General features: G+C 33.8%; 1 protein-coding gene and 1 pseudogene across 1 annotated transcript; both read right to left on the bottom strand.

Annotated features, from left to right (window-relative positions):
• Positions 1 to 40,942: 40,942 nt before the first annotated feature.
• Positions 40,943 to 89,946, bottom strand: LOC120195669 (annotated as a pseudogene).
• Positions 89,947 to 117,671: 27,725 nt separating this feature from the next.
• On the bottom strand, positions 117,672 to 119,430 carry LOC120195729 (40S ribosomal protein S9-2-like). Its single transcript, XM_039197660.1, has 3 exons — positions 119,308 to 119,430; positions 118,451 to 118,832; positions 117,672 to 117,987 (listed from the first exon to the last, which is right to left on the bottom strand). Exons 1-3 carry the CDS (start codon positions 119,333 to 119,335, stop codon positions 117,804 to 117,806), a joined length of 594 nt encoding a protein of 197 aa, XP_039053591.1. The 5' UTR covers positions 119,336 to 119,430; the 3' UTR covers positions 117,672 to 117,803.
• Between the last annotated feature and the right edge of the window lie 24,749 nt (positions 119,431 to 144,179).

Genomic DNA, 144,179 nt, shown 5'->3' with positions numbered 1-144,179 from the left:
TGTGATGTGGGATGAAGGGCAAGCGCTCTCATTGTACTTCTCAAAATATGACACTTTAAAGCTCATTTCTTTACCATCAAGCCCATAAAACGGCTCAACCACATCAATATATTTCATTATTTTCTCAATATTCTTCACTTGCTAAGTAAGTTCATCATTCGTCTTTTTTTCCTCAGAGATCTTGTTCAAATCAAGGACTTTGTTAGCATTGAGGTATCCTAGTTTTACCTTAAAGGTGGTAAGGTAATTAATGCAGAAAGAAGTTCCAGCTTGATGCAACAATGGGTTATCAGTAGTAAATAAAGTTGGTGGACGCATTTCTTGGTACATAGAGGTGTGTACTGGATGTGGATGGGGATGAAACCTAGAGGGTGCATAGGGTCTTCAACGAAACTCTTGCCAATTGTAACGTTCTTCTTGAACATCTTATCTATATATTTCAGCAAATCAATATGGGAATTAGCAATGTTAGACTCAATTTTAGTGAATCGTCCTCTCATCTTTTCGTGTAATTCCTCCAGTTTTTTCTCAATTTTAACTAGTATGTCCTCCATTTCCTTAGTCAATTTTCTTGTTCCAATTGGAAATCATATCTTATTAATTGGGCATTTTATTAAATGAATGAATGTTTTAATGTATGATTTTAAAAATGTGTAAAAAGCATAAACAATGCAAATAAAATGCAAAATGCATGCATGTAAAAGATATTGATCCTAAAATAAAGGTTCATAAAACAATTCTTGGAGAACACATAATGTCTAGGAACATTGAAAAGAGAAAATCAAAAATTACAAATAAAATATTTATCTCCTAATTTTTCAATTCCTATTAGTAGTTCGATGTTGCGTCACTCTTCCTCTGAATCTTGCACCACATAAATCTTTAGGGCTTCAACTTCTTATGATAGCTCAAAGAGTCGTCGGGTGATCTTACATGCTTTAGTGACTAAAATGTATTTTTTAAAGTTTAGTGGCCAAACTATAAAGTGGCAAAAGTACATATGCCAAAAATGTAATTTTTAAAAGATTCATATTTTGGCCCATAAATAAATAGTTTACTTAAAAACTAAGGTTTTCGTGGGAATCAAAATTTTGATTCAATATTTGTATTAAAAGCTATAAAGTAGTAAAGTGTGATAATGAATCTAATGATTAGATCGAACCAAAATTTTACGAAAATTTGAAGGATGGCAGAGAAGGGATAGAGAATATTATTTCCATAATTTAAAACCGTGAAATTTAACATGGAACAGTGGGATTAAGTGGAATTTCCATGTTAAAGTGGAATAGTGAATTTTAGTGACTAAATTAAATTTATGGAAAATTGAAAAGGAAAAATGAAAATTAGCAAATGAGGTTTTATATTTATTTAATTTTTTTATAATGGAGATAAAATGATGCCATGGAAGTAATTATCAAGATTCATTAAGGTTAGAAAAGTCTTTTGGGGCCAAAGTGAATTTTAAATTCATTTTTATTAGAATTTAAACAAGTTTCCAAGAATATTTTCATAGATAATTTAAGAATTTGTGTTCTTCTTCCTCCTCATGGCCTTGAGTTTCCAAAGCCAAGGTAAGTGAGTTTTTTTTTTTCATTTTTAAGCCATTTTATTTAGAACTTGGGCTAAAGTGTGAAATACAAAAATTACTTACACTAACTTCTCTACAAGTTGGTATAATTATTTCATATTTTCATGCTTGAATTGTTGAAGTGGCGATTATGGTGGATGAAAGAGAGATTAGAATTCAATGAAATAAGGTTGAATTGAGATACTATAAGTGTTATAGAGTTAGAATCAAGCATAAAATTCATTGTGAACAATTATAGGGATATGTTTAGTGATTTGGCCACTGTTGAAAACATTTTGATATTTCGATATAACAAATTAAGTTAAATGAATTTTAAGATTTTCCAAAAAGGTTTTCTTAAGTATATTCGATATAATTATTAGAATATCAAAATAATACTCCAAATCTTTCAAATGTCATTTTTAATCCTTACTCAAGTGTAAAATTAAGTTTTAATCTTAAAATAATTTCAAAACGATTTTACAAAATATTTCGAACCATCTCAAAGCCAAAAATTCCAGATTGCTCAGAGGGAACCGATTCCCCCCCAAGGGGGTAACGATTCCCCCTGAATGGTTTGGCTTTGAGAATTCCAGTATGCTCGGAGGGAACCGATTCCCCCCAGGGGTACCGATTCCCCCTGTGTAACAGTCGAAATATTTGAATTTTACACTTAGGGAACCGATTCCCCTTAAGGGGTACTGATTCCCCCCATGCTCCAAACTGTTTTATTAATTGATTTCACACTAAAACGGCTATATTATCTTCATTAATGATCCCCAATGTTCAGAAGTGATTCAAGGTGTATTTAAGCAAGCTTAGAAGCCATTGATCAAAAACAAGAAACATCAACGAACTAGAATCAAGAGAGAATCAAAGAGAAAGCATCAAACCTCAAGTTTGAGCATTTCAAGCCTATTTTTCATTCAATATTCATTTTTCTTTCAAGAACACTTATTGTTCTCAATTGTATTCATTCTTGAGTGTTCTTTTCTTTGTTCTAGAATTGTGCAAACAATCTACTTGTGAGGATTTCCTTGTAAGTTTGCAAATTTGTATTGTTCTCTTTGGGAGAGAGTGTTCTCAAGAATTTGGGGTATAATTCTTGAGGGTTTGTAAGGTTACTCTTTGTCCTCAAAAGAAAGACAAATTAGTGAATTTGTGGAAAATCCTTAGTGTGGATAGCTAAGGTAGTGGACAAAGACTTTGGTTGAGAAAGTCGAACCACTCTAAATCGTTGTGCAATTACTTTCAATTTTCTGCAAAAGCTTCCACCAAAATTTTATTGCCAATTCACCCCCTCTTGGCTGATTCCGTCAATCGATTAACTCAACAATTGGCATCAGAGCCTAACTCATTTGAAGGTTTAATCGCCTCTTGAGTTGATTCGGGAAGAGTTACATCGATAATCAAAGTCATCAATGGCCTCTACTTCAAACTTCGACTCCGGTCTCGATTCGATGCCCGTCAACAAGCCTCCTTTCTTCAATGGGGATAATTATGCCTATTTGAAAAATAGGATGATGTACTTCATTCAAGCAAGTGACATGGGAGGATGGAATGTCGTAGAAGTAGGATACTTCAAGCCTCTCACTCATCCAAGATTATGGAGTGAAGGAGAGACAAAAATGTTCCAGCTCAACTCCAAAGCCATCCATATCATATTTTGTGCTCTTGGACCAGATGAATACGGAAGAGTTTCATCTTGTACAACCGCCAAAGAAATATGGGACAAACTTCAAGTCACTCATGAAGGTACCGATGAGGTAAAGAAATCTAAAATTAGTATTCTAACGCATAGCTATGAAAATTTCAGGATGAAACCAAATGAAGATATCAAAGCTATGACAGATAGATTCTCAACGATTGTCAATGGTCTCAAATCATATGGAGAGATCATTTCAAATGAAAAGCTTGTGAGGAAGTTAGTCTACTCCCTCCCAAAATCGTGGCAATCAAAGAAGACGGCAATCATCGAGTCTAAGGATCTAACATCCTTAACTCTTGAAGAGCTAATCGGTTCACTCCTCACTCATGAAATGATGCTTGAAGATGAGGTGGACCTTGATAAGATTGAAGAGACACCAAAGGAGAAGGAGAAGAAGAAAAACATTGGAGTTGCTCTCAAATCCACAAAAAATGAGAGTGATTCGGATGAAGATGAAGATGACGAGGAAATGGCATTGTTTGCCAAACGGTTCAGAAAAATGATGAGACCTTACCGAGGAAAAAAATTCAAATGAAATGAAGGCCTCAAAAATGAACCAAAAGAGAAGGACCCGATCATTTGCTATGAATGCAAAAAGCCGGGGCATGTCAAATATGAATGCCCATAACTGAAGAGAAAGGGTCAATCAAAAATTAAGCACAAGGCTCATATGGCTACATGGAGCAATGAAGAAGGTTCCGATGAAGAGGAGCAAGAAGTAGCAAACTTGTGCTTGATGGCATTCGGGGAAGATTCTAAGGTAACCTCTAACTCATCTGATTTTGATGATTTATCCTATTATGAGTTATTAGAGGAATATAATGGGTTGGCTACGGATTATGAGAAATTGTTTTTAAAATATAAAAATGATGTTTCAAAATTAAAAAATGAAAATAAACTCATATCCAAAACCAACAACAATCTTGAAAGTAAAATCAAAGATTTGCAAATCAAACTAGAAGAGTTTGAAAAGAAAATTTTGGATTTGCGAAATTTACTTTCAAAGGTCAATGATGATCATCAAAATAAAATTGATGATCTTAAAACTTCTTTTGATAAAGTTGGAACAAAATGTTTTGAAAATTCAAAATCCAACTTTGTTAGAAAAAATTTTAAAAACTACAATCATAGAGGTCCCCAAAGAACCTCTAATGGAAAAATCGTTAGAAGTATATTGGTTCCTAAAGAGCTCATTACTACTAAAGATAATGATATCCTACACAAATAGATACCTAAGGGGACTAGGATTTTGGAAACTAATGAATATGGACCCAAAAGAATTTGGGTACCAAAAAATTAGAAATTAATCTATGTTTGTAGGAAAATGAGCATTGCTACAAGGCACGGGAAACAAATCCAAATTCATGGTACCTTGATAGTGGATGCTCAAGACACATGACCGGAGACAAAAACTGGTTCATTGAGCTTAACGCCAAAAATGGAGGAGAAGTGACTTTTGGTGATGATTCAAAAGGTCACATTGAAGGTATTGGTATTATTGGTAATACCTCTTCCATACAAATTAAGAATGTTTTATATGTGAATGGATTAAAGCATAATATATTGAGTATTAGTCAATTTTGTGATAAGGGATTCAATGTCATGTTTGATATTAATGGTTGTAAAGTCATTGACATTGCATCTAATCGGATTATGCTTGTTGGTCATAGAATAGGAAACATATACATGGTGCATTTAGATTCTATTGATATGACTAATTTGTGCCTAGTTTCTAAGGATGAACATGATAGTTGGTTATGGCATAGGAGACTAGGACATGCTAGTATGAGTGTTTTGTAACGGCTAACTCAAGGTAATTTAGTTCGAGGGTTGCCTAAGCTTAAATTTGATAATGATAAAATCTGTAATGCTTGTGCTAAAGGAAAACAAAAGCGAGTTTCTTTTAAATCCATTAATGACGTATCAACTAGTAGAGTATTACAATTGATCCATATAGATCTTTTTATGCCAACTAGGACTACTAGCTTGGGTGTAAAACAATATGCATTTGTCTTGGTAGATGACTATTCTAGATATACTTGGGTTCTATTCTTAAGTACTAAAGATGAAGCATTAGAAAAATTCATCACGTTTTTCAAAAGTAATCCAAAACGATAAAGATTACTCTATAACTAGTATTAAGAGTGATCAAGGCACTGAATTTGAAAATCTTGGATTTACTGAGTTTTGTAATTCTAATGGTATTAGTCACAATTTTTCAGCACCTAGAACCCCTCAACAAAATGGAGTTGTTGAGAGGAAAAATTAAACTTTAGAAGAAATGGCTAGAATCATGCTTTGTGAAAATAATTTCCCAAAATATTTTTGGGCGAAAGCCACAAATACCGCTTGTTATGTTATAAATCGAGTAATGATTAGGACAATTTTAAAGAAAACTCCATATGAAATTTTCAAAAATAAAAAGCCTAACATTAGCTATTTTCATCCTTTTGGATGTAATGTTTTGTTTTGAATAACGGAAAAGAAAACCTTGGCAAATTTGATGCTAAAAGTGATGAAGGAATTTTTCTAGGTTATTCCTTAAATTCTAAAGCTTATCGAGTATTTAATAAAAGAACTTTAGTTGTAGAAGAGTCTATACATGTTGTTTTCGATGATAATTCCCTTCCGATGAAGGATTCTTGTGTTAATGATGATGTAGGCATTATAAATACAAATGACATTAGACATGACGTTGGAGAATCATCATCAAAAGAAGAAACAAAAGATGAGGAAACTCATGATCCTCTTGAGAATCCAAGTATTGAAGAAAGGGAAATATCTTATCCAAGAGAATACAACTATGTCAAGGATGGTGAGATTATAGGTGATCCATCCAAAGGGGTAACAACTCGATCTTCTCTTAGAAATTTTTGTAATTATGTTGCATTTATTTCATGCATAGAGCCTAAGAATATTAAAGAAGCATTAAATGATGAACATTGGATTATGGCTATGCAAGAAGAATGAAATCAATTTGAGAGAAGTAAAGTATGGACATTAGTTGAAAGGCCTAGTAATAAATCTACTGTAGGTACTAGATGGGTATTTAGGAATAAGCTTTATGATAGTAGTAATATAGTGAGAAACAAGGCTAGATTTGTTGCTCAAGGGTATACTCAAGAAGAGGGCATAGACTATGATGAAACATACGCTCTCGTAGCTAGGATGGAAGCAATTAGAATGTTATTAGCATTTGCATGTTTTCATGAATTTAAATTATATCAAATGGATGTTAAAAGTGCATTTTTAAATGGTTTTATAAAGGAAGAAGTGTATGTGGAACAACCTCCAGGTTTTGAAGATTTAAAATTTCTAGATCATGTTCTTAAATTGACAAAAGCGCTTTATGGTTTAAAACAAGCTCCTAGAGCTTGGTATGAAAGATTGTCAAATTTTTTAATTGAAAAAGGTTTTTCAAAAGGGAAGGTTTACACTACATTGTTTTTAAAACACAAAGGTAAAGATTTATTAGTAGTTCAAATTTATGTTGATGAATTAATATTTAGTTCTACTAATGATGTTCTTTGCCAAGAATTTTCTAAGCTAATGCAAAGTGAATTCGAAATGAGCATGATGGGGGAGCTCTCATTTTTCTTGGGACTCCAAATCAAGCAAAGAAAATATGGCATCTTCATCAATCAAGCTAAATACGTCAAAGACATGCTTAAGAAGTTTGGACTGGAAAATGGCAAACCTCATGACACTCCAATGAGCTCTTCAACAAAGCTTGACTTAGATGAAGGAGGTAAATGTGTAGATGTTAAATTATATAGGTCAATGATTGGATCTCTACCTTATCTAACGGCAAGTAGACCGGACATTATGTTTAGTGTCTACTTATGTGCTATATTTCAATCATGCCCTAAAGAATCACATTTACTAGCTGTTAAGATAATCTTTAGATACCTTAAGGATACTCCTAGTTTAGGACTTTGGTATCCTAGAGACTCTAGCTTTAGCTTGCATTCTTTTTCTGATGCGGATTATGGAGGATGCAAATTAGATAGAAAAAGCACCTCCGGTACTTGCTAATTCCTTGGAAATATGCTGATTTCTTGGTTTTCAAAGAAACAAAATTGTGTTGCATTATCTACCACTAAAGCCGAATACATTTCAGCTGGTAGTTGTTGTGCACAAGTTTTATGGATGAAACAACAACTTTTTGATTATTGAATTGAAGTTGGTACCATTCCTATCAAGTGTGACAATACTAGTGCTATTTGTCTCACTAAAAATCCCATCCAACACTCTAGAACTAAGCACATTGAAATAAGACATCACTTCATTAGAGACCATGTCACTAAGGAAGATGTAGTTCTATAATTTGTTGATACTTTGCACCAATTAGCGGATATCTTTACAAAACCTTTAAACAAGGAAAGATTTTGGACACTTAGGAGAGAATTAGGTTTGACCAACCTATCTTCACTTAGTGTTTAAAATAATTTTAGCACTTTTAAAGACCAAATGAAAAATGCTTAGAATAGTAATTTTTGATTGCATTCATTGTTATTAGTTAGGGGGAGTTTATGATTCTTGATCAAAATTAATTTTATGTTCAAATATAGTTTAAAGATTAATTTGATTGTTTGAACGTGATTAATTTTCAATATATGAGTTGCCAATACCACTAGAGAAAATTAATTTAGCATTTTGTGTGTTTTAAATCGAATTTTAGTATTTTGGTGCAGAGGGAATCGATACCCCCATGAGGGAACCGATTCCCCCTTTGAAGGGGAACAGATTCCCCCCCACAGGGGAATCGATAGCCCCCTGGGGTTCTGGTTTTACCGGGCAGAACCCTTGGTTTTGGCTCAAAACATCTCTTCTCTTCCGTCGTTTCTCCCCTCTACTCTCTCAAATCTCCATTATTTCCTCAAAACAACATTTTTAATCGGAATTCACTTCAAATATCATCTTCTAAACCTGCTTGCATCATTAAAATCGTGCAAACAACATCAAAATCCACTCAATCTCATCTTTCAAGGTAAATTTTTCTAAACTCTCTATTTTATTGATTTTGAACATAAGACTAGTTTTAATTAGTTCTAGATAGAAATAGTGATCGGGCATTGTTGTTTAGTTATTAGAAACTAGATATTACAACTAATTTTATCAAAAACACAAGAATTTTCCAAAAATTTAGAAATTTTTGAAATAAAAAAATGTTTTCAAATTATTGTGTTTTAATTGAATTATGTTGTTGTTATGAAAACTATACACGTATTGTTTTTTTTTTCAAAATCTTATTTTCAATAGTTTTCAAAAACTTTACCCATTAGGATTGATTTAGAGAACCTTGAAATATTGAGGACTTAATTGAGTTTTGGGATTGATTGAATTGCATACATGTGTTTTCTAAATTACAGGTTATCCATCTATTCCGATTTCCTAAACCATGTCCAATCCTAAACGTGCTAGGTCATCATCTAGTCGCTCACATCGTCAACCAAATCCACCTCCAAATCCTCCTCCTATTCCTGAAATTCCAATTCCTAATCCTAATCCTAATCCAGTTGATCCCAATATAACGATCCAAAACTCGTGCTTCAATCATCTTGGTCCTAGAAATCATCATTTTTGGTATTATCAATATTTCGACTCTTACAAAATTAGAGAAGAATGTATCCCTTCTCGTCAAGCTATGTTAGATATTAATTTTAAATATCTTCCTCTTTTACAATAGTGGAAATTTGAAAAACTCTTTGAACTTGAACCCATTGTCTAGCATCAACTTGTTCGTATCTTCTATTCTAATGTTGTTTGTGTTAAAAACCAAACTGAAACCGAAACCATTGGAGTTTGTTCCTACCTCCTAGGACAATTCTTATATATTGACTCGGCTTACATAGCCAATGCATTCGGATTAGATAATGATGGTATTTCAAATGAAAAACAAATCTAAGGATCTCGTTATAAAAGAAGGGATAGTGCAAGTGTCTTAGACCTTCATGAACGTTTTCTTCATCTAATGATTTCTTGGTGGTTTCGACCATCCGGAGGTCGTTATTCTAATCTTAGAGCCTTGGATCTTAGGTGGTTACATTGTTTCGAAAACAATATTAAAATAAACCTACCTCTTTTCCTCTTAAGAAACAAATTAATCTTCTTTCTTTAACGAGAGCGAGATGAATAAAGGATAAGGAAACCGGTGAATGGGTTTGATCGTCTGAAAATACTCCGGGAGCTAGTTCTTCACGAGCTCAACCAGAAGCTGACGACGATCCCGAGCTTCGATAATTAATGCGAAACATCGATGAAGCTGAAGATGAGCCTGAACAGCCTGAGGAGCAGCCCGAAGAGCAAGCACAACAAACGCATCAAATGCCTCCATATTTTCAATCTTTTATGGAGACATTCGATTTCCGATATGCTACCATGGATTCACGCTTTACTTCTATAGAGTCTCATTTATCCATAATGGGAGCTCAACAATTAGAAATCCTCCGAGAGATGTGCACAAACAACGCTTCGATGAATGAACGTATTGATGCACTCTCACACGAGATGGCCGCTATGCAAGCTCGTTTTCCTCCTCCCGATCCGGATGTTTAATTCTGTGTTTAGCTTTAGAACTTTGAACTAAAAGATTTTTGTTTCAACATTTTGATTTTGTGGATTGTTAGACTTTGGATTTGTTTGGATGTTTGAACTTATATATTGTGTGGTTAAATTTATTTATTATTGCATCATTTACATCACTTTAGCAATATGACCAATTTTGCCATATCACAATAATTATGAATATTGATTATGGAACTAATGGCTAACATTTCTCTTGATTGTGATCTTAGCAGCTTAAACTATATATATTCAATTGGCTATATGATTTAAAAACCTTGTTTAAAATCTTTTACAAGTCTTTTTGATTTAACAAAAAGGGGGAGAAGTGTTAAGTGTTTTAAAAGGGGAGAAGTGTTAAAGTAAGGGGGAGTAATTTTTCAAAAACGTCGTTTTTGATTTCAAAATCTTAAAATTACTAAAATGTTTTGTTATATTAAAAAGGGGGAGATTGTTGAAAACATTTTGATATTTCGATATAACAAATTAAGTTAACTGAATTTTAAGATTTTCCAAAAAGGTTTTCTAAAGTATATTCGATATAATTATTCGAATATCAAAATAATACTCCAAATCTTAAAATGTCATTTTTAATCCTTACTCAAGTGTAAAGTTAAGTTTTAATCTTAAAATAATTTCAAAACAATTTTACAAAATATTTCGAACCATCTCAAAGCCAAAAATTCCAGATTGCTCAGAGGGAACCGATTCCCCCCGAAGGGGTTACCGATTCCCCCTGAATAGTTTGGCTCCGAGAATTCCAGTATGCTCGGAGGGAGCCGATTCCCTCCCAGGGGGTACCGATTCCCCTCTGTGTAAAGGTCGAAATATTTGAATTTTACACTTAGGGAACTGATTCCCCTTAAGGGGTACCGATTCCCCCCACGCTCCAAACTGTTTTATTAATTGATTTCACACTAAAATGGCTATATTATCTTCATTAATGATCCCCAACGTTCAGAAGTGATTCAATGTGTATTTAAGCAAGCTTAGAAGCCATTGATCAAAAACAAGAAACATCAACCTACTAGAATCAAGAGAGAATCAAAGAGAAAGCATCAAACCTCAAGTTTGAGCATTTCAAGCCTATTTTTCATTCAATATTCATTTTGCTTTCAAGAACACTTATTGTGCTCAATTGTATTCATTCTTGAGTGTTCTTTTCTTTGTTCTAGAATTGTGCAAACAATCTACCTTGTGAGGATTTCCTTGTAAGTTTGCAAATTTGTATTGTTCTCTTTGGGAGAGAGTGTTCTCAAGAATTTGGGGTATAATTATTGAGGGTTTGTAAGGTTACTCTTTGTCCTCAAAAGAAAGAAAAATTAGTGAATTTGTGGAAATGAATATTTATGGAATTGAATAGCTATATTGGAAGGGTTGAAGATATTATGAAATAGTAAACTGATTTTATATCGATTAAACCTCGATTTTTATTTTATTATTGAATTTAGATTATGCTATTATAATACTAACATCTAGTTTGAATTTTGTTTTATGTATGTGTTGTCGTACAAATTACGACAAGTCTTGTGATTATAGTGATTCAAAGGTAAAGGACTAAATACACGAGTAATAGGGATATCGTATATAAGGATCAGTAGTAAGGCAAAGGTGAGTGGAATTTATTTATTTATTTATAATTGATTGAGGACGAGTTACGATAATTCAACCTCGTATGATTTTTAAAGAATGATTTGATTTAAATTATGGAACATTTCCATAATGTTTACTGAAATGATTTTTGATTTTAATTAGGGTATGAACTGCCTAGAAATTATGTTTTTTGATATATGATATATGATATATAAATATACTACTAAATGGAAATGGTGGATTTATAATGATATGAATTGGAAAGCCCATTGTATGTTGCATTGAGAGTCGAAGGTAGAGTTGTCATTCCATGAAGTTGAGTAATTCCGATTCTGATCCTGATCTGGTACATTCATTTACATTATGTATTACACCATTGATGCAATTGATATGATTGCGCTTGGAGTGCATATGTTGATTCTGATGATAGCACCTGGAGTGCTTAGTGCACACATTTTTCTGACTCATTTACCTTGTATTCTTTTAAATATACATTGGTCTATGAAAATTAAATACGAAAGTTCTTAAATGTGTTTGAACGGAAAAGAATATGGAATGACTACTCTATCTAATATTGATTATCATGATTTTGATAAAATCATGAGATGATGATTTTTAGGTTTTTGATGAGGAAAATGGCTTGAACAAATTGATGTGGAAGTTAAATGATTTTAGTTGAATTAAATTTTAATGTTCCGGTGTATTAATGATATTTTTATGTTCTATCTCACCTTGAATTATTATTACTGCCTCCCTAAGTTTTACTTAGAACGCGATGATTTTCATGTGTAAGTTTGGATAAAAAAAATGGATGTTAAGTGAAGAGTATTTCGAGCATCTTTTGGAAATCGTACCAATCATCAATATCAATAAGACATCTCTGATGTTCCTTTGGTTTTTAGTGCATGTATATATATATATATTTGTTTTCTTTGATAGACTTTTAAAATGGTCTATAATAATAAATTAGGTTATTCTATTTTGACTAGTATTAGCTATATCAGAAAGTATGAATTACTAGCTTTTATATATATATATATATATATATATATATATATATATATATATATATATATATATATACATATATATAGTTTAAATAGTTATTTAAATGTTTTTAAGTATAGCAGTGTTAAGCACTCAATTGCTTAGTTGCTGCCTAAAATCAATTTTGTTTGGATGATAATTTATTATTTTATGATTATAAGCAATTAGTTTTAATTTTCTTTAAAACCTTAAATTGTTGTTTAAAATGAAACAAATTTTTAAGGATTTTTATACTAAGGATGTATGACATGGTTAATGTGACATATGTAACTCGTATTTCGAAATGTATACGGGTTATGAGTGTTACACGGGTAGCTGGAATGAACTAGCAAGTGCTGAATTGCCTTAAAACCATCAGGGGAATATAGCTAATCACACCCCATAACCCATGCAATATAACGTAGCCATCATTCTCACATCAATATAGAACATCCTCTTTCACTACAGCAAAACAAGTTTTTTGCGGCGTTTTTTTTTTACCTATAGCGGTGTTTTTAAGCGTCGCTAAAAACACATGCGGTGTTATAACAAACGCAGCAAAAAACCCCTATGAAAATAGCACCGCTAAAGTTAGCGGCGTTTTCTAACAAAAAATGCCGCAATAGGTTTTGTTATTTAGCGGTATTTGTCAAAAAAAATGCCGCAATAGGTGTTGATGTTTAGCGGTGTTTTCCCTACAAACGTCGTAGTAGGTGTTGAGATTTAGCGGTGTTTTACTTATAAATGCCGTAGAAGGTTTTGATATTTTGCGGCGTTTGTCCCAAAAACATCGCAGAATGTGATGATATTTAGCGGCGTTTTTCCCACAAATGTCGAAGTAGGTTTTCAGATTTAGAGGCATTTGTATCGAAAATGATGCAATAAGGGTTGACAATTAGCGGCGTTTTTATTAAAAATGTCACAATAGGTGTTGAGATTTAGCGGCGTTTTCATACAAACACCTCTAAAGTTCGGTATATAGTGGCATTTCTAGTATACAAACGCCGCTAAATGTATGGTATATTGCGGTGTTTTTTTTTACAAACGGCGCTAAATAACACATAATTTAACAGTTTTAAAAATAATGCTTGATTACCCCAAATCTGTTTTTTCAACCTGTTCCATTATCCAACAAACAAGACAACAATAACATATTCTCTTTATCCATAACAAACAACATCAAATCCAATAAAATAAATAAAAGTTTTCATTAATGTAATATAAATTCAGTTAAACAAGGTTTAGTAACATTAACATAATGCTCATAACATAAATGAGACTACGATGGTGGATTCTGAGGTTGCGTTTTCTATATCATTAGCATCATATCATTGAGTTGTTTTTCAAATTCTTCACATCTCTGCTGATATGTTGCTTATCTCTGTGATGTCGCTGCTTATCTCTATGCTGTCGCTGCTTCTTTCTCTGCTTTCGTTGTTGCTCTGGTTTCATTTCTCTTGCTTCTTTCAAGGAAGAGCACAAGAGTTTAAACATATACCGACTATTTAAATGTGTACAATTTTTTGTAAAAAATACGAATATTCGAAACATTGCTTACATGTATTGAAGAAAATGCATATGATTGATGGAATAAGGGACACTTCCAGTAAATTGATTAAATGCGAGATTGTTGCAGAAAAATAAACATTATGTTAAAAATTTCTAATATGGATAAACTATACAACTAATCACCAAACTATTTTAACTTTTCTAATATTGTCACTAAACTATTTTTTGACAAAATCGCCACTAACATTTATACGTTTGGTATGATTTAACTCTACGAGTAAAACTGGTCATAAGTTCCCAACTGCTAATAGTATCAAAGTCAGAGATCTGGAACCATAAGGGGTTTATGCAAATTCCTCGGTAATGGCATGACCAATTTCTTTGTAGTAGTTCTTGATAGTTCCCTAAGACTACAGTTTTTTTCTATATATATAACTCAATCAAGTTTTGAACTTTGAGTATTCTTATAATACCAATGGAAGTTTGCAAATGCATATTTATAACCAAAATCAGTAACAAAATAATATTTTTTATGAAACCAATAATCAAAAATCTAGAGCACATGTGAGTTTACAAGGAAAAGCTTAACTATTTCATGAGTTGTTAAAATAGTTTGTCATAACATGGAGAAGAATTAGTACAAATCTAAACTCGAAATTGGAAAGATGAGTAAAAACTCAAGTAACAAATAATACCTATTCAAAAAAAGCAATATTTGTTCTTTCACTTCGTTCAAATTTAGTCATGTAAGTGGCTATAAATTACCAAGTGAAGGTAGTTTATTGCTAACTGATGTACTACCAATCGTAGCATAAAAGTAATGGATGATGTATTGACAAATCCTGATTTTTTTTCTTCTTTATCATAACAGATTTACAGCCTTGCAAAGCCCTCAATCATATAAGGCAATATTCAGCCAAACTAAGGCAGAATTCAAATTTCAGGTCTAATCAAGCAACACAGAAAGAACACTATTATAGAGTCCATTGCAAGCAAAAATAATGAGCTTAATTAAGTTTCCCATTGTAGAGTCCATACAGAAAGAACACTATTATAGAGTCCATATACATGTGATTAACGTTATACAACTATCGTTCTTTCAAGTTTCAACCTATGAATGTGAAAATCAAAACTGGTTTCACAAAACTCCTAACATTCACAATTAAAAAAAAAACCAAGCTCAACAACATGGCCGATTGAAAGTAGGGTGCGATGGACAAGAAAACATACCTGCAGGTAGTTCACAGTTGACGACCGGAAGAGTACGACATAGGCGAGATGCTTCGCGATTACGAGTTTTTAAAATTCCTAAATTTAGATAGGAAAAAAACCCATGTATAATGTATTAAATTTAAGCTACAAACTAATCGAAAACAATTTCAATAATAAAATATAGAATTATCAAATGAAAGTTTGTTGCTAACTTATGTACTAAAACATGATGAATACACTCCTACCGAATGTAAAAGGTTTATTTAGGGACGAAGTATAACATTTAAAAGGGAAAAGGAATGACTCCCACTAAATGAACTACAGAAATTTAACCCAATGTAACTCTGTAAAATCTTTGAATTTTAACTTGGAACGATCAAGCAATTCAACTTATGTAGCAACTTTGTTTGTTTCTAAGCTATATTATTCTGAACCCATTTTTTTATAGAAATTGGAGGCCTCATTAAAAACCTCCCTCATAGTAGTCCTATTCCCTAAGGGAAGAACCCATCAAATATAATTCATCTCTTCCCCGTAGTTATATGGCCTAAATTAATTGCAAACGACTTAGATCAAAGATAAGGTGAACTACTTGATGGAGTAGATCATTCTTATGTTCCTCAGAAATGCGATACCCTACCAAGTGAATGAAAATGCAAATACTTTGATGTGTTCATCGTGCTAGCTAAAGAAATTCATACCATTTGATTTGTTAAGCAGTACACGAAAGCACTCCCTTCAGCCATAAATCATCGGATTATATCAATTATGCATAAAAAAAGTTGGAAAAAGAATTAAAGATCATTATTCACTACTTAAACATACAGGAGCAACGAACTAAAAGGAAAGATCAAAGGTACCTCTATCACACAACGTTGATACCTCAAATTCACAAAGCAGACACCTTCAAAAGAAACAATTTGTTGTTCTTTATTTGCTACAGCTTTAGAAAACTATAGGAGACCTAATATTCAATACTTGAAAAAGAACATCTCACATTCATTTGAATTCCAGTTTTCAGTAATTACCTCGGAAAGGGCTCATACGGTTCCAAATTCTCAAACAATTTAATAAAGCACGGCAATGAAGAAATCACAAAATAGTATAAAAACCATAAAATATCATGAATTTAGATTCCAACACACCCTAATAACATTGGGTACGATGGTGGTTGACGAATGGAAGAGTACGACGACGGCGAGATGCTACGTTGATGGTGGATTTTGGGATATGGTGGATGTACGGGGCTAAGGTTTGGAGATTTGGGTGAAATGAGAGCTGAATGAATGAGATACTACGATGATGGTCGAGGTTTGCGTGTTGCATTTTGGGTAAAGCAGAAGATAAGAACAAAAGTTCCCAAAACACAGCGTTTTGAATGGATCAAGACGACATTTAGCGACAGCTTTTTAAAAACGCCACTAAAGTACTAGTATTTAGCGACGCTTATGTTAAAAACGCCACTAAAGTACGTGTAATTAACGGCGTTTGTGCGTAAAACGCCACAAAAAATATGTGTAATTAGCGGCATTTGTGCTTGCAACGCCACTAAAGTACGAACGTTAGCGGCATTTGTATAAAAACGCCACTAAAGTATAGTATTTCTCGGCGTTTATATAAAAATGCAACTAGAGTACGTGTAATTAGAGGCGTTTGTGCATAAAATGCCACTAAAGAACGTGTAATTATTGGCATTTGTGCTTAAAATGCCACTAAAGTACGACCTTTAGTGGCGTTTGTATAAAAACGCCACTAAAGTATAGTATTTATCGGCGTTTATATAAAAACGTCACTATAGTACGTGTAATTAGCGGCGTTTGCGTTTGTGCGTAAAACGCCACTAAAGTACATGTAATTAGTGGCATTTGCGCTTAAAATGCCACTAAAGTACGACCTTTAGCGGCGTCTGTATAAAAACACCACTAAAGTAGAGAATTTAGCGGTGCTTTTATAAAAACGCCACTAAAGTACATTATTTTCCGGCGTTTTCTCATAAAATGCCGCTAAATATGCCGCTAAAACCCCATTTTGTTGTAGTGTTTAGGTATCCAATACGCACTCCAGACAACTTCAGTATCTTTCAGATTTCTCAAAGCGTCAATCCACTCTTTCTTCTTGTGATGATCGGGAAATTTACAATGCTTGAGGAAGTCTAATATAGGAGAGAAATCTCTCTAACAACTTCGAGCCCATCCCTTTCCTACTATCCAAGATTGACTCTACTACCAAACTACCAGTAGCGACACGCTTTTTGTAAATCGTTCTCCAACATATCGTCTACACTCATTTAAGGATCTAAACGTCTCTTCCAAAATAGTTGAAGTGGGATTTATTCTTTTTTCCAAAACCTCAAATAAATCTATCACTGCTATATCAATATGGCTCAAGTCTTTAGGAAAGATAACCAACCCATATACTGCTAAAGATAATTACTTTATTTTTCTCTTCGACGGTGATTTTTCGTGGATCATGCCCTTTAGAGTTACCAAGAAATTTCACACCATTAGTATGTTCGACTACTCATTCCTTGGGTTTACCTATGAGTAATACAATTTTTGTTGTGAAGCCCTTAGACCACATCATCTTGGTATATGTCAGACATTTCTCAATGTTTGGTATGTTCAACAGGGCGGTGTACTCTTCAATAGTTAGAGTCATGTCCACTTTTCCAAAATTGAAACATCGGTAAGCGGAATTCCAGCACTCCGCCACAGCGCAAACTATAGATGCTCATTTTGTCCGGGACGTCTTATGTGTATCCTTATGATTAATTTCTGGTTATTACTAAGTTCGTAGGATACGTTAGTTAGGGTTATCATTAATGATATGTTGGATTTCATAGTGGTTACGTGTTCTATATTAGTGATGCATACGAGTATATACATTGGGTACTTATAAATATTATAGTATTTATATATATAAATAAGTAAGTAACTAAATACTGATTAATGTTTTATTTTGGTCTTTTACAGATTCTAATTAAACTAAGATTACAACGGGCTGGACCAAACGAGCCCAGTTCCCAACAACCCAGTTCTTTAGCCCAACTGAAGAAACCCTAACCCATTAGGGTTTCCTTGTCACCAGCCTCTAGCGCCGCAGCAGGAAGGCCGTTGGATCTGGCTCCATGATCCAACGGTTCCCAGCCCTCTGTGATTCCCGAGCCGACTGCAGACTCACGTGAAGCCACCACCGCATTTCCAGATCGCGCACGACCAACCGAGCAATGGCTCAGCTACCCACAGCTGCCGCCCGTGATCTGCTCTCGCCAGTGCCCTGCAAACACACGAAACAAGAAGCAGAACAGAAGGCACAAAAAACAGAAAGAAAAAAATCAACTAGAAATAGCAGTGAAAACGAAACCAGAAGGGGATTTTGGGCTCTGGGAGTTATCATTCATCATCCAAGCAAAAAAAAACGCTCAACCCATCAGCTATCATCGAAGGAAAAAAGCACAAAACCAAAAAAACACAATCACCAAACCAGTGATCATCGAGGGAACTAGTCATCACGAAGCAGAGAACCAACCATCAAAAGGACCACGAAACAGAAGAAATCCATAACCAGAGTCCAAAAACCCATTAGCATATCAGTCAACAAAAAACAAAGCAAACAAAAAAAACCCTTCACCTTCCTTAGTCGAAGAGCAGAACGTCGCCATCGCCCAAGCCCGAGCCACGTTGGGTCATCAAGGGTAAGATTCGCGTGACTCTTGGTTCCTGTTTCGAGTGGTGGGTATGTAGGGTTTTGTTTTCGTGTTTATTCGTGGGTCGTAGGTCTCTAAAAGGCTAGATCTAGTTGGGGTTTCTGAGTCAGGACATGGGGGTTCTCGTCAGAGTGTTTAAGTGGTGGAGGCCTGGGTTTTGAGTAAACAGACGAGTGAGAAAGGGGGAACCCACGGTGGTCGTGTGGTGTGGTAGTGAGGTTAGGGTTGTTTTTAGCCCTTTTGGTTTTGGGTTTGGTCGGCAAAGTGTCAGGTGACGTCTAGGCTCCTCACCGGAGCCCTTAGGCGGCGGAGGCCACGGCGGTTGGGGGCTTCGGTGAGGGTTGAAGAAGAAGAGGAAAGAGGTTGAGAGAAAATGGTTGGTGGGGGTGAGGTTTCAGCTGTTTAGAGATAGGATGAGAATGAGGATTAGGGTTAAAACTTACCCTTTGTTTCCATATATCCAAAACGCCAAAACGGCGTCGTTTGTGTAGTTCCAAAATGGCAGCGCATTGAGTCTGGGAGTGATACGCCGCGTTTTAGGATAGTTGGGTTAATCTGGTACGAGATCCTTCAGTTTTGAAACTGTTTTGTTTTGGTCCTTGAATGTAATCTGTTTATTAGTAACTTGGTCTTCTTATTTTCCAAGCATTCTGTTTTAGTCCTAAATTTCTGTGTTTGTATTTTGGTCTGTGTATTGTAAACATGTTATGTTTTAGTCCTCAGCCTATGTTATTTTCCCTTTTTATTTGTTTTCACATTTAGCTTGTAATTTCTGTTATTTGGTAATTTAATTCTAGTTGTTTTGATTAATTTACTGATCAGTTTGTATTTTGGTTGCCTAGCTTTTGTGTTTGTCATTTTAGTCCTATATGGTAGCATTAAATTTAGAATTGGGTTTTTAGCGGTAGATTTAATTTTTGTCCATAAGTAATGACATTCATATTACTATTTTATGTATGGTATGTACATTTTTATGTATGTATGTTATGCAATTTTTATTTTATTTTCAACCTTAAGTAAATGAGATAAATATTATATTTGCAGTTATTAAATGATTAGACATAAGAAAATATTTGTTGCAAATTAACATAGTAGGTTTATTTGTTTAATATATAATTATATGTGCATTTTTAGATTTAAATATTTATTCGAATGAGTTGTATTATTTAACTAGTTTATGTATGATATCCTCATAAGCATGACTCGACATTATTACATAATTTGATTAAGGGTAATATCCTTTTAATTTAAAATTGTTTTAAGTGGGTTGTCTTAACTGATTAGATATCCACTTTCGACGATTTTAAATTAAAAGTGTATCCCATCAGTGACACCTAAGAAATTGATTTATCACCTTAAAATTTGGGAACGGAAGAAAAAGAAATATTCGGTTATTTAAATTTATCGAGAAAAGATAGTTAGAACTTATCTAAGATCTGGTCTCGATATTTGTAAATGATCGAATATTCTTTATCTTTCTAATGGCCTGGTAATTTTAATTTAATCTATTTTGGTGCTTTTGATTGTTGTAAAATTCATGTGTTGTTTAATTGGGGATCATAAACCAAACTAAAATCGAATTTTTAAATTTCATTACAAAGACATTAATTAATCGACGAGGTACCGATTTAGGGCGTTGTGGGGGTGCTAATCCTTCCCCACGCGTAACCGACTCCCGAACTCATTTTCTGGTAACGCAAACCTAAATTTGTTGTTTTAATTAAAATTAATTTTTATTTAAAATGACAAAACATTTTTGGGTGTCCAATCACACCCTAATCAAAGATTGGTGGCGACTCTTCGAACCTGTGTTTTTATCGTGAATGAATTCTCAAATTTTCGGAACGAGAGGTTTTCTAAAATCACATTGTTTTTAATTAAAAATCAACCATAAATAGAATAATTAAAAATGACGTGGCTTTTCAAAATCTCGCTCCCCCCACTCGTTTAAAAATCGTTTCGATAGCTTGGCGACTCTGCTGGGGACTTTTTTAGAGAGTCAGGCCTATAGTCGATTAATTAATTGTCTTTGCAAATGAAAGTTATAAATTCGTTTTAATTTGGTTTTTGATCCCGTGTTTGGTTTCAGTACCTTTCTGTTCATATTTTGTCTAACGAATAAATAGTTGTACTGATCTGTTTGTTGTTGGTTTCAGATTATTTATGTGTTTAAAGAGGATTGATTTTGGAATGTTTTGTGATTCTGTGTTGTTTTTGCTTTTCCTCACACACGGCACAGTTGCATTTGCATAACATGAGCTAAAACCCCGCTCTGTCCTATTTAAGTAGGAGTGAGAGACTACTCCCTCGTGTGGTTTTCACCTCCGCATGGGATAGTGGATCACTTCTGGAGCTCACGCCTTATGGTCCTCGTGATGGTATTCACCTCCGCATGGACATAAGGAGGTGTGTTCCCTCGAAATTGAACTCGATCCACTAAAGCCTGTGATGGGCCAGGATTGAGGGTTCGGCAGCCCAAGGGGGCACCGACAAGGACAATTCGAGAACCTATTACTTTACAACCTAACCCGACATGTAGTGAATATAGAGCCCGAACTTAGGTCGAGCCTAACCCGAACCTTAAGAATCCCGTGAGGAGTGTACACAAGGAAAAGCTTTTTGGGTCATTTATTTTCTTTCTATGAATAAATGCATGCGAACTAGATATCATGTGGTTAGGTTAAATTAGATATCATGCGGCTAGGGTTGTGATGTTCAGGTAAAGCATGGGGGTAGATATCATGTTGGGTAGGAAATGATAAAGAATGATTGGGTAGCCAGCATGTGAGGGTAGGATTCTTTAACAAATTATCCCTGATTAATTGACTAATGTTTACTAACTGATTTTCTTTTGTCTTTGTTTTATTCCTTTTGCTTTGCATTGCATTATCCATTTCATGGTGTTGATTTGGGGATCGATGTCCATTAGAAGGCCAGAATATGGAACGAAAGGTTCACAAAGAGGTTGAAGACAATGCAGAGGTTTTGAGATGGTCGGAGCAATCCCAGTTGACTAACGGAGATAGTTTGAAGCCTGGTTACGTGTCGGAGTTGTTTAGCTACACTCACGTCAATGTGCGTCAGAATGATTTGAATGAGCTCTGGGAGATTTGGGAGAGATGTGAAACAGCCGATCAAGAGATGTTCTATCAGTTGTATGGCGACATATCTTACCTTCTAGATGTTCCAATCGATCGAAATCTGTTTAGGGCCCTGGCGCAGTTCTGGAATCCCGGTTACAGCTATTTTACGTTTGGAAGAGTGGATGTGACGCCAACAATAGAAGAGTATCAAGCTTTGCTCTGGTGTCCGAGAGCTCAAGCATATAGGGTCTATACCAAGCCCCCGGTCACTCCTTCGTTCAAGAAGAAATTGCTATCGATCACTGGAATGAGTGAGGATTGGGTTGTAAAAAATATTAAGAAGAAAGGGGACAGTGAATGCTTTCCTTGGTCCGCTCTGAAAGAAATAATCAATCGTCATCCTGATCAGAGAAAGAAGCTTGACCTACTTGCTTTAGGGATTTATGGGCTTGTTATCTTCCCAAAGGTGTTAGGATACATAGACGTATTAGTGGTCGACCTGTTCGAAAGATTGGACAAGCATGTGGATCCTGTTCCCGCTATCCTAGCAGAGACATTTCGTTCTTTGAGTTCTTGCAGACGAGAGGGAGAAGGACGTTTTATAGGATGTGCACCCCTACTGCTAGTGTGGATCCTCAATCATTTCAAGCACGTCGAGAGGGCGCCAGGTCCAGAGTTTCTAGACGGGTTTTCACCTTTGAAAGATTTCCTTTCAAAAGATTGGCCAGGAGGTTTTACCGAAGAAAAATGGATGGTAATCTTCAAAGATATCAGAGACGGTGATGTTCTATGGCGAGCTTCTTGGAATGTTACTTCAGACATACTTTATCGGTGTGGAGAGCGGGATTGGGTCCCTTTGCCAGGTATATGGGGTTCTGTTGGATATACACCTCTGTTGGTTTCCAGACAATATGGGTCAAGGCAGTTCATTCCAGCTACGAGGGACTTGTTAGGGTCAGATTTTGCATTCAAGGGAGATCAATACAAGAACAAAGTCAGAGGGGTTGCTGAAGCTTGGAAGCAGACTCGTCGTGTGAATTTGTTCACCTACGATCTCGAGCCATCACAAGATTACGAGCAGTGGAGAAGCAATCGAGTAAACGACAATATCCCCGTGGTGAATCCTGAAAACATTCAACCTGTGGAAGAACATTTGAGGATAGTACCATCTCCATTAGAGCTAGCTAAGCGCGATTTTGAGGCAGAGAGAAGGCAGTGGAGAATTACTATGCAAAAACTAGAAGATGAGGTGTATCAAAAAGGGTTGGACATCGATATTCAAAAAAGTAGAGCGGATCGAGTTGAAGAAGCAGAGAAGCAACTTCGGTTATATTTTGACGATCTTCAATCAACTTACCAGCGAATGATGAAAGATCAGACAGCTTCCAATTCAAGCAAATCATCTGTTGAGTGGAGACGGGAAGTGGCAAGCTTGAAGAGGGCAGCCGGGGAGAGTCAGGAAGAGCTCAAGCAAAGCAGACATCAGGTAAGGATTTTGTCGAAGGAAAAAAGTTGTTTAGAGCAGCGATTGCAAGAAAGTCAAGCCCAGAGTGAGAATTTGAAAGGGGAGATCTCGAGTTTAGAGGCTGCATTACAACGGTACCGGAACCAGGAGGGTAGCTCGAGTCGTGGAGAAGTCGAAAGTTTGAAGAAGCAAGTAAGTGAGCTCGAAGTCATGGTTCAGGAGTTCCAGAGGCAATCAAGTGAGCTATCGATAGTTCCTTATGAGGGGGATACTCAGTGCCGTTTTCGATGGGAGCGAGCGCATGCGAGAGCCAAGCGAGGAGAAGACCTTATCACTTGTTACCTGGGGCATGCTAGGGGAATCGCACAGTATTTGGTCGACCTATCTCAAGAAGCTGCCGCTATAGGCGAAGAGCTGGATCCTGAGGCTGAAGAGAACCAGAAGATCTTGGAACTGCTAGCACATATACTACAAATAGGCAAAACAGTGCAGATTTATCTGTGATATGTTTCAACTTTGTAATTGAACGTCGTTTCTAATATAAAGAGTTGTTCTAAGGAATTGCCCCGGGATCAACACCCTACATTTTGCATATGCATCATTTTTCGTAATGCATCTTCATTTTTCCTACATCGCACTTTGTTCATTCATAATCATATACTTCATATTCATTAAATAAGATACAAACATTAACAAAAGGAACTGTGTGACAGAGAAATACTGGGAAATTCCAAGCATCACTATAACACAAGGAAGGCCATGGATGATAAGATTGCTCAAATTGAAAGAACACAACTGCAGTTACAAGATGATATAAGGAAAATGCAAGAAGATATGCTTAAGGCTCAAGAGGATATGCTGTCTAAGTTGGCAAGTATGCTGGGAGGGAGAAATCCAGAGAACGGAAAGGCCCATGAGCAAACAAGTGAAGAACCACTTTACCCTCCAGGGTTCACCCCGGTACAGTCTCCGAATATCCAAGGAACATCTGTCCATACCAAAGTACACATAAATCCTGACGGCATTGCAAGTAATCCGCAACCTGGATCTTGTTCGCATCCCGAAGAAAGCCCATATCACCAGGTCCCGGACCTCGATGAAGAAGCAAAGAAGAGCGAAAACAAGTTGTTGCAGGAGCAATATAAGCAGCTAGCAAATGAAGTACAAGCTATGAAAGAAGATACCAGCTTGTATGGTCTCGACGCTAAGGAACTGAGTTTAGTTCCTGATCTGGTCCTACCTCCCAAGTTCAAAACCCCTGACTTCGAGAAATACGACGGTACCCAATGCCCTTCTGCCCATATCACAATGTTCTGCAGGAAAATGACTGGTTACGTAGGGGACGACCAGTTGTTGATCCACTGTTTCCAGGAAAGCTTAGTAGGCTCAGCATTGCGATGGTATAATCAACTAAGGAGAGTTGATGTCAGGACATGGAAAGACCTGGCCAAATCTTTTCTCGACCAGTATAAGCATGTGAAGGACGTCAGGCCTAACAGAATGGTGCTGCAAGCAATGGAGAAGAAGCATAATGAAAGTTTCAGACAATATGCTCAGAGGTGGAGAGAGGTAGCAGTACAAGTCCACCCACCGTTGGTAGAGGAGGAAACGAACCTACTTTTTGTTAATACCTTGAAGGCTCCATTTTTCTCACATTTTGTTGGTAATCCTTCTCGAAGTTTTGCTGATATAGTTACGGCGGGAGAAATGATTGAAATGGCGATTAAAAGCGGGAAGCTTGAGGGAGGAGATTCCAGCAAGAAACAGCCGATGAGGAAGAAGGAAAACGAAGTCAACAAAATAAGGCAGTATGATTCCCATAATATCACAGTGTCCCGACCACAGGGAACGGTAGCATCACCCCAAATTGACAATAGGCAAGGGGCAAGAGATCCAAGGAGAGAGAGGCCTCAATTTGATCCGATTCCTATGACTTATAAGGAGTTATTCCATGAATTATATGATCGACATGTAGTCTCACCTTATCATGTGGACCCTATACAACCCCCGTATCCCAAGTGGTATGATGCTAGTGCTAAGTGCGAATACCATGCAGGGGTTTCCGGACATTCTATTAAAAATTGTCCCGCTTTCAAAAAGGTCGTCCAAGCTCTGAGAAGAAGAAACGTCATCAATTTTGGTGATAGTGAACAGCCAAACATAGCCCAGAATCCATTGCCAAACCATGCAGGAGCCGGGATTAATGCAGTCGCTGAAGAGAAAGGAAGAACGACTGTAAAAAATGTTAGGGAGGTGATGTCACCCATGTCTTGGGTGTGGTGCCAAATGGTCAAGGTAGGACTATTAAAGACTAATCTGCCATGTGAACATTTCAACAATGAAGAGATGTGCCACTACCATAACTGCACAAAACACAGTATACAACAGTGTTCTGATTTCTTAGGGCTGGTACAAGAGATGATGGATAGTAAGGAAATCGAGTTCTTCAAAGAAGGGGATGAGAAAGAAGAAGCGGAAGTTTACGCCTCTGAGGGATCATCCAAAGGGGTCTATAGTGCTAGTTGTCCCCTCGTCATTACTCCCAAGAATCGAGTGGCTGAGAAGGTAGCTCCAAAGGTGATTATTACACCTCCCTCTCCGTTACCGTACAAAGACAATAAACAGGTACCCTGGAGATATACTTGTCAAATAGGAGAGGTGGCAAAGCAACAGGAAGAGGTAGATAAAGTGGGACACATGACCAGGAGTGGTAGATGTTATCACAAAGAACCTGAGAAGAAGATTGCTGTCAGGAAAGGAAAAAGTATCGATGTGCAGATAAAAGAAGATGAACCCATCGTCAATGAGCCAGTAACGGAGAATGAAGCGATGGAATTTTTAAGATTTTTGAAACATAGTGAATACAGTATTGTTGAGCAACTGCACAAGCTGCCTGCCCGTATTTCTGTCCTATCACTTCTTCTGAGTTCAGAGGCTCATCGCAACGCCCTATTAAAAGTTTTAAACCAAACCTTTGTCCCGAAGGAGATACCCACAGAAAAGCTGGACCGACTAGTTGCCAACATCCAGGCCGATAATTTTTTATATTTTTCTGAGGACGAGATCCCTTCTGGGATGATTGGCAATCATAAGGCTCTACACATCACAGTTAGGTGCAAAGGGCATGTTCTATCCAGAGTACTGATAGATAACGGTTCGGCGTTAAATGTGATGCCCTTGGTGACCCTGAAAAAACTGCCAGTGAACAGTACCTTGATGAGAAGCTGTCAAAGTGTGGTTCGAGCTTTTGATGGAACGAAGAGAGAAGTTCTAGGCAAGATTGATATCCCTTTGACTATTGGCCCGGTGATATACGAAGTGGAGTTTCTTGTGATGGACATCATGCATACATACAACTGCTTATTGGGAAGACCCTGGATTCATCAGGCCAGTGCGGTTCCGTCAACGCTGCACCAAAGGATAAAATTTGCAATTGATGGGAGGCTTATATGCATTCATGCTGAAGAAGACATTATTGCTTCGGTTTCTACTACTGCTCCATACGTTGAAGTGGAAGAGCAAGCTGTTGAATGTTCTTTCAGATCATTGGAATATGTCAATGCCATGTTTGTGGCAGAAGGAAAGAAGATCCCGAAGCCTAGATTGTCAAACTGCACCAAAATGGGGCTTAAGCTGACTCTTGGAAGAGGAGCAAAAACTGGCAAAGGGTTTGGAATTCGGTTGCAAGGACTGGTGGGCCCAATCTACCCTGTAACTAAAAGAGACAGATTCGGTTTAGGGTATCAGCCGACTTTAAAAGAAAAACTGAGAAGCATCAAGAAGATTCAAGAATTGAGAAAGGCAAGATTGACTGGTGAGAACCCGAGCTGGGAGCCCATGACATTCCCGCCATTGAGCAGCATTTTCGTATCAGGAGGATATATATTTCAAGGGACTTTGGAAAGCAGTAAAGTGATAGTTGAGAATGCCTTGGAGGACTTGGGCATTAATGTCCTAACCGATGAGGAGTTCAAAGAAATGAGAGCTACGGGCATTTACCCTGCGCCACCAGGCTTTGTGTTGAACAACTGGACTGCGGAGGAATTGCCTGTAGTTTACAAATCTTTTGCCGAGTAATACACTAGAACTCTTCCCTATTGTTCATACCCTGGGACAATAGGTGATTTGGTGTAAAGGGTTAAGTTGTGTGTTTTTACTTGCTTTCAATAAAAGATGTGTTTTGTTAATTCCCAAACGGCAAACATTTTCTCATGCATTTTTGTTTGAATGTATGTATGTATTATTCCTTTATATTTGTTTATATGGGAAAAGATTCTCCCATATGTATATATGTATATATATCTTCTTTTTCGTTATCCTTTCAGGAACTCAGATATCAATAATACGAATGCTAATGACTCTGACCCGGAGATTGATTTCGAGATGCCCATATGTCAAGGGGAAATCGAAGGTTGTGATGATGACGAGGGATGTGAACTACCTTCAGAATTGCTAAAGATGGTGGAACAGGAAGATGAGCAGATTCTGCCTCATGAAGAGCTTACAGAGACCTTGAATTTGGGTACGAATGGGGATAGAAAAGAAGTTAAGATTGGTACCACTCTGTCCGCTGAAGGAAGGCAGAGCTTGATAGAATTACTTCAAGAATTCAAGGATGTATTTGCTTGGTCGTACGAAGATATGCTAGGTCTGGATACAGAATTGGTTGTCCATAAACTACCGATAAAGCCTGATTGTAAGCCCGTACAACAGAAACTGAGAAGAATGAGACCCGAGATGCTGCTCAAGATTAAAGAAGAAGTGAAGAAACAATTTGATGCTGGGCTTCTCACAGTGGCCAAATATCCTGAGTGGGTAGTAAATATTGTCCCAGTACCAAAGAAGGATGGGAAAGTACGAATGTGTGTCGACTATAGATATCTTAATAGAGCTAGTCCAAAGGATAACTTTCCTTTGCCACATATAGATACGTTAGTGGACAATACTGCTGGAAATTCCTTATTCTCATTTATGGATGGTTTCTCCGGCTATAATCAAATTAAAATGTACCCTGAAGATATGGAGAAAACAACGTTTGTCACTATGTGGGGGACGTTCTGTTATAAAGTCATGCCGTTTGGATTAAAGAATGCAGGGGCAACCTATCAGAGGGCCATGGTGACGTTGTTTCATGACATGATGCATAAAGAAATTGAAGTCTATGTCGATGATATGATTGTCAAAGCCAAGACGGAGGAGGAACATATCAAGAATTTGAGGAAGCTCTTTCAAAGATTAAAGAAGTGCCAACTAAAACTTAACCCAAATAAGTGTACTTTTGGGGTGATATCGGGAAAACTGTTGGGATTCGTAGTGAACCGAAAGGGAATTGAAATAGATCCCGATAAAGTAAAAGCCATTCGAGATTTGCCAGCCCCAAGAACATAGAAGGAGGTTCGAGGATTTTTGGGGATATTAAATTACATCGCTTGGTTTATCTCGCAGCTGACCGAAAAATGTGATCACATATTCCGCCTTCTTCGTAAGAATGATTCAGGAGAATGGAGTGAGGATTGTCAAGAGGCTTTTGAGGCAGTAAAGAGATATCTTTCGAATACTCTGACCCTAGCGCCACCTATCCCAGGAAAGCCTTTAATTCTTTACTTGTCCGTTTATGACAATTCAATGGGATGTGTGTTGGGGCAACATGATCAAACTGAGAAGAGGGAGAGGGCTATCTATTATCTCAGTAAGAAGTTCACTTAGTGTGAGGCCAGATACTCACCAATTGAAAAATTGTGTTGCGCTTTAGTGTGGGCTACCAGAAGACTTAGACAGTATATGTTGTATCATACTACCTGGCTCATATCTAAGCTGGACTCTTTAAAGTATCTAATGGGGGTACCTGCATTGTCTGGAAGGTTAGCCCATTGGCAAATCCTGTTGTCCGAATTTGATATCCAGTATGTAAGCCAGAAGGCAGTTAAAGGGAGCGCCATAGCAGAATTCATTGCGAGTAGGGCTTCAGAAGAATATGAACAGTTGAACTTCGATTTCCCGGATGAGGATTTAATGGCTATCTCGGAGGAAGAAACAATTGCTCTCACTGGTAAATATTGGAAGATGAACTTTGATGGTGCTTCAAACGCCTTGGGGCATGGGATTGGGGCAATCTTGGTCTCACCAAGTGAAGAGCATTATCGTTTTACCAGTCGGCTCAATTTTTATTGTACAAACAATATGGCTGAATATGAGGCTTGTGTTATGGGTCTTAGAGCAGCTATTGAACTCAAAGCAAAAATACTGAGGGTATATGGGGATTCAGCTTTGGTAATTTACCAGCTCAGAGGTGAATGGGAAACCAAGGATCCAAAACTTGTGGAATATCGTAAATTAGTTCTGGGACTTATTGAAGAATTTGAAGAAGTGACTTTCAATTACCTCCCCAGAGAAGAAAATCAAATGGCAGACGCCTTGGCTACTTTGGCAGCGACCTTTAAGATGAACGAGCATTCAAGTATGATGCCTATTGAGATGAAGGCTTACGAGTATCCAGCCCACTGCTTTAACATTGAAGAAGAAGATGATGGAGGACCTTGGTACTATGATATCTTTCAGTATATAAGATATCAAAGTTACCCCGAACAGGCAACTGAGAATGACAAAAGAACCATTAGAAGAATGGCAGCAGGGTATGTGCTTAATGATGAGACCTTATATAAGAAAAGCATGGATCAGGTCTTATTAAGGTGTGTGGACACTAAAGAAGCGAAAATGATTCTGGAAGAAGTACATGAAGGAATATGTGGCACCCATGCTAGTGGGCATGTAATGGCCAGACAGATTATGAGATTTGGGTATTATTGGTCAACCATGGAAACTGATTGCATCAATTATACCCGAAAGTGTCACAAGTGTCAGATTTATGGGGATAGAATGCACACCCCTCCTCATCCGTTGCATGTGATGACAGCTCCGTGGCTGTTTTCTATGTGGGGCATGGACGTTATTGGGTAAATTTTTCCGAAAGCGTCAAATGGTCATCGCTTCATTCTGGTAGCAATAGATTACTTCACCAAGTGGGTAGAAGCAGCTTCCTATGCAAGTGTTACCCAGTCAACGATATGTAGGTTCTTGAAGAAAGAAATCATCTGCATATATGGCTTACCAGAGAGAATTATCTCTGACAATACGTTGAACTTAAACAACAAGATGATGAAATCTGTATGTGAGCAATTCAAAATAAAGCATCATAATTCCACGGTTTATCGCCCAAAGATGAATGGGGCACTGGAGGCGGCTAATAAGAACATTAAGAGGCTTATAGAGAAGATGACTGAAACTTATAAAGATTGGCATGAGAAGTTGCCATTTACTCTGTTTGCCTATCGGACTTCTGTACGGACGTCTACTGGGGCAACTCCGTTTTCTCTAGTTTATGGGATGGAAGTTATCCTCCCTATTGAAGTGGAAATTCCCTCGCTCCGGGTTTTATCAGAGGTGAAGCTAAATGAGGCAGAATGGGTACAGGCCAGATATGACCAATTGAATCTGATTGAAGAAAAGAGATTGAAGGCTATTTGTCACGGTCAGATATACCAGAAGCGGATGATACGAGCACATGATAAGAAAGTTCACCCTCGAGAAATCCACGAAGGAGATTTGGTGCTCAGGAGGATATTGCCCATTCAAAAAGATTTCCGAGGGAAATGGATGCCCAAGTGGGAAGGACCCTATGTTGTCAAGAAAGCTTTCTCTGGGGGAGCTCTGGTCTTAACTGAGATGGATGGGTCTGAATTACCTCATCCAGTGAATTCTGACGCAGTTAAGAAGTATTTTGCTTGAAGAAAAAAGAAGAAGAAAAAAATGAGTGAAAATGAAAAAATAAAAAAAATAAAAAATGAATGAAAAAATGAAAAAATGAGGGTTCAAGATGAAAACTCGAAAAAGGGCGTCTTGAAACCAAAGGAGGTCGAGTCGAAAACCCGCAAAGGGCGATTTGATTTTAAATTCAGAGTTCGTGTATGGTGGAGGATCTGAATTGTTTTTGGGGAGTAGGAAGATCTCCTGATATGGGCAACGACAATGGCCATTGGGGTTGAGACCAAAGATCAATGAGTCTCGATGGGGACAACCAGATGAGGAATTGAATGCACGTGAGATTCAATATTGGTTTATGGCATCCAATAATGGGAGATTTTGGGGTCCAGAAAGGGTTTCGCACTCTTAGGTGTCATCATAATTTTGGAGATCCTTTTGACAGAAGCTACACTCGAGTCATTCTGACGGCGTGCCAGTTCAAAGGCATTTGTGTTATTGATATTTGAAGACACCTATCCTTTTATTCTTTTTTCCAATTAAAAGTTTGCCATGTAGTTGCCTAAAAATTCTCTGCATTTATATAAATAAAGAGACACTTTCCCTTTTCAATTTCCCTTTTACAAGCATCTAATTTTGAAAGAGTTAAAACGCATAGCTTAACTCTTGGTACATGAGATCATTTTGTATTATTATGCAAAACGTTTTGGAAATACATGTATTTTGAAGCTAAAATTGGTTTTAGCATGTATGTTTGTATGGTTATGGGAAGCAGAAACCTTGGGATTCATAGAAAGTTCCAGTCATTAATTGATGACCCAAAGAGGCTGTTATTCATCGAGAAGTTGGTCATGGGTACTGGCGGGTTTGAAGAAAGAAAGAAGTCAAAGTCCTGTCAAACCAAGAGATATGGTATGGGGATTGTTAACTGGGGTGAACTGGTCAAATGTTCAGTGCCCAAGACAAAACCAAGATCCATCGAGAGATAGTGATCCTTTGAAGAAGAAAGTGCATTAAATTGCATAATTGCATACATCGTAGGCATGAATAGGAGCATAGCATTGCATGATGATTTAAAACATCTACAGGTTCCCCACGTTTGATGGAGATTGTTCGAGTCTTATACTCTCTGAAGAAATAGGGGGCATATGCGATTTATGAAGATTGTGGGTCTTATACTCTCTGAAGAAATAGGGGGCAGACGCGATCGTTGAAGATTGTTCGAGTCTTATACTCTCTGAAGAAATAGGGGGCAGACGCGATCGTTGAAGATTGTTCGAGTCTTATACTCTCTGAAGAAATAGGGGACAGACACGATTGTTGAAGATTGTTCGAGTCTTATACTCTCTGAAGAAATAGGGGGCAGACACGATTGTTGAAGATTGCTCGAGTCTTATACTCTCTGAAGAAATAGGGGGCATACGTGATTTATGAAGATTGTGGGTCTTATACTCTCTGAAGAAATAGGGGGCAGACGCGATCGTTGAAGATTGTTCGAGTCTTATACTCTCTGAAGAAATAGGGGGCAGACGCGATCGTTGAAGATTGTTCGAGTCTTATACTCTCTGAAGAAATAGGGGACAGACGCGAATGTTGAAGATTGTTCGAGTCTTATACTCTCTGAAGAAATAGGGGGCAGACACGATTGTTGAAGATTGCTCGAGTCTTATACTCTCTGAAGAAATAGGGGGCAGACGCGATTGATGAAGATTGTTGGTCTTATACTCTCTGAAGAAATAGGGAGCAGACACGATTATTGAAGATTGTCCGAGTTCTATACTCTCTAAAGAAAGAGGGAGTGAACCCGTGGGCAGAAGATTTTCCAAGTCTCACTCTACTCTGAAGGAAAAGTGGAGCGGATTAATGTGTCAAAGTTATTATGACCGGAAAAATTTGACCATCTTTTGATCTTTGCTCTACTCTCGTTGCACGATATTGAACAAAGAGGGGCAGCTGTAGATGCTCATTTTGTCCGGGACGTCTCATGTGTATCCTTATGATTAATTTATGGTTATTACTAAGTTCGTAGGATACGTTAGTTAGGGTTATCATTAATGATATGTTGGATTTCATAGTGGTTACGTGTTCTATATTAGTGATGCATACGAGTATATACATTGGGTACTTATAAATATTATAGTATTTATATATATAAATAAGTAAGTAACTAAATACTGATTAATGTTTTATTTTGGTCTTTTACAGATTCTAATTAAACTAAGATTACAACGGGCTGGACCAAACGAGCCCAGTTCCCAACAACCCAGTTCTTCAGCCCAACTGAAGAAACCCTAACCCATTAGGGTTTCCTTGTCACCAGCCTCTAGCGCCGCAGCAGGAAGGCCGTTGGATCTGGCTCCACGATCCAACGGTTCCCAGCCCTCTGTGATTCCCGAGCCGACTGCAGACTCACGTGAAGCCACCACCGCATTTCCAGATCGCGCACGATCAACCGAGCAATGGCTCAGCTACCCACAGCTACCGCCCGTGATCTGCTCTCGCCAGTGCCCTGCAAACACACGAAACAAGAAGCAGAACAGAAGGCACAAAAAACAGAAAGAAAAAAATCAACTAGAAATAGCAGTGAAAACGAAACCAGAAGGGGATTTTGGGTTCTGGGAGTTATCAGTCATCATCCAAGCAAAAAAAAACGCTCAACCCATCAGCTATCATCGAAGGAAAAAAGCACAAAACCAAAAAAACACAATCACCAAACCAGTGATCATCGAGGGAACCAGTCATCACGAAGCAGAGAACCAACCATCAAAAGGACCACGAAACAGAAGAAATCCATAACCAGAGTCCAAAAACCCATTAGCATATCAGTCAACAAAAAACGAAGCAAACAAAAAAAACCCTTCACCTTCCTTAGTCGAAGAGCAGAACGTCGCCATCGCCCAAGCCCGAGCCACGTTGGGTCATCAAGGGTAAGATTCGCGTGACTCTTGGTTCCTGTTTTGAGTGGTGGGTATGTAGGGTTTTGTTTTCGTGTTTATTCGTGGGTCGTAGGTCTCTAAAAGGCTAGATCTAGTTGGGGTTTCTAAGTCAGGACATGGGGGTTCTCGTCGGAGTGTTTAAGTGGTGGAGGCCTGGGTTTTGAGTAAACAGACGAGTGAGAAAGGGGGAACCCACGGTGGTCGTGTCGTGTGGCAGTGAGGTTAGGGTTGTTTTTAGCCCTTTTGGTTTTGGGTTTGGTCGGCAAAGGGTCAGGTGACGTCTAGGCTCCTCACCGGAGCCCTTAGGCGGCGGAGGCCACGGCGGTTGGGGGCTTCGGTGAGGGTTGAAGAAGAAGAGGAAAGAGGTTGAGAGAAAACGGTTGGTGGGGGTGAGGTTTCAGCTGTTTAGAGATAGGATGAGAATGAGGATTAGGGTTAAAACTTACCCTTTGTTTCCATATATCCAAAACGCCAAAACGGCGTCGTTTGTGTAGTTCCAAAATGGCAGCGCATTGAGTCTGGGAGTGATACGCCGTGTTTTAGGATAGTTGGGTTAATCTGGTACGAGATCCTTCAGTTTTGAAACTGTTTTGTTTTGGTCCTTGAATGTAATCTGTTTATTAGTAACTTGGTCTTCTTATTTTCCGAGCATTCTGTTTTAGTCCTAAATTTCTGTGTTTGTATTTTGGTCTGTGTATTGTAAACATGTTATGTTTTAGTCCTCAGCCTATGTTATTTTCCCTTTTTATTTGTTTTCACATTTAGCTTGTAATTTCTGTTATTTGGTAATTTAATCCTAGTTGTTTTGATTAATTTACTGATCAGTTTGTATTTTGGTTGCCTAGCTTTAGTGTTTGTCATTTTAGTCCTATATGGTAGCATTAAATTTAGAATTGGGTTTTTAGCGGTAGATTTAATTTTTGTCCATAAGTAATGACATTCATATTACTATTTTATGTATGGTATGTACATTTTTATGTATGTATGTTATGCAATTTTTATTTTATTTTCAACCTTAAGTAAATGAGATAAATATTATATTTGCAGTTATTAAATGATTAGACATAAGAAAATATTTGTTGCATATTAACATAGTAGGTTTATTTGTTTAATATATAATTATATGTGCATTTTTAGATTTAAATATTTATTCGAATGAGTTGTATTATTTAACTAGTTTATGTATGATATCCTCATAAGCATGACTCGACATTATTACATAATTTGATTAAGGGTAATATCCTTTTAATTTAAAATTGTTTTAAGTGGGTTGTCTTAACTGATTAGATATCCACTTTCGACGATTTTAAATTAAAAGTGTATCCCATCAGTGACACCTAAGAAATTGATTTATCACCTTAAAATTTGGGAACGGAAGAAGAAGAAATATTCGGTTATTTAAATTTATCGAGAAAAGATAGTTAGAACTTATCTAAGATCTGGTCTCGATATTTGTAAATGATCGAATATTCTTTATCTTTCTAAAGGCCTGATAATTTTAATTTAATCTATTTTGGTGCTTTTGATTGTTGTAAAATTCATGTGTTGTTTTATTGGGGATCATAAACCAAACTAAAATCGAATTTGTAAATTTCATTGCAAAGACATTAATTAATCGACGAGGTACCGATTTAGGGCGTTGTGGGGGTGCTAATCCTTCCCCACGCGTAACCGACTCCCGAACTCATTTTCTGGTAACGCAAACCTAAATTTGTTGTTTTAATTAAAATTAATTTTTATTTAAAATGACAACATTTTTGGGTGTCCAATCACACCCTAATCAAAGATTGGTGGCGACTCTTCGAACCTGTGTTTTTATCGTGAATGAATTCCCAAATTTTCGGAACGAGAGGTTTTCTAAAATCACATTGTTTTTAATTAAAAATCAACCATAAATAGAATAATTAAAAATGACGTGGCTTTTCAAAATCTGGCTCCCCCACTCGTTTAAAAATCGTTTCGACACAAACAATAGCAGCATCAATAAGAACTTTTATCAACTCGACTATATCCCCATAAGCTAACCTAAACAGTCCTTTTCCACTTTTGTCCCATCCTTCCCAAATTTTTAAAAGCTTTGACCAATGGTTTTGTCTAATGGTTAATGAGACTTTCTCAGGTAAATTGGATCCCTCACCAGCAATGAGACTATCTCCAAATCGAGCTTGCTTGTCCCCCGACCATGGCTGAATTTCTGAAATTTTGTCAAAAACATCAGAGGCAATTGTCATTTCATGAACCTTCTAAGATGACAAGATAATTCAGGGATCAATATCTTCTACGTCATGTCATTTTTATGCAATGAAAATAAAACATGCAAGACAAAGAACAAAAATAAATAAGTTAGTAAAATTAGGAATTATAAAAGGAAAGCAAATTTCAATTCAATTCGCAAATAAACACATTAACTAAACACAACGAAATTTAAAACCTTAATTGCATGTGTTATAATTCTCTTAGGGTATCCACATGGCTCTAGAAGGGTAGACTTACTAAATTCTTTATATGAAGTTTGGTTTTAAAAGGGTTCCCAAACTATCCTTACAACCTGCTAAAGTAAATAAGGACTTTGATTCTTACCCATTGCAAACTTTACGAATCGAATTTAGTATAGGGGATCACATCACTATATGCCTGTCATAGAAGACAGTGTCTATACAATCATAAAGGATGTTGTCCAGAGGTACTTTACTAGACCTACACGAGGAAAACCAATAATCCTTGGTGGTGTGGTGTTTTTCCCCTACATAGGTGTAACGGGATGAAACTCGAGTATAGACCTATGATATGCAAAATTCATATTTATATCCAAACAAGTGAAAACATTAACTAGAGAGAAAATCATTTTTTCAAATTTTAATAAAGCATAATGAATCGTAAAATAAATAAATTCATACTCAAAATTTTCAAATTTCAAATATAGGACAAACGACTCGTGGCTCAAATCTTTATTTTGTTTTATAAAATAGAATTCCCCAGCATAGTCGACAAGTTGTACCAACCGGCCCTTCGGGGGGAAACCGACTAGTTACGCTGATGGGGTTTTTAAAAAGATTTTGATAGAAAGATTGGAGTCACCACCAATCATTTTTAAGGTGTGATTGGGACACCTAAAATCGAGTAATTTTAATAAAATATTTTATTTTATCAAAATACCAAATTTTGGTTTGCAAAAATCAAAAGTCAGGTTCAGGGGTTAGTTACGCATGGCGAAGGATTAACACTCTCACAGCGCCAAAAAATTAGTACCTAGTCGACTACACTATATTTTAAAATTGAAAATTTTGAGTTCAAGGGTTTTATTTAATTTGAAATTCATAATGTATGCAAATTTTGAAGAGGTTGTTGGTTTAGCAATACAGATAACGACCACCACGGGCACTAGCGGAAGTTTCATTATCGATCCCAATAATTAAACGTTATCTCAAGGATTTAGAAATCATGATGCAAGGTTTTGAAAAGGATATTGATTTACTTCGGGAACTACCAATGGTCACTCCTAGAACATAATGCATGGAGATACATCATTAATCTATTAATAAATTAACATTGCCTTTTTTCAAACAAATGCATCGAGCAGACCCCACAACTTACCAGCACCTTTTGAGACCCGAACGAACCTCAACAGCAGCAACAATAGTAATTAAACAAATGGAACCAATGACGTAGCTGCCCATAGCTACAACAGTAAACCCCTAAAAAAAATTATGAAAAATTATGTAACTAATATTTTATTTTAAATATTTTATCTTTAAATTTTTAATTAATTTATAATTATACGTCGAGTCTTTTAAAATTTTAAATTTTTATAAATTAAATTAATGATGCTCAAAGATACCAATATTCATTATTAGTGGTGTTTAACAATGTTCGTCGAGCGTGACAGACTCATTCGTTCTCTGCAAAGGGCTTTGGTTTATTTGAGATGTACATTTGCTAGCAGCTTTGTTGGTCTTCGAATAAATACAGAGCAACTCTATTGCTATTTTCGATCCCTTGTAGAAATTTTACATATTTTAGAGCAATTCTATTGCTATTTTCTTAGTTATTTTTTATTTTATTTACAATTCTCGATCCCTTGTAGAAATTTCACATATTTTAGAGTGATTCTATTGCTATTTTCTTAGTTATTTTTTATTTTATTTTATATGGTTAAATTGATAAAATAGATATAATTAAATATTAATAATTATTCAAAATAATATTTATTATTGATAATCTTACATTACCTTTTCACCTATATTTTCAAATAATAATCTATATCAGTTTAAATATTAATTCAGAAAGTCGTTTGTATTATTAGATTATTTTTGGAGTATATATTGTTGGTGGAAAGTTAAAAACTGGTCTATTGTAAAAATAGTGATAAGCGTATTATACTTTTAAGTTTAAGGTTACTTTTACTTCAGTAGACCCAAATTATTATTTTCACTCATATAGTATTTTTTATCAATTTAACCTCTAAGTTATTTAAAGCATCATCCTAAATTCTAATACCTAAATCCTAAACCTTGAATCTTGAATCCCGAGCCCTAAACTTATGGCTCTAAAACCATAAACCCTAACTTATAAATCTAAAACTCTAAACACTAACTTAAAACCTAAAAAATAGTAAATATTTTAAAAATTGACGCAATTAAATAAGTTCAAATGCTAAATTAATGCAAAAAATCATAGAAACAAGAATGATAAATTGAATTTACTACAAAAACAAAAGTAACATCTAAGTTTTTTTTATTTTAAATTTCAAATATACATACTTATAATCATTCTATCCTTATTTGTCAATTTTTACTTTACCCTAACGATGTTTTTAATAATAGCCAAATAAATAAAAATATAATATTCTAAAACAATATAAAAGAATGGTACATGTGATGCATATTTCATTGAAACATTTATGCCACGTTTTGTTACACCATCTAGTTCATCAACTCATACTAATGAAACTATTTGAAACCATAGTATCAAATTGCAGTTGTAGATTTTGTTGCGTATGCGGTTGTGGTGTCGCGGTTGCGGATGCTGCGGACGTTACTTAACGTGTTGCGGCTGTCGTGAGCATGATCGCTTCCTCAAAAATCACAATACATCTAAAATATTATATTTATACATTTTACAGTTATCTTTTAACATACTAATATTAATATACTCTTTTAATATTTTATTTTGAAATAAAATATTAATTTCATAGATAAAAATTTATTAAAAACAAATATAAACCATAGAAGTGTTATCATACTAGATAATGAGTAATAACATTTATAATTTTAATGAATAACATATAAACAATATCACTAAAATCATATCAAATTTTTTATATTGTAACATAAAAATATTCATTTTACAAAACTCAGAAAGAAAAAAACAAGACAACTACAAATATAAAAATTATATATCTTACAGTTCACCACCAAAATGAATGGCGTTACGGATCTAAAGCATTTCCATCTTCGTCATTGTTTTGGTTTTGATTCCTTCCTATTCCATGTGAAGAAGACATTATATTATGTGCATCATAAGATGCATCATTGGTAGGACACATGTATGATAAATGATGGCCAAAAAAATCCATAAATTGAATTTTGTTCAAGGTAGTGTGGATAACATGAATTTGGTTGGTAAGAATGAGAACCATGAGATGATTCACTAATTTTATTATCATTTGTAGTTGAATTATATGATGATGAACCTGCAAATTAATCATAAAAGTGTTCTCACATCCTCTTATGAATTCTATCATCATCATCTCTTATATTTTGTGATGTACTTGTTCTATACAAACCTGCATTATCATCGTAAGGATATTTGGATGTACCTTGATCTCCATGAAAAGAAGTAGAATAAATGTGTTCATATTCTGGTTGGTATGTACCTTCATTATCACCACCATGATCATTACAACCACCACCATCATCGTCGTCGTCATATTCATCATCATCATAACTTGATGTCGATAGTTGAACATTTTCCTCATTAAATGGAGTAGGTGAATTGTTCATATCTTCACCTTGAGTTTCTTTATCATCATCATAATAACTTTTTATTTTATTTTATTTATGATATTATTTATTTATTTACATTGGTCTGATCCCAAATTATGTAACCATGCCTATCAATTATTTGTTTTTTTTTTATTTTGTCAAGGAATATATTCCACTTTTTTATTTTGTCAAGGAATATATTCCTTTTTTATTTTATTTATAATATTATTTATTTATTTATTCTTTATACTATAGATTAGATAAAATTTTATAGTTTCATAATAAATAGATAAAATACATATACTATTATAATGTTATAAAGTGAATTTCTTTCTTATACAAAATGTATATAATCATAAATAAACATATAATTATGATACTTAATGTTAATATAAAAATTTAATTTAAAATTATTCACATCAATTTTAGATATGAAAAAAAATTCAATTTAAAATTAAATTAATTTAATTTTAAAATAACGTTAATAAATAATTTAATTAATTCAAATTTAAGTAACTAATTTTAAACATAACTATTATGATATTATTAATAATATATATTTATAATCCAGTTTTAAGAATTAAATTAGAACAATTCATCTATGTAATTTTATATTTCAGTAATTTAAGTTTGTTGTGGCGCAATTTATAGTGTGTACAGTATTACGTAACGGTTTTTTTCCGCAACAATTGTGATACGGTTCCCTTATCGTGTTGCGCCGATATTGCATCGTGGTAACCTTAAAAAACGTTACAATACGGGCATTACGCTACGTTGCGGCCACAATTTAGTACTATGATTGAACCAGCAATCAAAGACCTCACAAGATTTTTAATGGTACAAGCTAGAATTACAGCAGCCATTGGACATGTTTACAGAAGCTTCATTGTGAAATTTCCAGGCAGAATGTTCAAGTTTCAATCCAAGAGCTCCCAGAACCAGATATTTGCCTGGAAAATCCCCAGGTGATGGTGAAAGGTAAGTAATTTTCTTCCTGCAATCCACAAATTGTGATAAGAAATGTAAATGAAATTCTAGTTAAAAGTTATTATCCAAATTCAGGATTCCCAACCTCCGAAAATCAATGTCAGTGATGTAAATGGAGCCGGCTACATTACTGCAACAAAAAGCAATACGATTATTACTAGCAGTGTACAATAAACATGACAAAATGGTACCTATGCTACTTGAACAAAAGGGTACTTTCAATTTTTTGAAACTTGGAGGATCATAACCCCATATTCATTTTCAATTATGCATCAAATAACATAGAATGATAAAGAAGTTAGGTTTGTATAACAGGTTGAAAGTAGTCAATTTGAACACTCAAAAAATAGTATAAACCTCGAGTATTTATCCCAATGACTGGTTGAAGACTAGAAATTTATAAAATTGCAAAGGAGTTACTTTCTGTACTTGCCTAGTGAAAATTCCGTCATTCTTGTAAATTTGAAATAATAGTAAAATCGATCTGTGCCTAGTGAAACATTCAAGAAGAAACAACTAACCTTGTCAAAATTTGACTAGGCTCAGTAGCATATGAAACAGAAAGAATCATATGAAGCAAACTCAAGCCAATCATCACTGGTGTTACTCTTAGAGCCTTGGCAGTAGGGTTTGCACCGATCGGTAAAACTGATCTCGATGCCTGTGGACCTCCAATTTAATAGATAAGCACATCACTGAAGCTCGCAATCTTCAAATGTGGGGAAAGATCATTTGCGAGTCCGTAGAAGTACTCCTAATGGTAGCATGAAACAATTAATTTCAGGCAAAAAAAAAACTATGATAAAATATGAAAGAATCTATCAATAGAATCTAAATGTAGCATTTACCCTTATCCTTTAAATCCTAGCCTTCTTACGAAAATTTTCATCCCTGGACACAACACCCGCGACTTGTGAAGCTTCACAACATTGACATTAGGCCTGGTTTTTGCAACAGGCTCGAGTATGTTGAATAGTTTTTTTCCTGAATGAGTAGAAAAACGTTACATCGAATGAATGCTAGCTTCAGTTTGAATGAGTAGAAAGGACAATGATTTTCATTACCTGACCCAAAACCAAGACAACATTGGCCTTGAATGTAACAATTGCATGAAGAATCAACTGCAGTAAGATATGTTTGTTGGATTAAAATCCATATTTGTGGGCATATATGTGTAATGTACAATTTTATCATAAAGTATGACACAAAATTAAGTGACCAAGTATGTTACATGTGTTATATGTATTAAATTGCCATGGAAGATTATAACCAAAGAAAGATTCAAAGATCTCACCCTATTAATTAATTCAGGTTCACTTCCGCAAATCTAGTATTTTATTCTTGATGATTTGACATTATTAGATCATGGTTGTTTTTCATAATTATTTATGATTTAATTCTAACAAGTGGCATCATCGCCTTGTAATGTTGAATCATTGAGAATAAATTAATTTTAAGATTTACTTAAAGATTATTTTTTTTATAAAATTTCAGTATCATTTTTTAAAGTATAATCCTACAATTTAGGGTTTATATACGATTATTAATTATGATCGTAGTTGCTGTGTTGTTTGCACTGATGTTCAGTGCGGGTTACATCGTAATTATTGGAAAATTTAATTGCGGCTACATATTTTTCAAGTGCGAGTGATTTACGTTCTTCATTTGGATTGTGAATTAGGATAATTCAATTGTTTTTGGGTTTTTCATTTGAATTTTGAAACTGTTTTTTAATATAATTTCTCTCTCTTTCAATGAGAAATTGAAGATTATAAAACCCATTCATCGTTATTTCAGAGAATCACTTTTCATTAAATATGCAATTGGATTACACCTCTTTAAGTTTTTTTTTCCAATGTTAATATTGTTTAATTGCTCGACAATAGTGATTCGGTAATTAACGATAATTCAGATTACAAACTATACAAGTCGAATGCATATTTAATTTAGGGCGAATATTACATGTTGTTTTAATAGATTTATATTTCGATATCTTGTATCATGTTTTGATTTAATTCGGTGAATCCATGATTAAGAAATTTCATGAGAAATAATCAAAGATTTATTTTTTGGTTTCTAATAATGTCATTTAGACAATCTTGTTATGGATTACTTAAGAAATTATGACATGATTATAAAATTTAGTTTTGGTTTTTTACTGTTATGAATTATAAAATATATATTTGTCATTGATATATTCGATTCAGTTTTATTAAAGATTTAATTCATTAGTATGAACCTTTGATCTTAACTTTTTGTTAAAATTTGATTTTTTTAAATTCGGTTTGTCTTTGGTAATTTATGAAGTTATAAATTGATTGCATGTTTAAGGAATTCTTCATAAACAATCAAAGGCTTGAGTTTTTTTTTTTTTAATTTCTAATAGCACCAGTTAGGTAACCTTATTTTGGGTTATTTCGGATACCATAGTACAATAAGAAATTTTAATTTTGACCTTTGACTGTTATAGAAATATTAAATTTTAAAACTAATATTTGCTTTGAGACGACTTAATTAAGTAGTGAGTCGTTAATATTTCTATGGTTTTATTTATATTGTTAATGCAATATATGTATATATTCAATTCGGTTTTTCATTTTTGATTGTTGGTTATTAATATATATATATATATATATATATATATATATATATATTGAAATAAAATAATTCATATTTTGGCTAAGTCTGATATTTTAGTAGATTTGTTGAAACAAAATGTCGCCAAAGTGACCTATTTTGTGTAGATTGATTTATTTGAAATATCAAGATGTTTATGTGTTTCTTGTGATTCATCCATTTATTAATTGGCCCAAAGGAAAATTAATATTTGGTTGGATTTCAAGCGACACTTGTGGTAATAACATGTGACAATTATAAGGTATTTATTTTATGTGAGCATTACATTAGTCTAAAGATTAGTCTTTTGTTCAACATAGCTTATTATCAATGTTTGATTACTACAATAAGAGTACCATTTACTGTTAATATTATTGTCCAAAGACTTGATATTGATGTAGTGTTTGGTATCTTGTAATGGGAATTAACCATTATTTTTAATTTATTTTGTTTACTTAAGATGTGAGCTTCCGTTTTATTTATGTTATGTTCTATATTCGACTAATTATTCATTTATTGCTATCACAATATCTTATATTATACATTTTTTTACTCATACACTTACATAAGGTTTTGGTTGTATGAACATAGACTTTGCACTAAGGAAAGAACAATTTTCACCTCTCATGGGGGATAGCATCCTTAATTGGATTTTGTGAGGTGAAATTTGTTCAAATTGCACGAGTCTAGTGATCATGAGACACAACATTTTAGAAGCCGTTAGGGGCACATAATCTGAAAAGATTACTTGGGTTAATGGTTTCCTTGACGGAATTGAGAAATGTTTTTTTTGAAAACAATAAAGTGCAAATGACATCATTTTTTACTTCTTTAATGTCAATAAAGTACAAGGTTCATGGAAATGCGAGGGAGTACATTATGTATATGTTTCATATTTCAAAACTTAAGGCACTTAAGATCGAGTTTTTTTGGAAGAATTACTTGTTATTGTGAATTTAGTATTGCTCCCTATAGAGTTTAATCAACTCAAATGGAGAAATGAACTCTAAATGATCTCATTTTTCATTGTGTGAAGAGAAAGAAATGTTGAAGCCTAATAAGTCTAAAAGTACTCATTTGAAAAGTTCATATAAAGATAAGAGTAAAAAAAATCAAAATGTAGTTGTTAAGGCTCCAACTTAAAAGAGACAACAACATGTTACAAAGGGTTGTTCTCTTTTTATAATAAGTTAGGACATATGAAGGGAAATTAAATTCTAAAATAGTAAACAACTACTTTGGTTATTCTACGTGATTTAGGGGTTATAAGTTTTGTGATCTCATAATTAAGAATATTTTTAAGATGAGATCTATAATATTATTTTTGAGGACTGTTGAGTTTGGAGGGAGAATTAAAGTTTGAGGAATTGATTTTAAGGAGGAATTGAATTATAACTAAATTCCTATTATCACTTTTGATGATATCCATGTGTTTATACATGTCGTTAATCAATAAGTGAATCTAGAATATCAATAAGGTTATTTTGAATAACTCTCAATTTAAGATGAGAAATCATTTCGGAAGAACAAACTCAACAACCTCAGAGAACGAGTGTCATTAAGAAGATCCACGAGAAGAGAAAAATATTAATATGTTTCTACAAGAAATAAGGATGCCAATAGAATGATGAAAGATGATCTAATAAACTTTCGTCAAGTCATAAAAGTTATGACTCTCGAAAGTGGATTAATGTCATGTAAAAAGAGTATAAGTTCCATACAAGACAACAAAGTTTTTGGACTTATCTCATTGCCTAAAAGTGCAAAGTTGATTGGTTATAAATGGATATTTATAATCAAGATGGATGCAAATGGTGATGTTGACAAGCATAAGACATATATTGTATATTAAGGGTATACTCATAAAGAAGACATTAATTTTGTAAAAACTCTCTTCATTGGAAGATTCTTTTAGGATAATCATGATACTTGTTTCTCATATTTGATTTTGAGTTACATAAATTGAATTTCAAAATTGTGTTTCTCAATGGTAACATTGATGAAATATTTTATATAGTGCAATTAGAAATTGTGTCTTTTGATACAAAACTAATTATATGCAAATCAAGGAAATCCATTTATAAGTTCAATTATTACTCCCGTTAATTATATAACAAACTTCACCAAGTGATTATCTCATTTGGTTTTGAGATGAATTTTGTTGATGATTGTATATATTATAAGTTCAATGGGAGTAAACAAAATAATACCCCTTATTACTAAAAGAACCAAGTGTAGTCTTGATCAGTGCCTTACGGACGATTTTGAAACTAAGGAAATGTAAAAAAAAAAAAGTTTATACGCATTCAGACATAGCGTATGATTTTAGGATACTAAACAGATATATAAGCAATTTGGGTATGGATCGGTAGATAGCAGCCAAATTTACCCAAATTGATTCATACAATATATTTAAGAACAAAAATGTTACATACTCGCTTATCAGAGGTATAGTAAGAGATCATCAGGTTTATGGACTCCGATTTATTAGAATATGGATGCAAAATTTTGTCACATGAACTGTTAATTATGGAATAATAAGAAATACCACTTGAGTTATTTTTTGAAAACTAAGTTGTAGTCCTTTATTCCATATATAACATAAACACCTTAAGTCTAAGCACATAGACATTATGTTTCTGTTTGTTAAAGAAAATTCAGAGTGATTATGTGTTTATAGAGCATGTTGGTACAAACTAATTGTTGAAATTCAAAGCAGCAGCCGGCTGCTTGAATTGGGGGGGGCTGCTTATTTTTTTATTATTTTGTAATAGGGTTAATTATAAAATTGAATCATTGAACTTTAGGGTATTTACAAAGATTAGTCCCTAAGTTTCAACTATAAATACCCTAGCTCATTTAGCTTCAAAATCATCCCAAAATCTTCTAGTTCTCTCTCAAGTGTGTTGTGTAAACACCTGTAAATTTTCTCTTAGTAAAAGATCTGCAGCAGCCCGGAGACGTAAGCACAATTGGATGAACTCCGTTATCAATTTCGGGTATTATTTTTCCGCTTTTATTTCGCATTCTCACTAATCTGGTTATAGGGAAATTACTCGTACTCGGTTTATTTCATAACAACTGGTAATCAGAGCTTTTTGTTGTGAATTTTGTCAATTTTCTGTGAGGTTACTATTCATTACTATTCATGTGAATAGTGAATTTCGTGAATAGTGAAATTCGGTCGGCGATACGAGTTTGTCGACGGAGGTGTTCTAATACACGGCGGTTCGTAGAAATTGTCAAAAACGATCCAAACGAAGCCAGATTCGAGTGGGAGCGATGGTTGCAGACGAAGGGAAGGTGAAAATTGAAAAGTTCGATGGTGCGGACTTTGGCTTTTGGAAGATGCATATTGAAGATTTTATGTACTAGAAAAATCTATATCAACCTCTTTCAGGAAAGCAACCAGAGGGCATGAAGAATGAAGACTTGGCTCTTCTCGACAGACAAGCCCTCGGAGTTATCCGACTGACGTTATCCCACAATGTTGCTTTCAACATAGCAAAGGAAAAGACCACGGCGGGTCTTATGGCGGCTCTCTCCAGTATGTATGAGAAGTCATCAGCCTCAAACAAAGTTCATTTGATGAGGCGATTATTCAATTTGCGGATGACGGAAGGGGCATCGGTGGCACAACACCTAAATGAACTCAACACAATCACAACCCAGTTGAGTTCAGTGGAAATTGAATTCTATGATGAAGTTCGAGTTTTAATTCTCTTATCATCTCTACCAGACAGTTGGAATGCTACTGTTACAGCAGTCAGCAGTTCGTCGGGAAACAGCAAATTAAAATTTGATGATGTTCGGGATCTGGTACTGAGCGAAGAAATTCGACGGAGAGAATCGAGTGAAGCATCAACCTCCTCAGCCTTGCACACGGAGTCTAAAGGAAGAACTTCAGAAAGAAATTCAAATTGTGGCAGATCAAAATCCAGAAGGGGAAAATCAAGAACAGGAAATAAAGATTTTACCTGTTATAATTGCGGCAAGAAGGGTCACTTCAAAAGAGATTGTCGAGCACCGAAGAAAAATACCGGCGCACAGGAATCTGCAAACATGATGGAGGAGACAGGTGATGCCATGATTTTAAGCGTCAACAGTCCGATTAAATCATGGATCTTGGATTCAGGGGCATCTTTCCACTCCACCCCATGCCGAGAAATCATGGAGAACTATGTCAGTGGTGATTTTGGGAAGGTTCATCTAGCTGAGGATGAAACCTTGAAGATCGTCGGAAAAGGAGACATCCGACTAAAGCTGCCAAACCAGGCCACCTGGAAGCTGACAGGAGTGAGACATATTCCTGGCCTCAAAAGAAATCTGATTTCTGTTGGACAGCTTGATGGAGAAGGATATAGTACAACCTTTTCAGGCTGTGAATGGAAGATTACCAAAGGAGCACTCGTCATTGCTCGTGGTAAGAAGACTGGTACTCTCTATGTAACCTCAAATTTAGAGAATATCATTACAGTAGCAGATGCTGATGGAAAATCAAACCTATGGCACCAAAGGCTTGGCCATATGAGCGAGAAAAGGATGAAGACACTTTTGTCAAAAGGGAAGCTGCCGGATCTAAAGAATGTAGATGTCGGACTATGCGAGGATTGCATCTTTGGCAAACAAAAGAAAGTCAGTTTTGCAAAGATTGGCAAGACACCCAAGGCAGAAAGGTTAGAATTGGTTCATACTGATGTATGGGGACCATCCCCAGTTCCATCTCTTTCAGGCTCACTATATTATGTCACCTTCATCGATGATTCAACAAGGAAGGTGTGGGTTTATTTTCTGAAGAAGAAATCAGAAGTCTTCGATATCTTCAGAAAATGGAAGGCCATGGTGGAAAATGAGACTGGTTTGAAAGTCAAGCGGTTGAGGTCTGACAATGGAGGAGAGTACAGAGATAGTAGATTCAGAGATTTCTGCGCAAACAATGGGATCAAGATGGAGACAACAGTTCCCAAGACACCGCAACATAATGGTGTAGCAGAGCGCATGAACAGAACTCTGAATGAACATGCCAGAAGTATAGGGATACATACCGGCTTGCCCAAATTTCTATGGGCTGAAGCAATCAACACTGCAGCTTACTTGATCAACTGTGGGCCCTCAGTTCCTTTGGATGGCAGAATACCAGAGGAAGTTTGGAGCAAGAAAGAAATAAACCTTTCACACTTAAGAGTGTATAGTTGTATTTCTTATGTACACATAGACTCTGCTGAAAGAAGTAAACTTGATGCTAAGTCCAACAAATGTGCCTTTGTTGGTTATGGCGGTGATGAGTTCGGTTACCGGTTTTGGGACTATGAAAATTGGAAGATCATCAGAAGCAGAGATGTCATTTTCAATGAGAATGTGATGTACAAAGACAGATCAACTGTAGAATCAAGCAGTTCAAATACCAAAGCTGAAACAAAGGAATTTGCTGAGTTTGAGGAGATTTCTGGAGATGATGTTCAGATCAATCCTAAAGCAGTTCAAGAAGAACCAGGCACACCAGAACTGAGACACTCCTCCAGAATTCCTAAACCAACCCAACGGTATTCGCCTTCTTTGCACTACTTGTTGTTGACTGACAATGGTGAACCAGAGTGCTATGATGAAGCAATGTAGGTGGAGGATTCAGTCAAGTGGGAGTCTTCAATGAAAGATGAGATGGACTCGCTTACGTCAAATCAGACGTGGGAAGTAGCTGAATTACCACCAGGCAAGAGAGCGCTCCATAACAAGTGGATTTACAGGATCAAAGAAGAGCACGATGGGAGCAAACGCTACAAAGCAAGATTGGTAGTCAAAGGTTTTCAGCAAAAAGAAGGTATTGACTACATTGAAATTTTCTCTCCAGTCGTAAAACTGTCTACAATCAGACTGGTGTTGAAAATTGTAGCTGCAGAGAATTTACATCTTGAGCAGTTAGATGTAAAGACAGCTTTCCTTCATGGTGATTTGGAGGAAGAAATCTATATGAGGCAACCAGAAGGCTTCATAGAAGCATACAGGAAAAACCTGGTATGCAGGTTAAAGAAGAGCTTGTATGGTTTAAAACAAGCTCCTAGACAGTGGTATAAGAAGTTCGATAGCTTCATGAGTAGCAGTGGTTTTACCAGATGCCAAGCAGATCATTGTTGCTACATCAAGAGGTTCGACAATAGCTTCATTATTTTATTGTTGTACGTTGATGACATGCTCGTTGCAGGCTCAGACATGCAAGAGATTATAAACTTGAAGCAAAAATTGTCAAAACAGTTTGCTATGAAGGATCTGGGCGCTGCAAAGCAGATTCTTGGGATGAGGATCAAGAGAGACACAAAGTCGAGGACTTTGATGTTATCACAGGCTGAGTACATCAACAAAGTACTCTCCAGGTTCAACATGCAAGATGTTAAACCAATAAGTACACCTTTAGGTGTTCATTTTAGACTCTCCAAAGAACAATCACCAAAGACGGAGGAAGAACGTGCACACATGGTGAAGGTGCCGTATGCCTCAGCAATTGGAAGTCTAATGTATGCCATGGTTTGTACCAGACCATATATTGCTCAAGCAGTGGGAGCTGTTAGCAGGTACATGAATAATCCAGGCAAGGTACACTGGAAAGCAGTCAAATGGATCCTCAGATATCTGCAGGGTACCACAAACAAAGCACTTTGTTTCAAAGGTGGAGATACGATATTGACAGGCTATGTAGATGCTGACTTAGCCGGAAATGTCGACATCAGAAGAAGCACTACAGGGTATGTCTATACTCTAGGAGGAACCGCGGTGAGTTGGGTTTCTCAACTACAGAAGATAGTTGCTCTCTCCACAACTGAAGCAGAATATGTCGTTGTTACGGAAGCCAGCAAGGAGATGGTTTGGCTCCAAAGTTTCTTGGAAGAGTTAGGCAAGAAACAAGAAAACAATGTCTTGTATTGCGACAGTCAAAGTGCTATCCATCTAGCAAAGAATCCGTCTTTTCATTCCAGAATGAAGCACATACAATTGCGATATCATTTTATCCGGTCTCTTCTAGAAGATGGGATTTTGAAACTTGAAAAGATTAGTGGAGCTCAAAATCCGGCAGACATGTTGACAAAAACGGTGACCACAAACAAACTGAAGTTGTGTTCAACTTCAGTTGGCATGCTAGAGTAACAAGACTAGAAAAGCTGCTGCATTGATCGAGGTGTGAAGATAGATTAAAATCAGTCTTCAAGTGGGAGATTGTTGAAATTCAAAGCAGCAGCCGGCTGCTTGAATTGGGGGGGCTGCTTATTTTTTTATTATTTTGTTATAGGGTTAATTATAAAATTGAATCATTGAACTTTAGGGTATTTACAAAGACTAGTCCCTAAGTTTCAACTATAAATACCCTAGCTCATTTAGCTTCAAAATCATCCCAAAATCTTCTAGTTCTCTCTCGAGTGTGTTGTGTAAACACCTATAAATTTTCTCTTAGTAAAAGATCTGCAGTAGCCCGGAGACGTAAGCACAATTGGCTGAACTCCGTTATCAATTTCGAGTATTATTTTTCCGCTTTTATTTCGTATTCTCACTAATCTGGTTATAGGGAAATTACTCGTACTCGGTTTATTTCATAACACTAATAACTACACGCTTACTAAAGAACTATCACCCAAGGTCTTTCACGAGCACACTACTCATGTGGGTGTAATATCATTTAAGTATATTTTGTTTTAGTGGAAATTTGTAATATTAATGCTCATTTTTTTATAGACACAATTTCAGTTAATTCTACATGTTTCAAGTAATCTGGAACATCCGATTGATGCATGTTTTTCATTCCTTCAGCTGCATAAAACTAGGATGTGCACTCCAGGAAAGGCTTCTCAAAACTTTCCGAGTAAATGCCCAAAGTAGTAACCATCTTGAAAAGATGGTTAAGTAATGTCCTGTTAACTGCTTCACCTAACATGCATGATCAAAACAGACACAGTGGATTACAAGATACAAATTTAATTAACACCTGAAAGATAAGAATTAATTATTAACATCATCCAAGAAACTAAGGGGAAAAATTTATGTGGAAGGAAACTAAATGCATGAGAATTACAAGAAAGAAAACAACAAAATAGTAAGTTCCTCAACAATTTTTAGGTTTTTCCTCAAGAATGATGGAAGCAGGGATAATTAAAATGAGCTAGAACGAAGCAGGTTATAGTTAAATTGATTAGGCATCCTAATTGACCTTTCTAGGAACTTCTTTCCCAAATAAAGATATGTAACCACCTTGTACCACTAAAATCATAGAAAAAGAAGTAAAACAAGCAAAGGAATAGTAACATTGAAACAACATTGCATTTTTTGCATAGGTTGTCACTTTGAAACCCATAAAACAGAATAGGAAATGTTTTAGCACATTTCAACTTGAACTTTGTTAGAGTTACCTCTCACTCTCAATCATTCTTAAAAGACCGTTGACAGTTTTGTGCTCAACTTTCAGAGCTAGAGAAAGATGTTTACGGAAGAGTTGCAGGCCCATGTTCCACAAAGAACTTATATTTGGGTTTTGTTTAACATATGTTTTGTCTAGGTACAAGGCTATACCACGAATCATCAACATTTGATCACAAAGATCTTTCCAATATTTCTCAACAAGCGATAAGAAAACCACCAGGTCAGGGCTTTGCCTAACCAAAGATCTTAATGTCGCATATATATGTTCTTCGCATTCATTTTCAATTCATTGATACAAATTTCCTCCAATCTTGTGCAGACAAAGATCATTGACAGCCTGAAGGGAGAATACCCAATTATCAAGGCTCAATATTTCTCACACTGCAAATGGCTATCATAATCAAAATAGAGAGAATGGGGAAAAAGTGAGACTTACCTGCTAAAGTTTCTCCAAGTTACAAGGATTTGGTTGCTTCAGAAATATAGCATTAATGGCTGACTTCAGCTTTGCCCATGTTTCCTCCATAAATTTGTAGGCAAAGAGAAAAAGGGAAAAAGAGAAAGTGGGGGAGGCAAGCGGCGTGAACTTTGTTATCGAGGGGAAAGAAGCGGGAAATGATGAAAATAATGGGGGGAATTAAAATACCACTTTTACAGATGACACACAATTAAAAATGTACTACATGTTTTTTGCAACTTTTTTATTATGACTATTAAATATGACACACATTATTGTAAGTCATAAATCGTTCAGATTTTAAAAAACATGACATTTTTTATGACACACATTATTGTAAGTCATAAATCGTTCAGATTTTAAAAAACATGACATTTTTATGACACACATTTTTTGTAAGTCATAAATTAGCATGTGTCATCGTTCGTGTGTCATTAAAGGTATATTTTTTTGTAGTGTGAATGCCCCAAAAAGAATATATTTCTTAAATTCTTCATCGTCGGGAATACAAAGTCTCCCACGATAATACAAACATTCGTTGGACCTAACCTCGTCCTTAATCTCGTCATTTTCTACTTATACAATTCTTATCAAGTAATTTTCATCTTTCCTTTGTTATTCTCTTATCCGATCTAAAAACATCGGTTTTATCTTTAATTCAGCCAACAATGCCATTTTAATTCAATGCTAGTTGCACATCCATAGTTCGCAAAACTGCAAAAGTTTTCTGACTAAGTACCTCTACAACAACCTTGGCCTTCCCTAGAGCATAATCAATGATCACGTCATAATCCTTTAAAAGCTCGATCCATCTTTTCTATATCAGGTTCAACTCTGTTTGAGTCCACGAGTACTTTATGCTTTTATAATTTGCATAAATATAGCACCGCTCACTATACAGATAATGGCGTCAAATCTTTAAAGCAAACTCGACTGCTACCAACTCTACATCATGTATAGGGTAATTCCCCTTGTGAGTCTTTAACTTTATTGAGGCATATGCCACAACTTTACCTTTTTGCATAAGCACACCTCCTAAGTAGTTATGAGATGCATCACTAAAACCACATAATATTTACCCAACTTAAAGTGTATAAGTACTGGTGCCTCTATTAAAATCCCCTTTAGCATATCAAAACTCTCTTGGCACTTCTCCGTCCAAACAAAAGGCACATATTTCCTTAAAAACTTAGTTTCTAGTGAAGCTAACATCAAAAAGTTCTTCACGAATCTTCAATAGTAACCAGTAAGTCCCAAGAAACTCTAAACTTCTGAGATGTTCTTTGGAGGTTTCCAATCTACTACAATATTAATTTTTAGGATCTACTCTTATACCTTATGCTGAAACAACATGGCCAAGGAAAACCACCTCTGCTAACCAGAATTCACATTTAAATAATTTTGCATACAATTTCTTCTCTCGAAGAGTCTGAAGAACAAAACAAAGATGAACATCATGCTCCTCTCTTGACTTTGAATATACCAAAATATCATCAATGAATGCCACTACAATTCGATCTAGATAAGGTTGTAATACTTGGTTCATCGAATCCATAATTGTTACCAGGGCCTTATTCAAATCGATTGGCATCACCACAAATTGTAGTGTCCATATCGAGTCTAAAAAGTTATCTTTTGGAATATCCTCATCTCTAATGTTTAATTGGTGGTATCATGACCGAAGGTCTATCTTAGAAAACACTGTTGTGCCTTTCAATTGATCAAACAGATCATCAATCCTTGGAAGAGGATACTTATTCTTTATTTTTACCTTAATTAACTGTCAATAATATATGTATAACCACATATTCATCTTTCTTTTCTCCAATATCACAAATACTCCCCAAGGTGAAACACTCGGTCTAATGAAACCTTGATCAATCAACACTTGTAATTGAGCCTCTAGTTCTCTTAACTCGATCAAAGCCATTCAATATGAAACCATAGAAATAGACTCAATACCTTGATAACCATAAATCTCGAATTCTACCTCTTGATTTGGAGGTAACCCAGGTAATTCATCTAAAAAGACATCTATAAATTCTCGAGTTATGGGAATATCAAACAATCATTCTTTAAATACTTGAGTATCTATCACATTAGCCAGAAAAGATATATATATATATATATATTTCTGACATCATTTTCTTCACAATCATTGTCGATATCACCTTGGGCGATGATTTTTTTTTCTCCAATAACTATAATTTCCAAATCATGCCTATCTTTATGAAATAATAACTTATTGAGACAAACAACTCAACCATAATGCAGAGACACCAACCTATACCCAATATAATCTTTAAACTCATCAAATGATAATTCCATCAGATTCACCGGGAGCATAGCCCCTTGAATCTTTATCGGATATTTACTACACGTCTGACTTACACTTATACCATATCCCTTAGGGCTTACCACTATCATAACACTCGAGATCAAGTTGAATATAATACCTTTATTTTAAAATTTCTTATTTCCTTCTTGAGGTAATTCGTATAACTTTTTTGGATCCCTTGAAAATATTCTCGAGCAGTTGAAGCATTTTTTATCTCAACTATGAAAGTCTAAATATCCACATCATTTAATAAGAAGACTTGACAACTTTGTAGCAATAACTTCATAGCAGTTAATGTTAAAATTACACTAGCAAACAAATTTACTCTTTTTCCTATCATTACGAACTTGACAATTTTTAAGTTCTCGAGAATCAATCTCAATCTAAGTAATAATTCATTGTAGCATGGAGTTTGTAGACAATCCATTTTCACAATTTTACCTTCAAAAGGTAACTCTATCAAGTTCATAAAACTTAACATATATTCTTAAACAAACTCATAATCATTTGATTCACTAATAACTCAGCTTTCTTTAAACTTTTAGCAGACAACTTATTTACCACTTACTCATTTCCTCTTACTCAAACTAACAATGCTTTAAACAATTTAATGCTTCACTTAAATATCTCTCAGTTATTTAAGTCTATCTGAAGAAATCTCAAAGTCAACGCTAGATTCAGAAATCTCCTCTAGATCCTCATCAGATTCAACTTCTCTTGTTAGCCATTCAAACTTTTTAATGGATTCCTTCAATGTAGAAACTTCGTTAAACGCTGGGTCATTTCTTCTACAGAATGAAGGAAAATCCCTAGCAGCTTCTACCTTTCTAAGGCATGATACTAAAGTCATGTCAGATTCTCTTGGGTTGATTTCAATCTCAACCTTCTTTTCAACATTATTAATTTTCTTACCTTTGTCTTTAGTTTGCGACATCTAAACACAGTCAAATTCATCTTACATTGGTAAAGAGTAACTTTACTCCCTAATAAGCGTCATCACAATATATATACAACTTTCATTAAACTTTTGACATCCTAGTGGCATGTATACATTCTTAACAAAATTAATACTCATTTCATGTCTAGAAATGACTAAACTTATAGCTCTTATACTAATAAATATACCACCCATTTCCCACATACGTTCTCGTACACAAGTCACATATGTCACATGACTTTCAAAACATGTCAATACTTGAAAACCAACAAAACTTTGTTTCTTTAGATAAAACAATTTAATAATATAGTTTATAAAACATTCTTCAAATACACACACACACAAGCACATATATATATTAAACACATCTAGTCAAATTAATAATAGTGGTACATATTATACATATTTAAAATAACATTAAACGATTCAGCTGATTCATTACAAACCAGTTTCCAAAAATAGTTAAATAGAGCTAATAGGACATGCAACTAAACATAGTCAAATATTACATCATGGGATGTCTTACTGGTATTGTAGTATATTCCATGATGCTTGGAGTTGCTCGGTACTCTTTACTTCTAATCTTGGTTTTTACCTACGCGTGAAACCAACACACGTTAAGTATATACTTAGTGAGATATAATATTATAAAAGAGGTGTGACTTAAGAATAAACATATCATGACATATCAAAATACGAATTTAAATCATATAAATCATATAAATCATATCAATACTTAAATTGGCTTGGCTAAACAAGCTTCATTCACATAACCTGATAAATTATATTTAGTATGCCCAACATACTTATCATTCAGTATTTTTCTAATTTATCCTTTATTTGCCCAATGTATGTCAATTGAGAATGCAAGGTACATGCATTGCACTGAAGTGCCGAAATGGAAATTCATAAACTTATAATGAATTCCATGGATTCACACATATTGTCGAAAGTACACATAACACTGATACGAAATTGCACCATTATGCATTAAACAAAATCGATCGATAACTTTTATATACATTTGTATATCGAAATGGTGATTCACAAACTCATTATGAATACCATGATTGCACATTTAGTGCCGAAAGTACAAATAGTACTGATACGAAAATGCACCGTTATGCATTACACAAAATCGATCGATAACCATTACAGACAATGTATGTCGAAATCCACCTATGACTCTCAATGCACATATAATGGGCTTTTAAGTCAAATTCACAGATTTAACATTCATTTTTGAAACCTAAATATTCATTCAAACAACATAAATGTTCATCTATTCATTTTAGAGCAGTTCATACTCTAAAATAATTCGTAATATCATTTCCATGAACATTATGAAAACATATCGAAATACTATAAAAAAATACTTTTATCAAAACATTTGAGTTGGGCTCATCTCATATAAGTACAATAAATGCACTCACCTGGTATGCCTCACTATTATGCCTTAATGATGTCCAACTACTCGACTTTATCCTTGCCTTTTTTTAGACTTAACTCAGGAGCTTGATTACGATCTACACAAGCATCCATAATTACACATACACTACAATTGTTAGTATACTGTCTAATATTTATAAAAAATAATAATACTTAAAAGTACTATTATTTTCTAATTCTATGAAAATTTCATCCTAACTTAAAATTTTAAACTGAATGGTATAAGTACCCTCTTACGGTATCGATACTTCTATACTATGATATCAATACTCCCTTCAGTATCGATGCCATTTTAGCATTATGGAATCCATTTTTCAATTACAATATCGATACCTTCCTCTTGGTATCGATACCCACACATCAGTAGCAATACTACTTGCATCAGTATCGATATTGTTCCTCGTGTTCATCCTCTTTCCTCAAATTTAACCCTATAATATCGGTACTATTCTTCCCGTACATATACCTTCACCCAAATTTTACATATTTCACTTCAAGTTTTACCCAAATTTTGCCTAAATGTGTTACTCTAATCTCCAACCATACCATTAAACTCATCATTACTTAATCTAACTAACTTATATCCATGAATCTCCCTATAATATCCAATAACTCCAAAGAACCCTTAAAACTAAAAATCACACCAAAATTTTAAACATGTTTTTTATCACTTCTAAGGCTCCAAATATCTTATTTACTTCTTTGGCACGTCAAATATACTTTTAAACTTCAATAACTGACAATATTTCATTAAATCATTTAAAAACCAATTTTATTAAATCTCAAATAAATCATTCATCTTTTAGTTTTAATCATCCTTGAACTTTCTTTAAGCCTCTATATCACTTAAAACTTCAAAACCAACCCAAAAACGAAAGGAAAACCAACTTAAAGGAAATATTACCTTAGCTATGGGGAGAAAGGGATGACGGGAAGAAAGAGAAGGAAAAGAGAACCAATTTTAGCTTTTACCATTTCCTCTATCCACTTTATAAATATCCCAAATAAAATTATTATTAAATTTATACCTTCTAAAAGACCAAATTGCCCCTCCATTCTTACTAATGAGTCTTAAGCACAATTTCGTAAATCATTTCTTATACTTTTCAATTTACTCTTAGATAATAAACACGGTAATAATTGAATAATTAAACATGCCTCAAATATCAAAATATAAAATATCATAAAATGCATAATAAACATCCACATAACATAAATATCCAAGCAAGTCTAAATCCAAAGTAAGAAATCATCCAAGATATCCAAATAAAAAATATCTAAAACATGTAAATATAAATCAAAAGTGACCAGGCATCCGATGGAAGAGGAGGATCAAGATCCGAAGATGGAGTACAGAAGGAAGCAAAGTCGTGAGAGAGAGCGTCTAACCTATCTGTAATAATGTCAAATCTAGTAAATCATGCTAAGAGTCTACATGCATCGCAACAATCCTTAAAACTTGAGCCCCAAAAGTAGTAAAGTGAGATTCTATGGTAGTAAACCTCAAATCCATAATTTCCATAAACTTTTGAAAGTAATGAGGCATGCACTTACATCCCTACCACTGACTCGATGAGGATCGTCAGGAACACAATTCATAGGATAATTGATGTCGTGTATCACATCATCTTCCTGAGGTGGATCTACTCGAGAATAAGAACTAATTGCTTGCTTTCCTTTTCTTTGCAAACTAGTGCCAATATTCTCTAATCCCAATTTACGAAGAGATTTAAGATCGATATAGGATATTAAATGAAAAACGAAATCTAGATCAACATTGATATCGAATTTGAAAAAGAAATGAATAAGAAGAAATCCATAGAAAAGGGTATCATATTTCATAGAGGAGAAGTTGTTTATGTTGTCAATGAGCTCACCGAAGACAATTTGGGGGAAATTGATTTGTTTGTTGTTTTGAAAGAAATGGATCCACCAAATGTTTATGGCATGAAGAGAAGAGAAATTAACTCTCGATAACCATCAAGACATAATGAGTTGCAAGAACCGCTCATGAATGTCTAAGATGTGTTCACCCTTGCTAACCTCGTACAGGGAATATACATGATCCTTGTCATCATCTATTTCTCTGAGCTCTAAGCTTAGGTCATTGTCTATGGAAGAGACATTGACAAAATGTATTGTCCCATAAGATAGGAGCGAGTACTAATAGTGGATTTTTGGGCTTCATCATGAACACACATATTATTGGAATAAAAAATGTGAATAAATTATTGAAAGATAATAGACTTGATCTTAAAGGTTTTATATAGCTTCCAAAATTTGATAATCGAAAGGAATTTAAAGTTAAGTTTAGACATGACAGAGAGAGAGGGCATACACTCACTCCTAATAGGGAATGTCTCAAAGTTTTGCATGTATCGATGCTAAAGTTTTTGTCGACCGTGTTCATTCAAGCAAGAGTTTTGAATAGTGAGTTCATTTGGGTTAGGATCAGGGATAGGATTAAGGTTTTGAGGAGTATGGGCTTAAGGAGGAGGATTATTTTGGGAAGTATGAGGACGCTTAGAAATTTTTGGGATAAAATTGGGATAAAATAACCTGTAAAAGGAACAAAATAATGTATATGTAATCTTGCATCAAATTTCAAATCTCAGCAATCATCATTAAGGAAAAGTTATATAAAAGATAGTCATATATATATATATATATATATATATATATATATATATATATATATATATATATATATATATAAAGTAAGTAAAGTGTATATATATATACATGTATATATGTATTCAAGGTAAATGTATAATGTACATATATATACACACAATTATTATTATTATATAACATTCTTCTATAAATTGGAAATAGGGATAAATTCATATATAAAAAAAGAGAAATTGGTTGCGGAAAATGAGAGATTCTTATATGAAAATAATGTATAAGTAACGTTCATTTACTAATTTAACTCAAATTAACAAAAATTAAGCTTAACTTTGAAAATGAAAAGTTTGGGTTTAAATACCTTGATTCATTGAAATGAATTGAAATGAGATGAATGCAACACTAATTTGATGATTTGCAGAAAGAAACTTGAAAACCGATGCAATTTTGATGTAATTTTTGAAATATAAGGGAATAGGGTTTGATGACTGCTAACAAGGTTTTGGGGAAAAATAAAAAAATTGAGATTTTAGGTACTCATTAAATGTGTATTGATACTCTAAAGCTTGAAAAACTTGGTATCAATACACAATATCAATACTCCTATCGCGAACAATATCGACAATTGATAAACAATATCAATATTGATGAAAGAATAATATCAATACTAGAAAAACAATATAGGTGCAAAAAGCTCGAAATGAATAAAAAATTTAGCAAATAAGTCCTAAAATGTAATTCTTATCAGTAATTAAGCACATACAACACATATGACCATATGAGACATAAATATTATGACCAAGATACTAGCATTCATTCATTCATACCATGTTTAACAACAAAAACACCTATGGATGCTAAAGTTGCATGAAATTCAAGTTAGAGAGCACCAAAAGATCTAATGTCATAATGTATACTTTGAATATTTTGTCTATTTTGATAAAAATCCTAACTAATTGCATAGTAGGCATCAGAGAATTCATTTTTTCATGATTTTTCATAAATTCATAAAAGTGCATAAAAATATTTAAACACAAAGTCAAGGAAGTTTTGTCAAACCTAATTCTCTCCCACGTGCCTAATATTTTTATTTACCTAAATCTTTTATAAAAATATCCACTACTTGACTCAAAGTGTCTACATACTCTAGAACTATATCTTCCTTTGAGACCGATCTTTAATGAAATGATGTCTAATTTTAATATGCTTAGTTCTAGAATGTTGGATCAGATTTTTGGAGAGGCGAATAACACTAGTATTGTCACACTTGATAGTGATAGTACCTACATCAATTGCATAGTTCATGAGTTGTTGTTTCATCCATAAAATTTGAGCACAACAACTACAAGCCAAAATGTATTGCACCTCGATGGTTAATAATGCTACATTATTTTATTTCTTTTAAAACCAAGAAATTAACATGTTACGAAGGAATTAGAAGGTAATGAAGGTTTTTTCATATCTAATTTGAAACATCCATAATCTGCATTTGAGAAGGCATGCATGCTAAAACTAGAGTCTCTAGGATACCAAATTCCTATACTAAGAGCGTCTCTAAGGTATATGAAGATTCTTTTAATAACTTGTAAGTGTGATTCCTTAGGACAAGATTGAAATCTAGCCCATATGAAAACACTAAACACAATGTTCGGTCTACTTGTGGTAAGATAAAGAAAAGATCCAATCATTGAAATATAAATATTAATATATGCACACTTACCTTCATCTTTAACAAGATCTGTAGATGAGCTCATAGGAGTAGCTTGAGGTTTCTCATTCTTCAATCCAACCTTCTTGAGAATATCTTTAATTTAATTTACTTTATTAATTAAGATACCATCTTTCCTTTGTTTGATTTGGAGCCTCAAGAAAAATGAAAGTTACCCCATCATTCTCATCTCAAACTCACCTTGTATTAACTTAAAAAATTATTTGCAAATAATATCATTAGTAGATCTAAAAATAATATCATTAACATAAATTTGAACTACTAATAAATCTTTACCTTTACTTTTTATACAAAATGTAGTGTGAATATTCCCTTTTGAAAAACCTTTTTCAACAAGAAAATTTGACAATCTTTCATATCAAGCTTTAGAAGCTTGTTTTAAACCATATAAAGTTTTTTGTCAATTTAAAAACATGATTTGAAAATTTTAGATACTCAAAATCGAGAGGTTGTTCCACATACACTTCTTCTTTCATAAAATCATTATAAAAGTAATTTTAACATCCATTTGATATAAAGTAAAACCATGATAACATGGAAATGTTAATAACATTCTAAGAGCCTCCATCCTAGCTATAGATGCATAAGTTTCATCAAAATCTATTCATTCTTCTCAAATATACCATTGAGCAACAAGTATAACATTATTTCTCACTAAATAAACATCTTCATCTAACTTATTCCTAAATATCCATTTAGTACATATAATAAATTTGCACTATGCCATTCAACTAATATTAATACTTGACTTATCTCAAATTGATTTAACTCATCTTGCGTACCTAAAATCCAATGTTCATCATTTAATGATTGTTTAATATTATTAGGTTATATGTATGAGATAAATGCAATAAAATTAAAATTTTTAAGAGAACATCTAGTGGTTACCTATTTGGATGAATCACCCTAAATTTCACCACTTTTTACATAGTTGTACTCCCTTGGGTAGGACACCTCACTTTCTTCTAAATTAGATTCTTGAGAGCATCTTGAGTTTGTTCATCCTTTAGTTCTCTCATGATGGTTCACCAACTTCATTTGAATTTATGTTACCTACATCATCAACAACACAAGAATCTTTCCTTGGAAGGGGGTTATCATCGAAAACAACATGAATAGACTCGTTTACCACTAGAGTTCTTTTGTTAAAGAAACGATAAACTTTAGAATTCATGAAATATACAAGGAATATTCCTTAATTAGTTTTTACATCAAATTTTCCACGATTGTCGTTTCCATTATTCAAAATAAAAAACTTAAACCCCAAAGGGAAAAAATATTTAATTTAAGGAATTTTATTTTTGAAAAGTTCATATGTAGTTTTCTTTAAAATAGGCCTAATCATTGCTCTATTTACAATGTAGCAAGCGGTGTTTATGGCCTCTATCCAAAAATATTATGAAAAATTATTTTCACAAAGCATGATTTTAGCCATTTCTGCTAAAGTTTTAATTTTCCTCTCAACAACTCCATTTTGTCAAGGGTTTTAGAGGATGAAAAATTATGTCTAATACAACAAGATTTGCAAAAATCCTCAAAACCAAGATTTTAAAATTTGGTTCTATGGTTACTTCTAAGAAATTGAGTAACCTTTTTCATTTTGGTTTATTTTTGAAAATGTGATGAATTTATCTAAAGCTTCATCCTTAGTACTAAAAAAGATAACCCATGTGTATAAAGAGTAATCATCAACAAGAATAAAAGCATAATTTTTCCACCCAAGCTAGTAGTCATAATAGGCCAATTATATCAATATGAACCAATTTTAACATTATACTAAATGAGACACCATTAATGGATTTAAAAGAAACTCTTTTAAGCTTGTCCTTATAAAATGCATCACAAATATTTTCTAAGTTAAATTTTAACTTTGGTAAGCCTCTCACTAGATCACTTTTCACAAGTTTATCTAATAAGCTCATGCTAGTATGTCCAAGATTTCTATGTCATAACCATGAATCATTTTAATTTTTATCAACTAGGCATACATTTGAGGAAACAATATAATCTAAATACACCATGTAAATGTTTCCTACTCTATGTTCAACAAGCATAATCATGTTGGAAACAACATCAACAATTTTGCAAACATTAGACTAAAAAATAACATTATAACTATTATCACATAATTTACTAATTCTAAGTAGATTATGCTTTAATCCATTTACATATTAGACAGTTTCAATTAAAATGGAAGAATTGTTACCAATTGAATCAATTCATTCTATATGACCTTTGGATTTGTCACCAAAAGTTACTACTCCTCCACTTCTCGGTTTGAGCTCTTTGAAACGGTTCTTGTCACTTGTCATATGTCTTGAGCATCAACTATCAATGTACCATTAATTTGTGCTTATGTTTTGTGCCTTGTAGCAATGCTTTTCCACCTACAAAAGTATATTAGTGTCTTATTTTTTGTACCCAAATTCTTTTGATTTGTATGTATTAGTTTATAATAATCTAGCCCCCTTAGGTATCCATTTTCTAGGATCCTTATCCTTAGTAATAATGAGTCATTTGAGGGACATATATGCTTCTAATAACTTTTCTATTTTGAGGTTCTTTGGGGAACTCTATGTTTGTATGGTCTAAAGCTATTTTTGACATATTTGGATTTAGAATTTTGACCTTTTTCAAAAATGATTAGATCTAACTTCTTTAAAAGAAGCCTTATGATCATCAAGTTTCTTTTAATTATCATTATGAACATTTGAAATTAGGTTGTGCAAGTCTTGATTTTTCTTTTAAAACTCCTCATAACTTGCTTGTCCTTGACCTTAATTCCAAGTTCATTGTTAGTATTGGATAAGAGATCGTTTTCATTTTTTAATTTTGAAATGTTTTTCTTATGTTTTGAAAGTATGATCTCAAATTCCAAGGTCAACACATCATAAGCCTCTTGCAATTCATCAAAAGAATATTCATTGAATGTAAATAAATTAGAGGTTACCTTAGAGTCGTCCTCTATCGCCAGGAGACAAAAGTTTTCTACATCTTACTCCACTTCATCGGAGCACTGTTCATCACTCTATGTAGAAATATGTTCTTTTTGTTTCTTCTTTTTGGATCCTTTCTTCTCTAAGTGAGGGAAATCAAATTTGATATGCCTCAGTTTTTTGCACTTATAAAAAATGATGGGATCCTTTTTTATTGATTCATTCTTGAATCCCTCATTTCTTTGAAACCTTTTTCCTCTATTGGACCTCATAAATCTCTTAAACTATTTGGAAAACATTGATATCTCTTTATCTTAATTCTAATAACTCTCATCTTCTTCTGTTTCTCCATCTCTTTATTTTCTTTATTTTTCTTTTCTTGCTCTTGTTCTTCCTTCACAATTATATCATGAGTAAGCAAAAACTCAATTAGCTCATCTAGGGTGAGTCTTTAGATTGTTTCAATTACGGAGATCTTCTTGGATTGCCACGATTTATGAATAATATATATCATATTTCTGACTAGCTTTTCATTTTGGTTGACCTCTCCAAATCCTTTAAGCCCACATTTACTATAACCAAAATCTATTGGTCATATGATATCTTCATCCGATCTAATCTTGAAGTTATCATAATTTTGATTAAGAAGACTAATCTTAGTTTCTCTAACCTCAATAGTTCCTTCACGTGTAACCTCAAGATTATTCCAAATTTCCTTGGCATTGGAGCAAGATGACATTTTTCCTATTTATTGGGGTCAAGTGCACAAAAATAGAATATGCATAGCATTAGCGTTGAGTTGGACCATTTATCTTTCTTCTTCATTTCATTCCTCCACATCTCTAGTTGGAGTAGTGGGACCTCTCATCATGATGCTCCATGCTCCCAAATCACTTTCTTGAATATAGAGCTTCATCTTATTCTTCCAATAGATAGTTGGCTCCACTGAAGTATAAAGACATGTTGATAGGCTGAGAATCACTAGCAATGTCGAAGTTTGAAGTAGATGTCATTGATGACATGAAAACCGATTGAACTCTTCTAGAATCTTCTCAAGAGATGTTAAACCTTCCAGTGAGTCTAGCTATGATACCAATTTTTGAGTTAATCAAACCAATAGAATGGATAAGAGGGGGTGAATTTGCAATTAAAAGATTGATGGAAGTTTTTGTTTTACAAGAGAATAAAAAATTTGACACAAGCAATTTTAAAGTGGTTCAACTTCTTTAATACAATCCACATCTACTACCTTAGCTTCCACACCAAGGTTTCCAACAAATTCACTAATTTGTTCAAACCTTTTAGGAAAATGTGTAACCTTACAACACACTTAGATTTATACCCCAAAGTCTCAATTGTACAACCCTTCTTAAGAAAAATTACAAATAACAACCTTTCTAAAATAACCTTTCTAAAATACCTTACAAGAAATATGTTTACGAAATTTAGAACAAATAAAACATAATGAGAGTATTGATATTCTAAATTGAATTTGTACTTAGAGGAGTATCGGTACTAAAATGGTATATTGGAATTTGCATTTTTAAAAAACATAATGAGAGTATTGATATTCTAATTTTGAGTATTGATACTTCTATAAGAAGTGTCGATACTACTTCAATTTTTTAGGCTATTTGTATCTGTACTTGTATCGGTACCACATGAACAATATCGGTGTTGTTCTTTGAGTATTGATATTGTAGGATTAACAATTAATTTTTGACTCGATTAAAATCTAAAACCCTTTGTAAAAATGTTTAAAAATTATTTCTAGTATATAACACAATTTTTCAATAGAGTAAGAAGTAAAAATGGAGTTTTTGACCTTAAAATGAATTTCTATATTTGAATGATCGAATCAAATATCATCTTAATTTTTTTAAATATTAGTTAGTTTTGGTATATCAAAATATCAAATATGTTCAACAAGGACCTAGGTATTCTATGTTATTTTTTAGTCCTTGAAGTGAACTCTACAATAATTGTCTTTTCTTAACTTATCATAAATATACGTTCAGTGGGGAGCTTGAATTATCTAACTATTACTCGACCTAACACTTCTTTTGTTGTTCAAAAACTTTGTCAATTTCTACAGACCCCTCGGAACCTTCACTTGGTTGTTGTTCATCGCCTTGTTCGCTATTAAAAAAGCACTTCTACTCGAGGTCTTTTCTTTCCTGTGGATTCTCCTATTCATTGGTTGCATATAGTGATGCTGACTGAGTTGGTTGTCATGATACTCTATGTTCTATTGCTGGTTGGTTCATGTTAATTGACAACTCTCTTATTTCTTAGTAGACTGAAAAACAAGATTGTGAGTCAAAATCCTACATTATGTTTGAGTATCGTGCTATATCCTCTACATGTTCTGAGATTGTTTGGCTTCAATGACTATTTTTTGAGCTTGGGTTTCCTCAAATAGAACCAACCCTGATTCACGTGGATAACACTAGTGCTATCCAAATTACAGCTAACCAAATGTTTCATGAGCACAATATAACACCATAAACTTGAATGGGCCTAAAGTGTCACATTAAGTCGCTGAGGCAATCCCTGATTTCAAAACTTGTTAATTTTTATTTTAAAACACACTATGATATGAAGAATAAACATAAATAACTTTTATAAAAATATTTTATAACACCCCAAATCTCGGGTTAGGAGTTACGATTTAACCCGATATAGTTTAGACAAGTCGATGCATCTTGTAAGAGTGTTGGACCCAATTTTAACATGGATTGGGCTTGGTGTTGAGCCTATTTTGACCTAAAAATGGTATTTTTAGTTAGAAACAAAGTTGGAAGGAACAAAAGTATAAATTTCCCCTAAAACTACATAAAGGTTGATTTCCCTTAAATAGTGCCTATGTCAAGTATGGAGGCATTGTCTCCTAATATTCTTCTACTCTTTCAAAATTTCGCATTCTCCTTTTTGAAGCTAAGAAAAGGTGAAAACTTTATTGATTTTCATTTATAATCCAGAGTTCTCTAAGCTAAGAATTGAAATTCCAACATCTCAAACTTTCATCCAAACCTCACATTTTAAGTTTTGTTTATTGAGAGACTTAGGTGGAAGAGGGTTTAAAATGGGCTTTGGGTTTTAGGTTTCCTTAATAATCCCAATATATTTAGAGGTTTGAAATCATGTTTCTAATCTTTTCAAGTCCCTAGATGAGTTGGTAACTTACTTACTTAGACCTTGATTAGTAAAAGAGGTTGGGGAAAGATCCAAGGTAAGAGGGAAAGTGAAATATAACCTTGGATGATTTGAGGGAGTTTCCAGCAGCTAGGAAACTAAGGTAACACATTAATAACTCCTTCATACCATTTGTGAGTCTTTAAAATGCATCTAGCTAAAGAGTCTTGTATTGAAAATCATAAATGAGCTTTCATGGTAGATTCACGTAATTGTTGTTTTAGTATGTTTAAAGACATTTTATGATCTTATCTTACATACATAAAACTCTAAGAATTATTTGGGGACCTCATTAGGTCTTTGGGAGGTTTTGGGAGTCATTTTGTGCCCAAATAGGTTATTTATGGGCTTGAGTATCGGTACCATAGAACAATATCGATATTGTTCATCATCTAGCTTAAAATAAAGAGGTTTTGAAAAGAAAAGTAATGATACTCATCCAAGGAGTATCGATATTACTGGTCGGGTCTCGATACTCATAGGGTAATATTGATACCGAATGCACTTAGCAGATTCTAGTAGGCAAATTTGAATTGATACTTATAGGAGTATCGATAACAAGGGTAAAGTACCAATATTTGATACCGAGGTATTTTCAAAACATAAAAGTAAAATTTGGTACCGATACCCTAGGAAGTATCGATACCTTAGCTTGTGAGTATTGATACTGGTCTAGCAGTATCAATACTAACCATCCATTCTCAGCTTGAATTAACCCTACAGTATAGATACCTTAGGGTGAGTATCGATACCATCATACACTTTTGAGTAAGAAACATAAGGAATATAGGAGCGATATTGAGGGACCCAATAACATTTAAATATCATCAAATATGATTACAAGTAAGAACCATAATTGATATGGAAACACAAATAGAAATAATATCAACTAGGATGTCATATAACTATCCTTGTTTGGTGCTCAGGAAAACTGTTAAGACACCCAAGTTACTCTAGCATATGAAGTTAGTAATGAAGTATAGAATGTCTGGATATCTTAGGTAGTGTGAGAGACACTTTGAGACTAACTAGGATGCAATGACCGAACATCTGCGAGGGATAAGTTAGTTGGGTGTTGTGTATGATGTAGAGATTTTGGACATCACCCTAGGTAGAATAGAGTGGTGTGGGTCCCGAGATGTGTAACCCTCTGACCATACCATGATGACTATCTTAGAGTAGCGTAAAGTATACGAGTATACTCATTGGCATTATTACACTCGATAGCATGAGCATTTATTTAACACTTGTTGTATGGATTAGTTGCTAGTGTTGCACTGGGCTAGTGAGCTCATTGTTTGTAATTTATTTCTATGCGCAGGTCGTTAGGAGGAGCATTAAAGGAGCCTATCACGTAGCATACGATTCACACAGTTGAGTAACAGAGTACGTCTTGAGTCATTTATTAAGAGGGCATGTATTATTCAAAGACCTTTTCGTATTTGAGTCGTAACTCTATTTATTATTCTTGATTATATTATTTTGAAATACTTATTTTGGGAGCTCCCCGATGTAAACCTTATTTAATTATGTTGATTTAATTTATCTTGAAAAGGTGTTACTTTCATAGTTTACAATGGTTTTAAATAAAAAAAATGTTTGGGTTAACCACTCTGATGGTCTTGTGTGGCATTCTAATCAGTCAACTTTGCATCGTATCAATTTAGGGTGTTACACCTGCAGTGGTAGTGCTCCTCGAACTGCTTAAGCTAATAACCTGTGGACGAAAAACATTCAAACATTGAACTTACAAAGCCTATCAGTATAATTGCTAATCTAAAGCAACAATATGAGTGTCATAAACACAAACATACTAAAGACATGGTAATAAGCAGTAGGTGCATGCATGATCTTAATCAAGTGCTATCTACTTAGGGTTTTATAGTTCTATAATTAAAGTATATATCTTACACTTCCCTTGATCCTCTACTAATGACATCACTGTGAGAACACCTCTGAAGGGTCTCTAATCCTAATGAAGCATTCGCTTGGTATCACATAGTCATAAAGCCAAGCTTTAATGATATATATTGTACTAGACTGATGCAACAATACATGCATATCCAATGGCCCAAAGGTCACACATCATTGACATCACTAACCTGCTCCTCGAGATTGTTTGGGCCTCGCTCCCTAGTTAACCTTGAAGTGCCTCGCGCATTAAAAATGCCCCATTGGGGGCAGCTAAGGTAACCTAGTTACACATTAGTATAGCTCAAGACACTAAAGTGAGATCAACCCTTTACTGGATGCTATCTCGTTGGTTCTCTAATATAGAACCTAATGTCAAACTCACATAGCTTAACATTGAAATTTCTTTCCTAGCAATGCTGGTAATATATCATATATATTACTCTATATGTTAATATTGATAGCTTTCCTGATGAAATTACTTTGTGTTATATTGTCTTTCCATTCAGATAATTTACTTTAGGTAAATTTAAATAAAGCCTTAAAGATCTTAAATTCAAATAAAAATTAAGTAGATGTTTAATCATTATTGAAGAAATTAAAATTAGAATTTTATGCATGTATTTCACTGCAATAATGTCTTTTTTTATTTCATCCATCTACCTAAATAGTATTTTCTCCATAGAAATCAATTGAACAATAACAATAAGCTAAGAAGTTATACATTTATAGTCACACTAAAAGCCTAAAATTGGCCCTAATATGAAAAGAACAAAATATTTGGAATCAAATTCGAGATTCAATATTAATTGAAATTAGAATAATACTATTTTATTAACATATATATTTAGTTTACAATTTTAAAATTCATGTTAGAACTAAAATATTACATATTTATTTGTTACACTTTGAACCTTAATTATTTGATTAAGATTCAAAGTAGTACATATTTACATAAAAACAATGTTCATATTTATACTTGAAATAATTATTTGCATCAAAACAATGCTCATAATTACACTTATAATAATTATTTGCATCAGAATAGTATTTGTATTTACACTTAGAATAATTATTTGCATCAAAACAATGTTTATATTTAAACTTAGAATAACTATTTTGTGTCTCTATGTTCGTAAGCTATTTTTTAGAAAAAGAAATATGCATCTTCTAGTTCTATTGTCGATGCTATCGAGACTTCTTGTGATCTTCCAAGTAATTAAATGTTGCTTTTAAAATTGATCTATGAACTACAACTTCTTCAAATCTGCAGCAACCTCCAAAAAAAACATGAGGTAAGTTAGGCACCAGAAATTCTATAGTTTTGGAACGTTTTACAAAATTACCTTGTGTAGTTGGAGGTATTATACAATGTTACTGTAATTAGTGTAAAAATCCTTAAATGTCCAACTAAAACTGGAACTAGTTTCATGCATAATCACATAAAATATTTTCTTAGGTACCCATTAACAAGGTAGATGAGAAACAACGGAATTTATGTTTCAGAAGAGGATGGATAAAAAAGTTCAGGTTCAGTTATTTAAAAATTTAGCCAAGCACTATGTACTATGTACAAAATATTATGTTAGGCTGATTATCATGGATGGTTTGCCTTTTAGGGTTATTGAGCATGAGGGGTTCTGTGATTTTTGTGATATGATGAAGTCTAGATTCCAAGTTCCCTCTAGGTTCACTATAATGAATTATTGCATGGAAATTTACTCGGAAGAAAAAGATAAATTTTTTTAATTATTTTAAGAATATCAATAAAAGGGTTTCTCTCATTAATGATATATGAATTTATCGGCAAAACTTTAGTTATTTGTATCCCATGGTCCATTTCATTAATGATGAATGTAAACTACATAAACATATATTAAATTTTACTCTAATTCCTAATCATTCGGGTGATGTGTGTAGTCACCATTTTTCAACCAATATATTATTATTATTATTATTATTATTATTATATATTACAAACCAAATACCCAACATCCAAACTCAAACCCGGGCCCAAACCAAAACCCTAACCTAACACCTAATCTAACCCTAACCCTAATATATTTTCATTTTCCATCGCCGCGGCCAAAGTTGAGTCCCACAGTCACTGACTGAGTTCGTCCCACAGTCACTGACTGAGTTCGTCCCACGTTCAGTCGCACCGGTCGTTGCCGCCACCAAGCCTAGCCGAACAAAATATCATTAGAAATCTCAACAAAACCAAGAAAATCCAGGGCATTAAAATGCAAATCATCATGCACAGAGACTATCAGAGGAGCAAGTACGAATTAGATTATTTTTTATTTTGTATCTCTGTAAAAACTAAGTATAAGAAACTCAAAAATCAATATGTAATGGGGATTTTTTTTGGATAAATCAAAAAGAGAAAAAAAAATTATTTTGAAGGTAAAAAAATGTTTCTATTTTTTCCAGTTTTTTAGCAAGATTTGAAATAATAAATAAAAAAGAGTGAAGACGAAGTGTTACCTAAGAAGGGGTGGTTGAAACCAACGGATCCGTTCGTCCTCACGGTGGTTGGAATAAGGAAGCTGAGGAGGTTGAGTTTTTTTTATTTTGGGAGTGTTTGGGGTTATTTTTATGGTTTTATGTCTTGTTTAGGGCCTAGGTAAGTATATCAGAGTAAGTAGGTTCATTCAGGGTTTAGTTTTGGGAACTTCGACCACTGTAGGTGGTGGCCGATGGTGTTATTATGATGGGTTTGGCTCTCGGTCAAGCAAGGGAAAATAGAGAGTTGAGAGAAAATGGAGAGTTTGTTTTGGGGTTAGGATACAAATGAAAAAAAGGAAAAATGGCTTTTATAGTATAAGTTTAAGGGTAAATCGTGTATAAGTCCCCTACATTTACCGTGTTTTTACAAAATAGTCACATGTTCATCCTTTTTTATTATTCTATTTGAATGTATGTACTTAGGTTGTAATTTTACATTTAATTAATTATGCTAGTTTAAATGTATGGGTTATTTATGTTGAGATCTCTCTACTTTATGTGTGAATTTACATTACGATCATTTATTTCATGCCTATTTATTTTATTTTTATTTTAATGTCCTAATAATGCTATTTTGCCATTTTTGTTTTTATTGAGTATATTACGGTTACAAAAAGGAAGAATTACACTTTAATCCATCTATTTTATGCCTTTTTTTGCATTTTGGTCACCTGCAGTGATTGTTTTAATTTTACTTTAATCATGTTGGCCTGATCTTGTAATTTTTTCATTTTTATTTGATAGAGCATTTTAGGATTATAAAAAAATGGCTAATCATGCATAAGCCCCAGAAATTTTAAGCGCATCTTTACATTCTGGTCAATATTTTGGGCCATTTTGTTTTTGTTTCAAATTTATAGGTTTTTAATGTGCTATTTTACTTTTTTATGTTTAATTCTTTATCATGAATTAATTTTATGAGTTAATAGGGCTTAAGCCATCAAACATTTGGAGTGGTTTTACACTTTAGTCCAATGTGGTGTTCTTTTATTTCGAATTGCATGTTCTTGTTTTGTTATTTTGCATTTTTTGTGAATAGGTGATTTAATTTTATAGTATTGAATGTCGTTCTTTTTATTTAGAGTGTTTTGCATGTCCTTAATTTGTGCCATTTTAATTCTAATTTTAGTATTATTTCTTATTAATTTTGTTTTACTTTTGATTTAATTCATATAATGCCATGTTAGTATAATGTGAATCTGTTTTAGTATATTTCTTTTACGTCCTATTTTTTAATGCTTTTAAGTTTAGATTACTCCTGCGTAGTCCTTAATTAGTACTTATTTTAGAATTAGTTCATAAATTTGAGAACTCTTTCACTTTAGTTCCTGGACGTTGAAATTAGGTTTTTATTTAACAAATCAATTAAGTTAATTAGAACCTCCGTTTTAGATAGAACTACATTTAGTCTTTAAATTAGGAAAAAATCTGAATTGGCTTCCACATTTAATATGCTCAGAGGACCAGTTCGATTATTCGAATAAATAATTGTAAAAATCAATTAGGGTTAATATTATAACCTCCATTTCTAGGTCAAAACGTTTAGGCTCTCTAAGCTTCATAATTTGACACTTTAGGTTAGAGAAAGCTTTAATTAACTACCTAGCATCATTAGGTTGACATAATTGATTATTTGATTGCATTTCTATTTCACGAGTAAGGCAATGTTGATTTACAAAGGAATCAATGGTATATCTCACGCAAGTATGCTCGGGGGTGACTACTAGTGATTCCTGAAGTAGGTCGACACCCTTTTAAAGATCGTATCATGAATTTTTAAAATCAGGGCAATGTTCGGTTATTTGGCATAATAGTTTATCTCCCACATTCATGCTAGGGGCAAACACTATTGGCTTAAATAAGCGAACATCCTTTTCAACTCTGCATCCATAGTAATTTTTCGATTAAATGAAGTTCATACTCAAAATTTTCAATTTTAAATATAGCATAATCAACTAGGTACTGATATTTTATGGATTTTCGTTGACCATAAACTTGATATTTTGATAAAATAAAATGTTTTATTAGAATCACCTGATTTTTATGTTGTTCCAGTCACGCCTAAAATGGTTGGGAGAAACTCCTCACATTTCAAAATATGTTAAAAAAACCGCCTAAGTCATACTAGTTTTTCCACACCCAGGGGAAAACGGTGTTGAAAGTTTGACGACTCCTCTGAGGACATTTTGTTTTCTAAAAAAACTTGAGAGTCAAGCCACAAGTTGGTGACCTTATATTTAGAATTCTGAAAATTACTAGTTCAATCTTATTTAATTTACAATTATTACGTTATTTCGAGAAAAAGAAAAAAAATTGGTTAATGCTTACACTTTTCTGAATTTATTTATGATTGTTGCATATAATAGCCCTAAAATCGAGCTCAAACTCGGTTCACCTAAGTAGGGGAAACGTCACACCTCATGGGGAGCATTGGGCTTCCTTGCGTGGGTCTGACGAACTACCTCTGAAAAGCATCCTAAGTTGCTTGTGTAGATATCAGTTCCGTGATACGCTTTTAGTGGTGTGATCCCCTAAGTTAAATCTGATTTGTAAATCTATAATGGGCCAAAATCGGAGTCCTTGTTAACCTTAGTAGGTTGTAAGGATAGCTTGGGAAACCATTGCTAGAACCAAGCCTCATCTCGAGAATTTAGTAAATCAACCCCGCTAGAGCAATGTGAAAAACCTAAGAAAGTTAGAACTTATGCGGTTAGGGTTTTAATTTCCTTTGTGTGTTTTATGTTCGTAATTAGCCTTCATTATTCTTTGAATTCTTTGAATTAATTTAACTTTACTAATTATCATTCATTATTCTTTGAATTAATTTAACTTTGCTAACATGTCTATTTTGTCTATTATTTGAATGTATCATTCTCATTCTCATTTCATAACATTACATAGAAGATATTGATTCTCGAATCATCTGGTTACCATAAAAAGGTCTTGATGCAGTAACGTCTCCTGATAGGACTGAGAATATGATAAATGTTCAGACTTGGTCAGAATATGGACAAGCGCAGTTTGAAAATAGTATTGAAGCTGGTGAAGAATTAGTGATGCCAGAGAAGGTTATTATTGGTGTCAAACAAACACATTGGGAAGAGTTGTCAAGAATCTGGGCTAGTTGAGATGATACTAAGAAAATACTGTTCAAAGAAGTTTATGCAGACGTAGCAGAGTTATTAAGAGTACCGATTGACACAATTGTCGTTCGAGCTTTGGCTAAATGCTGAAATCCCGCGTATCATTGCTTCACCTTTGGTAAAATAGACATGATCCGTATCCTCGAAGAGTATAACGCCCTACTGAACATACCAAATGTCTAAAGGCATTCGCTTTACACTAAGGCAATCTGACCCAAAGTATTCGTAATTAATATAGTTACCTTGATTGGGAAGAAAAAAGAATGAGTCGTAGAGTATATTCAGAACGATGGTATCTAGTGGGCTTAACTAAAAAGTTTAATTTATGAGCAAGCACCATCTAAGAAAATGAGATATTAGTTTTCACTCGCAGTATATGCTTTGGTAGTTTTCATGAGAAATGAAGATTACTTCGAGATTGTCATAATAGATTTTCTCGATGTCATTGCTAGGAAAACAAATCTCGTACAAGTAATCCTAGTAGAAATACTCATGTCTTTAAACAAGTGTAGGAGATTAGGTGGTGGTCAGTTTATTGGTTGTGTATAACTATTGATAGTATGGTGGTCGAGCCATTCTTGGATAATTGAAAGAGGTTGGGCTCGAAAGCATCAGTCAGATTTCTCTCCATTAGCAGACTTCATGGATAAGTGTAAGATTCTAGAACCTCGTAAAAGAAAAGGCTGGATTGAGGCTCTACAAAATATGAAAGATACCGAAGTAGTTTGGAAAGCGTATTGGTTACCCAAGGAAGACATATTGTATAGATACGACAATGACAACTATGTTATGTTACACAGACTATGGGGAGAAATTGACTACACTCATTTGATGGTACTTCAACAGTTTGGTGCCCGACAGTTCATACCATCTACTCATGGGCTGAAAGAAACAAAGTTCTTCTTTTCTACCCTAAATTATAAAGACCAAATCTCAAAGATATACAATGCTCAAAAAAAAGCCCTATTTCATTAATTTCAAGATTATAGAACCAACATTCACGTTGGCCTATGAGGTTTGGAGGACAGGGAGGATCAATGTTAACACCTCGAAACCAAATTTAGAAGACTGGTTGACCATCGAGGAACGATTAAGAAGGCTCCCAACTGAAGTCGATCTATTAAGAGAATAAATCAGGTTGATGAATATGGAAAGAGAAAAGGAGCAACCAATTTACTTAGACAAGAAAACGATGTAGGAACTCAAGCTAGTAGAGCAAGATGGGTTGATAAAACAGTTAGCCAAAGAAAAAGAGAGAATATAAGAGACTTTTGATTCCCTAGACCTATATTTCAGATACTTGGAAAAGAATATGAAGGCTAAGTGTCATCATTATACAACTAAGGCTTTGAAATTTAAGTTAGATGGGGTAGAAAGAAGTGCAAGAATAAGCAATGAAGAAAAGAATCAAGCTATGCAACATGCCCAGAGAATAAGGGTACAAATAGACAAGGCCAATCAAGATTTAGAATAAAGGAGAGCACAAATTGAATAACTGAATCACAACTTATTAGTTTAGAGAAAGCTTTTCAAAATCCCTACAACAACAATGACATTTTTCTTTGAAGAGAGAATGAGTCCTTGAAGAAAAGAATAACTTATTTGGAAGGAGAATATCTTATTTGATCATTAGACTGAGAAATGACTAAGCAAGAAAATGAAGCATTGAATACTAAGGTTGCTGAGTTGGAGGCTACAGTCCAAAGATGCAATGAGTGAATTCAACATGTCGAGAAGTTAGGAGATATAGCTAGATATTATATATAGTTCTGTTGGTGTCTTTTATTTCACTAAGTGCTTAGGTTGTGAGTTGTTGAGAACTGGTCATTCTGGAATCAATATCTTTTGCACTACCATTTTCATGTTTTTCCAATCTTTAAGTTTTAGTGCATGACAATCTAACATTTATTCATTTAATAAGACACCAAATAATAAAATATGATTTCTGATCGTTTGTAGTGATCCTGACCTTCACATTACACCCCAACTGTACTCGTAAGTTGACCAAGAAAATAAAATAGAGACTAGGAGTAAAATTGAAATAAATATGGAAAGTTCACAGCTCGACTTATTATAAAAGATAGAAGACATATTCAAAAAGTATTCGACTACCGAAAAGGCTACTACTGACCACCCACCATCATTCAATCAAGATCCCTTACATCCACCAAGTTTTGGCCCTGAACTATTTTACCCAGCAGGCTACACGTTTAACCCTCAACACCCATCGAGTTTTACACCATATCCCTCGCATCCTCTGGTTTTAAGTTCACAGCTCGACTTATTATAAAGATAGAAGACATATTCAAAAAGTATTCGACTACCGAAAAGGCTACTGACCACCCACCATCTTCAATCAAGATCCCTTACATCCACCAAGTTTTGGCCCTGAACTATTTTACCCAGCAGGCTACACGTTTAACCCTCAACACCCATCGAGTTTTACACCATATCCCTCGCATCCTCTGGTTTTACACTTGTACGTGTTTTTGTTTGCTTCCCACCTCCACATGAGAGTCGACCTAGACTCTATGTGGCTAATCCACAACACCACGCAGAGCCTTCATTCCCATTGAACTAACCGTCTGTGGCCAGAACAAGGCCTGTTGAATTGGGCGTAGAAGAGTTACCACCCGACTTTAATGTGTTGGCCGAGAAAAAAAAAAGAAAAAAATAATGAGCTCACCCAACATAAGAATCTATAGGAAATGGTAAGGTCAATAGAGGTAATTGAGTCATTTCATGGGATGGACGCTAGGGAACAAAGCCTAGTTATTGACCTTATCCTCCCATTAAAGTTCAAGGTGCTGGACTTCGAAAAGTATGATGTGACCACCTGTCAATCTACACACCTCACCATGTATTGTAAAAGAATGGTTGTCTATATCGAAAATGAGAAGTTGTTGATAGACTGTGTCCAATATAACTTGTCTAGATCCGCTACGAAGTGGTACAACCAGCTAACCAAAACCCACATCAAATCATGGAGGGATGTAACAAAAGCATTTTTGGAGTAGTATTGTCATGTTACTGATTTGGTCCCTGACAGATGGACTTTGTAGAGCATGGAAACATAACATAATGAAACTTTCAGGCACTACGCCTAAAGGTGGCATGATGTAGCCACCCAGGTACAACCCCCAATACTAGAGAAGGAAGCCATCGTTATCTTTGTGAACACCTTTAAGGTTGTGTATCTTGGATATCTATTAGGAAATGCCACTAAGAATTTTGTTTGGCTGGTCATTTCAGGTGAATTAATTGAAAATTCTATAAAACTGGTAAGATAAAGGGTGGAGAAGGGTCTAAGAATTCATATTTTAATAATAAAGAGAATGAGGTGAATCATACGAACACTTACCATAACAATTTCATAGTTAGTGATACGATCGCTCAGCCTAGGGCAAAGAATATGAACACTAATGAGAATAGAGAACCGAGGAAAGAGGCTACGAGGATGACCTTCTAACCTATTCTAATATCGTATTCTAAAATACATGCCTCTTTGTTTAAAGCAGACGTAGCATGCCCCCACAAGTTAACTTCACTCCAGCCGCCTTACCCTTATTAGTATAATGCCAACCCTTATTGCGAGTATCACTTAGGGTTTGTTGGCCATGATATCAAGAACTGTCTTGCATTTAAGAAGATAGTTCAAAATTTGATCAACACAGAAGACCTATAATTCAAAGCACCATCTACAAACACTTATACCCTTCCCAATAATAAGGGACATGTAGTAAATATGATTGGCGAAGAGGAAAATAAGAGGTTGAAGAAAGATATATCAGAAATCAATTCTCCTCTTAGCGTGGTGTTCAAACGTTTGTGTAAAGAAGGGATAATCAAGGGTAATCCCGAGTTGAAGCCTATTGGGTGTAAAGCGTATTGTGATTATCACCAAGAAGAGTGTCATAACATTCATTATTGCCATTACTTCCAAGAATTACTTTAGGAGATGATGAAATAGAATTCTTTGATCAAGAGCAGTGTAGAAGAAATATGGATGTTTACATGGCGGATAGCTCTAACAAGGTGCAAGGAACAAGAAAACTTGTGATCATCATAGTCAATCCTAGAAACTATGAGTGTCCCTCCATAGCTTAAGGTAAGCTTCATCTAGCTCATGTTTTTGGTTTATTTTGGTTGGTTCTTGTAACCTTAAGTAATAGGTAAGCTTAAGGAAAGGTTATATGAGTTTAAAACTATGAAATAGAGGAAATATTGGAGATTTAAAAAATGGGTACATCAAATGTCTTCTGGATTGTTACAACTGATCTCAATTTCTGAATGGAAAGGGGAACGAGTCACTGTGGACTTTGTTGCCATGCTACCTTTGAAATCCAGTAAAAATGACTCAAAATGGGTAATTGTGGAGAAATTGACCAAGACAACTCACTTTATTCTAGTTCGGATAGATTACTCGATTAATAATTATGTAGAGATGTATATAAAAGAGATAGTTTGGTTGCATGGAGTATTTGTATTGATAGTGTCCTACCCAGACCCAAGGTTTACTTCAAGATCCTAGAATTCTTTGCACGAGGCATTGGGTACTCAATTGAATTTCAGCATGGCCTTTCAACCACAGATGGATGGTCAATCAGAACATACTATTCAGATATTGGAAGATATGTTGCAGGCATGTGTGATTGATTTCTAGGGATTATGGGAAAAATATTTGCCTTTAGCAAAATTTGCTTACAACAATAGGCATCAATCGAACATTAAGATGGCTCTATACAAAGTTTTATATGGGAGGAAATGTCTAACACCATTAAATTAGTTTGAGTTAAAAGATCGAGATCTAGTTGGCCCTGATTTTATTAAAGAAATGGAAGATAAAGTGAACATTATCCAAGATAATCTTAAGATAGCTTCCGATCGACAAAAGTCTTACGCCGATCTAAAGAGAAAAGAGATTGAATATCACGTGGGGGATTAGGTATTTCTGAAATTATCACATTGGAAGAAAGTATTACGGTTTGGGCGCAAAGAGAAAACTGAGTCCGAGATTTATTGGACCTTATGAGATTTTAAAAAGGGTCAGACCAATAGCTTATCTATTAGCTTTGCCTCCCGATATGGACAAGATCCATAATGTTTTTCATGTGTCGATGCTCAGAAAGTACTGATCAGATCCATCGCATGTTATTACACCGGAGGAAATAGAGATTCGACCAGATTTGTCTTACGAAGAAGAACCAGTGCGGATCTTGGCTTAAAAAATTAAAGAACTACTTAACAAAAAGATTCCTCTAGTTAAAGTACTTAGGAAAAATCATAAATACGAGGATGAATTTTCTTAAGGGGGATAATTTTAATACCCCAAACATCAGGTTAGTGACTATTATGAAAGGATTTATATTTTGGTGGGTTAAATTGAGTAAATTGAAAAGTATAAGAAATGATTTAGGAAATTGTGTTTAAGACTCATTAGTAAGAATGGAAGGGCAATTTGGTCTTTTAGAAGGAATGAATTTAATATTCATTTTATTTGGGATATTTATAAAGTGGATAGAGGAAAATGGTAAAAGCTTAAATTGGTTCTTTTCTCCTTCTCTTTCTTCCTGTCGTCCCTATTCTCTCCATAGCTAAGGTAAGATTTCCTTCAAGTTGGTTTTTCCTTCCGTTTTTGGGTTGGTTTTGAAGCCTTAAGTGATATAGAGGCTTAATGAAAGTTCAAGGAGGATTAAAACTAAAAGATGAATGATTTATTTGAGATTTAATAAAATGGGTTTTTAAATGATTTGATGAAATTTGGTTAGTTATTGAAGTTAAAAAGTATATTTGACTTGCCAAAGAAGTAAATAAGAGATTTGGAGACTTATAAGTGATTAAAAACATGTTTGAAATTTGGGTTTGATTTTTAGTTTTAAGGGTTCTTTTAAGTTATTGGATATTATAGTGAGATTTATGGATGTAAGTTAGTTGGATCAAGTAATGATGAGTTTAATGGTATGGTTAGAGATAAGAGTAAGAGATTTAGGTAAATTTTGGGTAAAAATTGAAGTGAAATATGTAAAATCTGGGTAAAGGTATATGTACTAGAAGAACAATACCAATACTATAGGATTAAATTTGAGGAAAGAGGATGAACACGTGAAACAATATTGATACTGATGCAAGTAGTATCGATACTGATGTGTGGGTATCGATACCAAGAGGAATGTATCGATACTGTAATTGAAAAATGGATTCTAGAATGCTAAAATGGATTCTAGAATGCTAAAATGGATTCTAGAAAGCTAAAATGGTATCGATACTGAAGGGAGTATCGGTACCATAGTATAATATGTATCGATACCATAAGAGGGGTAACGATGCCATTCAGTTTGAAATTTTACGTTAGGATGAAATTTTAATAGAATTCAAAAATAATAGTACTTTTAAGTTTTATTATTTTGTGTAAATATTACACAGTATACTAACAATTGTATTGTATGAGTAATTATAGATGCTTGTGTAGATCGTAATCAAGCTCCTCAGTCAAGTCTGAAAAAGGGAAAGGATAAAATTACGAGTAGTTGGACATCATTAAGGCATAATAGTGAGGCATACCATGTGAGTGCATTTATTGTACATATAAGAGATGAGGATGACTTGCGATGATTCCACCTCAAATGTTTTGATTAAAGTATATTTTACAGTATTTCGATATGTTTTCATAATGTTTATGGAAATGATATTACGAATAATTTTAGGTGGCGCTTGGTTGGATGGAATCCCTTGGAATTGGGGGGAATTAGAATCAAATTCCACCACTTTCTAATGTTTGGTTCAAGTTTTCCAAGGGAATTGGAATCCCTCATGACTTCAACTTTCCATCAAATGAGGGAAAGTGAATTCCATCCAAGAATGGATGGAATTCAATTCCCTTGTTGGAGGGAATTGAAATTTGACCATACTACCCTCATCAATCTTTTGGTAACTTATTCATATATTGAATAAAAATATTTTTTTTATTATTTCGGGTCGGGTCGGGTTTCTAATTCATATATTCGGGTCGGGTCGGTGAAACTTTATTTTGGTCGGGTCAGGTCGGTTTTTTTAAGTGTGATATTCAAGTCGGGTCGAGTTCGGGTTTAGGGTGAAAAATACCCAACCCAAAAATATATATAATTTTACCTTATATATTTAGGAATAATTACAATAATACCCCTCTATATATTTTTTTCAATTAAGTCACTGTTTTTATTGAATAAAAATAATTTTTTATTTTGTTCGGGTCGGGTCGGGTTTTTTAAGTGTGATATTCGGGTCGAGTCGGGTCGGGTTTTTTTAAGTGTGATATTCGGGTCGGTTCGGGTTGGGTCGGGTCGGGTTCGGGTTTAGGGTAAAAAAATCGGACCGACCTAAAAAATATATATAATTTTACCTTATATATTTATGAATAATTACAATAATACCCCTCTATATATAATTGTTTCAATTAAGTCAATGTTTTTATTGAATAAAATAATTTTTTTATTATTTTGTGTCGTGTCGAGTCGGGTTTCTAATTCATATATTGAATAAAAATAGTTTTTGGTATATTTTTTTGTAACTAATTAACATACTCCGATTGGAATGTATCGAAATATTGCTCTATCTTTTGGTAACTTATTAACATATTTTGATTGCGATTATTTTAACTTATGATGTTTATTAGCATGATTTTTATAATTTATTGAAATGAATAATCAATCAATAAAATGAAATTTTAATATTTTTTAATTTTTTATAATATATTACTACATGTAAGTTGTAAAACAAACTAAAATAAAGCAAAAAAAACAAGAAGGATAATTCTGTCATTTTACATTACTGAAATCAAATTCATCTGACATGTGTGCGAACCAAACAGAATATGGAATTGGATTTCAATTCCATTTCCTGCCAACCAAACAGAATATGGAATCGGATTCCAATTCCTGACAGATTCCAATTCCTTCACAGATTCCAATTCCCTCAGAAACATTCCAGCGAACCAAACGCCACCTTAGAGTATGAACTACTCCAAAATGAATAGATGAACGTTTATGTTGTTTGAATGATTATTTATGTTTCAAAAATGAATGTTAAATCTGTGAATTTGACTTAAAAACCCATTGTATGTGCATTGAGAGTCATAGGTACATTTCGACATACATTGTATGTAATGATTATCGATCGATTTTGTGTAATGCATAATGGTGCATTTTCGTATCAGTACTATTTGTACTTTCGGCACTAAATGTGCAATCATGGTATTCATAATGAGATTTTAAATCACCATTTAGATATACAAATGTATATAAACGTAACTAATATTTTAAAGAATCTTCAAATTTTTTGTTATAACAAAGAGGTAGAGATTGTTAAACATGTTTGATATTGTGATATACCAAAAGTAACTAATATTTTAAAGAAATTTTAAGATTACATTCGATTTGGTCATTCAAATATACAAATTTGTTTTAAGTTCAAATCTCCATTATTACTCCTTGCTCTATGAAACAATGAGTTATATACTGGAAAAAAAATTCAAATATTTTTTTCAAAGGGTGTCATATTTTAATCGAGTCAAAAATAAATTTTTAATCATGTAGTATTGATACTATTCATGTGGTACCGATACTAGTATCGATATAAATCGCCTAAAATGTAAAGCAGTACCAATACTCTCGTTATGTTTTTTAAAAATGCAAATTCTAGTACAACACTTTAATATCGGTACTCCTTTGAGTATCAATACCAGTAATGATAATCCCTTGGTGAGTATGATACTCCCCTTCCCAAAGGCTTGATTTTTTAATTAATGCATGCAATACCGATACTCCAAGCACGAGTACCAGTACTCAAGGTTTCTAGGAAGCATTTATTGTTGCAAATTTCTTCTCACCATTCTATTAACTCCCACAACAACCCAAATGGATAGAATTGAATGAAGGGGAAAAAACAAGATTTCAAGTCACATGTTAATAGAAGAGATCAAAGAGAAAGTCAAAGCAATCACAATAAGTCAAAAATTCAAGATAATGTTTTCAAATATTCTTTTTGCTTTCAAGAACACTTTTTTACTTTTTGTTTCATTCTTCAAGTGTTCTATTTGTTCTGAATTGTGCAAACACATTCCTCGTTAGTAATTTTTCAAAGCTTGCTCTTTGTAATTTCTTCTAGGAAGGGTTGTACAATTGAGACTTTGGAGTATAAGTCTAACAGTATTGTAGGGTTACACCTTATCCTAAAAGGTTTGAAACAATTAGTGAATTTGTTGAAATCCTTAGTGTAGAAGCTAAAGTAGTGGATGTAGACTTCATTGAAGAAGTTGAATTACTCTAAAATTGCTTGTGTCAAATTTTTCATTCTCTTGCAAAAAAGCTTCCATCAATCTTTTAATTGTTAATTCATCCCCTCTTATCCATTCATGGGTTCGATTGACTCAACATTCCTTTATATGTAAAGAGCTTTGAAGGTGTTGTTAAAGTTGAGAAATCAATTCAGAGTCAATCCATGTAGTAATAATATCATCAACATATGCCATGAGAAAAACAATTCCTTTAGAAGACTTGTAAAAAAACAGAGGCACATTGACTCTGTATAAAAGAGAATCAATGATGATGGATCAAAACTTATCAAACCAAGCACGCGGAGCCTTTATTAAACCATAAAGTGACTTTTTTAGTTTACAAATATCATAAGAGGGTGTAGAAAACAACCCTTTTGGAGGAGTCGTATAAATTTATTCCTTAAGATCCTCATGTAAAAAGGTATTCTTAACATTCATCTGTAGAAATGACCATCCCTTGAAAGCAACAATAGCTAGAACAAGTGACACTATCATTATTTTGGCCACTAGTGTGAATGTCTACTCATAATCAATTTAATACTCTTATCGATTTTTAGTGCCACCAATCTTGCTTTATACTGATCAAGTGACCTATCATATCTCAGCTTAATGGAATATACTCATTTACAATCAATGTGTTTAACATCAGTTGTACAAGAAAAATATCTCAAGTATGATTTTCTTAAAGAGCTTGAAGTTTTTCTTGCATGGCTTTATCCCAGAATACATGTTTAGTGGCTTGAGAATAAGAGGTAGGAACTTTTATATAAGCTAAAATAGTAGGAAAACCATACCTAGTAGGAGGATGACTGATACGAGTAAATCTCCGAAGAGCCACTGAAGTGGGTTCTAGATCAGGATCACGAAGGATTTGTAATGATAGAGGTTGTTGTCACTGATAGAAAAAATCAGATTTAAAACACTCAATTGAGGGAGATATATCTTCAAAGCTAGGAAGAAGAATACCATGTGAAGGGAGCTCCTGCTAGTGAAAATAGAAATCATATTAAAAGAAAACCACATTTCTAGAAACTCGCAATCGATTATTGGCAGCATCATAACACAAAAATCCTTCGTGAGCAGTGTTATATCCCATAAATTCACACCTTAATGATTGAGCTTTAAGCTTGTGACGTTCATGTAAAGGAAAGTGGACAAAGTAAACACGTCCAAAAGTGTGTAGTTTATTATAATCAGGTTACATACCAAAAAACGAATGTAAGGAGAATAAAATTTCAATTGTTGAGAAGGTAGCCGATTAATCAAATAAATTATAATCGTAGAGCTTCCACCCAAAATCTAGGAGAACTGAGGCTTCTAAAAATAAAGTTCGAACCATATCCAGTAGGTGACGATTTTTCCATTCAACCATCTGATTCTGTTGAGGGGTATCTGGACAAAATCGTTGAGATATAATATTTTTTGTAAGAAAACTTATAAACCATGTGACATATAGTCACATCCATTATCAAACCATAAAACCTTAATGGGGGTGGAAAATTAGTTTTAATATAAGCCACAAAACTTCTTAAGATAGTGCACACTTCAGCTTTAGTACGCAAAAAATATATCAATGTGAAACAATTATAGTCATCAATGAATGTTACGGAATATTTATAATGTGCATGGGAAATGATAGGAGTAACACCCTAAACATCATTGTGTATAATCTCAAAACATGTATTAGCGCAAGTAACATAAGTAGGAAAAGGTAATACTTTACTCTTTCCTAGTTTAAAAATAGAGCATCAAGAGATAAACTATTAGAAGAACACTAATTTTTGTTACCAAGAAAACCATGCTTCATCAAATTAGACAATATCACATTATTTGGATGGCCCAATCGTTTATGCCAAACATTAGCCTTATTTTAAATAATAACAGAAGCCATAGACAGTTTTAGAAATGAATTGCAATGGAAATAATCTGCCCACTTTAGGTCCCCTCGCGATCACTTTCCCTTCCACTGATCCTGAACAAGACAAACACGATGTGAGAAATTTACATTACAATTATTATCCAGCAGTTGCCCAACTGAAAATAAACTAGTAAACAATTCAGGAGAGACAAATATATGATAGAAGGAATGTCCAATGTCACCAATGGTTGTAATTGGAAGATTACTTCCATTGACAATCTAAATTTATTGTTTGCTAGTATTCTTTTGAAGATTACGCAACCAATCAAATGATCCAGTCATATGATATAATGCCCCAAAATCAACAAATCATGGATAAGAAACAATATTACCTTGACCATGAAGTCCAAGGCTAGAGAATGTTGTGATGATCATCTGTTTGACCATTTCTAGAGTAGCAAAAGATTGATTTGTGCCAGCAATTGTGGTTGTAGAACTGATACTAGTAGGGTTTGAGATAGAAATCTGAAAAGCTTGGCCTCATCAGTTTTTTGGCCATGTAGGACATTGCTTCATAATGTTTCCATTCTGTTCAAAATAATTGTGTAATTTCTTACCCCTATTACGAGAAATATGACCGAACTCCTTCAATAACATTAACAACCTTATATATCTCCTTGGACATACATATAAAAACTTGTGTAGCCATTCTTTGTTCTTCACGCTATAATTCACCAAGACATATATCCAAGGAAGGGGCATGTTTTTTATTTAGTAATCCAGCTCGTGCAACTTCAATTTTGGTCTTAGTTTCATCAAAAACTAATCACGCCTACCGATAACCCCGTAAAAAGATTATATTTGGTGCCTTTTTACTTAGGTTATTGGGTGTTGAAAATCTTATTTCATTGCATATAGTTGTATTTAGCATCATGTAGTTGCATATGATGGTGATATTTTGTTGCTGCATTTTAATGACAAAACGGGTGTTGCTTAATGGGAAAGGTTGTGTTTTGCTGATGATGTGCAGGTGATTGAGTTGAATGATAAATGGAGAACTGTTGAAGCTAGCAGAGATAGAAAAATTCTATAGCATTCTGGATGGAATTTCTAGGCGTTGAAAAAGATTAAAGGCCGAAGATATTTTGCTGCCAAGACGTCCAGCCAACTTGTCCAGCCCACACATGTGAATGGAATAGTCCATCTTTAAGATATAAGGATAATGATATCCCATTATTAAGGAGAAGTTAGAGAATTTATGAGAATTTAAGAGCTTCATGAGAGTTAGAGAGTTCTTTTTTATTTTAGTATAAATAAGATAAGATAGAAGAAGAGAGAGAGTCAACAATAGGCAAAATAAATAACTCCATTATTTTTCTTTTTCTTTTTAAATTTTCTTCTTCCTTTTGGTGGTGTCCTCCACATCCAAGCTTCAAGGGGTAGCAAGCTAGGCCTTTTTAAAGTTATTTTTTGAAATATAAAGTTTATTTTGGTTTATCCACACTCTGTTTTTTAGTAAAATTTGATCTCATTAATGGTTAAAGTAAACCAGTTGGAAATAGACATATGTGGTTCACATTTCATGTAATTTCCATGCTACACTCCATGATAGACCTATGTCATTTGACTATGTTTGTATACGTGACCATTGATGGGTCTAGACATGATAGATATGACAAAGACCACTTTGATCCTATATGGATATAGTTGATGGACGAGATTGTTATAGAATACTTATTATATGATAGAAAATTTTGAGCTCTGAAGGTTGTACATTTGTCAAAAACATATGTTGTCCTAGTGGGAGATTGTTGGATTAAAATCCATATTTGTGGGCACGTATGTATAATGTACAATGTTATCATAAAGTATGACACAAAATTAAGTGACTAATTATGTTACATGTGTTGTATGTATTAAAGTGTCATGGAATCAAAGTGTAGATACCATAAGTTGTATTTATAATTTAATGAGGAGCAGAATTATAAATACTTAAAAGATTGACTTAATATTCAATCTATATAAAGATGTAGTGGTTCCCAATAAATAGGTTAACTTGTATTATTCTTATCCCGTCAAAGAGTTTTTATAGCAAGAGCAAACCTATTTTCTTAGAAGATCACAACCAAACAAAGACTCAAAGATCTTAACCTATCAATTAATTCAGGTACGCTTCCGCAAATCTAGTATTCTATTTTTGATGATTTGGCATGATTAGATCCTTGTTGTGTATCATAATTATTTATGATTTAATTCTAACAATGTTACCTCATCAATGCAAGCAAACATCACTTTATCGACAATTACATCTTAACAAGGGTTTAGATTTCATTACCTCATAGTCAGTACCTTCTATCCAACCAATAGTATTGATAATCATGCCGGTAGCTCGACATACATCATTACGAGCAAAGTGAGTCTCCAGCATTTGAGCAAGCTGATTTTTACTGTACAACAGCAAGATCAATGAATGTCATAATAAGTCTCTTCTATCCAAAGAAAGTATATGAACAAAAGAAAATATAAAAAATTAGTCACCTAGGTGTTGTATGGCCGTAAAAATAAGCAAGAGACAGCTCAACAGTGGATCAATGGGCAGTTCAATAGGCGTAGCAGCAATACATCCAGGGACTGTAATAGATCGTTGGCGTGTATCTAAATCCACAAAGGTAGGTTTCCAACCTAGTTTAGCTGCCCAACTAAGAAGCATCCTCGATAAGCTGCTCTTCCCAGAATCTGGAGGCCCCACAATAATCACTATTGGTCCCTGGGATGCCTGGGAATCATCCGGTGACGAAGCTTTAGCACGGTTTCTCCGTGCTTCTAGTACAGCATGTACATTCACGTAACTGATCATAGGTGTCTGCAAATCAGCCATTGCAACAGCATCAGCTATCTCTATGTACAATTTGAAAGCTGCATGTATGTATTACAAGCCCAGGATTCTAACTTTCAAGAAATAAGTACCTCATCAGCTGTATAATCAGTTTCAGTATCACCATCTATCTCAATTGTAGCACCATGCCAAGTGAAAACTTATTAATGAACAAATTCTCTTTATTATCACACGCTATAAACAAATCAAGAAGCCAAGCAAAGAACAAGATTGCAACTAAAGATTGGCTCTTTGTTTCCTAGGAAAAAGAATGTTTAAAACTTACGGCGAACTTGAATCGAGAAGGGATAGTGATCCACGACTGAGGGCACAATTAGGTACCAAAAATCTCCGCTGAGCCGTTAAATAATTGAAGTTTCACCGGCTTTTCATTACCAATCTTGATTCTGAGCTCGTGTTCTCTCTCTAACTTCACTTGCTTTATCGACGATGCCGAGGAGGAGCCACTGGCACCACCGTAAGACATGGTTTGTTGGCAGATTAAAACGTCGGATTAATGCTGGAACTTGTTTCATTTGAGGATTTATAGACGGTTTAATGCCCAAGCGAGAGAGAGAGAGCCAAAATTAAATATTGACAGGAGCCGAAATATTAAACTATTTAAGTAAAATATAAAGACTCATTAGGTATTTAAACTTGAAATTCAACATGAACAAACGACCTTAGTGATTAAGAGGATTATTGTTATCCTTGAGGTCCCGAGGCGTATGTAGGGTATGAGTGTTAATTGTCAAATAGTTGAAAGTCTTTGTATATATAGTATATTGTATTCACCTTAAATTTATAATAAAAAACTCAAAATTCACAAGACAATTTCTAATTTGTCTAATATTTACACTTACAATGACCTAAATTGTAATTAGATTAAAAATTTGAAAACACGTACTTATCATTCTTTAATTCGACTACTACTTGATTAAATATTTAATAAATTTTTATATTTTTTTAAATTTAAATATTTATTTTTATATGAACAAAAATACTATTAAACTAAAATTATATCGAATATACAAATTTTAACAGAGTACGAGGCCCATTAGTTCTTAAGGGAGCCGGGCAGGGTAGTTTGAAGAGTTCGGAAGTTTAAAACTGCTTTTCGGCAGTTGAGAAAAGAGCAAATTCTTTTCTTGATTTCGAATTATTATTACTAGTACCAACTATGACGCCCAAAGAGAGGTAGGACATTCTAAAGATGGTGGTGTTATATATTTTATTAAAATATTTTATTGAAAAAGTCTTGTAAAAATTGGTATTATAATAATTTTTGATTATTTGAATTTTAAATTAAACCTTTATTTAGAGATAATAGTGACGAGGTTTTACGGAGATTCGTAACATCTTGTATTTAATTGGACAACGAATGGTAAAAGTTTTATGGGAGATTGGACGAGGATGGAGACAAAAAATAGACCCGTTGTATTAGATGACACGAGTTAATATTCCTGCGGTTAAAGTCAAACATGTATTATTTAGTTTGTTAAGTTGTTGGATTAGTTTGTTAGGTGAGTAAAGAAAAGAGCTTAGTTCACATTTGGATATAAAATCTAAAGCTGACAATAAGAAGAAAGGTTATTGTTCATAAGAAAAATTGTTTCTTCGTTTATACAGATTCTTCTCGATAATGACAATGAGAAGAAAGGCTTATGCTTGTGAATGCCCTATCTCTAAAGCTGAACACATTGCAACCGTATTGAATAGACTTCCTTCATAATATCAGTCCTTTGTAATGGTTGTCACAACAGGTTCCAATATCTTTTTTTCTGGATGATATTATAGATGTGTTAGTAGATGCAGAGGCAGAGGCACAACTGATAAGTTTTAATCAACTTAATAATCTTTTCATAAGCGTCTTTATGATTCGATTATAAGAGGCAGTGAGTCTAAACTTTTTTTTTTGAAAGAGGGTACTTTGTATTATAAACGAATGCAAAGTACACCACCTCAAGCATCTCATTAAAAAACCTCTCTAACCCTAAATGGAAGAAAAAGAGTGAACCAAGAGGTGGAAGAGAACAAATAGAAGGAAAACACATACATTCAGCATGGCATACCCCAAACTACAACAATACTCACACAAAACACCCATACACTCCAATCAGCATAAAGAAATAAGAACAGATTGGACTATCGAAACTGAACTAAAAACGAAACAAACATCAATGTGGAGTGTCTGAACCACAATGAGACCCAGATACACCAAACCTGATAAACACTACATAACACCAAGGCTTCATCAATCTTCAACAAGCACGCAAAAACAATGAAAACATTCCTTGATTGTATGATTGTAAAAATATGAATAAAGTTCCTTCACATAAGAGAAAAGAAATTCTTGGTCTGGAACCACCATACTTAGTTGGTCCATAACCATTTCTAAGCTATTTCAGAAGCATCATGTTTTAATTGGTATAAAAGTATTTTTAAGTGCTATAAGATCATTATCTTTAAGTATCTACTTATTTTTTATGCCTATACAAACCATGTAGAAATAGTTGATATGCATAAGACAAGTTAAGCACGTGTTTATCTAAGACTATTGACTCAACACATTCAAAAGATATATGACTTGTTTTCACATGATAAGATGTCAATTATCTTTTATGAAGATAATGTAGAATGTGTGGCTCAACTGAAAGGAGGATACATGAATATGTTCAAGTGGTAATTTAGAAGATTTATTCACCAATGCATTATCTATTTCAAAATTTGAAGAGTTAATTCAATATCTTAAGTGATATTGTCATGATGGTGAGTACATATGTATTGTACTCTTTTTTTCTTTAGCCGATGTTTTGTTTGAACAAGACAAATTATCTTTATAAACATCAAAGGAGATGTATTTTAAATATTTATTTATGTGGATGTCTATTATAGTTAGAACATTATGTGTTGAATAAGACTTTTAGTTTAGAGAAAATATTATACACAATTTATATTAAAATAATAATACAAATTTCTCTTATTATCCTCACATTTATCTCTTCTTGTACTTTTTTTGCTGCCTTCTAGTTCTAAGACTTCGCCTTGACTAATCTGGACTGACCCGAGTTGCATATATGACTTTTGGTGGGTGAATCTTCCAACGGAGATTTTCTGTATACACAAGAACTCGAACCTGATACTTTGTTTAAGCAATATCAAGCTTATTATCACTTGAATCAACTCCATTGGTTCTTCTTGTACTTCTTGTTGTTTTGTTATTATTTTTCAAAACAAAAATTTTAATTGTATGAGATAAATATGTTAATACTTATTAAAATAGTTTTTTTAAATACATCAAAAGAATAATTTTAAAAATTGTATCGGATAAAAACATAGTGATAATTATAATTTTAATAAAAATATTTAAAATCACATTGGATAAAAAATGTTGACAACTATAATTTTAATAAAAACATTTAAAATTACATTGGATAAAAAATGCTTATAATAATTAAATTAATTTTTCAAATTTAATGATTATTATACGAGATAAAAAATTAATAATTATAATTATAAAAATTGGCACGTGATAAAGTTCTGGTAATTATAGTTTTAGTTATTTAAATATATAGATAATTACACCATATGCATAAAATGATATTTTAAAATTTAATACGAGATTGCTTTTGTATTTTATAAGATAATATTTTTGAAATTAAATAATAATATGTTTAAATTTAATAAAATTAAAAAATTTAATATTTTTATTTAGATAATTAATTTTCAAATGTACAAGCAATTATCTTCTGCATTTCACAAGTATGCAGACTAGTTATTAGATTTGAAAAATTAGATAATTTCATCAATTATTAATTAGTTAAATGGATAAAGTATTGAATTCTTGAAACAACCTTTAAGATTGAAATTTTAATATTGTGAATGGAAAAAATTGAATTAAGAAGATATAAAATTTGTAAAATTTTATCAATTATTAATTGGTATAATATGATCCGCCATTAAGTATTTTTAAACAATATTAAATTTATAAAAATCTCGTAATAATATGAAATTAGATTAATTAATTAGTGAATTAAATATTAAATAATTATTGAAAATAATTAAAAAAAACATAATTATTTTTTATGCAAGAAAAACCTAATTATCAAATAACATCCAACATGTTCACTTTACTAGATGCAAATTCTTCACTTTTCTAAAGTACCTATATTTGAGAAAATAACCTCAGTGACTGAAAATTCCTTATAATATACGCTTTTGACCAATTTTTTTTCGATTTGCCAAAATGACCAACAAAATCGCAATGCGATCTCTAAATCGCAACGCGATCTCCAGTATCGCAAATTAGTTTCCAGATTCGCAACGCGATTTTGACTATCGCAATGTGAATATGTAAATCGCAACGCGATTCTGACTATCGCAACGCGATAATACATAATCGCAACGCGATTCTGACTATCACAACGCGATAATACATAATCGCAACGCGATTCTGACTATCGCAACGCGATAATACAAAATCGCAATGCGATTTTCAAAGCGCCATTAGTATCGCAACGCGTATTTTATTTTCAAATTCTAAACACGAATATTAATATATCCCGTAATCGCAACTCTTAACCTAAAACCCTAAATCACAACTCAATCCCATCTCCATTCTCACTCTCTACGACGACATCCGTCCCCATCTCCGACGAAATCCATCCCCATCTCCGGCGAAATCCATCTATCTCCATCTCTCAGAGCCACCCTCACAATCATTCACGATCAGAAATGGAAAATCAACCAAATCAACCACCGAGGGTTAGTTTTTTTAATTATTTTTATTTTGAAATTTTTGCATTATTATTAGGATTTTCATATTGAAATTGATGATAAGTTTACTGGTAATTTCAATAATAGATTAATCATTTCACTTAGATTGCTTATTAAATTCATTCGATTGCTGCCAATACTGCTAAACTGTTTAGTCTTTAACCCTGTAAAGTTAGTATTTGTCTTTGTTTTGTCTTTTGGTTGAAGTAATGCAATTCATTCAATTTTAGACAATGACTATTTGAAACCGAGGATCGCAACGCGAAATGAAAATCGCAACGATAGTCAAATTCACGTTGCGATAGTCATTTACGTGTTGCGATTTTCATTTCGCGTTGCGATAGTCATTTTCGTGTTGCGATTTTAAGTTTCAGAAACTATTATTCTTCTGCAAATTGAAACTTAAATGAATTGCATTACTTCAACCAAAAAACAAAGACAAATACGAAATTCACAGTGTTGCAAATTTAAGTTTGAAGAATAAACTACTACTACTCTTTATTGTTTTTGGTATATCTTCACAGTGTAGTTTTTAATCTAACTTGGTATGTTTATTGTTTTTGTAGAACTTTTTTTCGGCTCAATTGACCTTAAGGAATAAAATAAGCCTAGTCACTACAATTGCGTCGAAGCTTTCACCTGTATAAAGAACATTGTTTGAGGATACTTGCTTCGGGCCATGGCTAAAAGTACAACATCCGGGTGGAGATGCTATGTTGACCCATTTGTGGCTTCATACCATGACTAGCTATCTAACCGAGAGTATAAAACATGGTAATGAAGAGATATGGTTTCATTTTCCACCGACATATACGTGTTTTGGGCGGAAGGAGTTTTGCTTAATCACTGGTCTACGCTTCGGACACGATGATGTAGGTCGATACACTAGTCATATTACCCTCCCATCATGGTTATCCCGGGTTTTTCCTGAGCTGTAAATGGAGAAGCCGAATTTACACGTCGATGACTTGACGAGATTATTGAATAAGAAAGATGGTTTTTCTCGGATGGATGGCGTCGATGTTGTCCGAGTATGCCATTTAGTACTTTTGCATGCAGGCTTTTTAGGCAGAGAGGCCAGACAACCTATTCCTAAGGACCTAATATTATTGGTAGAGGACCTAAATGCATGGAACCTGTTTCCGTGGGGTTCGTATTTATGGAAAGCTACCTGGAATAAGTTGTCATCTGCCTTTGATGACCGCAAAAGTTTGCGTGGCGATGGTTCCAAATACACTTTGTCAGGTTTTATTTGGGCCTTTAAGGTAAGAATTTCTATATAATGTTTCCAAAATTATAATTAATTATTTAACAATTACTAGAGTTTGTGTATTATATTGTTTTTGTAAATTTGGATATTTGACGCTTTTCCCGACATGCAGACATATGCATTAAAAACTTCAAATGATATTCCTAAAGCTATTTCCTGGAAGAGGAAACGGCGGCTGTTGATTTGGGAAGAGTTACTACGGTATATGACAATAAATGATGTAAGTTAACACAAATACTACCATATATATAAACAAGTTATTACTAGTACATGTTTAACTTTGTTTGAGCTTTTATATTGTTAGGAGGCCAACACTCCATTACAGAGGCTAACACCCACGGAGGCTGAGCTTGCCACTGATTGGTGGCAAGCTAGTAAGCATTTTTTTTATGGCACGGATGATGAGCAGCCTCTACTTCGAGAGCCATCACCTCACCCAGAGCCATCACCTGATCGACCACACTATATACCTCTACAACGAGAGCCATCACATATTCTGTCACATCATCGAGCCTCTTCTCCACCATCACCTCATGATAGGCGACCGGCAAAGATGCCACAACATTTATCTCCCTGTTCTCCACCTCCACCTCCACGGGATGAGTTAAGGGAGTTACGTGATGAGGTCAATGCCTTGCGTGAGGAGGTCGGTACTTTACACGATGGCAATGGTGCATGGCGTGACGAGGTATCTACTTTACGTGGTGAGATAACGGCTCTACGTGAGATGGTAGCATCGTTGCAGAATGAGGTTCATACTCTACGCAACGACGTAAGTTTAAGATTTTTCATATTTAACTTGATCTACTCGTAATTTCACTTAGACTAACCATTTCACTTAGATTGCTTAGTAAATTCATTCGGTTGCCGCCAATACTGCTAAACAGTTCTAAAATAACCCTATGAAGTTAGTATTTGTCTTTGTTTTGTCTTTTGGTTAAAGTAATGCAATCCATTCAAGTTTCAATTTGCAGAAGAAGAATAGTCGCAACACGAAACTTAAATCGCAACGCGAAAATGACTATCGCAACGCGGAAATGACTATCGCAATGAGAAGTTGACTATCACAACGGGATAATCGCAATGCGAAATAAAAATCGCAACGTGAAAATCGCAATGCGAAAATGACTATCGCAACGCGAATTTAGTTTCGCGTTGCGATTTTTATTTCGTATTGCGATTATCCCGTTGCGATAGTCAAATTCGCGTTGCGATTTTCGCGTTGCGATTTAAGTTTCGTGTTGCGATTTTAAGTTTCAGAAACTATTCTTCTTCTGCAAATTGAAACTTGAATGGATTGGATTACTTCAACCAAAAGACAAAAACAAATACTAACTTCACAGTGTTGCAAATTTAAGTTTCAAGAATAAACTACTACTCTTTATGTTGTCCTTGAACATGCACTAAACCTATATGTTGTCCTTTTAAATGTTTATAAGTGCTTACTTCCAGAATGTTATCTGATGCATTTTGTGAACTATGATAGAATAATGACTTGGGTGAATACCGTGCAAGTTTGAAACATATTTGTCTTTGTTTTCACTGTTTAATATCATGTCTGTTTATTTACTGATTTATGTATTAATAATTATTTTTAGCGGCCCGATAAGGTGGATGCTTTACGTCGGGTTTTTCTTGCACGACGGGGTTCACGCATCAGACGGCGTACACGTGCCATTATGTCTCCGTTCACCCCAATAGTGCGAAGACTCTGTAAGAAGAAGCCCGACTCACCTGTCATCATTCAAGAGGCCTCTCCTATCGTTCAAGGGGCCCCTATCATCCCTCAAGAGTCCCCTCCCACCATTCAAGAGGCCCCTGTCATCGTTGAAGAGATCCCTCCCACCATTCAAGAGCCCGATTCATACGGCGTAATATGTCGAATTATGGAGAAACCCCCTCACGTGCCGGACATGATGGATGACTGTTGGCTTTCGTATGAGTTACCAGCCAGTACCATTCCAGCAGATGAAGTGGAGAGGAAACAACAACCGGAAATAATTCTGGATAGTACCATCACGTCTTCTAATAGTAAGGAAATTGAAGAAAAATAAAAAAAATACGCGATATACAATTATGCCGACGTCTTTTCACGTAGTTCACTTGAAGAATCAATGACATGAATCATATGTGTTGGCTAATGGACAAGCTAAACTTTATCCTGTATGGTGGGAGGTCGATAAGGTTAGTATTTATTTTTTAAAATATTTTAAAGGTGTTCATAAACAAGTGCACAATTTGAATTATTACTTATGATTGCAGGTGTTTATCCCTGTTTTGGAACATACTCATTGGCTTCTCGTCGAGCTTCAGCTCCCATCCCTGAAGACAATAGTATATGACAGCATGATAAATTACATATCATTGTCTGATTTGAGAGATATTATTAAGGGATAGAGCTCTCATTTGGCTAAATTCTTAGATGCGATTAATTATTGGACTTATTTTGGAAACAAGAAGCCAAAGAAGTTCAATGTTACAGTTATCAGAGACAAGACCGCGCCACAACAAACGCTGGAAGCCAGAGGGGATTGTGGTCCTCTTGTATGCATGTGCTTGGAGCGTTTGACGACAGGAAGTACACAGTTTCTACCTCCCACCGATAGAGATAGAGGTGCAGTAGGCTTGTGGTTTCGGCATTTTATGGCTAGAGCGATATATGCGAGATGCTGCCTACCTGCATCCGCGTTATGAAAGTGTCCATAAATAATTTGTAAGTCAAATGCAAGTGTTGTTAAGTACCTAGAATTCAATAATAATTTGTTGTTTGTTGGTTTTAGATGTGTAGAAAGTGTTATTTGAGCAAATGTTTGGTTTCTGTAGGTTAATCCTGAAGTGAGCTGCGTGAAATTGATGTATGGGTGCATAAACAACTGTCTGGGGTACAACTTTTTTATTGTTTAATTGATTCTTAAAAGTCTGATTTGTTTAATTGATGAGGAAAATAAGAATTATTATCATTTTTTTCTTGTTTAATTGATTTGTAAAAATTGATTTGTAAAAGTTGATTTGTTTAATATTGATGTGTAAATAATTCTTATTTGTGTTTGTTTAATTGAATGAAATGAAAAAGTTGATTTGTTGATTTCAATTTGCATCATATTGAAGGAAAAAGACCTGTTGAAGGCACACTTTCACAACGCTAAACTCAAAATCGTAATGCGAAAGCCAAAATCGCAACGCGAAAGTCAATTCGCGTTGCGATAGTCTAATACGCTTTGTGATTTTCTCGTTGCAATAGTCAAATACCCGTTGCGATAGTCAAATTCGCGTTGCGATAGTCAAATTCGCGTTGCGATTTTTGAGTTGCGATAATCAAATTCGCGTTGCGATAGTCAAATTCGCGTTGCGATAGTCAAATTCGCGTTGCGATATTCAAATGAATGTGTAATAAGTGATAACAACTGAACAGATCATAGCAATGTTCAAACTCAAGTTACTAATACATGCCTAACTGAAAATGTTAAAAGTTTACACATAAAATACACATAATAGTCAAATTCGCGTTGCGATATTCAAATGAATGTGTAATAAGTGATAACAATTGAACAGATCATAGCAATGTTCAAACTCAAGTTACTAATACATGCCTAACTGGATATGTTAAAAGTTTACACATAAAATACACATAATACAACGTTTGCATTTAAAAATCACCTAAGTTAGTAGTCCTAAAAGTTGAAGCCGGTTGTGATTGGGATTTTGATTTTGATTGCGATTTTGATTACCTTTTTCTTGACACCATATGAGCTTTGGATTTTGATGAGGATCCATATTTTGGTAGAGGAAAAGATGATTGTGATGGCATTGATGATCCACATGTCAACCTTGTATGACCACTTTCCTTGCACCGACTACATGTCGATCTCTTCTTCTCTTCACCCTTAGACGGTATACGATCGTGACTTTTTGGTCGACCAGGTAGCCTTCTGTCCATGGCTGGTGGCAAAACTATTTGTAAGTCATCTGGTATGTCCCACTCAGAAGGATGTGGAATGGGATAGATAATCTCGACATAAGTCTGTTGATATACTTCTGTAGTGTAGCAATCCATAGCGTATGCGCTTGAATCATCTTGGTTTAGATGAAGAGCAACTTTTATAACATGGCCACACGGATAACCAGATGTTTTCCATTTCATACAAATACATGTCTTTACATTTAGATCGACAAGCCTATTTAAGTTATTATCTAGTACTTCAAACAAAGTGTTTGAACATGGATCAACTCTCCATGACGTTGACTTCACAACACGTTTCATTATCTTTTTTTCAGTCCATGGTGTAACACGATGTTCCAATGTTCCTGTAAATTTAAATAAATAATACTTAGTAAAATATATGATAAGTTACGAATTTAAAGAAATAATACATGCATGGTTTCTTTTCTTGTAGTACAACTGTTGAATAGAGGCTTGAAAAACCTCCATTAACATAGTAATGGGTAATTTCCGGGAATGACGACTTAGAGCGTTGATTGATTCTGCACTATTAGACGTCATGAAACCATATCTTGCTCCAAGTTGATGTACTCTTGACCATCTTTCAAACCCGACATCTTCTAGTGTTTGAGCACACTGAGGCAAAACACGTCTTAAACAATTTATATGCTTATTAAAATTCACTTCCTGATAAGCTTTTACAGCCTTCCAATATGTCCATTTGTGATTTTTTATACCAGCAGACCTTGATTTTAGATTTCTATACAAATGAACACCACAAAGTCCATGAAAAGCATCTGGGAAACACCTTCTAACAGCGTTGTCAATTGAGTTTGCCCTATCGGATATGATTGTCAGATTGCTAATAGGACCTATGCAATCCCTAAGATGCCCCATAAACCATGTCCATGAATCAGAGGTTTCAGATTTACCAACTCCGTAAGCTATTGGCAATATCCAATTGTTAGCATACATGGCTACTGCTAATAAGTTTACTCCAAGGTATCGACCTTTTAAATGTGCTCCGTCAACTATAATAACTGGGCGCTTGCAAGTAATAAACGAACGAATCCACAAAATCATATACACAACAAATATAATCATTTAAATGTGAAATGCATGTAACTAACAAAAATGGGTCAACAAAATTATATTGATTTACTAACCGCAGCACCAAGGCGATAAACAGCAACTCAAAGCGTCCATCTCTATCTGTTTTGATATGAGTTACCGACCCTGGATTTTTCAGCTTTAAATTATGACAATAAGCCGGCAGTTGGGCAAACGATGCCCCTCAACAATTCCAAGGCATAACATTTGGCTCTCCAAGCTTGAGAATATGAGATACTAATCTTGAACCGAACATTCATGTCAGTCATAATTTCATGTCCCCGATATACCCTGCCATTCAAAAACATTAACTCAGCCAAAAAACCACCCAACACCTTTTTGTTTGCCTGTCTATGGTGAGGAAAAACTTGGGTTCTTGAACATGTATGTTTATCAATAAAAGTCCTAACTTGAAATATTTCGCAATCTTTTATCCTCTTTGCAATCATACGCCACATACAGTTTTTGTCAATCATACACCTTGTTTTGAAATGATCTTTGCTTGATTTGTTAACGTTTAGTTGATAGCCATCTTCCACACATTTAGTATACAAAGCTATCTTCAAGTCTTCCTTTGTATCAAAACAATCATCTTTCTTGATACGAATAATTTTTGTGTAACAATCAACTGCTATTTTTACCAACTCTTCTTCCGGTATCTGAAGTAATTCTGGCATATTCCAGTTATACTCCAGTGGCATTTTCTTCGGGGACTTTTCTTCGGGGATTTCTTCTTATTCTTTTTCTTCTTCAGGGTTATATGAATTACAGAATGGATGTTCAACATGTTCATTCACAGTCGTAACTTCCTCCTCATTATCATTAATAACATCTTCCTCGGCAGCGGCTGTTTCATCATCAAAATTTGGTTATTGACCAATATCAAAATCATTACACGCAGGGTCTGTTTCTTCTTCTGAAACTTCATCAAAATCTGAGTATTGACCAAGATCAAAGTCCGGGTATTGACCAAGATCAAATTTCGAATACTGACTAGTACTCACAATTTTTTATGTTGGCTCATCATCGTCTAACTGGTTAATACGAAAACCGGAATTTTGTGCTGAAAGTTGATTGGGATTTGGATTAGGGAAAGGTTCTGGGTTTTGAGATTGTGTTTCATATTGGAAATGTGGTGAAACAAAATTTGCTTGGTGATGAAATTGTGGTGGAACCATTAAATTTTGAGCACTATAAATTGGGGTTGAAAAACTTAGTTGATTACTACCCGCTACTGACCTAACTTCACTACTTCTAGGTTCAACAACATATAATGTAACATCATCTTGCGAAACACTAATGTAAGCAATGAATCGTTCAACATCTTCATTGTCGGTTAACAAATAAACTTTACATTTTCTCTGATAAGATAGCCTAAATCCACTTAAGGGTTCTAAATTCAATTTATTTGCAACACGTAACATTAGAGTTTCATAAGTTAACTTTTTTAATGACAGATTTAGTTGAAGATTCATGGGTAAAGGCATATATTGTAAAACACCATGAACATTCTCCCATGACCCTCTAAAACACAAATCTATCCAAACATGATCAACATTAGATGATTTCATTATTGTAAATTAATTTACTAAACAAACGAGCTGCGAAACTAAAACCTGTTGTCGGATGGGGAATGATGTCGTTGGATATAGGAACGGATATCGCCGGAGAGAGTGATAGATGGATATGGAATGAGTTGCAATTTAGGGATTTAGGTTATGAGTTGCTTCTGCTGCGTAGTTATATACCCAAAACATTTGTGTTGCGAAATTAAAACCTGTTGCGAATTTGAAATTCAGTGTTGCGACAGTCGTTGCGATTATGTATTATCGCGTTGCGATTTACATATTCGCGTTGCGATTTACATATTCGCGTTGCGATTTTCCAAATTCGCGTTGCGATTTTCCAAATTCGCGTTGCGATTTTCCAAATTCGCGTTGCGATTTTGTAAAATCGCAATGCGATAGTCAAAATCGCATTGCGAATCTGGAAACTGATTTGCGATACTGGAGATCGCGTTGCGATTTAGAGATAGCATTGCGATTTTGTTGGCCATTTTGGCGAATCGAAAAAAAGTTGGTCAAATTCGTATATTATAAGGAATTTTCGGTCACTGAGGTTATTTTCTCCCTATATTTCAACTTTTATATTGAATATTTATTTGATTATAATTTTTATCTTTTATAATTATGGTTAGGTAAACTACACCGATTATCACTCAACTTTCTTCTATCTCCTATTTCAGTCAGTCAAGTTTAAATTATTTCAATTTAATAACTAAACTTTGAACATTAAATTTTTTTAGTCATTGTCGCGACCGGCTCTTAGGGGGAGAAGCCGACTAGTTACGACGATGGTGTTTTTTGAAAAGATTTTATAAAATGTTGGGAGTCGTCACCAATCATTTTATGGTATTATTAGAACACCTAAAAATCAGGTAATTTTAATAAAACATTTCACTTTATCAAAAATACAAGTTTTGGTCTACGAAATCAGAAATAGGGTTCGGGAGTCAGTTAAGCGAGGGGAAAGATTAGCACCCCACAGCGTCCAAAAATTAGTTCCTAGTCGATTATCATATATTTAAAATTGGGCACGGACTAACTTATTTTAGTGGCTAAAGGAACCATTGTCGTTCCTAGAAGTCAATAGTTTAAGCACCAGCGACTGCAATAGGGTGATTGAACATTCATTGTCAAATGGTTGAGAGTATTTAGAACAAATACTAGTATTTAATCACCTTAGCTTAATCAAATATATATATACATATATATATTAATTATGTTTTGAAGATACGTCTAAATACGGAATAAATATATATGGGACCAAAATAAACTAAACAGAAAATAAAATATTTAAATTGAAAGAAAATCAAACATAGTTATTGAAATGTAAATAAAAAATAAAAATACTGAAATTTAAATGCTAAAAATTAAATCGAATGTATTGTACATAAATTTAAAATGCGTAAATTAAAATGTAGAAAGGATACATTTGCAAGAAAATGAAATTTTAGAGGTTAGAAAAATAATTAATAAAATTAGAGGGCTAGGAAATCGAATAAACAAATAAATAAATAAATAAAGAGATGATGACCAATATGTAAATTTACGATTAAAATTGGATGACCTAAGTGAAATTATCCCAAATATTAAATGTTTATGTTAATACTTTGTCATTTTTTCATTTGAAACATGAAACCTTAAAACCATTACTGCATTTTTCTTTCTCTCTCTTATATCCCACGAACAACACCTCTCAACTAAAATCATATTTTCAAGTTTTGACCCTTCTCCTCCCCTCCGGCCATCGCAGTAGACGTCGGGCGAGGATGAACTAAACTCAAAAACCCCCTTTATGAAATCTTTGGTCCCTAAACTATCCAAATCTAACACTAAAACCTCAAAACACTTCCTAAAATGACTCCTAACTTAAAACCGAGTCCTTATCTTCTCAAGTCCGGCGACCCACAACTTTGATTCACTTTACTCAACGATAGAATTTCATTTCATGCAACACACGAAGAGAACGAAAGAGGCTCCACCCCATAAATCGAATATTTCAGGTAAAAAAAATGATCCGACTTCTGTATTTGTTTTTTTTAAACCAAAGAAAAAATAGTTGCTCAAAATAAACAATAAGTCAGAATAATCTTAAGATTTCTCTTCTTTTGAATGCTTCAGTAAAAATTTCGGGGGACCTTTTACAAACTAATTTTGGGGGTTTTATCATGTTTTCATATTACAATTCAAAACAAAAATAAATAAAAAATTGTTATTTTCAAAGACCTTTATGGTTGGGAAGGTGACTAGCAGCCAAAGAAGATGATGGAAGGTGATCAGCTAAGAACTGGCGGGTCAGACGTAGAGTTGCAGGCAGGGGCAGCAGAATTCCTGTTTGAGTGCAAAGGCGACAGGAATCGGGACATTTAATGACCCAGATATTAGGGTATTATGTTCCCTTTTTGTATATTTTTGAGATTCTTTGGTAATAATAATAATAATATAATAAGAGTTAAAAATTGAAGATTACACTCATCCTACTATATTTTTTCTAACTTTGTGGTGATATGGAATTTTTATTATTTTTAAATAAATTAATATTGCTTTTATATATTTCTCATTCTGCATCACCACCTACTCTTCTTCCAAGCCCATTTGCTTCAATTCTTCACCACTCATTTGCTGCTCACTAACCTGTAAGAAAATTAACACCGAAGAAGAATTAAAAAGAAGAAACGTAAATGAAGATCAACTAAAAAATTTATTCTGAAAACACATAAACCAACCATGGGTAGATTACAAGTATTTTAATCCATTATTAAAATGACTATTTTATCTATGGACTCAAAATAACACGTATTTAAATACTTAATACATGAAGGAACATCTTTAACATTAACGTAACACCCTCATATTGATACATGTGACCTGATCTGATCTGAAGTGTGATATTAAAGTCATTGGAACGATCCACAATAAAAATCCAAGAAAAATAAAATTTTTGTTAAGCGAATAAAAAATTATGAAACAATTTATAAATAAAAACACAAGTTTAGAAAATAATACATATATTAAAAATAGTATACATTAATATTCAGTGTCAAAACTAATTCAAATTCTAATATACAGATAAAAAGTGACACACATGCCCCCTAGTTACACATGCACCGCACTCTACAATCAACGCTGAAGGAACTCCTAATATTGATGTCGATAATTGCATAGGACTGATTCATTTAACCTGAAATGGTAAGTAACATAGTGAGCTTTGGGAAATTCAATAATATAATAATACCAAAAGATGCTAAAGGCCAATCAAATATATGGTGCAACATGAAGATTTCCTTAGTTATCCAGGCACATACAGGCCATATTGATGAGTTACGATTTCGCTAATTAATTCTTTAAGTAACAATCAGGAAGCTTACAGTTAAGAGGAAATGTTCAGAGATATAGATTTAGAAGATGGAGGTGGGGAGTTTAGTGTGTTCCAAAAAAACAAGAAATAATAGTTTATTTCAGTAAAACATATTTTTAAAAACACAATAATACCCTCCACCCAAGCACTCCATATGTAGTTCCGTAGAACTGCATCCATAAGGAGTTACCGTAGGCTCATTGGGCGTAAGAGTCAATATAAGGGATTGCCTTAAGGCTTTAGAGCCTATCCAAAGGGGTACCTTATGGTCTAAGAGCTACCCAAGGTTCACATTAGGTCCGTAAAGAATTACCAACTTGATTAGATCATACAAATAGTAAATATTAACCAGTAATATAAGAGATCAGGAGCAAGATACATTATATATCGAAAATAGAGATTTGAGATCGCGTTTTTATTCCAGATATCAACATCCTACTTTTTATAAATAAAAAAACATCTTTGTGCATAGGAAACACACTAGAGGATCCACATATTTTCCTGAGACACTTGGTAGTTATCAAGAAAAGAAAACATGTACTTACATAAATTAATCGGATTTCTGGAATTAAGTCCCCGTTTAAAGGGTTCAATTACTAATGGATCTAATCAAACTTTTAGAAATTGATGTTAGGACCGCATAGGATTCGAGTACATCAGGATGGTATTCAGGAACATGTACATCAGAATAATTTAAGATTCAAAGATACTGGAGTGATTCCATTAATCAGACCATCAGGGCATTTAGACATTTTGATTAATAAAGAATTCTTAGTAACTTAATCTAATATTGGTAAAACAATGATTTATGATATATAGTATTTATATCGAATTATCAAAATTTTGAGTCAAGTCAAACTAAATAGATCTAAATAGTGTGATACTTGCTAATTATTCGGACCGACATCCTTCACGAATATTCTCTTCTTAATACTAACTAAACTATTTGAACTGATCACCTTCAGAATCATCATTGATCAGATCTCGATGAGACGAATAGGTATATTATTGGTATTTTTTGTATTGCACAAGAATAATCTATATGCTTGTGTTGTGGTTTATAACCTTTAGGGCAGTACAACATTTAGGTTTATCGGTGTTTTCAGAATCTATCCAAAGACATTCACTTCTTCCAAGTCATGAGGGTATTTAGGTTATTTCCATACTTGAGGTTACTTCGATCATTTTAGAGTTCAAGCCATTTTGGCCTTTTTAGAGTTCAAGGATATTTTGGTCATTTTCTTCCATTAAGTCACATGCCTTATTTCAAATAATTTAGTCATCGGGTGTTTATTCTAGAATAATAAATTCTAAGTTCTTTTCCATCTCAAACGTTAAAAATCAGTTATCATGATTTTTCTAAACAAATCGAGTATTTAATAGGTAAATTAGTAGTTTATCAGATTAATATTGGCTTTTTAAGGGTTATTTCCCCTTTTAGGTCAATTAGGGTCATTTTTATCTCACAAGGGTAATTTTGTAATCTCTGATCCTTAAATTTCCAACATTAAAAACTATTTAACTAGAATTATCAAAATCTAAGAATTCAGGGGTTACTGATCTGATCCTATCTAGCACCAACTTCCTTCATCACTTGCTTATATCATTGAAGATCTTTCAAAACAATTTTAAGGGAGTTCTTCTTTACTTTATTTGTTCTTTGCTTATTTATGCATTACATCTTATTATATGTTTGCATTTATAGCTTTAGATATGCTTATCATGTGATTATCATGCATAACATCATTATACTTAGCCTTAAACATATATTTCACATCTTTACATAGCCTATTTTATATTTATGCATCATATTATAGCTCATGACATGCATACATATCCTATACTCGCTTATATCAGACATTTGGTTAAGTTACATTACTTATACTTATGTTTTCAATCATTTTGTAGGTACTTTAGACTTTAAAGAATACTATATCAGCTCACAGGAAGCTCACTAGACTTATGGTAGCTCAACGAAGCTCAACAAACCTAAAAGCAACTCACTTTAGCTCAAGGGCTTAAGAATGCAGCAAAACACTAGCTCGGAAGTAGATGAAGGAGCTGAATGAAAGTGACACTAGCTAGAGAGAAGTTGAGGGCCTAGTAGTTGAGCTGGAGACTAATGGCAGCTGGAGGTAGCTAGAATTTGAGCTAAGGTAGCTGGAGTGACACTAGGTACCTAGCTAGTTATCTACACTACCTAGCTAGCTGCCTAAGCTTCTAGATAGCTTACTAGCCTAACTAGCTACATATGTCACTATCTATGCATCTAACTACGTCAAGCATGCAACCTATGGTCGAGACCTCACCTTACCATGGCGTGGAGAAGCATACTACATCATATGGAGTCATGTGCTTAATGTGGGCTGCCATGTTCACTCCATGTGACATCAAATAGGTGCCTAAACACATCAAGGGATGCAACCATTCAGCCAAGAGCTTTTTCTATTCAATTTTGGTGCAAAACAACCACCAAATGTCTCCAAAACATTACCACATCCAAACTAATACCTAACCATTCGGCCTAAGGCTTGATTATTCATTAAAAATCATGAATATTCACCAAAAGCATGCATTTTCAAAGGCTGGTCACATTTATCCGAATTTAATACTTTGTTTTAGACTTAGGGACATCATTTTTCATTAAATAAACATGTATCTTCGAAAGGGTTCAACCTTGCCAAATAGATTTGTCACCATTCAACCATGCCCTTTTGAAATCTATAAATTGTCAATGCCTTGGCATTTGTAAGGCATACAATATCTCTTTGATCATTCAATATATTTGTGAGGTTCTCCTCTTGCTAAACTTCTTTTGAACTTTTATCGACTTATCAAGGCTTAGGCTTTATGGCATCAACCCCTATTCCATTGATACTGAGGTTGCTTTGGTTTAATATACCAAATTGGTTGAGGTATTTTATTGCCACCCCTTTTTCAACTTATAAGGTTTGATGTTAGGTTTTTATATAACCTAGTTTCTATCTTAGTTGTTCAAGATACTATCTTCACTTAGCCCTTTCATTCATAAGCCCATCACCTACCTAAACACTTCCGCAACCATACTCTTTCTCTATCATTTAAACAGTCCCCCAATTTACCTTTACATCAACTACCAAGCCTTCTATTTAAGCCTTTCTTTTTGTAGGTACTCGCTCTCTCACTAGATCCAAAATCAAGGGTAATATACTCCACATCAGGCGGTATTTAGAGCTTTGGGTGAAGAGCCAAGTGCACCAAGAAGCCCCTTCAACAACAACAAAAAGAAAAAAAAAGTTCAAAAGGTACAAAACAATCAAGTGAAGAAAGGAAGCAAAAGGTCTCCATTCAACATCATTTGGAGTTCGAAACCAAAGTTCAAGTAAGGCACCAATCAACTATAAATATAAAAATAACCAAAAAGATATCAACATAAAATAAGACAGGCAAATGAGACGAGATTTAACGTGGTACGACCTTCCTACTTCCACGACCGAGATGAACAACAATCAACTAAAAAAGTAAAGAACACGAAGAGTACAAATACATGAGATCACATGTATCCCAAAATTTTATATAGATATTCAAATTTGGTATATCCCAAAACACTCTTCCAACATCCCTTCAAAATTATCCCTGTAACATAAGCCTTAAAAGTTGCAGAAATCCTAAAAATGATTACATATCTCCAAAATAATTCTCTCTCTAACTGCCCTAAAGAATAAGACATAATCTCTTTATAAACCCAAACACTTGGTCACAATGAATTCTTTTTCATAATAATTCTCACCTAAAATAAATATATACTTTATTAAATAAATCTAACAACCAAATAATTTTTAACTACTAGAATTACAATAAAATTCAAATTAATTACCAATTATAATTTAAGTCAAAATATAACATCTTCAAATGAGTTTTTTTTTTGGAATGCAAAAGAAAACTCATGAAACATATTCTCTTCTTATGAGGAGTTAAAATATATTTTTGGCTACAAAATTATTTTTAAATCTCTCATAAACTCCAAAGATATTATTTTTTTTCTTTTAAAATGTTTACTTTTTTTGTCTCAATGTTGCTGAACTAACAATTGTTAATTTTGAATATTCTTCGATCTTTTAGTTCTTTGGTTAGATGAAAAATGATAGTTTATTATTTTAGATGGTAAGAAGTCATGTGTTTGCTTTCATTGTGGATCCAGTGGTTATTTTCCTAGGGATTGCCCATGGTTGGCTTTTGTAAAGCGATTATCTACTCATACTCCTTCACGTTCTAAAACATCTGTTCAGACCCCAGCTAGTAGTCGTAGACAGGGGAGAGCTTCTGGATTTGCTTTTAGGACTAACACTAGAGCCCGATCGCAGTAGAGTAGTGGGCCAGTTGTATCTGAGGCTAGGCAGCCAGTTCTAGTGTATACTATTAGACACGAGATGACAGTGACGAGCCAAAGGTTATTGTAGGTACTTTTACTATTTATTTCGTCTCATACTTTGCATTACTAGACAATGGCTCCACCCACTCATATGTTTCGAGTTCTGTATCCCGAGACCTTTAGATCCTGATCGAGGACACCTATAGTGCATTTACTGTTATGAGCCCAATGGGACAGTCTGTTGTTGTGAATAAAATATTTTAATGTTGTCCTCTAGAGGTTCAAGGTGAAATCTTTCTGATCGATCTTATGGAATTTCCTTTAGAGGAGTTTGGTTTGATTATAGGGATGAACTGGTTGAATGAGCATCGAGTCAACCTGGACTGTGAGTACAAGAGGACTACTCTGAAGACTTTTGATGGTCGGATCGTGTTATTTATTGGTGAGCGTCAAGGTTACCACTCTAATATAATTTCGGCCTTACCTGGTAACAGGATTATTTAAAAGGTTTATGAGACTTTCATTGCATGTATCCTGAATACTAGAGGCCCTTTATCCAAGATCAAAGAAATTCGTACAGTGAGTGAGTTTCTCGATGTATTTCCTGAAGAGTTTCCATGGTCACCTCCGGATAGGGATGTATAGTTTGAGATTGAGACTCATTTGGGTTCTGCCCCTGTTTCTATGGTATCATACCATATGGCTCCGAAAGAACTTAAGGAGATGAAGGTTCATTTCCAAGAGTTACTTGATCGAGGTTTTGTCAAGAACAATACTCCACCGTGTGGAGCTCCGGTTCTATTTGTACAAAATAATTAAAGATCACTCAAACTATGTATCAACTATCGAAAGTTGAATAAGCTGACAGTTAAGAAAAAACATCCCTTGCCTAGGATTAATAACTTATTTGACCAGCTTCGGGTAGCCAATGTATTCTCGAAGATTGATCTTCAATTTGGGTATTATCAGTTAAAGGTGAAAGATATTGATGTTGTGAAGGCTACTATTTGTACCCGATATGGGCATTACGAGTTTGTAGTGATGCCTTTTGGGTTGACCAATTATCCAACAACTTTTATGGATCTGATGAACTATGTGTTGTAGCCTTATTTAGACCAATTTATGGTAGTATTCATTGATGATATTATGGTCTATTGTCGGGCTGAGGCAGAACATGATGAGCACCTGAAGATTGTTCTGCAAACTCTAAAAGAGCATCATCTATATGCTACATTGAGCAAATGTGACTTCTGGTTTCAAGAGGTGACTTTTCTTGGGCATATTGTGTCTTATAGTGGTATTTAGGTAGATATGAGTATGAATAAGGCCATCGTGAGTTGTAAGAAACCCAAGAATGTCTCTGAGATTCATAGTTTTTCGAGTTTAGTTGGGTACTATAGGCGCTTTGTCGAGGGTTTCTCTATCATTATTTCCCCTCTAACGAAGTTGCTCATGAAGAATGTCCTTTTGACTAGGGAGATGCTCAGTAGGAAAACTTTGAGAAATTGAAGACATCTTTGACTCAGCCTCCAGTTCTGATTTAACCTGATCCTGGAAAGGACTTTAAAGTTCATAATGATGTTTCACGCTCTGGACTTGATTATGTTCTGATTTAGAAGGGAGGAAAGTCTCTTATGTGTCCCGTCAGTTGAGGTCGCAAGAGTGTAATTACCTGACCTATGATCTGGAGTTGGCAACTGTGGTCTTTACTTTTAAGATCTGGAGACACTATCTCTATGGAGAGAAGTTTTATATCTTTACTGATCACAAGAGTTTGAAGTATCTTCTTACTTATAAGAAACTTAATCTAAGGCAGTATTGTTGGCTCGAGCTTCTAAAGGATTATGATTACGAGATTGATTACCACCTATGTAAGGCTAATGTTGTCGATGTGCTTTGATCCATAAGGAAATATCCGATCTGAGGTCTCTGTTTGCCAGGATAAAGTTATACGATGATGGCATTCTATTAGCAGAGTTGCAAATCAAGCCTACCTTGACCAATGAGATAATACCTCATACTATGCTTTTGACCCGGATTGAGTTTTATGCTTCAAGGGTCAATATTGTGTACCTGATTGATAAGGAAGCGGTGGCAGATTGATGAACGTTTCTCTTGTTGAAGAATCAAACCTAGAAAAGCTCTAGACTCGATGAAGAATAATAAGGGATGAATGGGGAAGGTGGAAGCAATAGCTAGGGTTCTTTAGGGTTTTTTTTGGTGCTGGAAATAATATAAGAAACAAGATTAAAAAAAGATAAATAAAAGATAAAGGAATTGAAAATAAAGAAAAATAACCAAGAAATCAAAATATCTCCCTTATGAAAGTGAACGGTAAAGATGATTAATGGCGTGGATGGATATGCAGAAAATCGATGGATAATGTCCTATCGAGCCCTCCTAGTCGCAATGAAAAGGCAAACACGATAATATGGCTCTAACCAACCCTCCTAGCCGCAATGAAAAGGCAAATTGAAGTGTGAAGATTAATCTCCCTCACAAGAACTTGAAAGAACTCCAGGAGAAGAAGCTTTGAAGGCACAAGGCAATAAACACTTGCAAAAACGAACTCTCGTTGTATTATTAATCAAGGAAATCTTATTTACAAAGTTGAATGAAGCCTCCTTTATATAGGGGCTGAATTCTAAAGGTCCTAAATAACTAAAGAATAAAATAATAATAAACTAAACATGTTTTAACTCTAATTCCTGATAAAAATAATAATAACTAAAAATATTGTTTTAACCCAACCTTAATTCCTAATAAAATAATAAATCTGATCCTAAATGATAATTCATCATCCTATATTAAATTATATTACAAATAATCAATATAAATATTAAAAATTCGTAATATTTACAAAATCACGTATTAATCCCGTATAGGATTTCCTGCATGCACCGTCTTCAGTAAAATGGTCATATCTTGAGTTCCTGATATTGGATTGATGAGATTCAAGAACCGTTGGAAAGATAAGAGACAGAAGGTTGTATCTCCAGAGATATATTGACCAAATAAGATCAAGATCCCATTCAAAAAATCATCACAAGTCTGCTTCTGTTCTGATCTTCTTTTCCAATGCTTGGACGAGTGGATCATTTGGAAGAGTTATTACTTCTTCCTTTGATGTGAGCCTTGTGATGCATGTATAACTGATGATACAAAGTTGAGACAGGTTATCCTTCATAAGGATCATAGCAGTCAGTATGCTATGCATCCATGTGGAGATAAGATGTATTGTAACCCGAGAGAGAGGTACCACTAGGTTGGCTTGAAGAAGGATATTTTTTATAATCTGGCTAGGTGCTTAACTTGTCAGCAGGTTAAGGCAGAGCACCACCATTCGTCTGGTTTATTGTAACCTATCAAGATTTCATAGTGGACGTGGGAGCGCATTAATATATATATTGTTACTGGACTGTCTCTGACTTCTTCAAAAAAGGATTTTGTATGGGTGATTGTTGATAGACTCACCAAGTCAGCTCACTTTATCCCCGTTTGAGTTAATTATTCTTTGGAAAAGCTGGCTAGGCTGTATAACTCGGAGATTTTCAAATTGTATGGGTCCCTATATCTATCATATATGATTGATATCCGAGATTTACTTCGAGGTTATAGAAGGCTCTGCATGAGGATATGGGTACTCGTTTGAATTTCAGTACTTGTTTTCATCCACTGACTGGTGGTCAGTCTTATAGGGTGATTTAGGTCTTTGAGGACATGTTACGTGGCTACGTGATTGATTTCTATAGTAGTTGGGATAATTTCTTACCTTTGGCAGAGTTTGATTATAACAATAGTTATCAGGCCAGTATTCGTAGACATCATATGAGGCTCTATATGGGCATAGATGTTGCACTCTTATTTATTGGACTGAGCTGCGTGATAAGAAGACTTTGGTTCCAAAGTTGGTTCGAGAGACTGAGGATACTGTCAGATTGATCTGTGATCTTCTAAGAGAGGCTTTTGATAGATAGAAGTCTTATGCTGATAAGAGGAGAAAAATCTTTGAGTTTCAAGTTGGGGATCAGGTTTTTCTAAAAGTATCTCCCTAGAAGATGGTACTGAGATTTATACATAATGTTAATTTGAGTCCGAGATTTTATTGGATTGTATCGTATTCTGAAGAGAGTCAGACTTGTTGCTTATCAGTTAGAGTTGCCTCCTCAACTTAATCGTATTCATGATGTTTTTCATGTGTCCATGTTGAGGTTATACCATCCAGATCCGAGTCACATCATCCAAGTTGAGGAAGTTGAGTTAAGACCAAATTAATCTTATGGTGAGGAGCCTATTCATATTTTGGATTGAGACGAGAGAGTTCTTCGGAACAGCGTATTCCGATGGTGAAGGTCCAATGGAGTAATCGTGGTCCCGTAAAAACTACCTATGAGATAGATGAGTCAATGAAGGATTAGTTTTCACACTTGTTTGCTCAAGGTAAATTTTGAAGACAAAATTTTCTTTAAAGGGGGAGAGTTGTAACTGTTGGGACCGTCGGCGCACCCCATGGCACAGCGGAAACAAAACTCGACGGTCTCACCAGCGATCCAAGTACAAAAAACTGAAATCGAGAGAAAGAGATGCAAATACTTACAATGGGTTCCTTGAAAAACAACAAAGACAACAGTGAATACTGGTGGTGTAGATCGTTTCGAATTGTAAGCCTCCACGAAATCACGTCTCAGCCTCTACTCAGTTCACCCGATTGAGAGCAATTTTGTTTTCCCCCAAAATCGTTTTGAGAGAAAATGGCTGAAGGTTTTTGTGTGTGTTCTCTAAAAACTGCTGCTAGACCTAACACACCCTTTTATAGCCAAGTTACCCTAATCATATTAGGGTTTTTATTATTTCAAATTAATTAAATCTATATTTAATTAATTGGAATTTAATAATCATTTTATATCCAAGTTACCCTAATCATATTAGGGATTTTATTATTTCAAAATAATTAAATATATATTTAATTAATTGAAATTAAATATTTGAGATTATTAAAACATATACTTAATTAACTCTATATATATTTTAGTATCGTACAACAAATTGTACGTCTTTGCTCGCTTCAATCCTAGGGTATTAAGCGTTGTCATCAATCAATAACATGTTAGTCTTAAGCGTATTATTATTGTCCATGCCCATAATAATACTTGACTAGGGATCTTTTAATAATAACAATTATGTCATTATATGGACTTTATTTTCTTCCAGTTTATGTTAAACACATATATATATAACTGAAAATAATAGCGGCAATGCCTTTATTCAATAAAATCAGTAAATAAAAGTATTATTACAATCATCATATGATTGGTCTTTGGGCACACTCTAACACTAACACCTCTAATTTATTTACTTTTAATTTGACTTTATCTAATTAATTTTTAGGGAACAAATTGTGAATTTTTAAAGTTTTAATTCAGTTTTTGAATCTCCTTGAAAGTTTAAGGACCTAGCTTTAGATTTACCCTTTCCCATTTGCAAAGGAAAAAAAATGAAAAAGGTGATTGTGGTGGTTTGAACGCAGGTTATAGGGAATGGGGTAATTAAAAAAATCTTTAACCGACCTGTTGGGATTTTAAATCCCCAAATTTCCTTAAATCAAGTTCAAATCAAACCCTAAATAAATCCTCAATTTTTCCAACATTTCCATCGTCGTCACTTCATTGTTTCAGCTTTATCCGACTGTCGTGATCGTTACCGCCAGTACCATTGGGATCGTCGCGGTCGTCTGATCAAAACCCAATCCGCCAATCGTCGTGAAGCCTCACCATTCGTCGCGAATCAACGATCCAAGCATCATCGGAGAGAAAACAAGCTATTGTGGTTTTATCGTTTTCATGCCAATTTCGAGGTTCAGTGACCACACTGCCTTCACTGCCATGCTCCTCACACTCTCCCGACAAACACCCAATTACTATCGCCACCTCGTCACCATCCATTTTTCATCCGCCGTTGGCGTAAGCTTTAATTCTCTTTTTCGATGATTTTATTGTATTTATTGTTGAATTATGGTCTGATTTGGGTTGAATTCAATGATTGAAACGTCATAGGGTAATCAGTCATTCTCCCCGACCCATGTTGCCATCGTACTCGCCGCCACACGCCACCCCTGCGCTTGGGGGTATTTCATCAATTGAATTATCTAGAAACTAAGTCGATTCGCACTGAGTCAACTCAGACTGAACTGATATGAACCATTGACTTTTACTGAACTATTGACTTTAACCTAGATCGTTGACTTTGACTAGAGTTGACTTTGACTTTTATCAAAAAGTCAAAATTTTTAAACAAACATATTTTATGTTTTTCAACGTCTTGAGTCCGAATCCAAAGTATGTTTTTCTAAATTCTAACCTGAAAGCTTCCGAAACGAATGTTAAACCCCGAGCATGCATATGTAATTAATTATTTTACTAAGTGCTTTTAATGTAAGGTCAAGGACTAATTTATGATGTTGTTAATTGAAGGTACTTGAGATTCTTCTGATCGCTTGTCAGCCCGACCCATCTCAATTCGATCCATCCGACCCCGTGAGCCCGTGATTACTCATATTGCTCTGTGATCCCTATAAATACTTAAACTTAGTTATTTACTTCAATAGTAACTCGAATTCGTTATGGTTTAGGTTCAAGTGTTGTTGTAGAGCGTAATGAGGTCGGTGCTGAGTAGAGTTCCAGTCTAACTCCTTTTTTTGGTGCGTTCGTTGTGTGCTATATAATTGTTTTATCTGTTCTGAAAGATGATGGTTTACCTGAGTTGATTTATAAATGCTTTACTTGATCGATATCATGATTTTCCTGATTTACTGATTATGGATTATGTTTACCCGATACATGCTATCTGATTATTTATTTTTACTGGAAAATATAAATATGTCTGATTTATGGATCATGGAACTACTGTCATTACTAGATTTATTTTATTTGGATACTATTTGGGTAGGCTGGAGTATGGAGGTTCAGCTCTGATCAAGCTGGTAAATCCTTACAGATCTAAGGTGACCCTTGGGTAGGCTCATAGGCCCCGAGATGCTCCATTGGGTAAGCTCTTAGGCCCCAAGGTACTCCCTTGGGTAGACTCCTACGCCCAGTGGTCCTATGGTAAGCCCTTGTGGATGCAGTTATGGAGAATTGCATATGGTGTACGGGTGGAGGGTAACTAAATGTTTTTACCAAAAACTTTACTGTGACTTTTATGAAATATGTACTCAACTATATTCTGAAATTTACTATTACGATTTATTATGCCCTATTGGAACACACTGAGCTCCCTAGCTCACTCCCCTAAACTTTTTCCCCTTTTAAATACTTTTTGATAAGCACTCTACACCAAACAATTGGATGATCGACACATTTCGTACCATACTTTTTGTTGTAATGTTTCTATTTTTCAAACTATCTTTATTATGAGTGACATGTGCCTATATTTTATTATACTTATGTTATGACATATTATGTTTTACTACTGATGTGTAAATTTCTACGATACTGATTATTCGATATTTCACACGTGGGCATGATGCTTTATGTTATCATTAGTCCATTTGAACTTAATTATTTTTCTTAAATTATGTTTTTCAATACATGGATTTGAAAAAGTTTGAAAATGTTTTAGAAAAATCTTAATGCAATTTGTTATACCTAATCGTAACGCTAAGGCTGAGTTTGGAAGTAATGTCATCAATGATGGTAACAAGACAAGCTATCAAATTTGCCACGGCCTTCCCGAGTCAAATCAGAATAAAACCGTCTTCCCTAATGCATATCAAGAATGGAAAACACATTCCAATCACTAGAAAACTATCACTTTCCATGGGCTACTGGATATGGTGAAGCTTCGTAGTATGGATCACAAAAATTATTATTTTTTAATCTTAAAGCAGCACACTATATTAAACTTCAGATCCAAGAATAAACAACAATAGTAAATGCAAAACATATATCACGATCCACTACAATGTTCAGCAAGTAAAACTCAAAACCATGTCTATGACAATGGAGGATGTAAGTTCCAAAGAAATGGGCTTTTAAAGGGTTGCCGATGGTTTACTCATCTTCTTCTTCATCGCCATCTCCACCGGCAGCCTTCTTTGCAGCCGCTCTCTGGTTCCTTCTCTTCACTCTTCCTGGCCTGCCACCTCCAAACGGACTTGTGAGAGAGAAATCAATATGTTTTTGTGAGTCAACCCTCACCATGAAGGATGGGATGTTCACAACTTGCCTCCCAACCCTATCAAGTACATAGCAAACATCAGCAGCATATAACATTCAGAGTATTTTTACATCTTAATTGAGCCTCAACTATGAAAGTGAAATTCGATCGGAACTCAAGCCAAGCTTCAATCCTCAAATTTCAAGTCAACTTGAGCTTCTTAAAACGTGAGCTTGGCTCAGTTACACAACTAGGCTTAACAAATATGAAAGTGCTCAACAAAAAATCAGACCTAAGAATTTCAAAGGCAATAGATCAAAATTACATGCAAATCAGAAACCACTTTTGGGCACAATACAACAGAGAGACAAGGGCAGACATGGAAATAAACAGAAAGGAATGAAACAAAAGTAACCACACATGTGGACTACCAACTTTGACATTTACATACAATTTAGATGTAAATGTACAAAATCTCATTCGAGCAAGCATGATGTGAAAAACAGACAAACAAACAAACAATCAAAAAGCAAGTCTCTACCTGATATGCCTTTGTCTGATCAACACACGAGCATGGTGAATCGACTTGGCCATACCACTCTTGAACACTAGTGTTTGCAAGCGACGCTCAAGAAAATTCTCAACAGTCAAAGCCAAGACATAATCAAGCTTGTTCTGGCTCTCATCCAAAAGTCCATATCTGTTCATCCTACGAAGAAGTGCTTCACCTTCAAAAATACGACGAGGGTTCTTCTCATCAAGGGTGAGAAGGTCCCTAGCAGCATTACGGATACGACTCAAAGCATACTGAACCCTCCACAACTCCCTCTTACATCGGAGCCCATACTCTCCTACAAGTCTCAACTCCGCATCCAAGCGCTCCTTCTCATACGGACGTCGTGGCTTCTTAAAGGTCTTTCCATCTACAATCACACACCAATTTAATAACAAAGAACAACAATCTCCATCACTTAAGATGTCAGGCACCAATATGCTGACAAGTATTTTACAACTAGGATCCGAAGTTGACATAAAACTAGTCAACCAATTATACACTGCCATTTCCAAGATTCAAAAACAAGACATCAAAGTTGGAATCTTTAATTGCAGAAATGTCTTCAAAATAAGTAAACAAAGGGCATAAAAAATACATAAATAACGAGCTTTGAGATCATTTCTAACATTCTATACTACAGTAAGCAAAATAAAACCAGCTGCATTATTAACCAAAAAGTGAAAACAAAAGAAAAATAACAGATAAATTCAGGTGCCCCTTTGTAAGAAACCAAAAATAACTGAAATGGAAGAACAAAAACTTTAATCCTACAATACTAACTACGTTGAAACAATAGATCAGGTTTAAGAAAGGGAGTAAAAAGGAGAAAATCGTTATCTTACAGTTGCGGTAGAAACTGACGTGAACCATGGTTGGGCCGGCTCCACGTCGAAGAAGATGGAAGAAAAGGGAAGAAGCCGAGGTAAGAAAGCTAGATGGAGGCGAAGTATGATCATTATATACGAGGGAAACCCTAAACTCTAATGTTTCGTCTTTCAATTTTAGGGATTTTAATGGGCTGCTCAATGTGTAGAAAGGTGCCCTTTGGGCCGTGTAATTTTCACCATATCAATTTTATCTTTTATTATACACTGATTAGAAGAGTTTTTTCAAATACTAAAATATTATAAAATATAAAGTTAATTCTTATTTTTCTTTTCATTTTCATTTTATTTTTATTTTAAAATGCTTTTATATTTTTATTTAATTATAATAATAATAAAATAATTATAGGTATTTTCTCTAAAGATATTATACGTATTATATACAATAAAATCCCTAAGATTATATATAAATATCGTATGTAAATATATATTATTATTAAAATGACAAAATATCACATCCTTATTTTTGACTAATAAAACATGCGCTTCCCATAGCGAGATATTCGGATGGATGATTCTCTGATCGATCAATTCTTATAACTCAACTTTTAATTCTTTCAACTCAGTCGATTGGATGAATCTCTTGTCAAACAAGTCTTATAACTGAACCTTTTGTTCTTTCAATTCGGTTAATACCATACAGTATGAAGCGATGGACATCGGAATGGTTATTTGCAAAAGCTCAATTCCAAATTTTAACTTTCTATTCGACGATAAACCTGACAACTCTTTTGAAATGGTTTTAATGAAATATTGGAAGTCGCCACCAATCATTTTAAGGTGAGATTGAGACACCATAAAAACCGGGTAATTTAATAAAACATTTTTTTTATTGAAATATCAAGTTTGGGGTCTACAAAATCCAAAAAATAGGTTTGAGAGTCGATTAAGCATGAGGAAGGGTTAGCAACCCACAGTGCCTAGAAATTGGTACTTAGTCGATTATCCTATGTTTAAAATTTGAAAATTTTAAGTTCAAAATTTTATTTAATTTAGAAATCACTGTAGATGCAAAATTGAAGAGGATATTCTTTTATTAAGGCTAATAATATTCACCTCATGGCATGAATGCACGAGATCAATTATTGCGCCCAATAACCAAACATTACCTCGAAAATTAAGAAATTATGATGCGATTTTGAAAAGGATGTTGACCTAATTTGGAATTACTAGTAGTCACTTCCTGAGTATGATTGCGGGAGCTATACCATTAATTCCCTAACAAGCAAACATTGCCTTAATAATTTAAAACAATTGTAATCAATCAACTGATTAGGACCTAATTTACACAAGATGAGTTAATTAAAGGCTTCCTAACCTAGAGTACCAAATTATGAAAAATTAAAAGTTTGAAAAATGTAATTAAATGATTTTGATATAACAAAGGACTATATTGAAAATTTTATAAAGTTAATATTTTATTCGATTCAAGAATTTTAAGTTTATAAAAATAAGTTTTAATGTTCAAAATGTCATGGGTGTAGAACTTAAACTATCTCTGCAATCTATTGCAAAAGATTTAGGAATTCCTATTTATGGCCCTTTTAATGAAAATCATAAAGTTCCATTTGAAAAAAATTCTTAATGCTAGTTCCACTCATCTTGAGTTTGAGGAACGTCTTTTACAACTTTTTATCACTTGGTTCCTCCGTCCTTCGGGTGGTTGCACCACTCGTATGCGTTCCTTAGATTTTTGGTGGATTTAACATTTTTGCACCAAGGAATGTCCTAATATTTCACAAATTATTTTTCCTGAATTGGTGCACAATATCTCTAAGGGCTCAAAGTCCACTTTTTCTTTGCCTTACACTTGTGTTTTGAGCCATATTTTTCGTGCCCACTCCATCAATACCTCTTTTGATCCTCCCGTGCCCCTTTCGAGCCCACTCGATTATACCTCTGTTAAGAAAATGGGGTTCAAATTTAAAAATGGGAATTGGGTTAAAAATCTTGAAGATGCTCCTCCGGTTGATGATTCGGTTGCTCCCGTCGATGTCAATCTTCCCCGCCCTCCTGTCGCTTTAGACTCTCTCTATGACCTCATGGCCACTCATCATGATCTTGTCGATCGTCATTTTGATGCCATGGAAGCTAATGTTTCTAACTTGAGAGATAGCTTTGATGATTTAAGAGCTAGTTTTCATGCTTTGGAGGCTCTCTTTTCCGGCTTGTCTCGTCCTTCAGGTCCTTCTTCCTCCTTTCATCCGGACATTGAGGATTGATCATTTGCATTATGGATGCTTTCACATTACATGATATGATGGATATTTTATGTTGCCTTGGATATTTTGTTGGATATTTACTAGTACTTGTTAAATACATTGCATTGATAAATTTAGCGATTATTGATTATTTTGATATTTGTTGGATATTTGTTATTGTTCTCTAATCTTGGCTTCTCTCTTGTAGTTAATTGATTTTGATTAACAAAAAGGGAGAGAAAATTCTAGTAAATATTTGTTTTATAAACTTCCAAAATTTTCATTTTTGAAAATTCACTCTTAAATTCCTTTTCAAAGGGGAGAAAAATGAAAAAGTTTACTTATAACATTTTGATGTCTTCAAATTTTATTTTTGACACATTTTACAAAGTGGTTTTGTTATATCAAAAAGGGGATATTGATAAATGTAATTAAATGATTTTGATATAACAAAGGACTAAATTGAAATTTTGGTAAAGTAAATATTTTATTCGATTCAAGAATTTTAAGTTTGTAAAAATAAGTTTTAATATTCAAAATGTCAAAAATAAATTTAAAAGTGTTTATGAATTTTATAAAGGTTTTAAAATACTTTTTTAGCAGTTTTTGGGCCTGGTTTCGAAACCCCCTCTATAGGTTTTAAAACTCCTGCTACAACGGTAAAAAAAATTTGAAGGAAGGTTTCAAAACCCCTCCTACAGATTTCAAAACCTTTGTGTAGGATTGCATTCAACGTGCAAATTTATTGCTCCAAACGGCTCCAAACTCCCTCCAACACCCCTAACGGCTAGAAATCAATGATGACATATAAAAAGGGTATACAAATAGCCAAGTGAATACAAGAAAGTCATTCCAACAATCAAAGAGCATTTAGAGCCAAATTTGTAATCCATCTTGTCTTTCATACATAGAACACTATTCCATTCATTGTATTTTTCGTCCTATGTGTTTTTGGGTGTGTGAGAGTTTTAATTTGCAAACATTTTATCTTGTGAGGATATTCAAAAGTTTACTTCTTTGTAATTTTTTTCTTTGGAAGGGTTGTGCACTTGAGACTTTGAGCTATAAGTCTAAGTGTGTTGTAAAGTTACACATTGTCCTAAAAGGTAAGAACAAATTAGTAGATTTGTTGAAATCCTTAGTGTGGAAGCTAAGGTAGTGGATGTAGACTTCATTGAAGAAGTTGAACCACTCTAAAATTGCTTGTGTTAATTTTTCATTTTTCTTGCAAAAAGCTTCCATCATTTTTCAAATTGCCAATTCACACCCTCTTGGCCATTCCATTGATTAGTTTGACTCAACAAAGATCTTAAAGGATTAGTGAAGTCTCTAATATTAACCCAATCATTTTATTGACCAATTATTGAATCGGGTAATTGATTTGAGCAATTGGGCATTTTCATGCGGAAACCCAAATCGAATAAGGGACTATTTGTTTATCTAATTAATTATGTCAATTGGAAACTGTAATTAGTAATTTAGGGACTAAAATGTAGAAAGTCTAAAGTTAAAGGGCCAAATCTAAAGTTTAAGGATCTAATTATTAATTGAATTAATTATTTTAATTGAAAAATCAATTTGAATCCTTGAGCATGAAGGCAAGGACCAAATTGAAAATTCTTCTAATCTTAAAAGGACTAAAATGAGAATAAACTAAGTTAAAGGATTACATTAGAATCCATGTATTAACTTGCTAAGATTACAATAAAATAAAATAAATTTAAAGTAACATAATAATTTACCTTAATGAAAATATCTGAGAAGGAATGAAAAAATAATTAAAATTAAAACAATGTAATTAAAAAATAAATAATTTTAAAAAGGAAAGAATAACTAAAAAAATTATCAAATAAAATAAAGAAATATAATGTCGAAAGTTTTGATTAGAACGACCTGAAAAGAAAATGAGAAGTTAGTAAAATAAGAATATAATAAAATTAACAATTCCCAAATTAATATAAAAATGAAAATAAAAATAAATAAAGAAAATGAATAAAAATAATAATTAATAATTTAAAAATTATAAAATAAATTCAACTAAATTAATCCTAAGGTTAATTAAATAAAACAATTAGTCTAGGGACTAAATAACAAAAAAAATAAGTCTAGGGACCCAATTGAAACTTAAGCATGCAAATTAGTATAGTGACTAAATTAAAAAAAATAAACATGCAATTGAATAAATAAAATAAGGACCCAAATGTAAAAATACGGTTGAATATGAAGGATCTGAAAGGAAACATACCAAAATATTAGTATTAAAACATAAAAATGATAAACAGCAACGCAAGACAAAATTCAAATTAATTAAAATATTAGCCATAAATAAGTGACCAAAGTGAACATGGGAGAAGATTAGGGTGACTTCACGTGTGATTAACCCCTGATTATCAAAACGCGCGGATTGGGACTGAACCGGCGCCATTTCAACTTGACTAAGAAGACCCCAGAATGGAGTCGTTTTCTTGCGCCTATATAAACCCATTTTTAGCCTTTTTTTATTTTTTTTATTTTTGTGTTGCTCTTCTCTCTCTTCACTCAAAATTTAATCTCCCATCTCTCTAAATCCCTCATGGGACGTTTGGTAGGGGAATATTGGATTCCCATGGGAATAGAATTCATATTCTCCCGTTTGGTTATCCGGGAATCTCATTCCCGGTAATGTAAGATTACCAATAGTAGATTTTCTGGGGTATATTACCGGGAATGTCATTACCTCCATTTTCTTAGGTATTGTTGGATTACCGGTATTTTGACTAAAATGCCCTTAAATTTTTTTCTTCAAAAATATTATTCTTCTGTTATTAAATAATAAAAATTATATAAAGGTTAAATTATAAATTTATCCTTAAACTATTTTAGATTTACAAAAAAAAAATCTATAATTAAAATTTTATATGAAGTTCAAGGGTTAAAATAAAATTTTACCCTTTCATTAAACCTTTTTATATTTTCAATTTTGAAAAAAAAATTATATAAATTGTATGAATTTAATTTTTTTAAAGAAAATATATAAATATTTTCCAACTTGTTAAAAAAACAAATATATAATAAGGATAATTTGATCAAATATATATTTCAATAATCTTTTATTCCTTTAACCAAACACGGTAATCTTACATTCCTGCTAAACCAACCAAACACAAAATACAATATTCCTAGTAATCCTATCCCCTAGTAATCTTACATTCCCACTGGTAATCTTACATTCCGTAAACAAAACGCACCCTCAAGAGTTTGGGTGGAGCACTGTTGTGGCTCACCACGCTAGCCGTCGTTGTCGATGGTAGTTTGGGCACAAAATCTCCATATTGGCTATCCCTAAAGCCGGAAGTTCAAATTTGACCTCCATTGTATGAGAAACGACCTTCAACGTTGTGAAACAAAGTCGACCCTTCGAATTTTGATTATCCGATCTCTTCCGACATCCGTTAGATCGAAGTGGTTTCGAAGTATATGGTTTCTCTCCTCCACACGCTTCTCCACACCGTTGGGATTCGTCATAAGAGGCTCCGGTTGGCGGTTAGAACTTCGGTCGAGAGGTAAAACCTTCCCCTCTTTCTTCCACTAGAAGCACTTGGCCCTGAATCTCTATTGGAGACCTATGATACATCTTATCTACTAACACGTCAAGCCTTAAAAGACTCAACACTCGGACCTTATCTCAGAATCCTTAACTGAAATACCCCTATCTCAGGTGATCTCACTACATATGTATGAGTGGCTAGATTTTGAATATATCAATGTAATAACATGAGAGAAAAATAAGGTGAAGATACATGTGATAACATTTTCTCTTTTGCTTTAATTACATACTATCGAGCTGGTGCTTAGACGTCTAGTCAAACCACTAAATAAAAAGTTTTGGCTCTATTGTCTTTAAAACCTCTAACTCCTCACGAAAATCTTCAACCATGTGAAGTTGTGAAAGCTTATTATTAAGTAGTCGTTATGGTGAATCTAACATACTCTATGCAATAATATCTCAAAAAGTGATATAGAGACTCACAACTTTATCAAGCCCTAAAATGGCTATAACACTCCCCTTTATGCCTTCGAACACAGTGGAGACACTTCGGGATAGATGAGGCTCTAGCAAAGCCTCCCAAACTTGTCAAAGAAGTATATGCCTATGACCTCCTACTCTGACACTACTGGACCATTGTCCATGTTAGAAAAATGTTTGCATTAATCCAAGAATATTATAGCAAAATAATAATGAATAAATATCATTATAAAATTAAAGGGAATGAAAGGATAAGAGATAGAACGAGTTTACTCTTATCTTGATATCAGAAATAACAATTTGAGACAAAATCAATCATGAGAAAATAAACTAAAAAGTTAAACTTCTTAGAAGATAAGATAAAATAAATGGAAATAAAATACTTATTTTATTTTGATCTATCAACCGAAAACAGTTAAGGCTTGTCGCTACACAGTTTCCTTAAGATAGATTTTCGGCCACTCCTTTAGTGCTCGAGTTCGTTGGTCATCTGTCTCTCAGGATACAACAACTAATGATCAACAGTAGCACATCTACACATATTACGAACGATCCTTGCCTTCGACTATCACCAGAAAAACTAAGGAAGAGAAAACTTTTTCAATATAAGAGAAGTTCTTGAAAAACTGAGTTGTGAGATCTGTTAAGATGTGAAAAAGCTAACAAGTTTACTCAATATTTATAAGGTATTTTCATAAGATTTAATCCAACCAAATATCTTTTAATATCAACATTAAACAGATAACAATATCTTTTAATTTGAAATATTCAAAACATAAAACTCTATTTACCATTCAAACTTAAATAGATATTATTTTCATTTGAAATATACAAAAGTATATAATTATCTTTAATATTCAAAGTTAAAAAGGAAACAAAAAGCTTTTTAAATTGACATATTCAAAGAGTAATTATCCTACTAACATTCAAATTAAATAATATATTTAATTTGTAATGGTCAAAAGGTAAACTCTTTTTACTATTCAAACTTAAACATATATTATTTTAATTTGAAATATACAAAAGTATATAATTATCTTTTAATATTCAAAAATTAAAAAGATAACAAATACCTTTTTAAATTGACTTATTAAAAGAGTAATTATCGTACTAATATTCAAATTAAAAATTACATTTTAATATAAATATTAAATTCATCAATTAAATTCACATTTTTTCCAACAATCCCCCACATGAATGAAATTGATGCTTTAATCAAAAACATTCGACACGATGTAGTGATAACCTCTACGATAGATAGTTGCATAGGATAGGTAGATGTCCTCCTTTGAACCTTCCCTTGTGAAAGTATATTTACTTTACTGGTTAAACAATAGATGCAATGTCCTTGAACTGTTCTGTCATTTTTGTAAACGATGACATACTTCACACAACTACCCCTCTGACAAGAATTTAGTTCTCATGGGTATGTCCTTAAAACCATGGACATCTTCCTTGTAACACCCATATCCCGTATACCTTTTCGTACACGAGATACAAAGGTCACATCACTTTATAAAACATTTTGTAATTTTAAAAACCCGTCAAATTTTATTTCAATTTGAACAACTACAAAATATGATATTTATAGAAGCAAATACTAAAACTATCACTTATGTACATTACAAAATATTTACTATAGTTTAATTTCATGCCAACTAAGTTCTCAAAAATGAATAAGATTGTCATAATGTTACTGATGAGTCAACCTTTAATTGATGAAACTGCTGCTACTGCTGCACTCCTTATGAAACTAATCTTTGTCTTTACCTACACGTAAAATCAACACACGTTAAGTATTTACTTAGTGAGACATCATATTAATATTCAAATTAAAAGTTATATTTTAATATAAACATTAAATACATCAACTAAATTCACCTTTTTTCCAACAATCTCCCACATGAATGAAATTGATGATTTAATCAAAAACATTCGGCACAATGAGGTGATAACCTCTATGATAGATAGTTGCATAGGATAGGTAGGTGTCTTCATTTGAACCTTCCCTTGTGAAAGTATATTTACTTTACTGGTTAAACAGTAGATGCGATGTCCTTAAGCTGTTCTGTCATTTGTGTAAATGATGACATACTTCACACAACTATCCATCTGACAAGAATTTAGTTCTCATGGGTATGTCCTTAAAACCATGGACATCTTTCTTGTAACACCCATATCTCGTATACCTTTCCGTACACGAGATACAAAGGTCACATCACTTTATAAAACATTTTTTCATTTGAAAACCCATAAAATTTTGTTTTAATTTGAACAACTACAAAATATGATATTCATAGAAGTAAAATACTAAAACTATCACTTAAGTATATTACAAAATATTTACTATAGTTTAATTACAAGCCAACAAAGTTCTCAAAATGAATAAGATTTCATAATGTTACTGATGAGTCAACCTTTAATTGATGAAAGCTGATGCTACTACTATACTCCTTACGCAACTAATCTTTGTCTTTACCTACGCGTAAAATCAACACACGTTAAGTATTTACTTAGTGAGACATAATATTGTAAAGATATTACATTTATACGACAATATCTTATAAATATTGAATGAAGAATTTAATTGCATCATTCATAAGGACCAGTTAAGCCCTTCTCAGTTAAACCATAATTCTTTCATACCATCACAAATATTATTTTTAGTATGACCATCATACCTATCATTCTGTATATTTTCCCCATTATTCTTTATTTGCCCTGTGTACATTAAATATGAAAGTACTACACATGTATTGCACCAAGGTGCCAATTGATCATGTATCTTTTATAATCATTATGGCGGTACCTTAAATACTGTTAATACACCGTTTTGTATTTTCATTTGGGCATCCTTTCATGCCCATTATGTTTTTTTATGTTTTCCATTATAACATCCATTCATACTAGTTATGCATTATTGTACATATATATATATATATATATATATATATATATATATATATATATATATATATATATATATATATATATATATATAGCATCCCTTCATATCACTTATGCACCATTCATATCACAATACATTATAATTCCTTTATTCTTTTACCCAATGGTATTTAGCCTTTAATCTAACTTGTATATTTAACGCTCTCTGTCAAATGCACAGCCAGTCCATTATTCTTTTACTCAATAGTGTTTAACCATTCATCTAACTTGCATAATTGACACCTTTATGCCAAATGCACAAATAGGCCATTCATCTTTTACTCAACGGTATTTAACCGTTCATATAACTGGCATAATTGACACCTTTCTGCCAAATGCACAGCTAGACCATTCATCTTTTACTCAACGATATTTAAAGTTCATCTAACTGGCATAATTGTCACATTTCTGCCAAATGCATATCTAGGCCATTATTATTTTACTCAACGGTATTTAACCGTTCATCTAACTAGCATAATTGACACCTTTCTGCCAAATGCACAGTTAGGCCTCAAAGGCACTTAGCCTTTCATCTAACTGGCATAAATAACACCTTTCTGTCAAATGCACAGTTAGGCCTCAAAGGCACTTAGCCTTTCATCTAACTGGCGTAAATGACACATTTCTGTCAAATACACAGTTAGGCCTCAAAGGCACTTAGCCTTTCATCTAACTGGCAAAAATGACACCTTTATGTCAAATGCACAGTTAGGCCTCAAAGACACTTAGCCTTTCATCTAACTGGCATAAATGACACATTTCTGTCCGATGCACAGTTAGGCCTATTAATCTTATTTTAGACAAGTTTCTACTATAATAATGATTCATAATATCAATTAACCCTTTCAATCATTTTACATTCTATGGTTTATACTTATAGTGCCCATGCAATAATCCCACAATTTTAATATAATTTACGTGGATTACTCACCCAATACCAATACGACAATTAACCTTCTTATTATGATCTTCTGATAATTTCTCATATGTTTCCCATACAAAAATTCATACACTTAGTATGAATTTCTTAGTTCGCACACATAATGCCCATACGGAAATTCATACAGTTAGTATGAATTTCTTAGTTTTGCACACAAAGTGACCATTCAGAAATACATACACTTTGTATGAATTTCTTAAGTTTTTGCACACTTAGTGCTATTTGGTAATCACCATATTTACATTAATAAATCATACAACTATGACTACCGTAATATATACGTACATAATTAAATGCACTCACCTGGATTGCCTCGCTATTATATCCAAAATGCAAAGTTGATTACTCATGTACTTTGCCTTTGTCTTTAGTTTTGCTTGACTCGGGAGCTTGATTTCGATCTACTCAAGCATCCAATAAAGACACATACAATATCAATTGTTAGTATATTTCCTAACAATTTTACTCAAACGTTACTCAAGAGTACATATTATTAACTTTATATAACAATATCAGCCTATTTTTAACATTTATGGATCAATAGTATCGATACCCACCATGGTATCGATACTACTATAATATGGTATCGATACTACTATACTATGGTATCGATACTCCATTATGGTACCGATACCATTTTTGCATTCTGTGATCAATGGTATCGATACCACTTGAATCGGTATTGATACTACTCAACAGATTCTAAGCCTATAATATCAGTAATGTTCTATCAGTACCAATACCCGGACCCAGAATTTCCAGTTTTCAACCCGATTATCACCCAAATGGGGTTAAATTTTGTTATGATTACACCCAACAATACTATTAAATTCTTCTCTACCTATTCATACTGATTTTCCTTCATTTAACTTCTTAAAACATCTAAAATGTTCCAAGAACATTCAAATCTAAGAATCACACCACTTTTTCTAACATGTTTTTAAACCCATACTAAATCATAGAAACATGTACAATACTTTAATTATTTGAGTATCTATCACATTAACCAGAAAAATTGTAATCTATGTATTTTTCTAACATCATTCTCTTCACAATCATTATGAATATCACTTTAAGAAATGATCTTAATTCATCAATTGGTAATTCCATCAAATTCACCAAGAACACAACCCTTGGAATCTTTAGTAATTGTTTACTACCTTTCCACTTACACTTATATCATGACCCATTAAGGTTTACGACTATCATTTTACTCAAAATTGGTTATACAAGAATTCCTCTAGCTTTAGCCAACCTTGTACTAACGTATGAGTTCATAGATCAAGGGTCAAATAATACCAATACAGGCTCATCAAAAAGATGAAAAGTACCTGTTATGATTTCTGGGTCATCCCGATCCTCACTGATCGTAATATTATAGATTCTGGTGACTCCCCTAGTCTCTTGTCCCTGTAAGGATTTATCTCGTCCCCTTGATCTTCCCCTTTCTCTATTTCTATTAGAGGTTACCACATATCTTTCAGATTGCACCGAATTGTCCCCATATTTTTTTGGACAATTTCGGGGCAAAATGATCAGTCTCGCCACATCGGAAGCAAGATCCACTAAGAAGTATGCATACTCCTCGGTGCGCTCTTCCACATATTTGACATACAATTCTTTCTCCAACTGCTCTACCTGAGCTAGCAGCAACAGACTGGGACTGTTTTGTTTAATGTGAAGTTGTAGTAGAACCCTCTTTGTCTGTATCTCTCAAACTTGAGCCCTTGCCTCTCTTAACATAATAGGGAGTTAAAGGCGTTCCAACCCTTTTCCTCATCTGCAAACTATGTTTCGATGCTAAAGTCTCCTCTTAAGCTCTTTCGATAGCTTTAGCTCGGTTAATAACTTCTTGCAAGTTAGGTAAACTCAAAGCCAACATCATTTCTTTTAATTTTGGCCTTAACCCCTTAATAAATCAATCGCGTCATGCCTTGTTATTTGGAACCACCTCCGTAGCAAAACGGCTCAACTTATTATACTCAGTCTCGTACTCATGTACTGCTCGATCACCTTGTTTCAAATTTAGGAACTTTAACAGCATTGCCCATTTGAACTGTTCACCCACATACTTGTTCTTAAATTCTTACAAGAAGAATTACTAGGTAACTTGCTCCGGTGGTGCATACATCGTAGTATTTGACCACCAAACTCTAGCGGATCCTCTAAATAAAGATACAGCTCCATCCAACTATTCCATATTCGAACAGTAAAGACTTTCAAGCATTATTATAACATCATTTAACCATAAGTAGATCTCCAAAGAACCTTCACCCTCTTCTTCCCGAAACTCTGGAGCTCTCAAGCTCTTTAGCTCTTTTAGAATCAACATTCTCGGTGCTGGAGGTGCAGGGAGAGGTAGAGGAGGTTGAAAGCAGGTCAATATAGCATCGAGAGCTTTCATAAAAGCTCCATACTCTGGTACCGACATCCCTTAATATGCAGGTACATTAGCATTTTCAGATGGGACCAGCTGATCACTATTAGCCTCGTAACTTTTGCTACCAATTACTTCTCTCATCTCTTGTTCCCTCACTCTACGCGAGTTAGAGGATTCTGACATCTATTAGAACATACATAGTAATAACATTTCAGTTAATAAGGAGTGTCATCAATTACATTTTAATGACACCATATCAGTAAGCTTGACAATCTTAATGGCATGTAATCACCTTTTCTCATTTCAATTGAACTCAATTTTGGCTGAGAATCGGCTAAACCTGTAGCTCTGATACCAATAAATGTAACACCTATATCTCATATACCTTTTCATACACGAGATACAGAGGCCACATCTCTTTATAAAACTTTTTGGTCATTTAAAAACCCATAAAATTTTATTTCAATTTGAACAACTACAAAATATGATATTCATAGAAGCAAAATAGTAAGACTATCACTTAAGTAAATTACAAAATATTTACTATAGTTTAATTACATGCCAACAAAGTTCTCAAAATGAATAAGATTGTCATAATGTTAGTGATGAGTCAACCTTTAATTGATAAAAGCTGCTGCTACTGATGCACTCCTTACGTAACTAATCTTTGTCTTTATCTACGCATGAAATCAACACACGTTAAGTATTTACAAAGCGAGATAAAGTATTGTAAAGATATTAAAATTATACGACATTATCTTATAAATACTGAATGAAGAATTTAATTGCATCATTCATAAGGAGCAGTTACGCCCTTTTCAGTTAAACCATAATTCTTTCATACCATCATGGAAATTATTCTTAGTATGACCATCATACCTATCATTCTGTATATTTTCCCCATTATTCTTTATTTTCCATGTGTACATTAAATGTGAAAGTACTATACATGTATTGCACCAAGTTGCCAATTGATCATGTATCTTTTATAATTATTATGGCGACACATTAAATACTGTTAATACACCATTTTGTATTTTCATTTGGGCATCCTTTCATGCCCATTATATTCTGTTTACGTCTTCCTTTATAACATCCATTCATACTAGTTATACATTGTTGTTCATTGAATATATATATCATCCATTCATATCACTTATGTAGCATTCATATCACAATACATTATAATTTCTTTATTCTTTTACCCAAAGGTATTTAGCCTTTCATCTAACTTGCATATTTAACACTTTCTGTCAAATTCACAACTAGTCCATTATTCTTTTACTCAACAGTGTTTAACTGTTCATCTAACTGACATAATTGACACCTTTCTGCCAAATGCACAGCTAGGCCATTCAACTTTTACTTAACGGTATTTAACCGTTCATCTAACTAGCATAATTGACACCTTTATGCTAAATGCACAACTAGGCCATTCATATTTTATTGAACGATATTTAACCATTCGTCTAACTGGCATAATTGAAACCTTTATGGCAAATACACAACTAGGCCATTATTCTTTTACTCAATGGTATTTAATCGTTCATCTAACTAGCATAATTGACACCTTTATGCCAAATGCACAGTTAGGCCTCAAAGGCACTTAGCCTTTCATCTAACTGGCATAAATGACGCCTTTCTATCAAATACACAGTTAGGCCTCAAAGGCACTTAGCCTTTCATCTAACTAGTAAAAATGACACCTTTCTGTCAAATGCACAGTTAGGACTCAAAAAGGCACTTATCATTTCATCTAACTGGCATAAATGGCACATTTCTGTCAAATGCACAGTTAGACCTATTAATCTTTTATTTTAGACCAATTTCTACTATAATAATCATTCATAATATCAATTAACCCTTTCAATCATTATAAATTCTATGGTTTATACTTATAGTGACCATGCAATAATCCCATAATTTACGTAGATTACTCACCCACTACGAATATGACAATTCACCATTTTATTATGAACTTATGATAATTTCACATATATTTCTCTTACGAAAATTCATACACTTAGTATGAATTTCTTAGTTCACAGACATAGTGCCCATACGGAAATTCATACACTTGGTATGAATTTCATAGTTTTGCACACAAAGTGCCCATATAGAAATACACTTAGTATGGATTTCTTATGTTTTTGCACACTCAGTGCCATTTGGTAATCACCATACTTACATTAATAAATCATACAGCTATGACTACCGTAACATATGCATATATAATTAAATGCACTCACATGGATTGCCTTGTTATTATATATAAAATGCAAAGTTGATTACTCAGGTACTTTGCCTTTGTCTTTAGTTTTGCTTGACTAGGGAGCTTGATTTCGATCTACTCAAGCATCCAATAAAGACACGTACAATATCAATTGTTAGTATATTTCCTAACAATTTTACTCAAACGTTACTCAATAGTACATATTATTAACTTTCTATAACAATATCAACCTATTTTTAACATTTCTTGCTCAATAGTATCGATACCCCCACCATGGTATCGATACTATTATACTATGGTATCGATACTCCATTACGGTACCGATACCATTTTTGCATTCTGTGATCAATAGTATCAATATCATCCTTATGGTATCGATACTCCCCTATTGATATCGATACCACATGAATCAGTATCGATACTACTCGACAGATTCTACTAATTTTTAAGCCTATGGTATCGATACTGTTTTATCAGTACCAATACCCATGCCTAGGATTTATAGTTTTTAACCCGATTATCACCCAAATGGGGTCAATTTTTTTTATGATTACACCCAATAATACTATTAAACTTTTGTCTACCTATTCATACTGATTTTCCTTCATTTAACTTCTTAAAACATCTAAAATGTTCCAAGAACATTCAAATCTAAGAATCACACCACTTTTTCTAACATGTTTTTAAACCTATCTATTGACTCTAATCTCTTATTTACATATTTGACAAGTCAAATATACTAACAAACATCCTTAAAAACTCATATTCTAACATAACACTAAAAAATACATGTTCTTCAATCTCTATTATCTCATCCATAACTTAGTTTTGATCCCATTTAATCATTCCTTAAGCTTCTATTATACTCAATGCTTCAAAAACCAACAAAAAATGAAGGAATAAACTAGTAAATTGAAAACCCACCTTTAGTTATAAGGAGAGCTTTTCCACGGGAAGAGAAAGAAGAAAAAGAGGATAACTTTTGGTAACCTATTTTCCCTTTCCCCCCTTTATTTAAGATCTTGTTAAAATAAATTTTAAATTCATTTTCTCTTTAAAGGACCAAAATTCCCTCATAATCATCCATTACTACAATTTATTTTAAACCACTATTTCAAATCATTCTCATCTTTTATTAATTTGTTAAATAAATCCTCAAATTTTAAATTCTTTCAATAAAGTCCCTAACTCGATATTTGGGGTATTACATTCTTGGTTCTACAAGAGTTTGAAAGAACTATTTCCAATAGTCTCCTTGAAGCAACCCACTTCACTCTTACATAGGTGACTTATGTTACTCGGCTCACCGAAGCACACAATGGTCATTAAAAGCTTTTTTCTTAGCCTATACCACTTTGATCACTATTTACATCATAGGAATGGTCTTGGGATAATAAACCCCCATAGTGACCATACACGGGTTATGCAATTAGGTTGTCCCTTTGAACCTAGATCTTGGGATCTTCAGTCAATGAGGTAGGGTTTTCCTTCACATAACACCTTTAAATTTCATGGGCTTTAGTCATATTCCTTTAGATATTTTTTCAACTTGATCTCGATTTAACCCTTAGGTTAGCAGATCCGTAATGTTATCCTTTGGTGTTACAAAATCAACAGAGATAACTCAATTTGAGATCAATTTTCTATGGTATTATGTCGACGATGCATATGTCTCGACTTACAATTATACTTGCTAGTCAAGAATAAGCATACTGTGGGCACATATTTAAGCCATTTAAAAATATAGTCCAAGAAATTTCAAAGCAATTCAGCTTATTCTCCAGACTTATCTAGAGCTTCAAACTCAGATTTCACTATGAATCTGGTTATAACCATTTTCTTAAGGATTTTCGTAGCACTTTTTCCTTCCAATGTGAAACATATTCACTTTGCCATTGATGAATTAAATATCAAATTCCAACTAGCATCGGTATATCCCTCTAAACAATAGGATAATCAAAGAAAAAACAATCCATTGGTTAGAATTTATTTTCATTTGTTTTGGTAATTTGATAGTCACCTTTCAAAGACACCCCCACATTTCCAAGTATTTGTATGACATAGGTTTTCAACCTTTTCATAACACATATAGTGTCTTGTCCTTTTTCTTTTATGGGGACCTTATTTAAAAGGTAATTAGTTGACAGAACAACTTCTCTCTCCCCCACATGCTCAGTGAAAACTCAGAAATTCTTAGCATTGTTTTCATTGTTCAATTCTACTGCTTTGCTACTTTATTTATTTAGGAGAATATAGTGATGTCATTTCATGAGTAATATCATGTTGTGCACACTTCTTACCATATTAATCTATTTATTAAGTTGGTTTCAACTTCATGTTTATAGAAAATAAAATTTTTCTATAACTTAATTTTGCTATTTTAGCAAATACACATAGCAATACTTTTTCTATCATCAATGGAGATAACAAAGAACTTATTTTCCCTTATCTATGCCATTATTACGAAGTTTAAGAACTCGGTCAATAATAATTCATTAGTATCAACATCTTCCGTTTCATATCTATGGTTCAATTGTTAGAAAAAAATCACAAATAATATAGAAAATCAAATATATCTTAAGCTTGTTAGAAAAAAAGTGTGCATTAATCCATGAATAATATAATTATAAAATTAAAGAGAATAAGGGATAAGAGATAGAACGAGTTTACTTTTATCTTGAGATTGTTATCCAAAATAACAATTTCAGACAAAATCAATCCTGAGAAAATAAACCAAAAAGGTTAAACTTCTTAGAAGATGAGATAAAATAAATGGAAATAAAATACTCCTTTCATTTTAATCAATCAATCGGAAACAGTTGAGGCCTGCCGCTACATAGTTTCCTTAAGATAAATTTTCGGTCACTTCTTTGGTGTTCGAGTTCGTTGGTTGTCTGTCTCCTAGGATAGAACAACTAGTTTTGATTATTCATATAGTCATTTTAAGTTGGTAGCATATAGTAATTAAATTTTTTTCTATTATTTATTACTTTTTTTAAGTATTAATTTATATTCTACATTGTAGGAAATTACGTCCAGCAATAGAGTTGGATGGATAAAGCTCTTCAAAATGAAACATACAAAAAAAGATGGCTCTCCTATGGCTCCTGAAGTTGCAGAAATTATGGTATATTTACTGGATATAAAAATTTGCATTATGTTATATTTATAGTATAACATTTTTATTTTAAATAATGTTTCAATTCGTTCTAAATTCTTAACTGATTATCAGGAAAAATTGAGCGATAGAAGGGTAGAGTATGAAGCTACAACTTCATCCCATGCTCATCTCAGTACATGCCATCACACAATCAATCTTCTCAACAAGATGTTAATCGATTAAAACAATAGTTGAGTCAAGTTGATGAAAAAATTACTCAAATGAAAGTCGAAGCTGAAGCGAGAGGAAGCATTTTAGGGGCAAACCGCCACTAACGGAGTGTATATTTGGTGGCATTTTTAGGGGAAAAAGGCCTCTAAATGACTAATCTATTGCTGCATTTGTGACTAAAAATGTCGTTAAATAACAAACCTGTTACGAGAAAACACCTATAAATATCAAACCTATTGCGGCGTTTGTGCCCAAAAAGCCACTATATGGTGAACCTTTACGGTGTTTGTATACTAAAACGCCGCTATATAACCTGACCTTTAGCGGCGTTTTAGTATACAAACTCCACTACATAACCTAACTTTTAGTGGCATTTATTAGTAGAAAACAACACTAACGGTTGAGGAGTTTGTATTAGCGGTGCTTTTTTTGCACCAGCAGCATTTTTAGTGGCGCTTTTAAACGTCGCTATAGGACAAAAAAAGCCACTATAGATCAGTTATGTTGTAGTGTGTACAAATAGTTATTTTCAAACTCATCTTGAAGTGTTTGACTTGTTGAAAGGTCAAACAGGTCACCAAGTTCCATCAGGACTACTTCACTTCGTATAGATTTCAGTCTTTCAAAGCTAGCTGACTTGTATATCGAAGGAGTAACTAGACTTTGGAGTGTACTTGTCTACTAACTCCAATCAAGATCCATGATTTGTATCTTATTTCTAGAAGTCTCTGTAAGAAGTGTTAGGAGCGCAAGTGAATTTATGTATGACTTCCTACCCTTAGACAAAAGGTCAATCAAAAAGAATTACTTAGGTAACTTCTTTAACAAGTAATCTCTAATTCTCTTTGAATTTTAAATTTTTTGTTAAAGTCTCTTTTAGATTATGAAATACATGCTTATAGCTTACCCAACTGATTGGAGGTAAGAAAAGAGAAATCTCATCCTCTGATCAAGTTCCGACTTTAAATGACTTCGTTTTAAGTATTATGTTCATAATAGTGTTGCATATCTATATGTTAATCTAGGCTAAGACAAAACCAGTTTTTATGCACGAACTTCCTCGAGGAGTGAAAGAGAAATAGCCTTTGATAAGAGAAGATTAAGCTCTCGATGATAGATCTTGTAGCCTATTAGTTAGCTTTCTCATTTGAACTTAATTGAATCTAAAATGTAGTTCATGTCTCTAAACTATACAAATACCTTTCAGATCCTCCTCATATGCTTCACACGTTCATGCTTTGTAAGAATCCCTCAAATCGTTCTTCGGTGGTTCATCCTAAGTTTGATAAAAACATATTCTGATCTTAGCTTGATAATCATAAAACTTTGAATAAGAATTTATTTTATTTAGGATGTGTGATATTTATCTTTATTTCTAACATCTAGAAAGTTTGAGGACGGATTTTGTTTAAGGGAAAGAGAATTGTAGCACCCCTAAAACCGATCTAGTAATTTTTGTTACTTTCGATTTTCGATTATCGAAATATATATATATTTATGATTATTGTTGAATTTAGAATTTATTGGATTATATTTGAGTAATTTATAATAAAACATAATAAAGTTTAATTTTGATAAAGGACTAAATTGTGAAGTTTGACAAGTTCTAAGTTGAGGATCAAACTGAATTAAAGTTGAAGATACAATGTTACATGGCAATTAAGCCATTAATTATTGGTTGATGACTCATTATCCCATTTGTCATTATATTAAAATTTCGATTATTATTTTAAAGTCAAAATAATGGATTTTAATGCCAAATAAGGGTAAACCCACGGCTCAAACCATTATAGTGTAAGAAAAGAAATTGCTTTTTTTTTCTCCATTGTTCTGCTCTCTCTCATGCCGCTCACTTCTTCCGAAATTACTCGATCATTTTACTTGAATGCATGCCAACATTATATTGCTTCCAAGTAAGATAATTATTGGCGCAATATTATATCTCCAAGTGCTACGTATGAATTTTTGTTTAAGTCCATAGTTTAATTTTTAAACGACAGTTTTTTTAAATTCAATTTAGGATATTTCATATTCCTCGAGTATGTCAGTTAAATTACTAATGCATTTATCAATATTTATAGATTGCAAGCGTTGTAACACCATTCTTGCAAATCAAGATGATAACATTTGATATCTATCCTATTTTACAAGGTCAATGACAAAGCAAATTTTAGACAGACAGTAATGGCATATTAGTTATCAAATGTTGATGTTGTTTGTTGTTTTTCTTTTGTAAATCTATGTACCATCGTAGAATATGTAAAAAACAGCAGGGTAGAACTAATGGGTTGATGTGTGCACAACCTAGGATCAATCTCTAAATCTTTATAGATTTAGAGGTTATGGAATTTAGAGTTATTTGCAATTAGGATTAAAAATTGGGTAAAGATCATTGAATTATGGTAATAATGGTTACTAATGACATGTTATATTATCGACTAGGGATTCAATTGAAGCAATTATTAATCAAAAGGGAAGTTCTAGCTACTGAAATTGATGTGAAGTGTGTCGGAATGCTCTGTAGACTCGATTTCTAAGAGTGTAGTATGTTTAATGTTGCGATGGTATCTTGATAAAATTGTATGATTTTTATCATGTGCATTCATGTTTGTTATTGAGCTCAATTAAAGAAATGGAAGACAAAGGTCAACATCAAGGTAAGGTCCTTTGAACTATGATTTGTGTATGTTACGTGACATGATAAAGTTCATGTAGTCATATTTGTAATTTATATTGCAATGTGGAAACATGAAACAAGTTATAATATGGTATGAAAGCATGATTAAATATATTAAGACATGATAAGGAGCTAAGGCTTAATATGTCATTTGGTATGTCAAGAAAAGAAACTATATGAATGATGAGGAGCTACGACTTATTTCTTACTCAAAGATAAGAAACTACGTGAAAAGATATGTTAAGTATTTCCCTTGGATGATAAGTTTAGTTGGGTACAATTGGCATGCCATAGTGTTCATTTGAGCTCATGTTAGGGTTTGGATTATGATCCTTATTTGGTGATGTTGAAGGGAAGTTGTTGGTCATTGGCGATGTTGGAGGGAGACCATATCTACATAGATTCCAATGGGTCAAATAATGACATTATATGATATAAATTATTAATGAAAGTTTAAAGGCTAAGATAATGAAAAAAATATGATTTGATTATAATTATTTGGTATTTTAAGTAACAATAAGCTAAGTATATGATAAATGTTAGCCATGAAAGTTATATGATAAATTATGAATTTATGATATAAGTTTTTACCATGAAAGTTACATGTTATGACATACTCATTATGTGTCATTTGCCATTCAAGTGTTTTAGGCACAAGTTATCATGCTATATTTAAATGCTTTACATTATGTTAACTACCTCATTAAGCTATATAAGCTTACACTCTCTTTGTTTCACCATTTCAGGGTATTTAGTTTGATAGCTCATCGATTGTATTTAGAACATTCTAAGTCACTTCTGAAGCAATGAGTGTCATTTCATTTTTGTCTAAACTCCTAGATGGTGGCATATGTTTTTTGTTGTGAAATTAGTTGTAGTTAACTTTTATGCTCGTTAGTTAAGATAAAAAAAAGTTTGTATGATGTGTTGGTAATGAATTACGTGTTGTTGATTTGGAAATCTCTTAAGTGCTATATTGGTGATGTGTAAGATAACACATGCTAGTATAAGGCTATGAAGCCTTAAGATATGTGCAATAATTTCATGTGGCATGATTTATGCCATTTTTAATAGGCTAAATTGCATGAAAGAATGCTTGCATAAACTATGCATAAATGAGACGATTTCAATGAATTTATTAGATCATAATGTCATATAATCATGCATGAAATGTCTAAGTGATACTTGAATATTGTTTGATGGTTATATGTTAAGATTTTAAGTGTATCGTGTAAGAAAAATTGGTTCGATTTTTAAATCATGTCTTTTGTGTGTGTGTGTTGAGTTTCAAGCGCATGTTAAGTCTATGTTGTTTTAAATATGGTTAATTTGAATTGCTAAATGTAGTAAGTAAACTAGGATGTTCTATAGCTTAATAAAGCGATGATAAGGTTCGGGTTTAGTATCGAAGTCCAATCTTTAGCGTCGATACTAGAAATTTTAGAATGACTTTTAGCACTGAAACCATCATTTGTTATCGATATTGGGTGTTCGGTATCAAAACCGGAATCTTGGAATCGATACTGAGCTCTAAATTTTGAAATTTTGTATTTTACTCCTTAATTCATAACTTAGTCATATGATGTCTGATATATTCGTCGTTTCTTTCTAAATTCATTTTTTTGGAAGGAAAAATTATTTAATATAAAAATAGATTTAAAAAAGTTTTTATTGATTCCCATAACTTTTCATATTTACAATTTTAATCCCTTAACTTTTAAAGATAAATAATTGGTCCCTAATCATTTCTTAGGGTTAATAATGGATTACTAATAGCTTTTATGTTTAAGAATATAATGTTTGATATAATTCCAATGTATAGTTTATTGGTATAAGTTCTAATTTTTGTTTAATTTAGATTAAGTCTCTAAGCTTTTGAAAAGTTCCAATTTCACTCTTGATCAAAATAGCGCTATGAAATGATTGAATTTGATAGTAATGATCAAAAGGTAGTTAAGTATTGATTTGCAACAATATTTGTTTAAGTGAACAATTCTCATGGTTTCAAAATTTATAGATAAATCCCTAAACTTTTTTGAGTTTGAAAATAGCCTCTAAGTACAAATTCAAGTTATAATATGTTAATGATTGCCTAATAAATGATAATGCAAATGATGTGATTCGAAATACGATCATTTGATTTAGTTTTGATTATTTTTAAGTTAATATTATATTCGTTGCATGATTATTTTATTCGTTGCAAGATGTACATTATTAGATAAGTAAGGGTAATTTGGTAAATCCAAATCATCAAGTAATTCAACATAGAAATATTAAATTGATTTTATCAATATTCATTATTAATCCCTAACTAGTGATATACAAAATTCTAGATTAATTGGACATCAAACATGGACCTAATTAAACATGCTTTTCTAGGGACTAAACTGTAAACAATTCAAAAAGTCACATACAAACAGAAAATATGCAATTGACACCTTTATTATGTAATTAATTATATTTACGAGTGACCACATAAGTCCCACCAAAGTCTAAGTCAAAGTTTAATATTAATTAACAATTCAATTTCTAGACCATTTAGAACCTATATAAACATCCTAGGGTCAAACTAAGACTTAGGGACACTCAGGACCTTTAATGAGTGCAATTTTACCATTTTTCATCGAGCACATAGCAAAGGGATCGATCTTTTTTCACGAGGGATCGATCCTCTATAAAATAGTGAGTTTGGGATTGATCCTTTTAAGCAAGGGATCGAACCGTTTTAGGAAGGGACCATTCCTTTCCCCTAAGGGATCGATCTTTTGTTCTAGAAAAGTGCAAAAATCTAAAGAACATGCATAAATAAGCTACCAAACTTCCACATAATGATTCCTATGGACTAGATACATGCTTGGACACCTTCATAACACATCATACATGTCATAATACACTTGTAGCAAGCTTTATAACGCAACTTACAACATCATACAAGAATCTAGCATCAAAGTCAAATATTGCATAAAAGTTCACTTTTGGCACAATTCACTAAGTCCGATTATGCATTTTGGGTCATTTTCATGCATCCCATAAGTCTAACATATTTATTACATTTAATGACAATTTTCTAAACATGCCAAACACTTCATTAAAGCATAATTCAACACTTGACCATCTTAGAATTCCAAACTTTTATGAAAAAAACATACCACATTTATTACAATTCATTACAATTCAACCGTCCAAAGTTCAACCAAGTTCCCCATGGTTCTCACATTGTCGTTCTATGAAAAACAAACCCTATACACATTATTTAATAAATGTCTTGCTCGATCACATTGGATGCTTGCTCCTTGTCTCCAACTCAACCATTAATCATCTAAAAAAGTATTAAACATCGAGTGTAAGATGAACTCCTAGTGAATAACTAACATTAAAAGTGAAGCTCACATTAAAGCTAAAGGAAAGCCCTATATGCATTCACTCCTTACTTGTTTTTACGTCAACAATAATGCCACCATGTCATATTTTATAATCATCTAATGCTTTATAGATGTACAAAAAATACAAATGCTTCTCATCATCGTGTAACTGGAAGCAAAACACACACACATGCACAATTACCTTTTTGGAAAAATCACACACATATTTTCTCAACTAAAATCAATGGCATTTTGTTTAAAACACAACTCACTCATTGGATAAACTGACTCCATACAACTCCCTTTTATTTGTGGACTAACTTAGGTCCAAAACCACGTATTTTGAAGCAAAGCTCAACACACCAACCTCACCCCATAATCTTCTCAGAGCATAGTTCAATGCACCAACCTTACTCCGTATAACCTTTGTTCACAAACACATAGAAAACCATGAAGTAATCTTTCCTAGGCATGTTTTTCATATCCAAAGGTCCCATCAAGAAAACAATAGTCATTTACTCCAAGTTCACAAGAGTGGTTGTTAAATGATGCATAAATTATACACATATACACTTTCAAAATACACATTGAAACACTTATCGGAATTGGTTGTCATGATCAACCTTATATTGATAGCAAGTTTGTAACCCTCTTGAACCAACCTATGTATCAAGACCAAATCTAATGGATAACAATAAAAAAATTCCCAGGATAGTTTTTGATAACTTAAAATCCGAATTATAATTAAACATCC

This window comes from Hibiscus syriacus, unplaced genomic scaffold (assembly GCF_006381635.1).
Source record: "Hibiscus syriacus cultivar Baekdansim isolate YM2019G1 unplaced genomic scaffold, ASM638163v2 tig00117017_pilon, whole genome shotgun sequence".
In the NCBI taxonomy this organism is placed as follows: Eukaryota; Viridiplantae; Streptophyta; class Magnoliopsida; order Malvales; family Malvaceae; genus Hibiscus; species Hibiscus syriacus.
Note: the sequence above shows the minus strand (reverse complement) of the source record. Positions and strands in the feature narration are given on the sequence as shown.

Bases quoted from the DNA above. Each gene is read 5' to 3' on its own strand.
- LOC120195729 (XM_039197660.1), bottom strand. From the start codon at position 119,335: ATGGTTCACGTCAGTTTCTACCGCAACT. The intron at 118,833-119,307 runs GTAAGATAACGA...GTGTGATTGTAG, and splicing joins CGTCAGTTTCTACCGCAACT to ATGGAAAGACCTTTAAGAAG. The intron at 117,988-118,450 runs GTAGAGACTTGC...TGTACTTGATAG, and splicing joins ATCAGACAAAGGCATATCAG to GGTTGGGAGGCAAGTTGTGA.